The sequence below is a fragment of the Polypterus senegalus genome, chromosome 3, assembly GCF_016835505.1.
Source record: "Polypterus senegalus isolate Bchr_013 chromosome 3, ASM1683550v1, whole genome shotgun sequence".
NCBI classification, from domain to species: domain Eukaryota; kingdom Metazoa; phylum Chordata; class Cladistia; order Polypteriformes; family Polypteridae; genus Polypterus; species Polypterus senegalus.
In genome coordinates this window covers 23,509,908-23,624,245 of record NC_053156.1, presented here as the reverse complement: position 1 = coordinate 23,624,245, position 114,338 = coordinate 23,509,908, and the positions used below count along the sequence as shown (strand labels likewise).

The 114,338-nt window shown below is 39.2% G+C and overlaps 1 protein-coding gene across 4 annotated transcripts; it reads right to left on the bottom strand.

The window, feature by feature from the left end:
* Nucleotides 1-16,858: 16,858 nt before the first annotated feature.
* On the bottom strand, nucleotides 16,859-80,298 carry pou6f1 (POU class 6 homeobox 1). 4 transcript variants are annotated; one of them, XM_039746789.1, is made up of 13 exons: nucleotides 79,681-80,298; nucleotides 64,514-64,585; nucleotides 64,289-64,387; nucleotides 63,692-63,778; nucleotides 63,390-63,594; nucleotides 58,990-59,123; nucleotides 58,554-58,779; nucleotides 57,411-57,643; nucleotides 47,859-47,987; nucleotides 46,939-47,166; nucleotides 46,622-46,766; nucleotides 21,439-21,607; nucleotides 16,859-21,180 (listed from the first exon to the last, which is right to left on the bottom strand). In XM_039746789.1, the coding sequence occupies exons 4-13, from the start codon at nucleotides 63,743-63,745 to the stop codon at nucleotides 20,835-20,837; spliced, it is 1,869 nt and encodes a 622-aa protein (XP_039602723.1). In that variant the 5' UTR covers nucleotides 63,746-63,778; nucleotides 64,289-64,387; nucleotides 64,514-64,585; nucleotides 79,681-80,298; the 3' UTR covers nucleotides 16,859-20,834. The 4 variants fall into 4 exon arrangements, with proteins under 4 accessions (XP_039602723.1, XP_039602726.1, XP_039602725.1 ...); XM_039746792.1 differs by lacking the exons at nucleotides 64,289-64,387; nucleotides 64,514-64,585; XM_039746791.1 differs by lacking the exons at nucleotides 64,514-64,585; nucleotides 79,681-80,298 and having other exon boundaries at nucleotides 64,289-64,488.
* Nucleotides 80,299-114,338: the final 34,040 nt, after the last annotated feature.

Here is a 114,338-nt window from a genome sequence, read left to right as displayed (position 1 = left end):
AGAGGCACTGTCCCGATGTCCATGCGATGTTGCAGAGGCGTGTCAACCAAGACAGTCCTACAACATCCAGAGCCTTAAGGAACTCCAGCATCTCATCCACCCCGGGGCCCTGCCACCAAGGAGTTTTTTGACCACCTCGGTGACTTCAGTCCCAGAGATGGGAGAGCCCACCTCAGAGTCCCCAGGCTCTGCTTCCTCATTGGAAGGCATGTTAGTGGGATTGAGGAGGTCTTCAAGTACTCCCCCACACCCACAACGTCCGAGTGAGGTCAGCAGCGCACCATCCCCACCATATACGGTGTTGACACTGCACTGCTTCCCCCTCCTGAGACGCCGGACGGTGGACCAGAATCTCCTCGAAGCCGTCCGAAAGTCGTTCTCCATGGCCTCTCCAAACTCCTCCCATGCCCGAAGTTTTTGCCTCAGCAACAACCGGCAGCGTTCCGCTTGGCCTGCGGTACCTATCAGCTGCCTCCAGAGACCCACTGGACAAAAAGGTCCTATAGGACTCCTTCTTCAGCTTGCGGCATCCCTCACCACCGGTGTCCACCAACGGGTTCGGGGATTGCCGCCACGACAGGCACCGACCACCTTGCGGCCACAGCTCCGGTCAGCCGCCTCAACAATAGAGGCACGGAACATGGCCCATTCGACTCAATGTCCCCACCTCCCTCGGGGCGTGGTTGAAGTTCTGCGGAGGTGGGAGTTGAAGCTACTTCTGACAGGGGACTCTGCCAGCCGTTCCCAGCAGACCCTCACAACACGTTTGGGCCTACCAGGTCTGACCGGCATCTTCCCCACCATCAAGCCAACTCACCACCAGGATGGTGATCAGTTGACAGCTCCGCCCCTCTCTTCACCCGAGTGTCCAAGACATATGGCCGCAAGTCCGGCGACACGACCACAAAGTCGATCATCGACCTGAGGCCTAGGGTGTCCTGGTGCCAAGTGCACATATGAACACCCTTATGCTTGAACATGGTGTTCGTTATGGACAATCCGTGACGAGCACAGAAGTCCAATAACAAAACACCACTCGGGTTCAGATCGGGGGGGCCATTCCTCCCAATCACCCCTTCCAGGTCTCACTGTCATTGCCCACGTGAGCATTGAAGTCTCCCAGCAAAACGAGGGAACCCCAGAAGGTATGCCCTCTAGCACCCCCTCCAGAGACTCCAAAAAGGGTGGATACTCCAAACTGCTGTTCGGCGCATACGCACAAACAACAGTCAGGACCCTTCCCCCACCGAAGGCGGAGGGAGGCCACCCTCGCCCACCGGGTAAACCCCAATGCACAGGCTCCAAGTCGGGGCAATAAGTATGCCCACACCTGCTCGGCGCCTCTCACCAGGGGCAACTCCAGAGTGGTAGAGAATCCAGCCCCTCTCAAGGAGATTGGTTCCAGAGTCCAAGCCCTGCGTCGAGGTGAGTCCGACTATATCTAGCCGGAACCTCTCGACCTCACGCACTAGCTCAGGCTCCTTCCCTTCAGAGAGGTGACATTCCACGTCCCAAGAGCCAGCTTCTGTAGCTGAGGATCGGACCGCCAAGGTCCCCGCCTTCAGCCACCACCCAACTCACACTGCACCTGACCTCCTTGGCCCCTCCCATAGGTGGTGAGCCCATGGGAAGTGTAGCTCAAACTGGCGTACAAAATGGCAAAGAAACAGTTGCAAGAAAAGAAAAACAAATTAAATTAGATAAGAATAATAATGAACAGAAATTTATCAAATCCTGGCAGGATCTTTTCAATAAAATTTTAGAATATGCTTTTAAAGCACTGAGGAAGCAGATTCTCTCCCTTTTCTTTTTTTTCTTTCATTTTCTTCTCCATTCATCTACTGTATATTCACTTATTAATATATCTATGTACTTATTTTTACTAGGTTTAAGTTTTATTCTGCTGCCCATGCTCTCTTTCTCAGGGCTGGTGGTTGATTTGTCTTCAATTCTATTCTTGCAAACTTGATCTATTTGTATGGAATGTTGTGTGATATCAGTAAAATCAATACAATTAAAAAAAAGAATAATAATGAATAACAAATATAAATCATATAGACTTACATAAAATGATATAACTGCAGTTCTGAAAAAGTTGGGACTACGGAAAATGCAAATAACAACAAAAAGCAGTGATTTCAAAATTCACTTTGACTTGCCATCCATCATAAACAATATAAAGACAAGATATTTAATATTTAGCCTGGTCAACTTTATTTTTTTGTAAATAAACATTCTTGCCAATCAGGACCTGCAACATAGTCTAAAAACAGTGGGGATTGGTCAATTTAGGACCAATAATGACTTACAAAAGAAAATAATCATGCAAGTAGGAAGAGGTGATGTTCAACTGTGATTGTAGTCATGATTTGATGTAAAAGTTGCATCTAGGAAAGGGCATATTCCTTCAGAAGCAAAATGGGGAAAATATGTCCATTTTTTCACAAAGGTGTGAGAAAATTATTCAGAAGTTTAAAATCAGTGTTTCTCAAAGTCAAATTGGAAAAGATTTAGGTATTTCACTGTCAACAATGAATAATACAATTACAAGATTCAGGAAATCTGGTGAAATTTTGGTGCATAAAGTGCATAAAGTGCAAGGGTATAAGCCTAAGCTTACTGCCCATGATATTCAATCCCTCAGACTGCAATACATCAAGAACCGTCATTCATAAGTGATTTAACCACATGGGCTCAGTACTTTGGAAAACCTTTATCAAGTAACACAAAATGTAGTTACATCCATAAACGATGGTTACAACTGTACTATGCAAACGGGAAGCCATATGTTAACAGTGTTCATCAAATTCTATGGGCTCTGAGGCATCTGGGGTAGACAATCACAGAGTAGAAATATGTATTGTGGTCGGATTAATCAATATTTCAGGACTGTTTTTGGAAAAAATGCACATCATGTCATCCAGATCACTGAAGAAAAAGACTATCCAAACTTTTACTAGTTACAAGTCCAGAAACCAGAATCTGCTATGCTACAGGGTTGTGTCAGTGCCTTAGGCAAGGATGGTTTGCACTTCTGTGGAGACAACATCAATGCTGAAAAACACATACAGATTTTGGAGGAACATACAGTATGCTGCCATGAAGACAACATTTCTTCTATGAACACCCCATATGTCAGCAAGATGATGCAAAACAACATTCTGTATGCATTACAAAGGCAAGGCTGCATGGAATGAGGGTATGGGTGCTCAACTGGCCTGCTTGCAGTCCAGACCTGTCCCCAACTGAGAATGTCTGGTGCATTTTGAAATGCAAAACTTTATTGTTTTCAAGTCAAAGATCATTTACTAATCACTGCTATCTGCTTTTATTCGCATTCCCTATAGCATTTCAACTTTTTCCAAGTTGAAATTGTATATAATTTGTAAAAAGGTTGTGTCCTTATATATAGTATTGAATTCTAAGTGTCTAGAGATGAGCATGATCATAACTTTAGATGGCTGGAAGGACAGAAAAAAACTCCAGAAAAATGATGGAGGAAAAAAAACAAAATCACAAAATCTGCAAGGTTTCCAAGGTCAAAAGACCACTAAGTCCCCACTGGGAATACGTAGCATAATGGTCATAAATGTCAAAAGGCATTCCTTAAGTTTTTAGGCTTAGTCCCAGAAGGTTTGATGCTGTGGGTCTTCTAAACAGTCGGGGCACTTGCATCTCTTTCAGCATCACAAGTGGTTGCACTGTGCCTTAGTCAGGTGGTGGTGGTATATAATGCCACCTCAGAAAAAATGGAAAATATAGCAGAGAAAAGTGGAGATTAGTAATGATTGCAAATGCATGAAGAACATGATCATTTTGTGCATCTGTAGTATATTAGAAGTACAATTAAAATGTAGCTGCAAAAAAGCCAAAATTAAAAAAGTGAGTTTTTAGAAGTTTTTTAAAAAGCTCCACTATGTTAGCCAGGAATACTTCTATTGGTAAATTGTTCCAGATATTAAATTAGTCAAATTCTTTTTGCCAGACAGTCATTCATTTAAGTGGTTTTAATATCAACATTGGCATTTCTACATGTAAACTGACAAATTAATTCCTATACCTGTTGTACAGCGGTGCTTGAAAGTTTGTGAACCCTTTAGAATTTTCTATATTTCTACATAAATATGTCCTAAAACATCATCAGATTTTCACTCAAGTCCTAAAAGTAGATAAAGAGAAACCAGTTAAACAAATGATACAAAAATATTATACTTGGTCATTTATTTATTAAGGAAAATGATTGAATATTACATATTTGTGAGTGGCAAGAGTATGTGAACCTTTGCTTTCAGTATCTGGTGTGACCCCCCTTGCAGCAATAACTGCAACTAAACATTTCCAGTAACTTCTGATCATTCCTACACACCGGCTTGGAGGAATTTCAGCCCATTCCTACGTCCAGAACAGCTTTAACTCTGGGATGTTGGTGGGTTTCCTCACATTAACTGCTCGCTTCTGGTCCTTCCACAACATTTCGATTGGATTAAGGTCAGGACTTTGACTTGGCCGTTCCACAACATTAACTTTATTCTTCTCTAACCATTCTTTGGTAGAATGACTTGTGTGCTTAGGGTCATTGTCTTGCTGCATGACCCACCTTCTCTTGAGATTCAGTTCATGGACAGATTTCCTGACATTTTCCTTTAGAATCCTCTGATATAATTCAGAATTCATTGTTCCATCAATGAAGGCAAGCCGTCCTGGCCCAGATGAAACAAAACAGGCCCAAACCATGATACTACCACCACCATGTTTCACAGATGGGATAAGGTTCTTATGCTGGAATGCAGTGTTTTCCTTTCTCCAAACATAACACTTTTCATTTAAACCAAAAAGTTCTATTTTGGTCTCATCCGTCCACAAAACATTCTTCCAATAGCCTTCTGCTTTGTCCACGTGATCTTTAGCAAACTGCAGACGAGCAGCAATGTTTTTTTTGGAGAGCAGTGGCTTTCTCCTTGCAACCCTGCCATGCACACCATTGTTGTTCAGTGTTCTCCTGATGGTGGACTCGTGAACATGAACATTAGCCAATGTGAGAGAGGCCTTCAGTTGCTTAGAAGTTACCCTGGGGTCCTTTGTGACCTCGCCGACTATTACACGTGTGCCTTGCTCTTGGAGTGATCTTTGTTGGTCGACCACTCCTGGGGAGGGTAACAATGGTCTTGAATTTCCTCCACTTGTACACAATCTGTCTGACTGTGGATTGGTGGAGTCCAAACTCTTTAGAGATGGTCTTGTAACCTTTACCAGCCTGATGAGCAGCAAAAACTATTTTTCCGAGGACCTCAGAAATCTCCTTTGTTTGTGCCATGATACACTTCCACAAACATGTGTTGTGAAGAGCAGACTTTGATAGATCCTGTTCTTTAAATAACACAGGGTGCCCACTCACACCTGATTGACATCCTATTGATTGAAAACACCTGACTCGAATTTCACCTTCAAACTAACTGATCATCCTAGAGGTTCACATACTTTTGCCACTCACAAATATGTAATATTCGATCATTTTCCTCAATAAATAAATGACCAAGTAATTGTTCATGTGAGGAAACCCCCCAACATCCCAGAGTTGAAGCTGTTCTGTACAGAGGAATGGGCTAAAATTCCTCCAAGTCAGTGTGCAGGAAGAACAGAAGTTACCGGAAACGTTTAGTTACAGTTATTGCTGCAAAGGGGGTCACACCAGATACTGAAAGCAAAGGTTCACATACTTTTGCCACTCACCAATATGTAATATTCAATCATTTTTCTTAATAAATAAATGACCAAGTATAATATTTTTGTCTCATTTGTTTAACTGGTTTCTCTTTATCTACTTTTAGGACTTGAGTGAAAATCTGATGGTGTTTTAGGTCATATTTATGCAGAAATATAGAAGATTCTAAAGGGTTCACAAACTTTCAAGCACCACTGTATTACTTTGTCTTGGTCACATATTAGACCTGGTTTGCACATCTGGCTTATCTGCTGGCAAAACTTAATGCACTGATTTGGGCCTTTCTGACCATTAAACAGTGTTTTTCACTGTCTCCGTGCCTCTTCCTACTCTTAGCTGTAAACATCATATTTAATTCAGATACCTTAAAAATAGCTGTACAACTATACTTGTTGGATCCATTTTTGATTTTCTTTCTACCCTTTTTACGTCCACATTAGATAGTCTTACTGAACACAATGAGTGAGCCCTCCAGTTGGCACTAAGAACATAAGAAATTTGACAAACGAGAGGAGACCAGTCCAGTCCATCAAGCTTATTTGTTTAGCTAATACCTAAGCTCTCTGAACATCTCATCCAGATACTTCTTAAAGGTCATCAAGGTTTCTGCTTCAACTCTATGTCTCGGTAGTTTGTACCAGCTTCCCACAACAGTTTGTGTAAAGACGTGCATTCTGGTTTCAGCCCAAAATGCATTTCCCCTTAATTTCCACTGGTGCCCATGAGTATGTGATTCACCCTTAAACTGAAAGAATGCTTCTGGATCTACTTTATCAGTCCATTTGATGGTTGTAAAGATCTGGATTAGGTTGCCAAATGGTCTTCTCTGTTCAAGACTAAACAGGTTTAATTCTGAATCTGTTACTTTAGGACATATCATGCACAGCTTCACATGCTGGTATGTCTTTGTTGTAGCATGGTGACAAGAACTGCACACAATACTCCAGATGTGGTCTCCCTATTGCATTATATAGTCTGGATATAAATCTTTCGATTTATATTCAACAGTTTTTACAATATAATGATTTTGCACATTGCTTAGATGATGAAAATGTGTCAACATAAACCCCTAAATCCTTTTCAGAGGTTGCTTCCTGTAGGACAGTGATTCCCATCTTATATTTATAATTGACATTCCTTTTGCCCACGTGTAGCACTTTGCAGTTGTCTCTATTGAACTGCATTTTCCAAGTATTTGCCCTATTTATCCAGCTTATCCATGCATTACTGAATTGTTTTTGCCCACTGTTGAATTTTAGTGTCATATGTGAAGTTCACAAGTTTACAAGTCTATTCCAGAACAAACGCCATTATTATAAACAGCTAACTAGACAGATAAAATAGATTGTTTAAAACACACGGAGGTCTCCTATAAGTGTTCAACTCAATGGTGTAATTCAGCAGTATGATCTATGAAAGCAGCTAGCTGATGCCTTGACAGAGTGTCTCTTAAGACAGGCCACACTGTGCATGCCCAAATTTTCTCCAACCATCAAAGTGCTTACAGAGATACACTAACTGAGCCAAGAATGCACTTTTTGGCAGAATAATAGAAAGTGCTCATGATAACCCAGGGTTTTGTTCTCTGTGTTTAGTAAATTACTTTGGCCTCCATCTTGCCCTAGTGCTTCTTCCACTGAAGACTGTAAAAATGTCCACAATTTTTTCTGTGATAAAATCAAAAAACCTAAATAATTCAACTAGTACAAGTTCATTGTCTTTTTGTATATTTATTTGTTTTTCCTCTCCATTTGGCTCTATTTTTGCAATTTTCCATCTCCATTTATTAATGATCTGCTTTGTAAGATGAGGCCAACTACATGTGTACTGGACACCGTCCCTGCCTTTCTTATCATATCCTGTCTTCATGCCATACTTCCAACTTTCATGAAATTATACATACATCCCTTACCAAAGGCTGTGTGCCAGCTACTTTGAAAACCACTTCTGTAACCTAAGCATTAAAAAATGTTGGTCTAGACTCCATCTCTGCAATATATAAAATCATTTTACAATCCCTCCCTTTCAAAGATCCAAGAGGACACTGGGAAAATGATCTCTCAATTAATATATCAGAAAAGGAGTGGAAAGTAGCAATGCAGAGAATTCACTCGAGCTCCATATGCGCAAAGCATACAATTATACAACTTAAAATTATATATCGAGCACATCTGTCTCGACTAAAACTCTCCAAAATGTTTCCAGGGCAGGATCCAACCTGCGAACGTTGCAACCAAGCCCCAGCCTCACTGGGTCACATGTTCTGGGCCTGCACCAAATTAACATTATTCTGGACAAACATTGTTAATTACCTCTCAGACAGTCTTGGACTCACAATCCCTCCTAACCCATTAACAGCTGTGTTTGGGGTTCTTCCAGAGGGGCTTAAAGTGGAGAAAGACAAACAAATTGTGATTGCATTCACTACACTGTTGGCACGCAGACTTATTCTGATAAACTGGAAGAACCCAAACTCGCCTCTTTTAAGTCAGTGACAAACTGATGTGTTATACTATTTAAAATTGGAAAAAATCAAATATTCAGTTAGAGGATCTGTACAGACTTTTTTCAAAACATGGCAGGATCTAATCAGTAATATTTTAAAATAAGTTTATAAAGCACAGAGAATTTATTAATTTAGGTATGTTTACAAGCCTTAAATTTAACGCCATTTGGCTTGCTTTCTTTCTCAGGGGTGGGGATCGATCTGTTCTTAACTTAATTCTTTTTTTTGTAAAAAAAAGTGACAGTGTGGTTTCAGATCATAGCAGAGCTGCGAAACTGCTCTGCCTCACACAACTAATGGTTTGCTTATGGCTGCAGAATCTGGGCAAACCAGTATATTAATTCTTTTGGATCTTAGCCCAGCATTTGATACTGTCAAGCATGAGAACATTCTGAATATCTCTGGCACTGATCTCCAGTGACCCCATACTCTGTCTCATCCACTTTATCAACATACCCCATATATGCATAATTATTTGAGAATTTCTGCAAGTGACATGACTTTGTGTTATACAGTATTTATAGTCGTAAGTGTACAGAGTGAAGAGAAAAGGAGACAGAACTGTTCCTTGTGGTGCTTCATTGTTGCTCACATCTATATCAGAATCACAGACCAAAACAAGAGTCTTACAAACTGAGGTCTGCCTGAGAGAAAGTAACACGTCTAATAAATGTACTGCATATAAATAAGCTTCTAGAAGCAGATATCAAGGCAGTGGGGCACTACTGAATTTTGAGTCGGACAGCCAAGGGTTAGAAGCTGTTGTAGAACTTGGGAGATCTGTTTCAGAAGCTACAGTACCTGCCTAATGGAAGTGGGACAAAGAGACCATGACAGGGGTGATAAAAGACCTTCACAATGCTGTAGGCTTTGCAGATGAATCACTTTATAAAGAAGTCTTTAATAGTGGCCTGAGGGGTCCCAATGATCTTTTCTGTTGCGTTTGCTCTCTGTTGTAGGGCCTTATGGTCAGAGACAGTGCAGTTCCCAAACCAGGAAAGTAGGAATAATTTTGCAAAAAGATCTTTTGAAATGCATTAATAGATTGTCCCAAAATACTCCCATAAATTGTGTTATATTTTCACTTTTTAATGTTATGTTAAGATACAGAACTTTTGGGAAAAATGTCCTAAAAGTATGAAGGTGTGTCTCAAAAATATCAGAATGAATTATCAGAAATAAACTTGATGCACTGGGTTTAAAAGTTAAGACGGAAGTAAAAAATTTAGGGGTAACCGTTGACTGTAATCTGAATTTTAAATCGCATATTCATCAGACCACTAGGACAGCATTTTTTCACTTAAGAAACATAAGTAAAGTTAGACCTCTTATATCATTGAAAGATGCAGAGAAATTAATTCACGCTTTTGTTTTCAGTAGACTAGATTACTGTAACGCACTCCTCTCAGGACTACCCAAAAAAGACAGAAATCGTTTGCAATGAGTGCAGAATGCAGCTGCTAGAATCCTAACTGGGAAAAGAAAATCTGAACACATCTCTCCAGTTTTGATGTCACTACACTGGTTGCCTGTGTCATTCAGGATTGACTTTAAAATACTGCTTATGGTTTATAAAGCCTTAAATAATCTGCTCCATCTTATATATCGGAATGCCTGACACGTTATATTCCAAATCGTAACCTTAGATCTTCAAATGAGTGTCTCCTAATAATTCAAATAGTAAAACTTAAAAGAAGTGGTGAGGCGGGCGGCCTTCTGCTGTTATGCACCTAAAATCTGGAATAGCCTGCCAATAGGAATTCACCAGGCTGATACAGTGGAGCACTTTAAAACACTGCTGAAAACACATTACTTTAACATGGCCTTTTTATAACTTCACTTTAACTTAATACTGATACTCTGTATGTTCAATTCATCATAATAACTATTCATGGTGGTTCTAAAATCTGTACAAACCCCTACTCTCTCTTCTGTTACTTTTTCCGGTTTCTTTGTGGTGGCGGCCTGCACCACCACCACCTACTCAAAGCATCAGGATGCACCAACATTGATGGACTGAAAGTCAGACGTCTACGTGACCATCATCAGGTCCTTCCATGAAAACCCTAAATACAAAGAGGACTGTTTGACTTATGTTAGGTAGATTGCCCAGAGGGGACTGGGCGGTCTCTTGGTCTGGAACCCCTACAGATTTTATTTTTTTCTCCAGCCTTTGGAGTTTTTTTTTGTTTTTTCTGTCCACCCTGGCCATCGGACCTTACTTATTCTATGTTAATTAATGTTGACTTATGTTTATTTTTTATTGTGTCTTCTATTTTTCTATTCATTTTGTAAAGCACTTTGAGCTACATTTTTTGTATGAATATGTGCTATATAAATAATTGTTGATTGATTGAAAAAATAAAAATCTGACATGTCCAGCACAAGACTTTCCTTACATAAAGCTGTGATTTTAGGAGTAAAATTGTGTAGGGCAATAATAATAAAAGAATTTAATCTTCTTGAAAAGTTACATTGTCCTTCTGCGTTTTTTTTTTTTTTTGCAATTGAGGCAGAAATTTGCAAAAACATGAAAAATAGTTATCGCTGCAGAGCAACAGTGACTTATGTGATATGTGCTTAAAATCAATAGGTTTTTGTATTTGTACAATGCTATTAATGGTGCAAAAGTTCAGTGTGATTGAGGAATTCATTTTTTAGTTATCGTGCGGATAGGTTCACATACCGAGATATAAAGATGGATGTCACTCCAAAAATGTATAAATCTCTTAAAAACTTGAAGTCAAAATGTTGACCACATTACAATACTTTTTCAATGGGATATATTGTGATTTGTTCTACATACTTTCCCTGTAAAGGAAAAAAAAAACCCATAAAATTTTATTTCCACGTGACACACCCAAAATACTGTGTCTCTTATCTTCTTCTCTTTTCAGAGTGGGATTAACCTTTACCTTTTTTCCCACTGCAGGTGCATAGCAAAACAGCTACTCAGTATATCATCCCACTGTGTGTTATCATGCAGCTAAACTGCTTATAATCAAACCTGATTGTGCCCATCTTAAACATTAACATTAGTTGTTCAGATGTGTTTTGTTTAATACTCATCTTTCATGTAAAAATGTCATCTGGCAATGTTCTGTGTGCTTTGAAAAGTTTTATCCATAATAAACTAGAAGAATGTTGCAGTGGGAGCATCATAAAATAAAAACTCAACAAGAGAACTAACAAACAGAAAGAACAACAATTATCACCAGCTTTTTGGTGATCTGCTTTGGTATGCAATCACGTGTCACTTAAGTTTGATGTAATCATTCTACAGGCAACTCCACATATGGATTTGTTGGAAAAACACCCGACGCCAGACCGTTTGCCTCACCGTGGTCCTTGACATTTAGTGAAAAAGTGGCATTTATTACCTCACCAGCTTGTCTATTGAAAGTGACATCCTGAGGTGCCCGGGCTTCACTCAAAACAAAAAGGGATTTTTCTTATTAAAAAGCAACAAAAACACTTCTAAGGTAAATCCACATTGAATGAATAAATTACTGGAAGTATTATTGGTAATCTGAAGAACAACAACAACAACAACATTTATTTATATAGCACATTTTCATACAAAAAGTAGCTCAAAGTGCTTTACATATTAAAGAATAGAAAAATGAAAGACACAATTATAAAACAAAATAAATCAACATTAACATCGAATAAGAGTAAGGTTCAATGGCCATGGAGAAAAATAAAATCTGTAGGGATTCCAGATAGACCCCAGTCCCTCTGGGCATTCTACCTAACATAAATGAAACAGTCCTCTTTGGATTTAGGATTCTCACAGACTTGAAGAGTGCTTGCTTTAGTTTGAACCATATATATGATACTTTTGTCAGACACAATCTGCATATTACTGATGTTACATATCTGTGACAGTGTGTTTAGTTTTACTGCTGTTGAGTAGACTCTTTAGATTGTACAGTACAGTAATGTACAAGTTTACCTGTTCAGTCTTGTATGGCATGCACTGCTGGACTGGTAGTTTGTAAGGTGATCATTTATGGCAATGTTGTTTAAGTAGTCATATTCAATTGTTAGTTATGCTTTTAAAAGAATGTATGTTTAGAACAGTATGTCTAAAAACATCGAGTGTAGTGAGAGATAAATACAGGTGTGTTTAAGTGTTTGGCAAGAAGTGCAGTTGGGGGTTAGGGGTCCTCCAAAGAAATTTTGCTTTGGGAGTTATGATATTCTGAATGCATCAGTCCTATTTTGAGAACTCCAGTATCCTATCAAAGTTCTAAGACATATTGTCAGTTTTTTTTAATTTTTTTTAAATATACATCTAAATGTGTCCCTTTATAAATGTGGATCTTTGCCCTGTGAAGGACTGACATCCACAAGTTAGGGTAGGCTCTGGCTCTCTGTAAAGTCTGCTGTGGGAAAACAAGTTCATAGAATGAATGAGAAGCATTAACATTTCACATACCATGAGAATTGGGCGGCACGGTGGCGCAGTGGTAGCGCTGCTGCCTCGCAGTTAGGGGCCCGGTTCGCTTCCGGGTCCTCCCTCGGGAGTTTGCATGTTCTCCCCGTGTCGCGTGGGTTTCCTCCGGGCGCTCCGGTTTCCTCCCACAATCCAAAGACATTCAGGTTAGGTGGATTGGCGATTCTGAATTGGGCTTGGTGTGTGTGTGTTTGTGTGTGTCCTGCGGTGGGTTGGCACCCTGCCCAGGATTGGTTCCTGCCTTGTGCCCTGTGTTGGCTGGGATTGGCTCCAGCAGACCCCCGTGACCCTGTATTCGGATTCAGCGGGTTAGAAAATGGATGGATGGATACCATGAGAATGTGTCATATTTGATATTGTCTGTATTCAAGCGTTGCTTATTATGAGAGGGGAATAAGACTATCCATCCAATTGTGACTGTGCTAGTTAATTTTATAGTTCTCCTGATGTGCGTCAGCATATTAATACTGCATTCCTGTGCTTGTCAGAACATCATAGTTCTCGGTTTGTGAAACTGGAATTTACAACTTCTTTCCCTCTGCGTGCTTTTGATTGGTACTATTAACAAATATGCAGACCAGCAGAAAGCTAATTTTGTGTCAGTTTGACACTTACAAGAAGTACTTGCAGAACTGATACTGCATTATGCATTTGAAGGAAGGAAATGTAATACTTTAGGTAAGTATCAGTGTACATTTTTTGCCTTAATTAACACTGACATTCTTATTCCAATATAGCTCACAAAGTAATTCTAAAAAGGGAATAACACATAACAGAGAGAGACACATAACAAGTTATGTGGAATTTTTAATAAGTCCATGTATTTATATTTTTTTCTGTGTGTAAAAGATATGAGATGTACAGACAGACTATCCTTTTATTTGTAACATAAACCATAGGGAGAAAAGAACTGTTCCTGTACTTACTGGTCTATGTTTTAATGCAATGCACACCATCTGCAGTCTGTAAAGTTGAGAATAGTTTGTAATCAGCTTGATGTAATTCTTTGCAACTGCATAACCTTAGTATGGGTTTCTTCAGCTGATGGCAAGTTCAACCCTATGGTTGTTCTGGGCAGATTTCACTTTCATTGATGGCATTTCTGTACTTATCGGTGGTGGTGACATGATTCAAGACACTTCCACTGTTGCGGCAGTAAAGACTTTGAGTGATTCTATTTATCAAGCATCTCCTTGTGCATGAGGAAAAGTTGAAATGGAGTGAAATTATACTTTTAAGAATGCAATTGACCTAAGATAGTGATAGTTTGGAATTAAACCCATCTTGTATATACCGTATGTGCGTAAAAACAAATTCTTAGTGACTGATGAAAAATCAGATTATTGCCATGTGTCATAACCATGTATTTCTTTATGTAGAAATGAATGGAACTAACATGGTTAAGTGTTTAAGAGTGGCAGAGACTGTTTTTTTAGAGGGAACAATGGAAGAGTAGCCAGTAGGAGCACATCTCTATAACCTAACTAAACAAAAGTGTGTGTTTTCTTTCAACGATTAAAACAAAACTCAAAGTCACCTTAATGGGCAGAAGAACAAAACCTTTCTTTCCTTGGGAAGAGCCTTATCTTTATTTTTACATAACAAAGTTCACATATCTTATAATATATGCCTTTCCGTTACAGAATATGGCCACCATGGCATCTCCCACAAATACACTAACATAGAAACAAAGTAGTGTCACAGCAGTGGCAACACTTAATGGAGAGGATTGAGGCGAATTGCCAAAAGAATTGTCCATCCATCCATTTTCCAACCCGTTGAATCCGAACACAGGGTCACGGGGGTCTGCTGGAGCCAATCCCAGCCAACACAGGGCACAAGGCAGGAACCAATCCTGGGCAGGGTGCCAACCCACTGCAGGACACACACACACAAACACACCCACACACCAAGCACACACTAGGGACAATTTAGAATCGCCAATCCACCTAACCTGCATGTCTTTGGACTGTGGGAGGAAACCAGAGTACCCGGAGGAAACCCAGGCAGACACGGGGAGAACATGCAAACATAGAAAATTGTATACAAAACAATTAATTTTTCCAATAGAAATTGGCAGAATCAAAGGAAAAACAAACAAAAGTAATATTAGTTACATCCAGATTCTGATATCATGTTTATGGCAATGTAGGTGCAGGGGCACAGAGTACAGCAGTGTACTGCCATGGAGGAAAAAAGGCATAAAACATAAATACCACACGGGACAGCTCGACGTTTATCTGGGTCACAGCGTCAGCAAAGCACACCTGCTTTTTAAAACCCACACTCCTTTGCTACAAAAAGCAGCTGGAAAATATGGATCAAAAGAATGACTGGTGTTGTGGTAAACAAACACATAACAAAATACTTACTAACATATGTTTAGAGACAATAACTTGCAGTATAACCATACAGTGAGATTCTCCAATGTCTGAAACCTTCCAAAATGTCAAAATAACCTTAAAACAAGATTTATAAAGAGCGAAAAAAAAAAAAGTCTGAAACCTAATAAGTGTAGTTCAGGTTCTTGTTTCCATAGCCAGCTGTAAAGAAGTGTGTTCAATGCTACATGCCTTTGTCTAAAGTGGTCACTTATGGTCACTGACTACCCAATAATAAAACTCAAACATTAGACAGATCCATATGTCCCATTGGCTTTTGGTCTTTGAAAAAATAAGTTTTTTTTCAGCCCCAGGGCATTTATTCAACTCCAAATAAATGGAGTTAAATTTTTTTTAAATGACATACTTGTTTGTATAAACTAGAATACGCTGGAAAAGATACAGAAATGCAGGTAACATTGTTTGTAATGGTATTGATACGAATGTTAAATGAAGATGAGAATAGGTAGGAGGATCTTATTTAACATAGTCATAAAGATTATTAAGGCTGTTGTGTAATGTTGTGATATGTGAACTGATGCAAAGCAGTGAAAGGAAAATGGTAAAAATTGGACTTGTGTGCTTAAGTATTCTGTGGAAACAATATATTTTGTAACATAAATGCACATGATAATTGCAAGACAGAAATCTCCCCTGGACAGACTGAGACTTTAATCACATATACATCCATCCATCCATTTTCTAACCCGCTGAATCCGAATACAGGGTCACGGGGGTCTGCTGGAGCCAACCCCAGCAAACACAGGGCACAAGGCAGGAACCAATCCTGGGCAGGGTGCCAACCCACCGCAGGACACACACAAACACACCAAGCACACACTAGGGCCAATTTAGAGTCGCCAATCCACCTAACCTGCATGTCTTTGGACTGTGGGAGAAAACTGGCAGACACGGGGAGAACATGCAAACTCCACGCAGGGAGGACCCGGGAAGCGAACCCGGATCTCCTAACTGCGAGGCAGCAGCGCTACCACTGCGCCACCGTGTCGCCCCACACATACACCTTTAGTAAGAAATGGAACAGACAAATCAAAGAAAAGTACACCTGCAACTGGCAGGGTCCTGCATGTAGCCATTTCCCCAGTAAACTCCCCACAGGGAAACAGAACATCACGTCAGCAGTGTACACATTTTTGCACACAGGTACATAAATAAAGAGAAAAGGAGCAGAAAATTAAAAACATATGCATGTATTCAAAACACATATACATTTAATGGTTAAAAAAATGCACTACTGTATTCATTTCAGGATATGGACCGGATGGTAGTCATACCAGAAGGAGAGGCCAGTCCCATACACAGAACCACAGGGAAAGAAAAACAACAGCAGGTAAACTTACAGGAAATTAACAACAAACCCTAAAAACATAAGTAAGCAACAAACAGAAGCAAGCTATTTTCTTTAAAGTAGAATACAAAAGCAGAAATGAAATTATTAATATAGAAATCCAGAAAGAACAGACATAAAACATCGACTAGATACACAGCCTTCCTTAACCTCCCATATTTATCACAAGGATGCATAATGGAAATGTGGCAGGTCTTCACAAATTTGACAAATCATATATCTCACTCATTCTTATTATCCGACAGTAAAATGGAGCTCAGCGGACTGATAGGTTCTCAATAGGCTCTAAAAGATTACTGCTGGTAGTTAATATGATCTCTGCTCACCTCTGAATAGAAGACCTCTTCATTATCCTCACGGTTGGCAACCCACCCTTTAAGTCATATTAAACATGAGACACAATGAAGCACTTTCACACTCCTTTCTCATAGAGGTTTTAACCAAAAAGTTTAATATGGACAGTACATATTGTAAACTTCCAATATAAGATTCTCTGTAGCGAATCACAAAATAAAGTGACATTCTCATAAATAAAACAATTACATTTCTTCATGTTAGACATTTCAGTAAAATATCTTTTAAAGTATACATCTACAAATAAAGTATTTGAGTACCTTCATTTGTGTAGCCAGAAAAGGTCAGATTTTATTAAAATTGCTTTAGAGGCCCCTTGTAGCCAAAAACCTAGGCAGAACCAGGGAGCTATAGAAGCAATCTAAAATGCACACTGGTCCTTTCTTTATTTTTTATTTTGGCACACCATTTAAGACTTGGCGTACAAGTTTGTATATTATGTAGATGAAGGGGACTAAGTAAATTTAGTCAGGACAGCCTCGGGCCCCAGTTAGTTTTAAATGGATTAAGCTGGTCTCAGAATGTTATATGTTTCATAGTCTGTTGTCATTACCTAAAAATTAACACATACTAGATGTGCATACAACCAATAACTGTTGTCATTACTTAAAAATGAACAAACATTAGATGTGCATAAAACCAATAACTGTAAAATATGGACACTCGATAAAATTTCCTTATGCCTAATTTCAATACAGGAGGTTTAGAAACACATTTTTGTGAGTATAGTTTTAAGAACATTTGCTGCCTCACACATCTGTTATCTTAGTGTACGTATAATAATAAAAAATCAATGCATCCATTTGCAAACCAATTATTCCAGTTCATGGTCAAATGTGAGTTCTTACTTCACAAGCATGGGTTACAAGGTGTAGGCCAACATCAGGTGGGGCGCCACACCATTGCAAGACACACATACACTCAACAGGCCAGTTTAGAGTCACCAATTAACCTAACACACACATCTTTAGGATGTGGAACGAAACCTAGACTATCCAGTGAAAAAAACCCATGCAGACACAGGCAGAATGTGCAAATTCCTCACAAACCAGGATTTGATCTATTATTAAAATCTGTCAGTTCCAGTGTCCTAATAGACACTGTTGCCTGAACAATTCCCTGTGCCTAAAGCTATAAACTGGTCTAAACCAAGGATGGAAAAAACAGAAGGATGAATTGCTTTATAGAAGTAAATCATTGTAAAACTTTAGTAAGAACTACTGGGATAAATCTCAAATAAACTGTTTAAGTATTCCATATAATTACAGATAAGATTATTCATAATTTGGCTCCAAACAGCAAAAATGATGATTGGTCAATTCGATTTAGTTACGTGGACATGGAAAAACATCGCCATCCCATTACTGACAGGTCGCAAAATAAAAAAATACTTTAAAACATTTATGTGACAAGTGAAGAAATATTTGAAAGACATAATCCTCAAACAGGCATAGATCATCACAAAAGAATGGTGAAATTAAAAATATGTTCTTTGTCTTGATGTTATAAAATACAAAGGCAGCATCAAAAGTAGTCCCCAAATAACTTCTTTACTTCTGGTCAACATGTACCTTACTGTAGACAAAAGTCTGTCTGGAATTTGCAGCTTTTTTTTTTTTATAATATATGTTATATATGAACAAATTCCCTACTGTGCAACAAAAGTGTGCAATATTTTCCTCAATGTAATAAAGTTAGACCATTGGCTGTATGTTACATAAATAAACTCTTTATTCAAGAAGCATTTTATATACTTAATTAGTAGTAATCACTGCTTATTTATATAATAATTTATACACAAACTCAACTTTTCTCACTGTGTAAAACACAGATGCCTAATTAAAATGTATTCATTGTTAAAATATTTTTCTTCTTAAAGCATATTTTAAAAAATGAGGATTAATCTGTATTAATTATGTAAAATCACTATAAAGAACCTGTTTTCCATCAAGTGTGCATTTTCTTGATTTGCAGTATTTGGGTCCTGGAATGGCTCTAGTTCTTCTTAGCTTTCATTGGGAATAACAGACTGGGAGGAAAGTTTGAAAAAGAAACAAAGAAATATTTCAAGCACAACCTCAAAAAAAGTTATGTAAACTTTCAACATATAAATTGCTGTCAGCTTTATACTTCCTGTGGAAAGATGCTAAGCCCAGCCCGTTAGGGGAAGACCCAAAATACACTGAAGGATTGTATCTCTCCAAATGCCTGGGAATATCTGGAAATTTCCCAGGAAAAGCAGAAAAATGTTGCCAAGGACACAGTGACCTGGTCTGACCAGCTCAGTTGCCTTTACAATCATCATCAGATAAAGCTGACAGAAAGTGAAACATTAAGCAAAGTAAAGAGTGGCACATAACAATTTCATATCATTGGGGTCACTGAAAGAAGTGTATTGTGGTGTAATCGTTACCATCATTTTTGCATTTAAGCCATTTTTATTTAATAAGAAAACTTTACTGATAATTACAGAGTACTGTCTACTAGATCTTGAACATCAGGGCAGACCTTTGGAGATTCAAAGCACAACTAATTATTATAGAAGTGTGCTTTGCCTTCAGTGATACTAAAAAAACATATTAAATGATAGTTTGCTGTGATGAGCGGTTTTCTGAAAAACGACGCAGCTTCAAGTAAATAAACTTTATAGCAATTTCAAAAGAATCTTACGTTTTTTTTTCTGACCAATTTTAAATAATGTTTAAAAGCCATCCCTAGCATGCTTAAAATAGCATGAGTTTTAATGCTCAGATTATAGTGTTACTTCAATTGTTTTAACTGCTACAAATAGTACGGACTGCTCTCAGAAGCAATCAACTCCCATAGCACCACCGACATTGAAAAAAACATTGCCTCCAAAACAGACACTTTGCAGTAAGAGCTACGCTTATTGCAACCATACAATTTTGAAAGTTTAAGTGCAACAACAAGCATAAAACAATAACTAAAAGGTAGAAATAAGTTCCATAAAGCAACTTTTTCAAATAATCTTAAGAGTTGATTCTCTTAATTAGGCAGTGTGTTCAGCTGCTGTACAAAGCATCCTTTAGCATTTTACAGTCTTCCCTTCCATTTATGATTTGCTTGTTTCTGGAGCTCACCTATTTGCTCCTGTAATGCATACTCCATTGACTTCAGGTCCACTTTTAGAAACCACATTATGAAATATTATTCCATTTTTGGCTCAAATGAATTAACTGTAGAAGAATGGCACTCCAGTTACTATGCAGAAGTCACGTCTCCTGTGTATGAAAGCAGTACCTAATTTCCAGAAGAAGCAAATGTGGATGTCACTTGGGCATGAGGTTCTTTGAAACAGGAATGCATCTCATACTATTTTTATTTTTAATTCCTATATGCATTCATGGAACAGTGAAGCAAAAAATCCAATCAACACAATCTTTTAAGAAGGATTTTATCTCATCTCTCTTTTTTTTTTGAACAAGGTGCATTTTTCCTTTGCTTTAGTTCCCCAGATCTTTATTATGAAAAGTGAAACAAGGGAAATGGATTTCCAGATAAACAAGTCTGTTATTGTGGCATGTTATATTGCTACAGAATCTACTTATTGTAATGTTCTTGGGACATCCAAAAATACTTTTTTCTTCACATTATAGTGGGGACAACTGTTTCCAGGGTAGGATATAGCAGGATGAGTCAAACCATTCTCAGTTAGCACCCAGCACTCCTCAATTACCAAACCAAACATGTGACATATGCTCAGGGCACGACTCATTGTGTAAGATTGCATCAAAAAATGCTGGATCCGGTCTTCAAAGCTGCATGAAATAGAAGCCATTAGGGAATTACATTTTACAAAGGTGTATTTTGAATGGGGCAAAAAACAGTCTGGATATCTTTTACATTTCCAAATATAAACACAACACCATTGTTCTGCTACCCATAGATTCTATTCAACATGTCTTCAATGGATTCTTGTATCAAACTGCCTTTCCATTTTTATTTGTTCTTTTAATGTCAAAAATAAGTTTTCCTTTGTTAAAAAATATCAGTTTGCTGGAAACATCCAGATCAAAAACTCCCTATTGGATCTGGAACACATTAAGCTTACTGGTGTTCTTGAGTGTCTGCCGCCGGTTGCAGAACCATACACGCACCACCTCACGGTCATAATTGAGCTCTTTGGCAATCTCTGTGATCTCCTGGCCTGTGGGTAGAGCATTTTTCTCAAAATAGGTGTTCAGCACCTCAATTGCTTGTGGGGTAAAGCTGGTACGCCGTTTCCGTTTCTTGGAGGGTTCACCTCCTACAAATTCCATCAAATTCTGCTGACCCTTTTGATTCCAAAGCTCTGCCTCTGCAAGCCACTTCTCCAGAACTGGCTTCAACTTCTGAGCACTCTTTGGGGTAATGTCCAGCTTCTCAAACCTGAAATGGTAGTACTAATTACAGTCTGTCATGGGAATACATCATCAACAAAACAATTTGCATTAACTGTTAAATGGCACATCATAATTTAAATTTGCTGGATATAAAATTTCACATCCATGCCCAGCATAAACCTTTACAGAGTTTTCTCTAGCTTACAGCTAAAGATAATTCGCTTTCACTGGAACTTATAATATTGCTTTATCAGTGGGCAAACAGTTACTACTACCCATTCATTTTGATGTTATCTTATTTTACCTGCAAATAGCAGACTGACTGTAGGCTGGCCCCTCTGTGGCAGTCAATGCTTGTCCCACCTGTGTCTGTGTTAGGCCCAGAGAAAGGCGTCGGATTTTAAAGTTCTTGGCAAACTCACGAATCTCCTCCAGATTTATCCCATCTTCATCTACCACTGGACCCTGTGGTTCTGCGAAACAAGACATCAATGTTGTATATCTGAAATTGCACTTTCCTAATGCAGACATCAGAACGGCTGTAAATGTGCACTTTATTGGTTTAACATACGCTTCTAATTTTGGGCTAAGCTAAAGTTTTGAAACAAAAATATTAGGTGTTTGATAAAGTAATGTGTTTTGTTACCATAAACATGCCCACCTTGTGAAATATGCCTTGGCATTCAGGACAGTTCTGCACTCCCAGACCATTTTAAGGATGGGCACAGGTTGATCACAAAAAAGTAACATTTGGCTGTGAGATGTGCTAGAAACCACTGTTTCTATTAGTAAATTAGTGACAGATAGATAGATAGATAGATAGATGGATAGATGGATAGATGGATAGATGGATATTACTAGTTACAGTGTGAAAGATTGGTATTATTAGTAAATTTGGGTTAATTTCAAGTTTCTTTCTCAGGAGAGGTATCTTTTACTTCATCTCTATGATAAAGTTAACTTTTAATAAGATATACTGTGTCACACATGCATCCATGGTGATCACCTTCAAGGCTTGACTAAGGAAAGCAATAACTCTCAGGGATGAGACGGGGTGCTTACACTTATAACCTGTTCTCTTTTACACACTGTTTTTTAGAAACCACCCAGTGAGGACACTTACTCTCCTCTATGACTGTAGGAGTAAGTTCTGCTCCTTCCAAGTTCAGCAATATATATCTGGATGGCTGACTGAAAGACAGCAGCTTTTGAGATTTGGACTGGTATAGTGACAGGGCTTCCATGTAAAGCCATTCCTAATTTTGACCCTGAGTTCTGGGGCTTTTGTTTATGACATTTCCCTTGTGTCCTTGAGCACTCGTTATGTTTAGTTTTCTGTTTGTAATTAAATGGGATTTTCACCATGTTTCACCCAACTTACTACAGAGTGGTCATACAATTACAACTGTTGTGTCATTATACATTTGGCTTTTGTGTCGCACTATCTGCTCATGGCTCTTTATCTCTGTATTAATGTACTCCTCAGTTAAATGCATGCCCTTCTCAGGATGCAGAAGGCTTTCTAAATCTATTTGTAAGCACTAATAATGAGTTATATGCTTTATATTTCTTTACCAGTTTCTAGCTCGAGACTGAGTCACAGTGTATTTGGCAGAGCTGGGTGTAATGCAGTACTCAACAATGTGTTACTGTAATCTACTAACATTTCTTAGTAATTAAGTAGTATAATTCATTATAGTTTAAATTCTCATAATCACAGAGAAAGAAACATCTGGAAGGATATTAATCTTTAGTTTTGTAACCTCAAGCTTGCCTCTTCCAACTATGATTGGCTCATTCAGGCATACTTTGAACTGTATCTAGAAGCGATTTCTCATCTGATTATTAGGGGCAATACTTTCCCTTCACAAACAAGGTGTATTTTCCCTTCTCTCTCTGTTTATCTTGAAGGACTGAAAGTATGCTCAATTGGAGTTCTCAGAGCTTGGCAAACAGCTAACCACAAAAATGTCCTAAAATGCGTCTCAAGAAGAAGTAAAGCAAAAACTTCAGCTTGTGACCAAAAAAGGCAAATCTTTATAACTGAAATATATTTATTATGAAAAAGTATATAACAAAAAATGCCCAAGGAGCAAAAGGAGACAAAAAAAGTTTTCTAAAAGGCAATCTAAATTTAAACGAGTGCAATCCACTAATCCATAAATCGTAAACCAAACACGGTATTAGTGATGTTGCATGAGACGTTGAGGCTTTGAAACATGCTTCCGGTAATCCAGGACATATTCTGTGATGCCTATATTGGTGCTTGTATCATTTCATTCAACATAATCGATGACAAGTGAAGCCTCACAGCCCATCTGCATTACATAATTAGTTTGGTTCGTGACTTGAATCACAGAACAGAATATTAATGTATAACACATCCACATGAAATACAGAGGCAAACTAACCACCCCTGGTTTGCTTCACACTGTATGGAAATAATGTTGTACACAAAAAAATGTCACGTAAGTTAGGCAAATCAAAAGAGAAGTCCGAATAGAAAGAAGTCAAAACTGAAATGAAACCTAGCGCTAGGTCTACTTGATAAATAAACTAACTACTCTAGAATCTAGAAGGTTTTTCAAAAGAATTTATTCACTCCAGCAAGGCATAAAGCTATGTTGCAGAGCCTCCACATGTACAGTGGAACTTCCACATACTTCATTGAAACGCCAGTCATTGTCATGTGCAGGGCTGGATTATAGCAAGGGCCTGTAGGCAACCCTCAAAACCGCGCTTATTGCAGCAAATTTTCAGGGTTTGCCAGTGATCTTCTTCGCTGAATTATATCCTGACAAACTTGCTCCTTTCTTAAACATGTTAAATTCACACATTATTTTAGTCCACCACTCTCAGCCCGGTACTCCAGCTCTCAGCTCCGCTCTCTGCCTCTGTGGTCTTTGGGTGCAAAAGATGCAAAGCCAGTACCCATCAATGTTTATATATTAGATGTGACACTGTAAGTCACAAATGGAGGTACCAAATGTATAAAATGTTGTACTACAGTATATTGATCTTTAAGTATTTCCTCATTATTATATTTTTATTTGGCAAACACTATCATTAACAACAACTTAAAAATTCTGATAAGTAAAAAATAATACACAGCAAAATTTTAAAACAAATCACAAGAAAGCATAGGTTATAGTTTAAAAAGCAGTTTGTTGAAGGTAATTCAAGTGTACAGAGCACAACTTGTTAAGTTTGCATAGTGATGCACTAGTGTTGAAACAACAGCCTGCAGGCTTAAACTTAATGGGATTCTCTTCTCCCTTTATTGGTGCAGCAAACATATATTGTTTTTCATTTCACCTTTTGTTTTAGGAATTCTGTGTCAAGCCAGCACCCTCCAAAAAACAAATGTTGGTTGAGGTAGCTTTCCCAACACTGAAAATGCTCTTTGATTTTAAAGCTGTTATAACATTAAAGGACAATCAGAAATATGGCAGTCACTTTCCATTATGTTTAATGAGAAGGTCAACCAGTTATTGTTTGAATGAATGGGTAACTATTTTAATGTAAAATAACAAATTCAAGGATCTCAGGTTTAAGAGTGAAATGAAATAGGATCAGAGTTGAAATTTATTTATAGAATGCTGGAGAAGTGTTTAAAATCAGCTCTTAGTACACCCATTAATCGAAGAGCAGAGCAATGTGGCAAAACAATGTGCCTGTTTTATAAATGATGATAATAACTAACAATTAAAAATTATGAAAGAGTTGATCAAGTTATGTGCAAAACACATGCAAAATACAGGTGTTGCAGTGTAGCATCTCTGGAGTAACACAATGCCGAAAACAATTAGAGGAAATAAATAAATACTTTGTTTACAATCAAATGTCATGTTTTGCATTCAAATAAGAATTTTTTTTAGCATAGATTTGAATTATATTCAAATAGTGATGACAGTTTTGACAGCCTTAATACTTATTGAAAATCCTTCCAGGACAAACTACAAAAAATAAACAAAAACACTGATCCTGATTTGATCTGATCCCTTGCTTCACATGCTGCTAGTAGTAGGAGCTCATAGCACAGAGAGATAGCTTAGCTTAGCTTGTGCTATGCTATTGTGATTTTGTTTTTCGTAGTTCTGTGTGTGTACACACACACACACACACACACACACACACACACTGTATCTACAGTATATATTACACATCTTTTACTTATTTCTAGTTTGTGGACATTTCTTGTATTTTGTTTGTAGTTATTGTTCCATCTGTGTCTTTTATTATTTGAGGCAGTGGTTAGCAGATTGTCCAGTTCAGAGAATCCAATCTACAAGCACTAAAGGCATCATATCCACTTCCAGGGGCATAGCATTCACACTAAAACATGGTGCACGGAAAAAAGATGCATAAAACTGTGTGTAAGCTACATTGCACACACATCCCCTTTAGAAATCCCAATCAATGTGAATTTTAACACACATGTACTGTATGTGCCTACAGCCCCACCCGACTCCTCCCAGAATTTTTCTTAGTTGAATATGCAAATCAATATAAATATCCCTCCCGAATTTCACCGAATGCAAAGTAGAGGTCCTATTCAGTGAAGTGGAGGCAAGTAAAAAACGTACAATTTGGTGGCTTAGGCAGTGGTATGAGCAACAAAAGGAAATTGATGGAGTGGCACTCAAAAGTTCAAGTTCAGAAAGTCGCACAGTACCCGAAATAAAAAAAGAAGTGGTCAGATGTCACATGAAAAGTCGACATGAAAAGGCAAGTGTCTGAGTGTCATACAAAAGAGTATTAGGCCACAGAGAAGAAAAAAAGAAAATAGGGACACAGTGAAGGAAAAAATATCTATGTTGAGATTAAAGTTGAAATGTTGATTATAATCTCAAAATTTCCACTTTAATTTCATAGTTTATTTTATCATTAAAGTAAAACATCATAAACTTTATCTTATATCGATATTTCATTTACCAGAGTTTCTCAAATCCCATTGTAACTAAAGTAGCATGTTAAATGCTTCATATTCTATGTGTTCCCCGACCAAGTCATTAATAGCTACATTCTTCTTAAACGGGATTTCTCTTACACCGAAAGGAGCATGCAGACAGTGATCACCACATAGAATACATTACTTTCATGATATTACAGCTCTCTGAACAGTGTAGAATACTAAGATATTCTTGATATAATTTTCATGGTGAAATGCATTAAAGCATATATTACAAACACATGGAGGCATGGTGGCGCATGGGTAGTGATGAGCTGGTGTCCCGTCCAGGGATTGTTCTTGCCTCCCGCAAGATACTGTACTTGCTGTGGTGTGTGTGATCCTGGATGAAATCGTTTGTTGCAGCAGTACTGTGTCTATCAAATGTACCAACCCCCAATTCCTGTCCTGCCACACAATAAGTGTCTGTAATAAATGTAAAAACCAGCTGTAAGCTTAGCATGGTGATTCTACAAAACTTTTAAGGAACATTGAAAAATGTTTAATTATTACCAGTATACATTATATAAATTAACTTAACAATTTATCTGTAAAATGTAATAGTGTATACATAATTTACTCATAAAAATTATATCAAATACACATTTGAGTATTCTAACAGCACAAATTGATTTAGAAGCCAGTCATAATCATAATACACACTCTCTTCTATTGAATTGAATTCCTTTATTGTCATTGTATGGTACAATGAAATTCAATATGCAACTCCTCTATAAATCTGATAAAAAAAGAAATAATAATTTGATAAAAAACAATGACAAATATACAATATGAAAGTACAAGTACAATATATAATATATAGTACAGATAGGACAGATGGTTCATAAAGTGGCTCAGGTTGTGCAATATTACAGTTGTAGTGCAAGTTTACAGTAAGGTAATTGTAATTGCAAGTACAAACAGCTCTACTAGAAGCAATTAATGTAATGAATGAGTGTGTTTATATCTCTTGGGAAGAAGCGGTTTCTGAGCCTCGAGGTCCATGCAGGAAAGGCTCTGAAGTGTTTGCCAGATGGGAGTTCAAATAGACTGTGTCATGAGTGAGTGGAATCCATGCAGATGGTGCTGGTTTTCCTGAGGCAGCATGTGCTATAAATGTCCTCCAGGGCTGGAAACTGTATCCCGATACAGCTGTGCTCTCGTCACAACCCTCTGTAGAGCTTTCTGATCAGCTGCTGTGCAGCTGTGATGTTACACACAGATATAATGGGTTAAAATACTCTCAGTGGTTCACTCAGCCTTAAATTTGTAAATGATATCAAATACAATGACATTAATTGTATAATGCCTGTGTCATGGATGTAAATCTAAAAAAGAAAGGGAGACCATAGAGAAACAGTAGCACTGCTTTGACACAGGGTGCAGCCCATTTCAAAATTGAGCAGCAAAGTGCGTATGCATACTGTGAGGCTGCCATGAAAATGTGCATGGCTTTACACCAAGTTTAGTTTTTTTATACATCTTGAAGTGGCCATGGAAACAGGTGTATGCAATATTTTTGTGCCTATGCACTGTTTATACATGAGGCCCCAGAGCTTTTACAGTGTCACAGAGAAAAAGAAAGTTGTAGGCATTACTTTCAGGCTTTATCTGACATTTCAGTTGGTGAGCAATCGTTCTATAAGCTCAGTCTAGTTAAGAATAGGGACAGATCCCCAGTGGAACATGATACTGAATCATTTGACTCTAATGTCAAATGAAAGTCATCTAGTTCAGAAACTGAATTTTAGTGTTCTTATAAAGAAAACTCAAAGAATGCAAAGGAACGTAGAAAAGTTACATTTTTTTTTTGGTCTCGTCCGTTACGGGAGATGGAAGTTTGAAGTGAAACTCCGTTAACGGTGGTGTTATTTCTTTTATATTTTTTAACATCCTGAGGCATCCTGTATTTACTCAATCCGAGGAGGTTCAATTAGAGTATATGCAAGCATATATAAAAATGAGCGGCACAAAAAGGGCTCAGAAAGAAACGGAGAAGACAGCTAAAGCTTCATCCAAGCCTGGAAAGGCATGAAGTCCAAGCTCAAGGTATGGCCTGCCAGAGAATGACCTGGAACAGATAGGCAAAAGCACAGATTTCTTGGGACCTGACACTGCTGCATCGTCTCCAGCCAAAAGCAAAAGTGGGAGCGAATGTGCAAGCAAGTTGGCCCAAGATAACTCGTCGATTCCAGAAGATTCACTGAACGGAAGGCTGCTACTTCACCCGTGGAACACGGAAAAGACCGAAACGATCTGTCTGAAGTGAAGGTAATGATTGCCACAATGGCCACTGCTCAAGACAAAAGGAGCTCAAGAATGATATAAAGAAAGAAATAAATGATATAAGGAAAGAAATAAAGGGCATACACAAGACAAATGTTAAGCTGTTTCATGATTTTAAAGACCAGGAAAAACATTCAAGTAATCGCTTTGAGGCAACCTTTAAAGGTATGCTAGAAAAACGTGACGAAAAAATACAGGAAAATAAATCTAATTTTGAGAATAAGCTTAGAACACTTGACACTCGGCTAGGAGATGTTAATCAAACGTTCACGACTCTTATTGAAATAACTGAACATCTGGAATCTACTGCTGACAGAAAAGCAATGGCTGCAAATTCTGAATGCAATGTACTCGGAAACAGACTAACTGCATTGGAAGTTGGATGCAAAAGGAATAATATTAGAATTGAAGGTCTCCCTGAGAATCGTGAGAGTCCAAACCCAGTGAAATTCGTAGTTGAACTATTCTCTAAAATAATCAGAGAGGAATTCAAATCAGATACAGAGATAGCAGCAGCTTACCGCATACATGGATCAAATGCCTCAAAACCTAGAACTCTCATCGTGCGTTTTGAAAAATTACAATTTAAATTACATATAATGTTACTTCTCAGACTGAAACAAGAGATTATATTTAAAAATAACCACATTTCTATTTTCCCTGATTTCTCACCCTCAACAGCTGCTAAGCGAGTTGAATTTTACAACATTAAACAGCGCTTACGGAAAGCTGAGATCAGATACAGCCTTGTGTATCCTGGCAAATTGAAAGTGGACATTCAAGGCAAGCTCTACATTTTCACTTCTGTGGAGGAAGCAGAAAAAAAGCTAAGAAAACTGATCCTGACAATTTTTTGAATTACAGTCGTGAGTGGCATCTGGTTCTGGCATGCTGTTTCATCAGCTGGCAATGACACTGGTACCATAATTATACATCCTATTTCCTTCTCAGCCACTTCTCGTTTACGTTTTAATTATAATTATATGCATGTATGTGTACATTTTTTTTTTGTGGACTGTTTAACATCATACCCTTAGTTTATTGCACTAGGGCTTGCTATGCTTATCCATGGTTATTGCTTAACATCATTCCCTGAGTTTAGACTGTTTAAGACTGTTTAAGATTATATTTTATGCTTATATTATATAAACTGCATTGTCAATAGATATCTCTATTTTAATCCCTATATGCCGCTGCTGGGGGGATTGTTTTGTTTTGGACGTGTCTCTAGGTATGTCAGAGGACTGGGACTTTGTGAAGTATGGTCTAGCCTCACATGGGGAGGCAAAATGGTGATTTGACTGGGGGGAGAGAAAAAGAGCAAGGTATTTATAATCTCTCCCTTTAATCCTTATAATTATTAATGTTAACACAACAATAGACTTCATGGCAATAACTCCTGGGAAAATTGGAAATTAAGGTCAAAGCTGTCTTATCTTAATTTAAGACTACAAAATGACAACAAAAGTTTAGAAGCAATGTCTCCATTACCAAGCAGTTAACTTTGTGAGCTAGAATGTTAAAGGTCTCAATCACAAATTAACGAGAAAGAAAATATTCTCTGACCTAACAGGTCTAAACGATAAAATATTTTTATAGGAGACCCACTTAAGGATCAGTTTCGGCTACACAGAGACTGGACTGGCCAAATAGTCCATTCCAGCTTTACAAAGAAAACTAAAGGTGTGGGAATTCTTATACATAGAACAATCTCATTTGTAGTATCAGATGTAGTATCCGATCCTGAAGGGAGATATGCGATTGCCATGGGCAATTTATTTAACCGTAAAGTGATTTTGGTAAATATCTACGCACCCAATGTGGATGATAGGGACTTCATCCAAACCGTATTTGCATCCATACCCAATGTGAACACTCATAAAATTATAATGGCTGGGGACTTAAATTGTGTTTTAAATCCAGACCCAGATAGGTCTCCTGCCACAGGGGCGATGAAATCTAACAATGTAAAAACAATTACACAGTTTGTAACTGATCACAACTTATCAAACCCCTGTAGATTTCTAAACCCAAACTCAAGAACGTATTCCTTCTACTCAACAGTGCACCACTGCTAATTAAGAATTGATTATTTCTTTATAGACAATTCTTTGCCTATGATTAAATCTTGCAAGTACGACGCTATTGTTATGTCCAACCATGCCCTTTTGATCATGGAGCTCAAATCATTATGCCCTACATATTTATCTCGCTGTTTGCGTCTTAACCTACTTTTATTAGCAGATGAGAACTGCACAGAATTTATATCCTAATAAACAAATACAGCCTCAGAGGTCTTTGCAGGAATACTCTGGGAAACTCTGGAGGCTTTCTCAAGAGGACAGATAATTTCATATCTTTCCCATGAAAATAAACTGGAAACCAAGAAGGTATCGGAGCTAATCAGTGAAATTACCAGAATAGATCAGGGCAGGATGTGCATTCAGAACTCAACCTCTTGACAACTAAAGAAACAGAACAACTCACTTTAAATAAAGACATCATTACTATGAACAATGGGAGAAAGCTAATAAGATCTTAGCTCAACAAATCCACTAGCAGGAAGTTCGCAATGCAATCCCAGCAATTACCAACACAGATGGAGACAAAATCATTGACCACAAAAATATAAGTTAGAGACTACTACAAGTCCTTATATTCTACTCAGTTTAAAGAAGACAAGACACAATCTAATGCATTTTGGATGCATTATAGATACCACAACTAGATACTCTCAATGCAGAGGATTGGATAAACCTCTGGCACTATCATAATTATTAGATGGTATGAACTCACTTCAGAGTGGGAAAGCAGCAGACCCTGATGGCTACCCTGCCGAATTTTATAACAAATTCTCAATTAAGTTAGTTCCCCTCTTATTAGCAACATTTACAAGATTCCCTGCTAGATACAATAAAATTCTACCTTAAACTTTTCACCAAGCATTAATTACCATCTCTCCTAAGCAAAATGAGGACTCATTACAATGTGCATCATACAGACCAATTTCACTTATGAATAATGATGTTAAGATACTCTCCAAACTCCTAGCTAGAAGGATTAAGAAAGTGCTTCTTTCGATAATATAAGACCAAACTGGATTTACTAAAGGCAGACAGTTAGCTTCCAATCTTTGACAACTGTTTAATGTAATATATTCTCCCACAAAGTCTAACACCCCGGAGAAGATGATATCATTGGATACAGAAAAAGCAGTTGATATGGTTGAATGTAACTACCTTTTCACTACATTGGAAGAATTTGGGTTTGGCCCGAACATTTGTGCATGGATCAGACTACTGTATACCAGTCCAGAAGCTTCAGTTTGTAGTAACAACATTATTTCAGACTACTTCAAACTAGAACGTGGTACTAGATAAGGATGCCCCTTGTCACCACTGCTTTTTGCAATTGCCATTGAGCCACTGGCAGTTCACTGTCGAAATGCTTATGAGATAAAGGGAATTATCAGAGAAGGACTTTAATGGACTCTTGGAAAGTAAGAGGGTGCCTGAGGAGAGGAGAAGCAGCGTTCTGGTACCGATTTTTAAGAATAAGGGGAATGTGCAGAGCTGTAGTAACTATAGGGGGACAAAATTGACGAGCCACAGCATGAAATTATGGGAAAGAGTAGTGGAAGCTAGGTTAAGAAGGGAGGTGATGAGCAGCAGTGTTTCATGCCAAGAAAGAGCACAACAGATGTAACGTTTGCTCTGAGGGTTTTGATGGAGAAGTATACGGAAGGCCAGAAAGAATTGCATTGTGTCATTGTGGACCTGGAGAAAGCATATGATAGGGTGCCTCGAGAGGAGTGGTGGTATTGTATGAGGAAGCTGTGAGTGGCAGAAAAGTATGTAAGAGTTGTGCAGGATATGTACGATAGAGAAGTGTGACAGTGGTGAGGTCTGCAGTAGGAGTGATGGATGCGTTCAATGTGGAGATGGGATTACATCAAGAATTGTTTCTGAGCACTTTCTTATTTGTAATGGTGATGGACAGGTTGACAGATGAGATTAGACAGGAGTCCCCTTGGACTATGAGGTTTGCTGATGACATTATGATCTGTAGTGAGAGTAGGGAGCAGGTTGAGGAGACCCTGGATAGGTAGAGATATGCTGTAGAGAGGGAAGGAATTAAAGTCAGCAGGACCACTACGACAGAATACATGTGTGTGAATGAGAGGAAGGTCAGTGGAATACTGAGGATGTAGGGAGTAGAGCTGGCTAGGGTTGATGAGTTTAAACACTTGGGATCAACAGTACAGAGTAACAGGGATTGTGGAAGAGAGGTGAAGAAGAGAGTGCATGCAGGGTGGAATGGGTGGAGAAGAGTGTCAGGAGTAATTTGTGACAAACAGTAGTACTGGTAGTAACACATGCAACGGAGTACATGCATTAGTAGAGGTGTTGTGCGGGGGCTCTTTTTCACTGCTACACCGCTAAACAGGCATGCAATGGAGTACATGCGGTAGTGGAGGTGTTGCACGGGGGCTCTTTTTCACTGCTACACCGCTAAACAGGCAGGCAACGGAATACATGCGGTAGTGGAGGTATTGCATGATGAAAATGGACAGAGAAGATTCCAAAACTGAAGCTGTAGCAGACGATAAAGTTGAACATGATGACACAGAAGAACTTTTGCTGGAAAAAGAAGTCACGTCTGTTGTTGAGATACTTTGAATTTAAAAGGTCGGATGTGGACCATTATGTTCAAATGTGTGAATACTGTTTCTATACTAGTGGATAATACTGCAAGCCAAGTTTTTTCTTTTTTTCAATACTATGTAATATACTTGGGTACTGTGTAATATTGTGACGACATGTTGACTTTATTCTTGACATTTCCACTTTAATCTCGACGCTTATGACGAGAATAAAGTCGACATGTTGACTTTATTCTCGCCGTTTGTCAAGATTAAAGTCGACATGTTGACTTCATTGTCGTAATTTGTTATTAAAGTAGAACATCGTAAACTAAACTTCATCTTAAAATGAATATTTCATTTACTACATTTTCTCAAACCCCGTCATAAGTTATGTAGCACATTAAATGCTTTGTGTTAAGTGCTCCTGGAGCCATATTAATCGTTAAGTGCTTCTTAAACTTAAGAGGAGGCGCAGGCAGCACACAGAATACATTAATTTCATGATATTCCTGCTCCCTGAACATTTAGAATGCTAAGATAAATACTTGATATAATTTTCATTATGAAATGTGTTAAAGCATGTATTAATCATCATGTAGGAGCACGTGGCGTGGAGGTTGCACTGCTGCCTCACAGCAATGGGGTCATGGGTGTTCCCTGCTTTGAATTTGCATGTTTTTCTGGTGAGTTTACTCGGCGTGCTTCAGTTTCCTTTCAAAGTCATGTAGGATGTGGGGTTTTGTTATGCTATATTAACCCTGCTAGTGTATCTATTGCTCATATTCACCCTGTGATGTGCTGGGATTTCCTCCTGCCTCGCACACAGTGCTTGCTGGGATGGGCACAACCCTGAATGGATGTCATAATTAAACATGTATAACGAAGATTTTTTGTGAAAGTTCTGAACACTCCGTGGTCTAAGTTTATAGCTAGTTTTAAGTTTAGAAGGACATTAATCGTGTGGTGATTGGTTATGTGAAAAAAGAAAAAGGAAGGATAGGATGAGATTAAAGTGGAAATGTCGAGAATAAAGTCAACATGTCGACTTTATTCTCGACATTTAGGTATTTTTTTTTCTCCACCGTGGCCCTAATACAATTCCGTAGGGCTATACCACAAATAGCATTATAAATGCAAGTTGCAGTTTTATTATTTATGTATATAGCTAAGCTTGAAGCAAGGTCTACATTAATGCAATTTGCCTTAATGATGGTTCAGTTGGTAAAGATGAAAGATGTCATCACCAAATTGCACTTATTTATTTTATTTTAATTTGGTGAATACTGCGTAATATACCTGGGCTGATGGTAAAGTTGTTTAAAAAGTCACTAACGTTTGAGTGGACAGAGATTGTTAACATTAACAGAAAGTGTAGTTTTACAAAAAATATTTACTATTTATTCCTTTTTTAAGACATGTTCAGTGTAGTATAACGTTTGTCAAGCACCTCTGGATATTTTTTTTTTTTTAATTTTTATTTATTAATTTTATTACAATCAATACATAGCAATCAAGTTTTTACAAAAAAGAGAATTATGTTAAGAACAGATCGATCCCCACCCTTGAGAGAGAGAGCAAGCCAAAGGTGTAAAATTTAAGGCTTGTAAAAATACCTAAATCAACAAATTCTCTGTGCTTTATAAACTTATTTCAAAATATTACTGATTAGATCCTGCCATGTTTTGAAAAAGTCTGCACAGATCCTCTAACTGAGTATTTGATTTTTTCCAATTTTAAATAGTATAACACATCAGTTTCCCACTGACTTAAAAGAGGAGAGTTTGGGTTCTTCCAGTTTATCAGAATAAGTCTGCGTGCCAACAGTGTAGTGAATGCAATCACAATTTGTTTGTCTTTCTCCACTTTAAGACCCTCTGGAAGAACCCCAAACACAGCTGTTAATGGGTTAGGAGGGATTGTGAGTCCAAGACTGTCTGAGAGGTAATTAAAAATTTTTGTCCAGAATAATGCTAATTTGGTGCAGGCCCAGAACATGTGACCCAGTGAGGCTGGGGCTTGGTTGCAACGCTCGCAGGTTGGATCATGCCCTGGAAACATTTTGGAGAGTTTTAGTCGAGACAGATGTGCTCGATATATAATTTTGAGTTGTATAATTGTATGCTTTGCATATGGAGCTTGAGTGAATTCTCTGCATTGCTACTTTCCACTCCTTTTCTGATATATTAATTGAGAGGTCATTTTCCCAGTGTCCTCTTGGATCTTTGAAAGGAAGGGATTGTAAAAGGATTTTATATATTGTAGAGATGGAGTCTAACTCCTTGAAATTGAGCAATATTTTTCCAGCGTGGATGAGGGTGCAAGATGAGGAAAATCTGGAAGGTTCTGTTTAACAAAGTTCCTGATTTGAAGATAGTGAAAGAAATTTGTAGCTGGAATGTTAAATTTGGAATGTAATTGTTCATAGGATGCAAAGACGTTGTCTATATAAAGATCTCTAAGCAAGTTAATTCCAAATTTTTCCAGATATTAAAACTGCATATGTTTGTGAGGGTTGAAAGAGGTGGTTCTTTTTGCAGGGTGCCACAGAAAGAAGCTTCTCCGCCTTAAAATGCTTTCTACATTGGTTCCAGATTCTAAGTGAGTGGAGCACAATTGGGTTATTAGTGTATTGCCGATAACGTGTGTTTATTGGAGCACAGAGCAAGGAATACAAAGAAGTACTGCAGGATTTTACTTCTATTGCGGTCCATGCCTGTGTATGTTCTTCTATTTGTGTCCAGGTTCTTATCGACTGTATATTTGCCGCCCAGTAATAAAACTGGAAGTTAGGTAGAGCCATGCCGCCTTCTGCCTTTTGTCTTTGTAGGGTCGCTCTTTTGATGCGTGGATGTTTAGAATTCCAAATAAATGAGGTTATTGTTGAATCTAATTGCTTAAAGAACGATTTATTAATGTATATTGGTATGTTTTGAAATAAAAAGGAGCTTAGGAAGAATATTCATCTTAACAGTGTTAATTCTTCCAGCTAGTGTGAGATGAAGGGTTGACCATCTATGCAAGTCTTGTTTAATTTTTTCCATGCAGACGATAAATTTTGTTGATAAAGAGCTTTATGTTTACTTGTAATGTTTACCCCTAGGTATTTAACTGTTCTGCGATGATAAAAGGTAGGGTGAAATCACCGGAAAGAGTACACTTTTATTCAGATTAATTCTGAGACCAGAGAGCTTTTGAAATTCTGTGAGTGCTGCTAAGACTGCAGGCACAGAATTTTCTGGGTCCGATATATACAGTACCATGTCATCTGCATATAATGAGATTTTCTGTTCCAGTCCTTCTCTGCTAATCCCCTTTATCTGATCAGTATTTCGACAATGTATTGCCAGTGGTTCAATGGCAATTGCAAACAGCAGTGGTGACAAAGGGCATCCTTGTCTTGTGCCACGCTCTAGTTTAAAGTAGTCTGAGCAAATGTTATTGATGCAAACTGAAGCTTCTGGGTTAGTATACAGTAATTTAATCCATGCACAAATGTTTGGGCCAAACCCAAACTTTTCCAAAATAGTAAAAAGGTATTTCCATTCAATCATGTCGAATGCTTTTTCTGCATCCAATGATAATAATATTTCTGGGGTGTTTGATTTAGTTGGTGAGTATATTACATTAAACAGGCGTCAAGATTTGAAGATAAGTGTCGGCCCCTAATAAATCCAGTTTGGTCTTGTGATATTACTGAGGGGAGCACTTTCTCCATCCTTCTAGCTATGATTTTAGAGAGTATTTTAACGTCGTTATTCAGAAGTGAAATTGGTCTGTATGATGCACATTGTAATAAGTCCTTATTTTGTTTTGGAAAGACAGTGATTAATGCTTGGCAAAAGGTTTGTGGAAGAGATTGGTTATCTCTGGCTTCTGTAAATGTTGCTAATAGGAGGGAGCTAGCTGAGCGGAGAATTTCTTGTAAAACTCTGCAGGGTAGCCGTCAGGGCCTGCTGCTTTTCCACCTTGGAGTGACTTTATAGCATCCAGTAATTCTGATAATGACAGAGGTTTATCGAGTTCCTCCACACTAAAAGCGTCAATTTGTGGTATCTGTAATTTATCCAGAAATGCATTAGATTGTATATTGTCTTCTTTAAACTCAGTAGTATATAGGGATTTATAGTAGTCTCTAAAAGTGTACATTATATTTTTGTGTTCGATGATTTTATCTCCGTTCGTGTTAGTAATTACCGAGATTGCGCTATGCATCTTGCTTGTGAATTTGTTGCGCTAAAAGCTTATTAGCTTTCTCCATGTTCATAATAATGATGTCTGGATTTGTAAATTAGTTGTTCAGTTTCTTTAGTTGTCAAGAGGTTTAATTCTGAATGTAGAGCCTGCCTCCTCTTATGTAGAGTCTCGCTTGGTAGTCTGGCATGTTCTTCATCTATTTTAGTAATTTCGCTTTTATCTCTGCTACTTTCTTCGCTCGGATTTATTTCTGTGGGAAAGATATGAGATAATCTGTCCTCTTAAGAAGGCCTTAAGAGTTTCCCAGAGTATTCCTGCAGAGATCTCAGGGGATGTATTTGTCTCTAGAAAGAATTCAATTTGTTTGGATATAAATTCAGTACAATTCTCGCCAGCTAATAGAAGCGGATTGAGCGCCATCTGGGGTGAGTGTATGGGGCTTAGTAATTTCAGCTCCAAGATCATCGGAGCATGGTCTGAAATAACAATAGCATCGTATTTACAAGATTTAATCTTAGGCAAGAAGTTATTATCTATAAAGAAGTAATCAATCCTTGAGTAGCAATGATGTACTGGTGAGTAGAAAGAATATGTTCTTGAATTTGGGTTTAAAACCTCCAGGGATCTGATAAGTTGTGATCAGTTATAAACTTTGTAATTATCTTTGCGGTGTTAGTTGCCGTTCCCCCTATGGAGGAAGTCTTATCTAAAAGTGGATTTAAAACACAATTAAAGTCCCCAGCCATTATAAGTTTATGAGTGTTCAGATTGGGAATGGATGCAAATAAATTTTGTATAAATTCCTTATCATCAACATTAGGTGCATAAACATTTATCAAAATCATTTTACAGTTAGATAAGTCTCCCATGACCATCACATATCTCCCTTCAGGATCCAATACTACATCTGATGCTACAAATGGTACTGTTCTATGTATGAGAATTCCCACCCCTCTAGTTTTCTTTGTAAAACTAGAATGGAACATTTGGCCAGTCCAGTCTTTTTGCAGCCGGAACTGATCCTTACTTATTAAGTGGGTTTCCTGTAAAAATACTATTTTAGCATTTAGACCTGTTAGGTGAGAAAGTACTTTCTTTCTCTTTAATTCGTGATTCAGGCCTTTAACATTCCAGCTTACGAAGTTAACTGTCCCATCATGGAGACACTGATTCTGAGTTTTTGATGTCATTTTATAGTCTTAACTGGAAGTGAAATAGTTTAGGTCTTAATTTCCTATTCCCCCAAGAGTTGTTGCCATGCAGCTTATTATTACGTTGATAGTTATAATTATAAAGATTGAGATGATAGATTAGGTATAGATCAAGCCTGCTCTCTTTCTCTTCCCCCCCAAGCACCTCTGGATATTTTACTAAGTCTAAATGCCTCTTTGGATGGTTGAAAATATGTTGTCAAAATTTTAGTTTAAATTGTTTGCAAGTTTTGTTCAGTAAAAAGGTTCTATATTAAGACTGTAACTGTCATGCAATGCGATTCCTTCTTTTCATTAGTGCCACCCCTTTGAAAACTATCACCTTATGGGGCCAGGCAAACCTATATTAATACGTGTGTGCACATTAAAAAATATTTTTTTGTACAATGTACAATTTTCATGACAGTGGAATAGGTCATTCTTAGCCAGTCTACTGCAATAATTGCAGTGGAAAATGTGGTTAACATTAACTCATGCATGGGAAAAAATACAGTCGAATGCCATGAAACCGGTATAATTTTAAAAAATACCGTGATATAGGATTTTGGTCATACCGCCCAGCACTAACAGACAGTTATCAGCAAGAGTAAAAGGGAAGATCTACAGGATGGGGTTGAGACTAGCTTTGTTATATGAGTTGGAGACGGTGGCACTGACCAGAAAGAAGGAGACAGAGCTGGAAGTGGCAGAGTTAAAGGGCTAAGATTTGCTTTGGGTGTGACAAGGATGGACAGGATTATAAATGAGTACATTAGAGGGTCACCTCAGGTTGGATGGTTGGGAGTCAAACTCAGAGAGGCAAGATTGCGTCGGTTTGGACATGTGAAGAGGAGAGATGCTGGGAATATTGGGAAAAGTTTGTTAAAGATAGAGCTGCCAAGCAAGAAGAGGAAGGCCTAAGAGAAGGTTTATGGATGTGGTGAGAAAGGACATGCAGGTGATGGGTATGACATAGCAAGATGTAGAAGACAGGAAGATGAACAAGATGATCCGCTGTGGCAACCACTAACGGGAGCAGCCAAGAGAAGAAGAAGATCAGAGAAGGACTTGAACATAAAATGTCACTATATGCAAATGATATGGAACTATATACATCAGATCCACAAAATACTGTGCCTGCAGTCCTAACAGCACTAACAGACTTTCAAAAGATTTCTGGTCTCAGAATTAATTTGAATAAAAATGTGCTCTTTCCAGTGAACTCTCAAGCACACAATATTAGATTGGACTCCTTGCCTTTTATCATCGCAGATCAGTTTAAATACTTAGGGGTAAGCATCACAAGAAAACATAATGCTATTTATCAACAAGATTTTGCTCTCTGTATGGAAAAAATTAAGGAAGACTTGCATAGATGGTCTACCCTTCATCTCTCTTTAACTGGAGGAATTAACACTGTCAAGATGAACATCCTTCTGAAGCTTCTTTTTCTATTTCAAAACATTCCAATATACATCAATAAATCATTTTTTACGAATTTAGATTTAATCATAACTTCATTTATTTGGAATTCAAAACATCCACATATCCAAAGGGCGACCATACAAAGACCCAAGGCAGAAGGTGGCATGGCTCTACCTAACTTTCAATTTTATTACTGGGCAGCAAATAAAAACCTGGACATTGACACAAATAAATGAACATATACAGGCTTGGTCCACTATAGAAATAAAATCCTGCAGTACTACTTTATATTCCTTGCTTTGTACCCCAATAAGTATAAGTTATCGCCAATATATTAACAACCCAATTGTGCTTTATTCATTCAGAATATGGAACCAATGTAGGAAGTACTTCAAGATAGAGGAGCTTTTATCTGTGGCACCACTGCAAGATAATCAACTTTTTCCACCCTCTCAAACGTAAGCAATTTTTATTGTCTAGAAAACATTTGGGATTAAATCACTTAGAGATCTATACATAGACAACGTCCACGAACAATTACACTCCAAATGTAACTTTCCAGCAACACATTTCTTTCACTACCTCAAAATTAGAAACTTTGTTAAACAAAACCTGCCCAATTTTCCTCACCTCTCACCAACCTCTATTCTGGAAAAAAATATTGATCTTGAGGACTCAGACAGAATTTCTCTAATATATAAAAACCCTTTAAAGTCCCTCCCTTTCAAAGATCCCAGAGTACTGTGGGAAAAGGATCTCTTACTCAACATTTCAGAAAAGGAGTGGAAGGCAGCCATGCAGAGAATTTATTCCAGCTCTATATGTGCAAAGCATACAATTATTCAACTTAAAATTATATATCGAGCGCATTTGTCTCATTTAAAATTGTCCAAAAATATTTCCAGGGAAAGATAAACTTGCAAATGTTGAAATCAGGTTCCAGCCTCACTGGGCCACATGTTTTAGAGGTGCACCAAATTAACATCATTTTGGACCAGAAATGCCTTTCACACAGTCTTGGAGTCACAATCCCTCTTAATCCACAAACAGCTGTGTTTGGTGGGCTAACAATGGGGCTTAAAGTGGAGAAGGACAAACAAATTGTAATAGCCTTTACTTCACTATTGGCACGTAGACTTATCTTGCTCAACTGGAAGAATCCTAATTCACCTCTTTTAAGTGAGTGGATAACTGATGTTATATATTATCTGAAATTGGAAAAAATTAAATTCTCACTTAGAGGACTGGGACAAAACTTCTTCAAAACCTGTCTGGATCTAATTAAAATTAGAATTTTAAAATAAGCATTTAAATTTAGGAAGCAGATTCTCTTCCTTTTTTTTTTTATTTGGTTTATTTATTGATTGATTGATTTGGTGTATTTATTTATTTTACCTACTATTAAAATTTTATTCTGTTGGCCTAGCTCTCTTTCTCAGGGGTGGGGGTTGATTTGTTTTAAACCTAGTTTTGTAAAACTTGACTTACTTGTATGAAATGTCATTTGATTTTAATAAATTCAAAAAAATATAAAAAAAAAGTTCAATTTTGAAGAGCAAGCATTTGTCAGTGTTGATACACAGAACGCCCTTGGCAGAATGTGATATTCCTGCTTTTGTAGGCATTTGCAATAGGACTCTATAGTTGACTTTTCAAACCTTGATTTTGTGATGGTTACTTGATTAGTTGTCATCTGTTCAATGGCACTGGACAAATAACAAGTAACAAGTAACTGACACATAAACAAAAGATGGTAAAGACAAAATAAAAAGTAAACTGTCCAAAAAATAAAAAAATGCTTCAAATCCCACAAAATGGATTCTCCATAATAAAATAATAAAAACTATCATCAATTACAAAACAAATGTTAATTTACGAAAATTTCCTGGATTGTTCTATAGCAGGGGTGCCCAATGCGTCGATTGCAATTGACCGGTAGATCGTAAAGGTACTGCAGGTAGATCGTGTTGCATTAAAAAAAAAATTTTTAAACGTTAGTCTATCATATATCCTCCCTATGGCATTTGCCACTTGATTAACATACAGGGCAGCCAGTCTGAGATCTCTTCTCTTCTAACACACTGGTTATCCCGCAGGCACGAGCTACTGCAAAATTCTGTGGCTGTGATCTAGTTAGCCTTCCAATTTATATCGACTAACGAAGAGATTTAAAAAAAAAACAGTTTGGGGGAGGTATGGGCTGGATGTGGAATTGGAAGAGGATTTTTTTTCTCACAATGTCACAATGGAAGTACGTTTTTCTGATCTGTCAGTCTATCTTTGCTATTCCAAAGAAGGAAAATGTGGAAAGGCTTTTTCGAACGGTTCATAAAAACTACGAAACTGATGTCCTTCCAAAAAGCGATCTGAGAAAGAGAAAGGAGAGGTAACTAAAATCACAGTTAATCGGACAGCCGTCTTTTTTCACTCTGCTGAATTCAAAAGCTCCTTGACTGCATTATTCAGCTCTACTTATTTATGCGAGTCAGCCTTTTCCCACATGAAGATTATTAAATCCAAATAGAGTAGTGACCATAAATGTATTGAATTGTTATTGTGCCATAAAGGTTATTCAGTTATGCAAGGTACGACAACATACATTTTATGTATAAAGTATACTCAGTATATATATATATATATATATATATATATATATATATATATATATATATATATATATATATATATATATATATATATATATATATATATATATATATATATATAGCATTTTTAATGTAGGTAGATCATTTCGACCTGGTCATTTTAGAAGTAGCTCACAAGCCGAAAAAGTGTGGGCACCCCTGTTCTATAGTGTTAGATATCTTTAAATTTTGAAACAGTCAATTCATAGTTACATATTTATCAATTTATGACTTGCTGAACACTGTGTAAAAAATTGCTTTAATTAATGCTGTACAGCAACTTTGGGCCTATATATATCTCTACATTAAACCATATCAGATCTTTCAAATTTTGATGGGTATCATTCATGTTAAGAGTTTTTTTTAGCAACTACCTGCACATCTGAAAGAAATCAAACTTTTTGATATTAATATGGAAAAAACATTTTACATCTATTTTTGAAATGCACATTTATACCTCTGAAAAGAACGTTTTAATTACTAAAAGTACAAAATTTAGAAGTTGGTACCTTAAACCAAGAAATATTAATATACACTTGTCAGCAAGCTATACATTCTAAAAGAAGACATCTACTGTATTATGAGATAACAATTTCTGAAAATTTCAGTCATCTAGCCTTAACAGTTCAAAGGTTATGACTTACAGAATATTGTCATGTTTTAGTAGCACTACAGTAAAATAGACCCCCTATCTCAAAAGCTAATAAACATACAAACCTAAAATTTTGCACACTAGTTATTGGGTACAATGACATTATTTTCAGCTTGTATGGCTCCATGTAATTTATGCAATTACTGAGGTCCTAGGTTGTTGTACTTCTAAGATGTCTCACGTGAAGGTTTTCTAATGTTGTACCTGTCCTAGTGTCTAAATAAACACAGGGAATTTCAGTCTCTGTATTACCTGAAGAAGGGGCAGAGTTGCCTCAAAAGCTTGCATATTATAATCCTTTTAGTTTGCCAATAAAAGGTGTCATTTTGTGAGTTTTCATGTAATTACTGATTAATTAAAAAAAAAAAACGTAAACCATGTGATATCAATTTAACACATGCAAAGTGATTAATTGTTTGAACAACTAAGAAAGTAATTTCTGGTTCATGCTCACTCCTTGTTCTTTCTAATTTTAGTGAATTCAAGAAGGTCACAGTGATTCTGATATATTTTATTTATATAATTAACCATAGATTTTCATTATAAATAAAATGGAATTCTGGGTGCAAAATTGGTTTCTGAAACAATGTAAAACTGATTCAGATGAAAATGAGGAAGTTGAGGTACGGTTTTGGTCAAAGGAACTGCAAATGCGAATGGGTTTAATCTGAAAAAGTAAACTGAAAATAACAAAGGTTAAGTTTGGAAATACAGTGACATGCAGTTTGATGCATGTAGGGGTGAACCAAAAAGACAGTGCTATGAAAATGCTGTCAAATGGGCCATGAAATTGGCTAAACTTTGCTACCATCTTGAGAATAAACACAGGGAATACATAATTAAAGCTTTAGAAAATGTTTTCACTCTAAACTTGGTTAGCCCTTGAAAAGCTATTAAAACTGCTTATAGGAGCATTAATAAAGATGCAATACTTGTTATGAAATTTCCCTTCTAGGAAAAAACTGAGAAGCCATGCAACATCCAAAGAGCTAATTTTTCCAGTTGTCATGTCTAGAACCATGTAAGGTGAATTGGGAAAAGGTAAAGGTAAAGGAATTGACTATGATACTTTAAAAAGATGGATCATTGACAGGGCCTCATTTGTTGATGAAACTTAAACTGTTAGACTGCAGATGTGTGAATTCTTTGCCTTTCAAATTAATGATGGTACAGATTTTACAATCTGAGCAAACATATTAGTATTTGTATGCTATCTGTGAAAATGTTCTCTGTGATATAAATATTTTTGAAGCTGAGGATAAGATTGAAGCAACAATTAATACTGGCTGAAGTCATTCAGAATAGCTCTTTGCCTCTTGCTATTTAACAATCATTTTTTAAATGTTTTGAAGAGAGTTTACCTCTTGAGCAACAATATCTAGTGGCTAAACACCTATATGCTCTGGTGATCTGTTTTAGACACTATTTTCCTATACAGCAGGGTAATAACTTGATCAGGCATCCATTTAGTTGCTGTGAAATTCACAAAATGGCCACTCTTCAGTGAAAGAGCAGGATCAGCTTATGGAACTAGCATGTAACAGTTCCATTTAAACATTCTTCAGCAAGCTCAAACACAGAGTTTTAGTTGAAAAAAAATTTAGAATAATAAAAAATTCTGAAAAGGCTTTAGTATGTCTGGCTGTATTCTGCACCACTTACTGAAGCAAGCATTCTCAATCTTTTGCTACTGCAAGAACAAACAATAACAAAAACAACACATTCGAATATTCAGTTCAACTTGGAAGAAATTACAAATGCAAAGGAAAAACATTACTTGTCACATTGAACTTAACAGTAGGATTCTTAATCTTACGTTTATTAAATCTTTATCTTTTCTACTATTACCACCATTATTATTTAATAGTTATGAATATTTAATTGACCATAAATTCTAATATGTAATATATTTTATTATCATTAATATTTAATATAATTATTGTACTGTAAAACAATTCTCATTTTATAGAAGCAAAAGTGACATTGATTTTAAAAGGTTAAACAAAGTTAAAATATACAGGTATAGTAGATGATATGACTACTACCCTTCTTTCCTTGCCATAAGTTCGAAATTTTCCTCACCATATTTCAAAGTTGCTTACTTAAAAAATAAAAAATAACATTAATTTCAAAATTATTTTCAAAAATAAATGTAAAATGTGTCTTATTTTTGAAACTAAAAAGCATAACAGTGTTGGTGTGTGATACCCTTCAATCTTGTTTGAGGATGAGAGAGTCTTCAGTGTGTTAAGAGCATATGAAAACCACTGGTACAGTACGAAGGCCACTATAAAATATAAATGACAACTTCCTGACCAAACCTATTCACATCACTGACAGGTTGGACTGTATATATAAGAAAGAAAACTATATAAGAAAGGGCAGAGCAGGTTCTTTTTCCGTATGAGACAGTGTTCCTGTAATGTGGGAAGTGACATCCTTTACATCTTCTATGACTCTGTGATGGCCAGTATGATTTTCTATGCTGTGGTGTGCTGGGCTGGTAATATCACTTCAAGAGAGGCCCACCAAATCAGCAAACTAATTAAAAGGGCAGGCTCAGTTATAGGACACACTTTGGACCTCTTGGAGGTTATAGTGAAGGAGAGAATTAAAACAAAACTGAGCCATTATGAACATCCTCTCCATGACACACTATCACTGAGGACTTTCAGCTAATGAATTATTCAGCAGACGTATGTCAAGAAACACTATGGGGACTCTTTTATACCAAACAGCCAAGTCAGAAGTTTCTTTCCTTTTAATCATTCTGTGTGTGTGTCAGACAATAACGTGTGTGTGTGATCTATCTATCTAAAGATCTGTCCCTCTGGGGACAAATAAAGTTTGTTCATTCAATTGACCTATCAAAAACTTTTAGGAACAGATGCAGATAAGAAATATAATATGATGCACTGCTTCTGCAGATTGCAATGAATGTAGAATTTCTTTGGCTTTTCTCTTGTGGAAATATTTTCTTTTGCCCAAATGAAATCTTGTTATATTCTTCATTCGTATTTTTTCCAGTTCTATTGTTAACATTCTAAAAACAATACATTTATACTCAAAACTTTTGAAAATTATTTACTGTATATTCTGTTTACACCTGACGGTAACAGACTGAGATAAGCAGTTAACCCTTTTATAACTGTACAGTAAAACTCCATACATGTAATGCTACACATTCCTCACTTGCAATTAAGTTGTTCTTTCATTGTTTGTATATTTGTCTGATGCCTTTATCTAATGCAACTTGCACAATAAAGTACAACTCTCAATTTGTTTTTTATTTTACAATTGGAGCACACACGGATGGAGGGGTTTGCTGAAGGCCAGTGTGTCATAGGCCAGAATGGTTTAAAAACCTATACATTAGTCAGTACACCATAATGCCACCTGTATGACCTACCGTATTAAAGAGTGTTTGTGGACCCTCTCTGGATGTACTATATTGAAATTATAATTAATCTATTTAAAAAATGAGCAGAAAACTCCTTACTGTTGACTAGCTGACCCACAGTTGGAGTGTCTCCCCCAGAGATAGTGCATGGTGTAGAAATGGCAGCTACAGTCTTGGCAGGAGTGGGTTGTGGAGCAATGACCACTGGAGCCTGTGATACAGGAACTGCTGTTACAGCAGGGACCTATTAGGAAAAAAAGATTAAAAGTAGTAATTGACAGTCAAATCCCTATTAAAACCTTGTTAATGCTAGGTGGTATGATTTTGGGAGCTTGTGAGTATTAAAAAAAAGTAAAGAGGCAGGGGTTATTGCGAAAAGGGGAACATGACACATGCCCAATCTATGCACTGTTTACCTGAGCTACTGGTTTTGCAGGCAGCTGTGGAGAACCATTTGGCTTTGCCATTATGGCTGTTTGTGGCGGTCCATTTCCAATAGTGGCAATGATTTGTCCTTGTGCATTTAGCAACAGCTGTGGTGTCACCGTTTGGACCTGGAGCCCTTGTGCAGAGAGTGCAGCAGGAGCAGCAGCTGCAGTTGAGAGAGATGCCGGGTTGACTAGGAAAGGAAGAGTACCAATAACCTGAAAGTGTAAAAATCAGAGTAGGTTAATCAGGAGTGTGTCTCCACCTCATGTAAGAAAATTAGTTACAGGATCCATGGCAGCAAAGTCAATTTGTAATACTTCACATCTTTAATTTATAAAGAGTGGCAACACAGTCTGAAGGAAATGGGTAAAGCCAAAGATATCTGCCAAGAGGGGAATTTAATAATAAGCAACTAACAATCTCGAGTTAATGAATGAACAAGCCAATTACATAAACAACTGGCAGATAATTTATTATCCAATCAAGTTAAGAAACCAATTTATCATTTAAACAATTACCTCTTAATTAAATATCTCTGCAATTTAGTTTGACTTAACACCCTGATATCAAGGTTCTTGCTTTCTCGACTATCTCCTTGCAGGTAAACTGAGCTCCTTCATCTAAATCCCTCCTCAACTCCCACATCACCTTTCTGACCTCTCTACAGTGATTTTTCACTGCTCCTGCTGCTGTTCTTGTAGCTCACGCTTGTCCTCTGTTCCTCTGGCATTCCCCATCAGTCCCTGACGATTCCTAAATAATGTTACAAGTAATTCAGAAAACTAAACAGTAGCAAAATTAAGCCAATAATTTTATCTGCTCAGAAAAACGGACAGGAAAAGCCTATAGTGGCAATAGCTTTGTTATTCTGACTGATTAACAGAAAACAGCCTGCTCTATTGAGTACCTGACCCTGTGCATTGGTGATTATCTGGCTGGTAAGGCTCTGCATGCCAGAGATTGTGCTTGTGATGATTGGTGTGGTGGCCAGAGAGCTGATGAACTGGGGCTGGGCTCCCAAGGAGGCTGCGCTGATCTGAAATACAACAGAAAACAAGTATACCTGTCAGCAAAGTGAATTGGCATTTTTCCTGGGCCAGGCACTTTCACAATCATTTTGGATATACTTGTATAAAAACTTAAGACATATTTCAAACTAGAGGACATTGCTTGGTCTATTAAGCTGCAACCAATAATGAATTCTACAATGCTGTGTCACAGCTGAAGTAAAATTCACCCAGTGTCCAATTTTTAAAAGCTTCACCTATAATGGAACTCACAATAACCCGCTGAATGAGATTCATGCAGTCTTTTGTGAATAAAAGGATTTTACTAGATGAATGGAACACCAAAGCTATTAATGGTAAATTTAAGTGAAATTCTGTACACGAGACAGACATTGCTTCAAAACATGTCAAACCATGTCCAGGGATGTATATATGAATAAGCTGCAAAGTTGAAATTATAATTTGGACCCAATCACAATACTTAAGACATGTATGTAGGGAAGGTAAAATGAGTCAAAAGTAGAGATGAAAGGTTTGTTGTCTTGAATACCTTACACAAATAAAGACATTCAGTATGACAAAGTGGTACATGCAGAATGCAAAACACAGGGCACTGTTATTACTGAAAAAGGCTTATGAACTCATTAGTCTCAAAAAATCCTCCACATTCAAAGACTCACAGCTTCCTTAAATTACTAGGAGTAAAGTTTGCAGCACAAATAACACATGAGAAAGTAAAGTGATAAGCAAGTACAAATACATTAAGTATCCATAATTACACTGTAACTACCATGTAATTACCTGTTGTCGCAGGTGGCTGGGTGGACGACCCGGCCGGGAACGCCCCGGAAGACCAGAAGAGGGCTTACGCATGCCCCAGACCATGTGGGGGCGACCGCCCTGGCAGCTAGGGGTCACCCCGATGGGAGCCCTGGACCTCAGCACTTCCACCACACCCGGAAGTACTGGGGGAAGAGAAGCGGGGACACCCGGAGTACTTCCGGGTGTGCAGTCGGCACTTCCGCCACATTGGGGAGTGCCGGTGGAAGATTGCTGGGGGGCACCTGGAGCACATCTGGGTGATGATAAAAGGGGCCGCCTCCCTCCATTCAGCAGCGAGAGTCGGGAGTGGAGTAGGACGGAGCTCGGGAGAAGGCAAAGAGGTGGCCTGAAGATGAGAAATGCATTTGAGGTTGGCCTGGACTTTGGGGTTTGTGAGCACTTTATGAACTGTAAATATGTATAATAAACGTGTTGTGGGTGACGTCAACGTGTCTGTCTGTCTGTGCCCGGGCCGGCTGCCACAATGGCATCTCAGATGGGACTCTCTGCCTGGTGCAAGGCAAGGGCCCCGACAAAATAATTTTGTGGACGGCCCGGAGCAGCAGGCACCACCGCACACTTTCCGAGGATGCAGAGTGCTCACGGCCCAGAGAAGAAGAGAGAACCCACAGACCGCCACTGGACCACGGTCGGATCCTTACCTGGTGCGGAAAAACAGCGACAAGTGTTCCAGGAGTGCAGCGGGTTCCAATGAGCATGCTGTCGCTGAAGGCGCCCGGGTTGGCGCGGTGTCAAACAAGGCCATGCCGAGGCAGCTGCCTCGGACAGACGGGACCCGGGAGGTAAGTTCCCTGTGTTTAGCAGGCAGGGGATGCCCAGGTCTGTGTCGGTGGCAGACACGTGCTGCTCTGCGGGGCTTTCCAGATGCGGCAGTAGCAGCAGGGGCTGCAGAGAGGGAGACGCTGCAGCTCAAAAAGCCAACTCATCACCTCACCAGGAGGAGGAGAGCCAAGATGGCCGCGGACCGGAAGTCCTTCCCTGAGACAGGCACGGGATTGGACGGTGAGTCTTGTGTGCCCGCCAATGACTGTATAAAGTTGGGACTAAGGAATGTCCGTCTCGTGCCGGGGAGAGACCCGACTGGGCCGGAGGAATGGCCTCACAGGAAGCAGTTGGATGTTTTGACTGACAGGTAAGTCAATCACTGGCTGGTTTTCTGTGCTTGTCAGCGGTGCTGCGTGAGCTGGAGCAGTCCCTTCAGTCCGCAGCGCTGTTTCCACAGGTGCTATGTGCCCTCCGGGCAGAGTTGCTGGAACAACAGGCAGTGGCGTCGCTAGAACTGCTGCGAGCTGCAACAGGATGGCGCGATGCTGGAGTCTTCAGCCGGAGTGGGATGGCGGGGACGGTGAGTAAAGCCGACCCCGTAAAGCATAAAGGCGAGCCCACCGAAAAGGCCCGTGATTTGAATGATCGGAACCGAGTAGGGGGTTCTCCGACAGTGGACGCGGCGATGAGTGCTGTGCGCGAGGTGAGGGGAGAAAGACCTAGAGGGCTGGCAGGACGGGGGCTGATAAGTGCCCTGGGTCCTAACGCCCTACACCCCAAGCCCGCGACGGTCTCCCCTTCGCTCTGTAGGGACGCAGACGGGATTGGATCTGTGCGTTTGCCATGTGCAGACCCAGACAGTTGTGACGTCCAAGAGAAAAGGGAGGAATTGAGGGGAGAATGCCAGTTCCTCTGATAAGGGAGGACGTGAGGCAGGACGCTCACATCCAGAAAATGGCCATCCTCTGCGGAGTAGAGGGAAGCTCCAGAGTCGGGAGAGATGACGGACGTGGGAGTGGACCCGACTGTGTCAAGTGGACGGGCACAGAACCCGCAGAGGGGGTGCTGAAAAGGCAAGTTACGGGGTGCCGGTCGGAGGGGGGAGTGATGCCAGTGCGTGGCACAGAGGAACGCCAGGTGGTGGCGTCCAGGCAGCGTTTCTGCCCCGCTTTCTGTTTTGGTTACAGGACCAGACCCTGGACGAGCAGTAGGACCCACTTCGTTGGGGACCTGCCCTCACGGGACGGGCCACTTCACTGGACGGCTCTTCACTGGCGATGGGACGCTGCCACAGCTGGCGGAGGCTACGAGTAGCTCCAATTGGAGGGGCACGAAGACCTCGGAGAGGATGCTGAAGAGGCAAGTCCCAGGGTGCCGGATTGGACCCTGGACAAGTAGTAGGACCCACTTCAAGGATGAGCTGCCCTTGCGGGACGAGCCGCTCCACCCAACGGGTCTTGGCTGGCGGTGGGGCACTGTTGCAGGTGGCTGGGGGTGACCCGGCCTGGACGACCCGGAAGACCGGAAGAGGGCTTACGCCTGCCCCAGACCATGTGGGGGCAACCGCCCTGGTGGCTAGGGGGACCACGGGTACAGAGCTTTGAAGTTCAACCCAGTAGGGGCTCGTGGTTGTCGCCAGGGGGCGCCCCGATGCCTTGGGAGCCCTGGACCTCAGCAGAAGAGAAGCGGGGACACCCGGCACTTCCGCCACACTGGGGAGTGCCGGTGGAAGATTGCTAGGGAGAACCTGGAGTACATCCGGGTGATGATAAAAGGGGCCGTCTCCCTACATTCCGCAGCGAGAGTCAGGAGTGGAGTAGGACGGACCTCTGGAGAAGGCAAAGAGGCGGCCTGAAGAAGAGAAAGGCATTTGAGGTTGGCCTGGACTTTGGGGTTTGTGAGCACTTTATGAACTGTAAATATGTATAATAAATGTGTTGTGGATGACGTCAATGTGTCCGCATGTCTGTGTCCGGGCCGGCTACCACACTGTATAAGTACAGTGTAACTGAGTTACTACTCCATACTTACTGTGTAATACAAAGTAATGCTATAGTTAATTACTCAGTTGTCAGTGTTATTCTACAGTATGTATACTTACAATGTAACAATTTATCACTGATCCAAAAACAAGTGTACTTACATAGTTACGATGTATCTGTACTTTCAAAATGTAATAAAAACAACAGGGTATGTAACTACAACTATGTAACATATGTTCCATGGTCTGGGCAATTTTAATGGAGAATTGCTGTGATAACTGCATAGGTTTTCGATGATATTTCAAGATCTGTTTTAAATGGTGAAAACACATTTGCAAAATATTTAATAATAAGTTATTGTCTGTTATACCTGCATTTTTATTACTCTTTAATGTAATATACTGTATATATTTTTTTATCATCTGTATGCTGCTGCTGGAGTATGTGAATTTCCCCTTGGCATTAATAAAGTATCTATCTATCTATTAAATTTTATCTTCCACAAATCTGCCCAAACCCATATGCTATTGAAGTCCCTTTGAAACAATTTAGCTGATTTAACATTATCTGTCCTTCCACCTAGTTTAGTATCATCTGCATACTTTCCAAATTATTGATTTTATTCTTTTTTAGATCATTTATATATATATATTAAAAATAGATGTGGCCCCAACACTGACCCCTAAGGGACACTACATTTAATATCTTCCAATTCTGAAAAAGCTCCCCTCACCATAACCCTTTTCTTCCTGTGTCTGGGCCAATTTTTAATCCACCTACAGACTACGCCCTAAATTTTCACTTATTTTAGTTTGAGCACTAATCTTTCATGAAGTACCTTATGAAAACCTTTGGAAAATTAAGATAAATTAAATCATATGCACCTTTCTGATTGTTTCCTTTTGTTGCCTCCTCATAGAATTCCAGCATATTAATAAATCAGAATCTTCTTTGACCGTACCCATGCTGAGTATTTGCTAATACACCTGTTCTAGATGTGTGCTGCTTGATCTTTTCCTTAATAATTACTTCCATCAATTTATTTGTGATGCATGTTAAACTTTACTGGCCTTAAGTTATTTGGATCAACACTATCACCATTTCATCCAACAGGATAATATTTACTAGTCTGCAGTCTTTAGGAATTTCCCTAGTGTGCAGAGATGTTTGAAAATCATGTGTCAATGGTTTATATATGTCCTCATTAATTTCCTTAAACACTCGAGGATAAATGTTATCTGTTCCCAGTGGTTGTTACTGTATCTAGTCCTGGTGATCCTGGTCTTGGTCCTGGACAGTGGCTACTTATTTACTTTACAACCACTTTATTTACCAGATGCTGATATATTGGTGTGTCTATTTTCTATACTCAGATACCTCTAGGTTCATCTGCAGTATGAATGACACAGGGCACTCATCTTGGAAACACTGTCACTGAGGTGAGAAAGCAAGCAAGGAGTTGAGAGTTAAAAAGTTAAAAGGTGAACCAACCCTAATGGGGGAATGTGTAGCATCTCTGGGACTGAGTATGTTCAGAGCAACAAAGACCATTATTCTAAAAAGTGTTTTATACTCTTCGCAGAAGGATCCATTTAACTGGCACTCTATTTATTATACAGAGCTGCCTGTATAACTTGTGCTTTGGATTATTTATTACATGAATTGAACTATACGGGTGTGTAATTTTCTCATTTAGAGATTAAAAGATGTGTGTTTAATGATCTAGATGTAACTTAGTGTACATTAATGCAGTGCACGAAAGTTTGAGATAAACACGGGGCAAAATTAGGACATCAGTCTAATCATGCGACTTAAGCTTGTGATTTTTACAATGGATTTTTAGCATATGGGGATGCATGCACATGCCATTTTGGGTACATGTTTCCCTGGCCTTTTCCAGTACAGGATGACTGAAGAATACACACATCTGTTCAGTTCCTTTTATTCTTTACAATACAATCAAAAAGCATTTATTGCAAGCCTGCATGTGCACTGGCAATGCAGTACAGGGACTGTAGAGAGTCGGTAAGAGAGAGTGACAACAAAGACACAAATTATTAAGCAGAGCAATAACAATTGTAAATAAATAAATATGCAACCATAAAATTTAAATATAAAATTAAATTTATATTTGATATTAACTACATTAATATCAAATATAAACATGCACCATGTATCAGACAGCAAAGAAACAAAGACAGTTAAGCTGAATTACTGCTGCAAACTCATAATGCAGTGCAGCACAGTTATAATTAACTGATTTATTAATTAGTTATTCAGTTTCTGAGCCCAATTGGTAGTGAGGATGCTTAATTAACTAACAGCTTAATTTCTGAATCTAATCTTTGGTTTGGATATATTTACATAATTAATTAACTGCTCAGGGTCTAAACCCAATTGGTAATGAAGGTGCTTGCATAATTAATTAATGAGTTAATTAAAATATTCAAATTCTGAAACCAATCAATGGTGCAAGCCCTCACACAATTAACAAATTAATTAATTGCTCGATTTCTGAACCCAATTGGTGTGCTTAAGCTTAAATAATTGATTGTTTCATTTTTTGAATCCAATTGGTAGTGCAGATAATTGCATTGTTAATTAATCAATTGATTAGTCGCTTAGTTTTCTGAACCCAATTGGTTGTATGGGCTTATATAATTAATTAATTGACTAATTAAGTCTGTGAGCTAAATTAGTAGTGAGGGTGCTTGAATAGTTCATTCATTTATTTATTAATTAACTGTTCAATTTCAAAAACATCTAGTGCAGATGCTTTCACAATTAATTAAAAAATTAGCTACTCAATTTCTGGTTCAGATTCTCAGATAATTAACTAATTGCTAAATTTATAAACCCAATTGGTAGTGTAGGTGCTTCCATTCACTAATAAATAAATCAATTAACTACTGCTCAGTTTATGAACCCAGACAGAAGTACAGACTTTTATAAATGGCGCTCTATAAATGCAACTTATTATTATTATAATTAATTTATTAACCACATAAGTGCTCAATACCTAAACCAATTGGTAGTGTGGATGCTTTCATTATCAATGTATTAATTAACAGCTCAGCCCAATTTGTAGTGTAAGCTTTCACAATTAATTAACTAACTGCCCAGATTCGCAACCTAAATGATAGTAAGGATGCTTACACAATTAAATAATTAAATCACTGGTTAATTTCTGTGCCCAACTGATGTGCAGATACTTACATAATTTAATATTTAATTGCTCACTTTCTGTACCCAATTAGTAGTGCACACGTACATAATTAATTACTGGCTCCATTTCTTACCTTAACTGGTAGTGAGATTGCTCATATAATTCCTCAATTTCTGAAACTAATTGGTACTGACACAAATGATTACCTAATTAACTACTCACAAAAATAATTAATACTTTCGTTTCTGAACCAGCCTGTTCCAGATCAAGGTCATGCAGATCCAGGGCTTCAAAGTTGGCACAGGACTTTTAGGTTGAGAAATAACCCAGGACAGGGCTCCAGTCCACTGCAAGCATACCCAGCCACACACCTGTACACTCACTCGCACCAGGAGGCACACATCACAAGTTGGTTTGATTCTCACCTGGGCAGGGGGTGCTTTACATGCTACCTTATGTTATAACTCAGGGCAGAGAACTACTATGAAAGTCCCTTATAATACACTCTGGTTAAGAATTCCATCAGATTGGAAGTTATCTGAAATACAGTGCATCCAGAACGTATTCACAGCACATCACTTTTTCCACATTTTGTTATGTTACAGCCTTATTCCAAAATGGATTAAATTCATTTTTTTCCTCAGAATTACACCCCATAATGACAACGTGAAAAAAAGTTTACTTGAGATTTTTGCAAATTTACTAAAAATAAAAAAAATTGAGAAAGCACATGTACATAAGTATTCACAGCCTTTGCCATGAAGCTCAGGTGCATCCTGTTTCCCCTGATCATCCTTGAGATGTTTCTGCAGCTTAATTGGTCCACCTGTGGTAAATTCAGTTGATGTGACATGATTTGAAAGGCACACACCTGTCTATAGAAGGTCCCACAGTTGACAGTTCATGTCAGAGCACAAACCAAGCATGAAGTCAAAGGAATTGTCTGTAGACCTCCAAGACAGGATTGTCTCAATGCACAAATCTGGGGAAGGTTACAGAAAAATTTCTGCTGCTTTGAAGGTCCCAATGAGCACAGTGGCCTCCATCATCCGTAAGTGGAAGAAGTTCGAAACCACCAGGACTCTTCCTAGAGTTGGCCAGCCATCTAAACTGAGCGATCGGGGGAGAAGGGCCTTAGTCAGGGAGGTGACCAAGAACCCGATGGTCACTCTGTCTGAGCTCCAGAGGTCCTCTGTGGAGAGAGGAGAACCTTCCAGAAGAACAACCATCTTGGCAGCAATCCATCAATCAGGCATGCATGGTAGAGTGTCAAGATGGATGCCACTCCTTAGTAAAAGGCACATGGCAGCCCGCCTGGAATTTGCCAAAAAGCACCTGAAGGACTCTCAGACCATGAGAAACAAAATTCTCTGGTCTGATGAGACAAAGATTGAACTCTTTGGTGTGAATGCCAGGCGTCACGTTTGCAGGAAACCAGGCACCGCTCATCACCAGGCCAATGCCATCCCTACAGATAAGCATGGTGGTGGCAGCATCATGCTGTGGGGATGTTTTTCAGCGGCAGGAACTGGGAGACTAGTTATGATAAAGGGAAAGATGACTACAGCAATGTACAGAGACATCCTGGATGAAAACCTGCTCCAGAGCGCTCTTGACCTCATACTGGGGTGAAGGTTCATCTTTCAGCAGGACAACGACCCTAAGCACACAGCCAAGATATCAAAGGAGTGGCTTCAGGACAACTCTGTGAATGTCCTTGAGTGGCCCAGCCAGAGCCCAGACTTGAATCTGATTGAACATCTCTGGAGAGATCTTAAAATGGCTGTGCACCAACGCTTTCCATCCAACCTGATGGAGCTTGAGAGGTGCTGCAAAGAGGAATGGACAAAACTGGCCAGGGATAGGTGTGCCAAGCTTATGGCATCATATTCAAAAAGACTTGAGGCTGGAATTGATGCCAAAGGTGATCGACAAAGTATTGAGCAAAGGCTGTGAATACTTAATGTATGTACATGTGATTTCTCAGTTTTTTTATTTTTAATAAATTTGCAAAAACCTCAAGTAAACTTTTTTCATGTTGTCATTATGGGGTGTTGTGTGTAGAATTCTGAGGAAAAAAATTAATTTAATCCATTTTGGATGTAAGCTGTAAAATAAAATGTGGAAAAAGTGATGCGCTGTGAATACTTTCTGGATGCACTGTATCTCAACTGGTGTTCCAATTTGAAATATTTACCATATACCTCCAGATTAAAGCCCACAAAAATTAACATTATCAGTTACATTTAAAACTTTGAATACAAGTCAAAAGTTCCAGAAAGAGGTCTGTTGAAAAGAACATGTTAATCTTCCATGACTCGAAAATATATTCAAATCCTGTGGTATCTTTATTTATTTTCATAAACCCGTATTCTTGTTACTTTTAAATAAAACAACCCTAACATCAGTATTACACTGCAGACGCCTAGTGTGTCTAATGATACCAAAGTCTAACTAGGAGTTTAAAGAAAATAATTGACAGGTATGCCCACACCCAGTAGAAACACAACAGGTCTTGGGACTATTTTAGATCAATACGGTCATCAGGCTTTCAGCTATAAAAGTAATACATTCATATTCAGAGCATAGACTGAATGCCCTTAACATTATGGGCTCAGTATATTCCATCTACACCTTGATATGATTTCAAGATGGTAAGCATAAACATACATAGACAGTTTTGAGAGGACACTCACTATTGCTGGGTTGATCGAGATGCCTGCAGTCTGGACAGTGGCGACCGAAGCTTGGGACTCACTCAGTTTCAGTGTAGGAGCTCCTCCCGTGGTCTGGATGACTGTTTGCTGTGCTGCCTGTGGGATTGGTTGCATGGTTGCAGGTGGTGGTTGCAGGGCTGCTGCTGGGGTCTGCAGGATAGTGGGTGTCGCTGTATGCAAATGGGGCTGGACAGCATTCAGGACAGTGGCAGCTGGAAAACCAAAGAGGTGGGGCAGCAGAGCAGATTTTATGTAAGGCTGAAAAACCTTAAAGTAACCCCAAGGGCAATCCTTCACCCCTCAAGTGACCTTACTTGCCAGCTGGAAGTATAGCAAGACAGATAGTAAAAGAAATCATTTATAATCAAAAAGAAAGTGGAAGTCCTGCCCTGGTGAGCTGGAAGAGTTACCTAATCAGCCAAGACAAGGCAAGCATGCAGAGACAGTAAAGAGTAAGGTGGCCAATTATTAGTAGGCATTTATTATGTTAGTTCCAACTTTGTACTTTCGTAGCAGAATTCACTTATCAGACTGGCTTCCTCCATCTTCTTAAATTCAATAAGTAGTGAATGCATCATATTTTATTAAAGATTGACTAAAAAAACACATGTTGCTGTTGACAGTACTGCTGGTGGCCCAGCAGGGGCTCGGATATTGCATTATAATGTCTTAGGTTAGTGATAGGACATGCTGTGCTCTGTTTTGAATGAGACATTAAATTAGTGTTTCGACTCTTAGTGATACCATGGAGCTTAAGCAAATGTAGTATAGCTCACTAGTCACTGAATGACTGATGGCTTCCCTGTTGGTACGTAAGATGAATGCTATTAAGAATCCCCAAAACAATTTTGAGTGCATTATATTAGTTCAAATGGATTAAAGCACTACACAGAGATCCCAATTGTCAAGAGACAAATGTTAGTAATATCTACTTCAAAATGTAAAAAGCTAACCTTCCTATAAAGAAAGAGCTTGGCATTTTAATCAATCTTTATGTTCTTAGAAAATCTCGAGAAACTGACCACACAACCAAGTGATGTCACTCTGCTTCTTTTTGGAAAGACTCCATTCAGACAGTGGGCCCACACTCACAATCCTAAACCCCATCTGCACCCACCTCACCTTGCAACCCAGCGATGGGTAGCTTGAGCATTCCCCCTGCTGGCGACACTGCAGTCAGACCTGGCAATGTTGCCACAGTGGCTGTAGGAAAGGTAAGGACAGCCAGGCCTTGCTGACCAGCGATCTGGCCAGACATGCTGAGTGGGATGAGGAGTGGCTGACTGACTGCTCCAGCGGGGGTCATCATTCCAGTCAGGACAGTGGCCAGACTGTCCTGTGTCAACATCTGCAGAGGGATATGAAAGCATGAGAAAATGTAAATCATATTCAGGCAAGTTAAACTTACAAATGCTCAAAAGATGGACCAGAACAAAAATTTAAATTTCAGACAATAAGGTGAGGAGAAAGCTTCAAATGAAATTAAAATGAAGCACAACTCCCATCCTCCCACCCTTATTTACGGAAGTACCTTTGACTCATTCTTGTTGTACCCTACCTGAGGACTTGCTGACACAGTAATAGGGAGTGGTGCAGGTGGCTGAGCAATTGGTAGGCTAGCAGGAACAGCGGCAGCAACAGTCTGAATCACTGGCGCCACAGGAACTACTGTTGACTTTGCCTGTGTGGGGGCTAAACAAAGAGGGGATATAATGATGGAGAAGCAAAAATGTCAGTGGAGACCCAAAGAGATAACCATGTTAAAGTGAAAAAATTGACAGAATTGCACAAAATGGACAGGGAAATGAAGAAAATTAAAATGGTAAAAAGAAAGAAAGAAAAAAAGAAAGGTAGGCAGAACCAGCAGAGATAGAAAATAAGTAGAACAGTTTCCAAAGTACAGAAGGTAAAAGTCAGAGGAAAGCAAAGGAAGGAAGTAAGTGAAAGACTGTATAAAGTGAGAAAGAAACAGAAATGGCAGAACAGTTAGTTCTTCTGCCTCATATCTTCATGGATTTGAGTTCTATCCCCAGCCTCCCTACTCTATATGTGGTTACCAGTGGGGTTTATCCTGGCTATCACACATTATCATTATGTTTTTCTAAAAATAATCTCATTTAGCCATCACTTTGAACATTAAACAGATCACCAGGGGCCTCATGTATAAACAGTGCGTACGCACAAAAATGTTGCGTAAGAACATTTCCGTGTTCAAATTGCGATGTATAAAACCTAAACTTGGCGTGAAGCCACGCACATTTCCATGGTACCCGATACCCTGGCGTACCCAAGTTCTCCACTCGGTTTTGCAGACTGGCGGCACCCAGCATCAAAGCAGTGCTACTGTTCCTGTGTGGTTATCCTTTCTTTTTCAGGTCCACATTCCTGACGTGGCTTTATAAATACACTGAAATTAACCACATATTGTTTATTAGTTTAATGCATCTGATTGTAATTAACCTATAACAATATAATGGTCCACGGAATGGTCAAAACTATTCTAAATACCATAACTGCTTTAGCGTTGTTACTCTCATTGCACTTTCTTCTTCTTCTTTCAGCTGCTCCTGTTAAGGGTTGCCACAGCAGATCGTCTTTTTCCATATTACTCTCACTGCACCACTCGGAGTATTTATATCACTGTATCTGAGTGGGGAATCACAGATCTGCAGAAGCTGAGAAAGAGAATTATCGGTATACAGCATCAAGCACACGCTGCTTCAACCATGCTGTCTATTGAACTGCTCTCATAAGGCAAACACTTCAGAGCCTTTCCTGTACGGACCTCGCTGTTCAGAAACAGTTTCATCCCAAGAACTATAAAACGCATTCAATCAAATGCTCCTTGTAGAACTGTTTGTACTTATACAGTAAGTACTGTAGAATTACCTCACTGTAAACTTGCACTACAGATATAATATTGCACAACCTGAGCCACTTTATAAAGCACATATTTACATATGATGACGATATCATTTTTAAGATGAAATGCAGCAAAACATGTTTATTATGTTATACAGATAAAACTTTAACTTCATTTAAATAATCTATATGGTTAATAATTAAACATGCCAGGACACAGTGCCGCAGCGCTAGCTAGGAGCTTGCGCTCCGTTCACGGATTGTTCCTGCCTCCCGCTGTATTCTTACTGGGACTGACGCAACACTGGAAGGATAGATAGATAGAATAATTAAACACGTACTACGAAGATATTTCAATGTTCCTTAAAAGTTTTGAAGAATCTGCGTTCTGTGCTTACAAATGGCTTAACGTCTATTACAGAGCTGATCGTGTGGCGATTGGGTATTTGGAGAAAGAAAAGTAAGGACAGGAATTGGAGGTTAGTACGTTTGAAAGAGACAGTACTGCTGCAATAAAGTATTTAATTGAAGATCGCGCATGATGCAGCAAGCATGAACAATCACTGCACCACCGTGTTCTCATGTTTAATAACATGATTGAACTCCTATCATCATGAAAATGATATTATGTATACAGTACATCTCACGAATGTAATGGATTCTGTGTCCTGTCGGAGGAAGACAAAGCCCGGAAGCATGTAGTGATTCACACACATAGAGCACATAGAAGATCCAAATACAAAACAAAGCATTTAACGTGCTACTTTAGTTACGATGGGATTTGAGAAACTAGTAAATTAAACGTTTTTAAGATGAAGTTTATGATGTTTTATTTTGTCATTAAAGTAGACTACGTGATTAAAGTGGAATTTTCGAGATTAATGTTCACATTTCGTGCTTTTTTCCCCACTGTGTGTCTATTTTTTTTGTCTGTACCCTAATAAGCTTTCATATGACACTCAGACTCAGGCTACGACTTGCCTTTTCACAGCGACTTTGATATGTGACAGTTTCTTTTTTATTTCGGGCACTGTGCAACTTTGTGAACTTGAGCTTTCGAGTTTCTCTGACACTCTGTCACTCAATCAACTTCCTTTTGTTGTTTATACCACTGTTTAAACCAACAAATAGAACGTTTTTCCTTGCCTCCACTTGGTATTTGCTGAAATTCTGTTTTCCCCTTTGCTTTTCCCATTGTCTTTTCACAGAACGCTGAGCTTAAGGGCTATTTAAATTGATTTGCATATTCAAAGAGGCGTAATTCTGGGAGGAGTTGGGGCGGGACAGCAAGTGCGTCCACGTGTGTTACTTTTCACACTGACCGGGATTTATGTAGTGGAAGAACGTGGAAGTTTGTGTATGCACAGATTTATGCATCTGAATTTTTCTGTGTGTACACACATTCCTGCTTTTGTGCTTACACCATGTTATAGTGTGAGTTCTACAGATGGCGTTATACATGAGGCCCCAGGTTATTCTGAAACTGGAACCTGTTTCCATCACGTGATAACAATCACTGCGGTGAATGATGTAATCAGAGGCACCCAGTATTACCACACATCCCATTGTGGAGCAAAGACCTGTAAAGATTTCACTAATCAGTTAGAAAAAGAAATACAGCTAGCATTAAGTTTCTTACTGTTTTGATTCCTACTACAAGTTTTGCTGTGCCTTTTAAAATGTTGACTATCTGGCTAATTGTTTTCCTGTTTTTTTCCTGTTCCTCACTATTTTTTTTTTTATCTTTTTACTTTTACTTTTTTGTCTTTTGGTGCCCTCAACTACCATTGCAACTATGGATGCTACTTCTACACTCTCTCTCCCTCTCTGGCCTATTTTATTTATCTTGTGCCACTTTTTTGGAATTGGTAGCATTTGCCAGCTGTATAAACCTCCAAACAGGTCTTCCTTATAATTTTATACTAGGAAAATATCTAGAGGAAATGAACGATTACCATACGCACAGTTTTTAGGAGCGCAACAAATAATTTAAATATATTGTGCTATAAAAAAAAAAAACTCTTACAGGGTTTATAGTGTTATAGGGGCATTATTGTCATGTGTACAGAATACAGTGAAATTCTTACTGTTATGTGAAAATCAACTTGCAAACACCTCACCACTCTCCAGCACCTATGATTGCCTCAATAACTCTGTCTTCCATACCTTAAATAACTACCTTACCTTGAAACTTCTACCTTTATAAAAAACCTTAGGACACATTTGTCATAATCTTGCAACATAAAAAATTGCAATGTTTAGGCAATGTAGTCTATTTGCTGAGTTTGTTCTCATGTGAGTACACATTTAAAAACAGATTGAACTCTCAGCAATAAGATGCAGATTTAGATTTTTTATTAAATTTGCAGATGTTTCCAAAAACATAAAATTAACTTTTTCATTATGGGTTGGTTTTAGATTGAAGGGCAAAAATGGCAAATGTACTATTTAAAAGTAAACCTACAACACAATAAAATGTGCAAAAATTGAAAAAGTCTAAATACTTTCTGAATCCGCTGTATATCAGTAAGATTATTAATGCTTTGAATTTTACATAGTGAAGGTTTTAAGTTGCATCAAAATGTTCAGGATTTGGTCACACATATGTGACCTATGGCACTTCTATGTAAATTGTGTTTGCACTGCTTGCCGCCTTTCTCTTCCTCAGCAGGTTACACAATTTACATTTAGATGATGAAACTGCATAGCAGACTAAAAGGAGGAAAAAGCAGGCAAAAGTTTAGTATTTTTTCTCAACAATCTAGCCCTGTGCTTGTACACAATGTGACCCCATCTTCAGCCTCCTTTGCCCTTGCACATTAATCTTCATGCCATGCCATGACAATAAAAAGCCTCCAAATATGCATTTGTGAAGTAAAGTAATGAAACAGAAAAGTCACTGTGAGAAAGAAGATGGGAGAATAAAGAAACTGAAAAGAGGACTAAGGAAAGATGAAAAAAAAACTGAGAGAAAGGCAGTGGTGTAATTGAATAAGGTACAATGATTAAAGAAGATAAAAGATTTGTTTGTTTTTTCTGTTCATTATACGAGGGACGTTCAAAAAGTTTCCGCACTTTTATATGATGATGACTCACCAGAAGGTTCCAGCTGGGACACTTCCTGCGCTGGCAGCCCATCCAACCCTGTCTCCCTTCCCACACTTTGCACCTCCTGACCTGGACCTGACTCACTAGCTTGCTCTGTAACTTCTGATGTTTTAGCCTCATCCCTATTAGTCTGCAGAGACCCATCCACCACCTCAAGAACACGGATGGTCTCCTGACTTGACATGACAATGACCTGAGAAGAAAAAAACAGACAGAAAAATTCAAAACTCAATGGGGCAGGATCGGGGCAAATGGATTGGAGATCTGAAGTGAAGGGGTCTCATTCTTACCTGATCATTAATAGTGAGTGGCCCATTAGTTGTAGAAATGTTTTCAGCATCCATGGACCCTCACTTGCAGAATGCTGTCTGTACATGCTGAGGAGGGCAAGAATAGGTGCCATATAATAGTGGGTGCACCTCATGCTTCAAATATTCCTACTTTTAACTGTTTGCCATGTATAGAAAGTAAGAGGCCTAGTCATACATTACAAGTAGAAGAACTGTATATTACTAAGATGATGATCAATTGCTATTATTTTATAGGTTATCTTAATACAGTATGCATAGTTACACTGGAGACCGGGTCATCAAATGATGGTTGGGAGCTTCTTGCATCAGTAAATTCAACACATATGAAAGGGTTCCTGAAAAGGTTTCCATACTTTTCTGCTTCCTTGTCCTATCATTACTTTGTTATAACACTTAGTTTGGTACCCTGCTGCTGTTGCTCTTGCTGTCAATATGCAAGTTACTACCAAGTTATGAACATGGTTGCAGATATAATATTTTCACTAAACAGTGAATGTTGTATGTTTTTGTCTGCATATGTTAACAGAACAGAAATTCACACCTGTCTTTCTGCACACTGTTGGAAAAAATGCTTACCTTATCACTGCATATACTAGGGGATAGAGACACTCAAATACTGGATGGATCTTGAAATAACCAGGAAGGGCCAGCTCATGGGTGACTAGAACCACTCATCTACGAACAGAATAAGGGCTAGTAAAACATGGAGGCAATTTGTGGAATGGTACCCGTAGGTGGATGCTGCACATAGTGAGTCACACCTATTGTCTGACCCAAACTCTTCGGCTATATGATACTTACATTCTGCAAAACTCTTGGCAGAGGTTTCTGCCATCTTATTTTTCCCTATCAAAGCTCCAAGTATCATGTAGCCTAGACAGGAAGGCATAGAAGACAAAACAGAGTCTAAAATCAAAATGGGTGTTTTTAAATCCATAAAAACACTAAAAAGGGAACATCTTTATAGAGGAATTATAAAGGACATCAACATGGCTTTACAGTTATCCATGTGGCATTACCTGTAAAACGTAACAAATTCTCAAAATCACAGTGGATTCTTTCAGTCTATCTATTAGATTCAGGGTGATATACGAACTTAACCATGAAAAATAGTCACAAATTTGTTTAGATGTCTGAAGACCAGCCTTCTCTTGACCAGTAAAAAGAATTGTTTACATCATCTCAAATTTAATGTCATCCAGATTTATTGTTATAATTCAGAGTAGATGTTTCAATCATCGAGGTGGGAGTCATTTTACTGCAAGAACTTTCAGACACTAGGAAATGCTATGGTGTTTCTTTTTTAAAAACTGTTTGGCACTGAACATAATTATGATGTGATGAATCAGGAAGATACATCAATAATGATTTCAGCTTGAGATATATGAGGTTTGTTTGTTAAATTTGGTAAATTTCTATGAGATGGCACTAGAATGCATCTGGTGATGTCATGGCTAGGAATAGTTAAGCCAAATTTCAGTCAGAAGCAATGTGTTGTTTATGTTCTACAATCGTTTGAAGCAAATTTTTTCCAAAAAAAGTGTTTACCTTGCTTTTTTACTATACTTTTCAAACAACTGTCATGTATTATACATATAATAAAATGCTAAGTGCAGTCACGCGATCACATTCGAACCACTGGGGCTAGAAACTTGATGTTGGCCTAAAATGAAAGCTTATGCTGTGACACACACTGGTAAGGCAATGCATATGGGTAATGGCAGCCTCTGCAAAGTTAGCTGGTTTTACCTCTTTCTTATGGCAAACTGCTCGAGAAAGTTACATCACAGAAAGAAGAACAGTGGCAACATCTGCTGATTGTGAAGCTAATTGCTGAGGCCATTCATCGAAAGAAGACGAAGAAGAGCTGCACCATTTGCTGAGTGTAAAGTACAGCAAACAGAATGTACGCCCAACAAAGACACACAAATGCCTGCACAAACTGACCTGTACTCATGTACTTGTACTCACAACAAAGTAATCCTTTATGATCACAAAATACAGTGCTACACTCTATGACCACATGAAAAACAACTCGATAAACAATGCAAAAATGACAACAACAGAGAAATATTACAACAAATAAGGGGATTGTCAAATGTTCACAATTTTTGTCCATATGTCCATAAATTGTGCAGACAGTTTGAACCTGGTAAACCTCGTCCAGAACCCAACCGTATTTTATCACCAGAAACATTTTTAGCAGCAACTGTTCTCATCAACCTCCAGTGCATTACTCACCAAAACATCAGCTTTCTGAATTTCTTAAGATCATAACATAACATTATCATAACATAATATTCTGGAAGGGAAACCTCATGTGCCATCTGAGCTTAGAGAAGACTTAAAAACATTCTTGCATTTTACTTTTGAAGCTTTTCAAAGCAATAAAGTTAGGTTACCCTTGCTTGCAATTTCTTGTTTAATTCCACCTTCCAGATGTCTCTTTTTGAATGCTTGTATGGGTTTATGCCTGTTCTTTGAGACTTGGACTATGATTCTTCATCTGTTCCCACCTTGGCTGAATGCCTTGCTAGGTTGTGTAACACATGGAGAGTGATTAAGGAGAACCTAAAGGTGGTGGAAGTTTCTGCAAGGAGATTTCCAGATCACAAATGGAGAGATGCCATCGAGTTTCGAGCTGGACAGAAGGTGTGGCTCGCAACCCAAGACATCCACCTAAGTATCCTGTCCCACAAGTTTCCACCATGACTTGTCAGTCCATATTTCATTAATAAGTGTTAATACAGTGCATCCGGAAAGTATTCACAGCGCATCACTTTTTCCACATTTTGTTATGTTACAGCCTAATTCCAAAATGGATTAAATTCATTTTTTTCCTCAGAATTCTACACACAACACCCCATAATAACAATGTGACAAAAGTTTGAGATTTTTGCAAATTTATTAAAAATAAAAAAACTGAGAAATCACATGTACATAAGTATTCCTATCCTTTGCTCAATACTTTGTCGATGCACCTTTGGCAGCAATTCCAGCCTCAAGTCTTTTTGAATATGATGCCACAAGCTTGGCACACCTATCTTTGGCCAGTTTCGCCCATTCCTCTTTGCAGCACCTCTCAAGCTCCATCAGGTTGGATGGGAAGCGTCGGTGCACAGCCATTTTAAGATCTCTCCAGAGATGTTCAATCAGATTCAAGTCTGGGCTCTGGCTGGGCCACTCTACTCTGACTAAGGCCCTTCTCCCCCGATCGCTCAGTTTAGATGGCTGGCCAGCTCTAGGAAGAATCCTGGTCGTTTTGAACTTCTTCCACTTACAGATGATGGAGGCCATTGTGCTCATTGGGACCTTCAAAGCAGCAGAAATTTTACTTTTATCTTCAGCCAAGATATCAAAGGAGTGGCTTCAGGACAACTCTGTGAATGTCCTTGAGTGGCCCAGCCAGAGCCCAGACTTGAATCCGATTGAACATCTCTGGAGAGATCTTAAAATGGCTGTGCACCGACGCTTCCCATCCAACCTGATGGAGCTTGGAGGTGCTGCAAAGAGGAATGGGCGAAACTGGCCAAGGATAGGTGTGCCAAGCTTGTGGCATCATATTCAAAAAGACTTGAGTCTGGAATTGCTGCCAAAGGTGCATCAACAAAGTATTGAGCAAAGGCTGTGAATACTTGTGTACATGCGATTTCTCAATTTTTTTATACTTAATAAATTTTCAAAAACCTCAAGTTAACTTTTTTCATGTTGTCATGTTGTGTGTAGAATTCTGAGGAAAAAAATGGATTTAATCCATTTTGGAATAAGGCTGTAACATAACAAAATGTGGAAAAAATGATGCACTGTGAATACTTATTGGATGCACTGTAGGTGGGCAAAAATGGCAAATTTATCCACTTAAAATTAAATGTACTTTCTGACTCCACTGTATTCATAATATGTACTTATTATTATGTTACAATGTTGCTTTTCCTTTTTACTATACATTTTTGCTTTTTATTTTCATTATTATCCTGTCTGTGAGAAAAACATTCCTTGGCCTCTGCAAGGAGAAACCCTAATAAAGTTTTGTTCTGAGATTTTCTACTTTTAGCTGAAGATGCTCGTTAAACATTTATTGTTTTAGTGTATACAAAAATAAATCTTAAAAAAGTGTTACACCATGGCACCCCTCCAACTGTGGACCCTGCAGACATGCAGCTCTTCATAATATTCCACCCTCTAGACTTCTGTCCATACGGACAGCATCTGGAAAAGATAAGGGTCAAAGCACCTACAGCAACTTAGCCAACTGCAGTGTTCATCTGTGTTAACTGCTACTGTGAGTAATCTATTACAGAGACTGACTGTGTATTTGAATGCTGAAGGATTTTTTTAACATAAGCTAAACATAAAATTATTATTTGCATTGAGACAGACTAGATGCTGTGGTTATTTTGTTACTGTTGAAGCTTTAAGGCTGTCCTGTAAGTGAAGTGGGCCTTTTATGGTGCATTTCCCACCACTGATCGTGGCTCAACTTTAAAGACAGCACTTCTTGCTGGACACAGATATGCAACCAAGAATGTGGATGTCAGGGTAGGGTGGTGTACAGAAAATGTATAGGTATCAACAATAAGAAACTCTTACCAAACTAATGCTCATGTCGGTATTTTTGTTAAAAGCTCTCTCTTATTGGATGCTTTCATGACCTGTCTCCTTAAAAAACTACAACACACAGTCCCAATCGTAAAGTGTCATGTGCTTCCGCCGTGTCCAGCCCACACTATTCATTCAAACAGAAGCACGTGCCAGGCATGTGAAAGCATAAGGGCTAACGTTGAACCCCAGCAAATCAGGGATGAGTCAGATATAAATAAAGATAAAAAATGTGTTGTTGGTTGTTTGGTCATATTTTGGTTTGCGCAAACAGGATGCCGAACAATTGAAAGTCAAATGTAAACTCGAAACACCATTCCTGCGACCAAACTTGATGTGACACAAGTAATTTGTTTCATCACTTTAAACAACATATCGTAGAATACAAAGAGTGATGGCAATGAACAGGGAAGCGCACAAATAGGCAAAATTATTTTCCAAAGCAACAGTCTTTAACAAAAGCATTCACCAGTGTCAGTCCACATGCAAAAGATTCACACAGATAGAGCGACAATTCGAGTATGTATTTCATAGAAAGGACATTATCCCCTCAGCTACCATGGGACATAGTGGTTTAAAAAGACTTGTTCAAACTCTTGATAACAGCTACGAGATAGCTGCTGAAGTAAAATTAGTTTGTCATTTTGCAGCCACAAGATATCTCTCATCAATTAAGTCAATTTTGCTAGTAAATTAGGCAACTTCAGCTTACCTTTTACTGTAGAAATGTTAAGAAATTTGTTTTATTTTTTGCTTTTTTGTTTTTTCGAATTTATTCATTTATTTTTTTTTTTACAAAAGGATAAGGATAAAAAGATTTTTTTTCTAGCAAGACAACAATCCCAAGCATAATGCCATGGCTACACAGAAATGCCTTCAAAACAACAATGTGAATGTCCTGGAGTGGCCGAGTCAGAGTCCAGATCACAGTTCAGTTGGGGATTTGTGGCTAGACTTGGAAAAGACGGTTTACTCTGATCAACTTGCAGCCTGACAGAGCTGAGCAGGTGCATCTGCTAAATAATGACTTGAAAGGAGTGAATAATACACCAATTAATTCACATTTTATATTTGCAATTAATTTAGACCACTTTGCAGATTTATTTTCACTTTGACATTAAGCAGTCTTTTTTGGTTAATCAGTGTCAAAAAAGCAAAATTAAAATTAATTGTGATCACTGTATTACAATAAAAAGTGAAAACTTCAACATGGATGAATACTTTTTACAAGCACCATATATACACTAAAATATACATTTAAAGTGCATGCAGAGCCAGACTGACATTTACAATCAGTGGGAGCTTTCCCAGTGGCCTGCTGCCTGGCCTGGCGTTCAGAGTAACCAGTGAAATAAACTAATGGTGAAATTATAAAATGTTGTTGTAATGGAAAACGAGGAGGCGTTATTGTTCTGCAGTGGGTAGAAATCCTTTCGGTTTAGTGTTGGAGGGTTTCTTTGCTGGTTTCTGGTTGGATAGTTTCTTGTTTTTGTTCAAGTCAAGTTTTGACTTTGCGTGTGTCTCGCGCTCTGACAGTTAAACGGGAGCGCTATGATGACAGGTGTGTACATCTGGTGATTTTGTGATTAAAGTTACATATGAAGATTTTTAAAAGTTTATAATATACTTTGAATTATATTAGGGTGTTGTATGTGTTTTGGTTTTTATTACTGTGTATTTATTTTGTTTTATTTTTGTTTCAAATTTTAATGAAATGTAGTGTATGGTCACATTTTTAACTATTTTTTTTCCTTTTTCTCTCTCAGAGTGACTGAATAGGCTACACAACCTGTTTTATTTTTTTATTAATGAAACATGTATGTGAGTGGAATGATTTGTATTTTTAAAAGTACCTTTTGTTCTTTATTTCATGGTAAGTTTGTTAATGAACGTGTCTTGTTTTTACTTTATGTTAAGATTTGACAGCTCTGACAGTTAAACCTTAGCGCTATGATGAAAAGAGTAACTGAATAGGCTACACAAAATGTTTCATAGCTTTTTGTTTACTAAGAGCATTTTTTAAAAAAATGCCTAAAATTCAAAGCGATCTTTTTTGGCCAACACTTCAAACTTTGTGGAAGAGTATTCAGCATTACCATCCAGACATTGACAGCGTCTGTGTAGATTCCAGACTCACAGCTGAAATTGCAAACATAATCTATGTGCAGAGGATTCCACTACTTTTTGTGGTGCACTGCTTTTTGCACATTTGTTTTGAAATAAATATTATAGAACTACATAGTCTATTTATTTAGGAAGTGTTTACATTTATGAGGTGTTGTTCCACACTTTATCAGAGGTTGTCTTGAGACAGTGAAATGTATGTGTAAAAGTTGAATCTCTGTCTCCTCATTCATACAAAATTCCAAGACAAAATGGTGTTTGTTGTTTTTTTGAGTCTGAGCATGTAATAGAAAACTGATGTATTATTGTGTGGCCTGGGTTAGACTTGGGATTCCTGGCCTGAATAAGCTTCCCAGTCCGGCCCCGAGTACACATATACATAAACTGACACAGCCACAAAAAACATAAATTCACTTTGATTATACAGTATTTAATGGAAAATACAGGCTACATGCTTACATAGAATACTTGCTGTATTCTATGTAAATTTATGTGTACACATACACTCACCTAAAGGATTATTAGGAACACCTGTTCAATTTCTCATTAATGCAATTATCTAATCAACCAATCACATGGCAGTTGCTTCAATGCATTTAGGGGTGTGGTCCTGGTCAAGACAATCTCTTGAACTCCAAACTGAATGTCAGAATGGGAAAGAAAGGTGATTTAAGCAATTTTGAGCGTGGCATGGTTGTTGGTGCCAGACGGGCCGGCCTGAGTATTTCACAATCTGCTCAGTTACTGGGATTTTCACGCACAAGCATTTCTAGGGTTTACAAAGAATGGTGTGAAAAGGGAAAAACATCCAGTATGCGGCAGTCCTGTGGGCTAAATGCCTTGTTGATGCTAGAGGTCAGAGGAGAATGGGCCGACTGATTCAAGCTGATAGAAGAGCAACTTTGACTGAAATAACCACTCGTTACAACCGAGGTATGCAGCAAAGCATTTGTGAAGCCACAACACGCACAACCTTGAGGCGGATGGGCTACAACAGCAGAAGACCCCACCGGGTACCACTCATCTCCACTAAAAATAGGAAAAAGAGGCTACAATTTGCACGAGCTCACCAAAATTGGACAGTTGAAGGCTGGAAAAATGTTGCCTGGTCTGATGAGTCTCGATTTCTGTTGAGACATTCAAATGGTAGAGTCAGAATTTGGCGTAAACAGAATGAGAACATGGATCCATCATGCCTTGTTACCACTGTGCAGGCTGGTGGTGGTGGTGTACTGGTGTGGGGATGTTTTCTTGGCACACTTTAGGCCCCTTAGTGCCAATTGAGCATCGTTTAAATGCCACGGGCTACCTTGTTTCTGACCATGTCCATCCCTTCATGACCACCATGTACCCATCCTCTGATGGCTACTTCCAGCAGGATAATGCACCATGTCACAAAGCTCGAATCATTTCAAATCGGTTTCTTGAACATGACAATGAGTTCACTGTACTAAAATGGCCCCCACAGTCACCAGATCTCAACCCAATAGAGCATCTTTGGGATGTGGTGGAACGGGAGCTTCGTGCCCTGGATGTGCATCCCACAAATCTCCATCAACTGCAAGATGCTATCCTATCAATATGGGCCAACATTTCTAAAGAATGCTTTCAGCACCTTGTTGAATCAATGCCACGTAGAATTAAGGCAGTTCTGAAGGTGAAAGGGGGTCAAACACCGTATTAGTGTGGTGTTCCTAATAATCCTTTAGGCGAGTGTACATGGTGAATAAAATAATGGAAATGCCGCATGACAAACGTCTTATTCTTTAGAATACTCAATTCCAAATGCAGCCACAGTAATGAGTCACATTAGGTTGATAGCTAATTAGCATTTGAGTGAGATATGAAAGATATGACGTATTACAAGAAAATTAAAAAACAGCACAGTAATTCTGTCTTAGAGGAATACCAAACTCTACAACTAACACAACTAAAAAATTTGAAGTATTAAAAAAAGAAACCAAAAAATAAAAATGCTAGTGAAGCCAAAACAAATAGTAAGACAATTTAAGAAACTTGAACACAAAAGGAGACATCACTGAAAATGAGAAGAAACAGCAAACAACCTGAACAATATTTCACCCAAGTATTCGTAAAGAAAAATAAAAAACAAATGGAATTCTCCATGCATAAGTAAAAACAAACCGAGTTCCTAGATTTTAAAATAGAAGAGCGCTTCAAAAGCATTCAACACAAACCCCCCTAAATTGGCAAAACAGGTACAAAAAGGGACAGAAAATCAAAAAATACCAAATAAGGGTCTAAAAATAATACAATTGGTCTTATCGGCCTATTCTGTTGTCTGTTGTTATATGTTAGCACCAGCAGCGTGGTAGCAGCTTTCTTGCACCCACTCAAGACACATAAACAAGGTTTACAGCTGTAACACAAATGACTGATAAATTGTTGGGGGCATTAGATAGATAGATAGATAGATAGATAGATAGATAGATAGATAGATAGATAGATAGATAGATAGATAGATAGATAGATAGATAGATAGATAGATAGATAGATAGATAGATAGATAGATAGATAGATAGATAGATAGATAGATAGATAGATAGATAGATAGATAGATAGATAGATAGATAGATAGATAGATACTTTATTAATCCCAAGGGGAAATTCACAAATCCCAAGGGGAAATAGATGAATAACAATAAATCAATGCACACTGCACACGTCAGGACACCAAAGCCCCAGCAATACTAGGCTAGAGTCACTAAACCAAGCCAATGCTGCAGCAACCATCACTGCGTTTTCCCAAAAAAAACACTTTGACTATAAGAGTGATCAGTTCGACAAGCGACTCCAACAGGAAGCAAAAAAACAGCAGCTCCATCTGCAGAGGAAAAGGCTGCTGCAAGAGAAAGGGATGTGGTGCATAGTATTATACCAAATGGCCAGTCCATGTATGAAATAAAAAACATGAGGTCTACATTAATTACTTGTATTTCAAACTGTGCTCAATGGGTAGCACAGTTAGTTAGGCATATTTAAAACAGGCACTTGAGAAAGGAGAAGTACCCGAGGACTAGAAAGTTACAAATGTGACTGCAATCTTCAAGATGGGAGACAAAATGGCCCGACAACAAGATCAGGATCTGCAGTAGGCAAGTCTGGCATACCCTATGACTAGAAGTCACATAATGTGACATTGGCTTTAGTAAACTGAAAAATGATTAACAATCTTGTAAGCCCGGACCGTTGAAAAAGAGCTTGAGTGTCAAGGAAACTTTGTGAATGTTACTGACTTCACAACCGTTAGTTAGTGCAACAAGATAGGAACTGTTATCAACCAAATTTACTTTAAGTGACATTAAATTGATGTTTTTTTGCATTTGATTGGGCTACAAAATATATACTAGGAATTTTTAAATTTTTACTTAAAATGTAGAAAAAAATGCATGTTGGTAATGTTTTGCATTTGAATTGAAATGTTAGATAATGTGCATGTGTACTGTTCTATTAGTAAAAGGTATGATAAATGGCCAATACATTGTGATACTGATGCTGAAGCTGAGGAAGGGCCCATAAGGAAAATTTTGTCCCAGGACTTGACATGTATAATTGCCCCGCTGGTGGCTTCAGTTTCCCTGTCTTAATTAATAAACAGCTACTGCAATTAACTTAACAGACTAATTTTTAAACAACTTCCTTGAGATTCAGCCCCTAAAATGTTTCATTTTTTTAAACCAACTGTCATACGAGTATCAGATACAAAGAATACAGATGACCATCTAACTTGAAACCCGTTTGCATTTATATGTCCACTGTACAATATGATTCAATAAAATATTTAAAAAGGAGAAAAATGAAGGTCTGCGAAATACTGATAATAATAATAAATGTTATTTATATAGCGACTTTCCCATGCTCAAGGCACTTCACAGAGTTTAAGAAAGAACGGCAGGGTATACAGTATATACTGTAGCATTGTACTAAACCAGATAAATAAATAAAGAAGAATAAGATATTAAATTCAGAGAAAAAGCCTAACAGACAACATAATTGATGGTCTAGGTTACATAAGCATCTTGACATAGAGGTAAACTGAAAGAACGTTTATAAAGTCAGATAATAAAGACAGGTAGAGCTAAAAGCCTTCCTGATCAGATGAGTTTTGAGTTGTTTTTAAAAAAAACTTTTGCACCGTGCAATTAGAAAAACAAAAGGCAGCACTTTTGGAAATGTCTGGTGTGACATAACAAGAGTGCAACAGACCCCAAAATTAAATTTTTCATTAAAAGGAAGAATTAAATTCTAATTTAAAAATTGCTTGCAGCAAAAACAGTAGCCCTCTGGAACCTGGGTTTGCTATCACTGAGTTGGCTGATCATCTGTTGGCCCACTTTGCATCTCATTATTTTCTGGCTGCTGATTAGGAAATAAAAAGAAGCAGTTAAGGGTTCTGAATGTTAAAATTAAAGGCCCTATCACATTATACAACTTCTTCATCCAGTTTCAGTTGCAGTCTCCATTTGCATAATCTTAGCGAAAACATTCGTGGCACACTCCCATAACACCAGTCACGTAGTATGAAAAACTCTGTAACTCAATCCATCAACCAGTCTGTGACAGGCCTGGACTAATCCAAACAGGTTTAATCTTGTCTTCAGTCAAAGAGGTGGCTTGTGTTCACGTGAGAGCTAACAACCAATGACCTTTTACCCAGAAGTATGGTGCACATAATTAATGGTGTAAAAAAATATTGATACACGTGAGTATTGCAATATTATGTTTTTTGATAGTGCATTGATTCTCAAAACAGTATTGATTTTTAATTACTAGTTTACATTCAAAGATTCAAGACACACAGTTCATTTTGCGTTGTGTTTACACCCCGGCCGCATGATAGCAGTTAACGTAACAACATAAATTGAGACAGGAAGTAACGTAAGGGTTGACGTATGTATGCTTTCAATACTCAGGCTCACGGATCTGGCAAACAACATGGATCGTACAGTGACAAACCAAGCTGACTAGTAACACAACAACCGATGGCTGAATCCGGAGGAGTTAGACCAGCTCCCAGGGTGTACAGAGCAGAAGTGTGGGCTCATTTTGGATTTCACAATAAAGAAGGCACTAAGGAAATTGACAGGAGCCATGCAGTCTGCAAATTGTGCCATGCCAAAATCAAATATTCAGGGAACACGACGAATCTGAGATCACACTTAGCAAGACACCTTTCTGATGTACAGATAAAGTAGCAGTAAACGGCAAGCATTAAAAAAGTGGGTCCCTCTCAACTCACTATGGAACAAGTTCATACCCGAAGTTAGTACAGACTTCAACTCGTGCAAACAAAATAACTCAGTCAATACTCTATTTCATTTGCAAAGATATCCGCCCTCTGAGTGTTGTAGAGAATGAAGGATTCCAAAATATGGTGAATACAGTGGAGCCTCGTTACACCATACCCTCCCGACAACACCCCACTGACATGGCTGTGCCCGGATTGTACTAGGTGGTAAAAACGAAGGTACCGAAATCTCTCAGCTCCACCACAGGAGACATCGTTACTGCAGAGAAGTGTTCTGAAAGCTGGGCATGTTGACCAGCTCATCTTCCTCCACAAAAACCAAAGCATTGACGTACATACAAACTGTAATAATGTGCAATCCAAGTTTAAGATCTGAAAATATCTGAAAAAAGAAACGCCCTCTGACTTTCAACTGTTTTTACTTTCAGTAAACTTAATGTGTAAATATTTGTATGAACACTAAAAGAGTCAACACCATAAGACATAAACTAAAAATGTTTCACAATGTGTCCCTGAATGAAGGGAGGCTCAAAATCAAAAGTACCAGTCAGTATCTGGTGTGGCCACCAGCTGCTTAAAGTACTGCAGTGCATCTCCTCCTCATGGACTGGACCAGATTTGTCAGTTCTTGCTGTGAGATGTTACCCCACTCTTCCACCAAGGCACCTGCAAGTTCCTGGACATTTCTGGGGGGAATGGCCCTAGCCCTCACCTTGCGATCCAACAGGTCCCAGACGTGCTCAATGGGATTGAGATCCGGGCTCTTCCACTGCGATGATGATCAGCTGTCCTTCCTGTCTCCCTGTAGCGCTGTCTTAGGCGTCTCACAGTGCGGACATGGCAATTTATTGCCCTAGCCACATCAGCAGTCCTCATGCCTCCCTGCAGCATGCCTAATGCACGTTCACGCAGATGAGCAGGGACCCTGGGCATCTTTCTTTGGGTGTTTTTCACAGTCGGTAGACAAGTCTCTTTAGTGTCCTGCGTTTTTAGAACTCTGACCTTAAATGTCTACTTTCTGTAAGCTGTTAAGGTCTTAACGACCATTCCACAGGTGCATGTTAATTCATTGATTATGGTTAATTGAACATGGATGGAAAACATTGTTTAAACCCTTTACAATGAAGATCTGTAAAGTTATTTGGATTTTTAAAACATTATTGTTGAAATACACAGTCCTGAAAAAGGGACGTTTCTTTTTTTGCTGAGTATATATACTGTCTGAATTTATATGTAACACTGTTTGATTTTGTTTATTTTCTCAATTTGTTTACCTAAAGAATCCTGCAAGCACTTTTATTTTTTACTAATATACAGTACTGTAAACAAATGTTAATTCCTTTGTTCAGATTACAGTGCTGTGATGTTATGCATTTTCTTATAAACTACTTGAAATATAGTGTGGCATACTATGAACCTTTAAAGCAAGATCAAAAAGTACAATGATTTTTTTAGTGATATAGGGACATGTTAATTCCTTTCCTCAGATTGCACAAAAGGTATTGCTATGATGTCTGAAGTTATAGGGACTGTGATAAATGCAGTTGTAGATCCCACTGTTCTGACTGCATAAAAAAAATTAACATTTTTTTTTACTCAGATTTTATGCACATAGTGGTGTGTTCTTTATACTAAGGTAGTTTTCCTAAAATTAGATTTAAAAAAAATTGCAATATATCACCTTGCTTACAGCATTGAAATATATTGAATTGTAACCCCTTTATTATGATACGTATCGTATCGCAAACTTCTTGCCAATACACAGCCCTACATATAATGCAGTTACGTGGAATAAAGAACATCTTTGTTTTGGGCTCATCTGTCAGATGTCACATGTTTTACGTTCCACTACAGAATAGTAATATAAAGAAGAAAGGGGCAGAGATTGCAGGTGAATTTTCCATACCAAGAAAGTCTTCACACAGTCACCGACTCTGTCAGGCATCACGTTATGGCTGACAGAGAAAGGGCTGAACTCACAATTCTTAAGAAATCTGAAACTGTGCTGGAAAGTCTTTATACAGTCATCTAATCTGCCGTTACTAGTCATGTAATCTGTCTACTCAAGCAACAAGATCAGCAACTGCAGTCATCAATTTTGACATCTTCAACTGAAATGAATACAAAATAAGTGGTTTCGTTAGCCAAAGTATTTGTCTACTGATTAAGAAAGTAACTGAAATGAAAACCTCAGGTGGCCCTTCAGGATCCATAATGGATATCCTGAATTTATGGAAAGTTGCGGAGTACCAAGTATGAAGCTGATTTGCACCTCCTTCATCCCTCAAAGAACTGGAAGCTTTTCTCATTAAAGAATGGTGTGATATTCCAGTATACAAAGCTCGGGACTTGTCTGGCAGCTTTCCTAGAAGGGCTGAAGCTATTCCGAAGCAAATGTTGGCCCTACCCCATATGATTGATAGACGGACAGACAGACAGACAGACAGATCAATACATCAATCTTTATTTTTCCCCAGGGATAAATTTAGCTTTTTACAGAAGCTCTTTAAATAAATAAATACTGTACATAAATAGGTAGATAAGTAAATAAATAAATATACACATACATTTTTGTCTGAACACACACTGGAGTTATTATTATTAAGCAAGAAAATTTTGAAAGAAAGAATAAACCTCATATATGGTCCTGGATATTAATACAGTGGATTCAGAAAGTATTTAGACCCCTTCACTCTTTGCACGTTATTCTGTTGTGCATTTAATTTTAAGCAGATTAATTGTCTGGATAGCCAACTCTGGGAAGAGTTCTGGTGTTCCCAAATATCTTCCATGTCACAGTTGAGGCCACTGTGCTCCTGGGAACACCCAAAGCTTTAGAAATTGTTTTATCCCATTTTCCTGATCTATGCCTCTCCACAATTTGATCAGGAAGTCTACAGAGAGTTCCTCAGACTTCAAGGCTTGGTTTTTGCCCTGACATGGAGTGTGAATTGTAGGACCTTACATTCATAGGTGGACTCCATTACGTTCTAGAAACATCTCATGGAGAATTAAAGGAAATGGTAAGCAACTGAGCAGAATTCGAGTGACAGCAGAGGGTGAATATTTATGACAGATTTCAGTTTTTGATTTTTAATACATTTGCAGACTTTAATGAAAACACGTTTTCAGATTGTCATTATGGGTTATTGAGTTTAGACTGAAATGTATTTATTTAAAATTAAATCTACAACACAATGCAGCGGTGCAGAAAGTGAATGGGGTCTGAATACTTCGAATTCACTGCTTAGCCTTAGGTATTCATGTTATTTTGCCTACCCCCTGTAGATGCATGCATGCACACACACACACACACACACACACACACACACACACACACAACAGTAAAATAATGGTACATTTTAATTTTGAAAAGGTTCCCTCTTAGATTGTTCCGCCACCCCGCCGTGTTCAGTTTTCTAATTTACAGTATCTATAAATGACAGCGTGCCTCTTTGACGTTGCGTGGAAGCAACGCCTTAAGGTGTCGCAGTCGGATGTTTTTTAGTTGGGAGTCTGGGGGTCCCCGATTTGCATTCTGATCCGAACGTAGGGTCTTCCTCCCCGCGCGGCCTAAGCGAAAAGAGGGTCACCGGGCGCGCGCTCTCGTTGCGTGAGTTGTGGCGCGCGCGCACGTACGCACGCACACGCGCTGAGCACCCCCCCACCCCTAACTCCGCGGCGGTGCCAGTCCAGTACTGTCCGGTCGAACCCATTCGCTCTGGGATCGGTCTCCCGCCCGCACGCCGCAGCGTTCCCACTGCACCACGTCAAAGGGAGGGGGATCGGCAGTAGCTCGAGCGCCTTCTTTTTTGTGAGGCCCTGTGTCTCCTTATCATAAATATATAAATTATGCTAATTAAGACCATTGCATATTAACAGAAAAAACTCCCATTTTTTTCGTTCTTTCAAAAAAAATACATATATACGCCCACCCCAGCCCCCCTTCCGTACGGCGTTACCTTTTGAAACTTACCGTTGAGCGACGGAGTTAGTCAGGGTGATTTTTCGCTCTTTTTTGGAGCGCTTTGCAGGACGCTTGGCCACTGTTTGTTGAGGCGGATTATTAAAAATTCATCTCACAGCCTGCAGCTCAGGCGCTATGGCTGCACACAAAGGGGTATTTGCATTGATAAAAATGACTCGAGCCGGAGCGGCAGCTTCTCACCTCACCGCCGCGGCCACGGCGCCGCCGGGAAGCCGGCCACCTTAAAACTCTGTAAAAGCACAGCTTTCCCCTCGAAAACAAACTCTTGCAAATTTCATATAAAATTGTCCTTTTGTACTACGTCATGAACATAATTTATGCAAGGCAAGTCTCGCATGGAAAAAAAATCAGAAGCTCATTTGGACCAGAGGGGGGAGCCCGCGTCTTCTTAAAGTGACAGCGTCTATTCATCAGATTGGAGCAGAGAGGAGCACACGTGGCAAAGCAGAGCGTTTCACGTCCAACAGGAGCAGAGAAGACTCGAAGACTTGGTAACGTTGAACATGTTGCAAGGCGATCTTAACAAGCGTGATCTTTTATCTCACATGATATATGTTGAGTTGGTAATGCCAAGTGAGAAGAACTTTAGGATGACTACAAGTGGACAGACGCAATGTAAATACAACGAGGGACTTGCATTAAGATTCAATCACAGATCCAAGAGCTTTAATGTCATAAAGTACATCTGAACAGGTCTGAGGTATATTCTCCAGTAACATATGTTAGCAAGGTAGTGATAAGTCAAAAGGTCCTAGGAATAGAATGTGGACAGAGGTTACTTAAATAAAACAAGGAACTGTTACAATAGTCACACAGTTTATCAATGTGTGTTCTTGTCGTATAGTAAGAAGTCAGGGTTCTTCTTAGTTAAAACAGGGGCAGCCTTAGGCATGTGCAAACTGCACCTGCACAGGGCCGCCAAATCCCAGGGAACGCCACGCCAATATATATTGAATATAAAACAGAAAGAGAAAATAACAACACAGCTGACAGCTGAAGCGAAGCTAGTGCAAATGGGCGAGTCGTCTTACAAGTTAATGTTTCACCTAGTTTTAATAAAGTATTAGTGTTAGCGCAATAGTCATAGTGAATATCTGGTCGGATAGGGGACACATGACATTCGCATACCCATTCTAAGCAAAATGAAGAGATTTCGAGTACACCAGAATGGGTTATTCGAGACGAAAGAGAAAGGCGGCTCAGGAGGCTTTCATTGCGTCACAGGAAGGAGCAATCCTGAACTTTATCATAAGTTAAACGCTTGTGTCATGAGCACAAGGCGGCTATGCAGTGTCCGCAACGGACGTGGCCATCTGCCGTGCATAAGATAACATATTGACATTGGCAGGCAAAGGGCCCACCAATTCATTCTCTGCCCAGGGCCGCCACGAGCCTAGAGCCGCCCCTGGGTATCACATATTAGATAGATACAGTGGGACCCCAAAAATCTGCACAAAACTATGTAAATTAAAAAGGGACTACATCAATATTCAATTACTTAATCCATCAGCTTTAGTATTATAAAGTAATTTAAGAGGTTTTCTTTCAGGTAACATATTTTAGATAGGTAACAACAAGTGGGCTATACAGTGTGTTCGGAAAGTATTCAGACCCCTTGATTTTTCTTTCTCATATTTTGTCATATTGCAGCTTTGCCTTAAATCATTCAAATTAATTTTTTTCTTCATCAGACAACAGCCAACACCCCAAAACTACAAAGTGAAAACAGGATTTTAGATATTTTTTACAAATGTATTAAAATTAAAAAAACAACTATCCCATTTATACAAGTATTCAGACTTTTTTCTCAGTGCTTTGACAGAGATTCTGGCCTGGAGTCTTCTTCGGTTTGATGCCACAAGCTTTGTACAGTTGGATTTAATGATTTTCTGCCATTCTTCTCTACAGATCCTCTCAAGCTCTGTCAGGCTGAATTAAGACCATAGGCGGACCACTATTTTCAGGTCTCTCCAGAGATAGTCATTTGGGTTGAAATCCAGGCTCTGGCTGTTGGAACAGAAAAGGGCTTTTCCCAAACTGTTGCCACAAATGGTGTATCACCACGATTGCTGAAGGCCTGTGCGTTGGAACTGGGGAGTCCTCTACAGCGCATCTTCAACCTGAGCCTGGAACAGGGGAGAGTCCCGAGGCTTTGGAAAACATCTTGTATCACTCCTGTCCCAAAGGTATCACATCCTAGTGAGCTGAATGACTTCCGGCCTGTTGCTCTGACGTCACATCTGATGAAGACCATGGAGCGGCTGCTGCTTCACCACCTGAGGCCACAGGTCCGTCACGCCCTCGACCCTCTGCAGTTCGCATACCAGGAGAAGGTGGGAGCGGAGGATGCCATCATCTATATGCTTCATCGATCCCTCTCCCACCTGGACAGAGGCAGTGGTGCTGTAAGAATTATGTTTTTGGACTTCTCTAGCGCCTTCAACACCATCCAACCTCTGCTCCTTAGGGATAAGCTGACTGAGATGGGAGTAGACTCACACCTTGTGGCATGGATTGTGGACTATCTTACAGACAGACCTCAATATGTGCGTCTTGGGAACTGCAGGTCTGACATTGTGTGCAGCAATACAGGGGCACCGCAGGGGACTGTACTTTCTCCGGTCCTGTTCAATCTATACACATCAGACTTCCAATATGACTCGGAGTCCTGCCACGTGCAAAAGTTCGCTGATGACACTGCTATTGTGGGCTGCATCAGGTGTGGGCAGGAGGAGGAGTACAGAAAGCTAATCAAAGACTTTGTTAAATGGTGCGACTCAAACCACTTACACCTTAACACCAGCAAGACCAAGGAGCTGGTGGTGGATTTTAGGAGGCCCAGGCCCCTCATGAACCCTGTGATCATCAGAGGTGACTGTGTGCAGAGGGTGCAGACCTATAAATATCTGGGAGTGCAGCTGGATGACAAATTGGACTGGACCGCCAATACTGATGCTCTATGTAAGAAAGCTCAGCTGCTGCTGGATTATGTGAATTTCCCCTTGGGATTAATAAAGTATCTATCTATCTATCTATCTATCTATCTATCTATCTATCTATCTATCTCTCTCTCTCTCTCTCTCTCTCTCTCTCTCTCTCTCTCTCTCTCTCTCTCTCTCTCTCTCTATCTATCTATCTATCTATCTATCTATCAAAGTTGTATGTGCACAGTTGCCTTAAATTAATTTGAATGCTGTAGAGTGACCAATACCCTTTACTGTAAACAGAGGGCCTAGCCCAAACCTTGCCATTGACTCTTCATCACTAAACTTTAAAGGTAAGTACTATGCAGTCTGGAAGGTAGTGTTCTTCTGATATCCACCAAGCCCAGATTCATCCATCAGACTGCCAGATAGTGAAGCGTGATTGATCTCTGCTCCAGAGTCCAATTGCTCATAGTACACTTAGGCTTGTGCCTAGCTGTATGGTCATGATGGAAAACCATCTTTTGAAGACCCTGCAACAACAACAACATTTATTTATATAGCACATTTTCATACAAATAATGTAGCTCAAAGTGCTTTATATAGTTGTACTATATAAAATGTGAATTACTTGAGGGTGCTGTAGTGGGTAACACAGCTAATGGTTCCAGCATCCTGGGTTTGAATTCTGCACTTGGTTCTTTGCACATGTCTTGTGGTTTTCTTTCACATATCCAAAGACAAATGTGTGTAGGTTGATTAGTTAATGGCCTTGTGTAAGTGAGTCCTGTGATAGTCAGGCACTTATCTAGGGCTGGTTCTGGCCTTGTGTCTAATGCTGTGAGGACAGGCTTTGGGCCTCTGCAACCCTGAATTAGATTTAAGTTGGTTTGAGGATGTTATCATTTCTTTAATGACAACACTGCCATTTTTATCATTGCTTTTAGTCTGAATCATTTTACAGGTTGTCATTAGTCATGTGCATTGGTCATGTAGAGTTTTATATATTCTCCTCATACCTGTGTGGATATTTTCTGGATTCTCCAACTTTCCTGTCAGGTTCTAAGTGATGTGCAGATTACATTATTTAGCAATTCTGATTTGACCATGTGTAGTTGTATACATGAGTAGACACTGCCATGCAATACTTCCTTGCCCAGGCCTGTTTCCTGCCTTATGCCCAGTCCAACCTCAAACTGGATGAAGGTGGGATGAAAATATTATGAGTTTAAATAACACATTTGGATCCTAGAATAACACATTGGCACAGAGGTTAGCAGTTCTGCCTCACAACTTCTGGGATTTAGAGTGGGGCTTGTGTGGAAACTGTGCATTTGCTAAGATACTGCCAGGGTTTCATTTGTTGTTTACTTAATCTTTGTGTTATTATTTAAATATAATTTTTCATATTATGTTATTAATTCCATTTTTGGTTTTGTTTTGTCTTTATGTTTAGGTAGTATGATTTGAATTGACATGGTTGTTAAATTTTATGTTAGCTATATATGTTTTTTCTTATCTGTCCTACCTCCTATATGTGGAGCCTAATGAGGTAGGGTCAATTGATTACTTAGCTGGGAAGGGTTTAACAATTTTGCTACTTACATTCTTGACTTTCTTTCTGTTTCATTTTGTGCTTTGGAGAATTTGATCCTTTAGTTTTGACCCTGGCTTTGGATAAAGGTGCATGCTGTGATTTTGACATGCTGGATAGGTTAATTTGTGACTTTAAACGGGCCTCAGTGTCAGTATTAGTGTGGGAATGTAAGTTGGCCCCATGATGGACTGTTACATGTTAGGTTGAACTGCAGCTCTAAACTGATTTGGGTTTTCTAATAAATAAAATAAATGATGTGAAAGAAATAGCCGAACACACAACAAAGGTTTGGGGCAGCCACCCATATAGTTTTCCTGGCTTCAATAGGCTTAAATTTGCATACAATGTGTACAGGTTAGAGTCCAAAACAGAACTGTTTAAGTATGGAGGATGTGGGGGTTTTATAGGTGGTTCACAGGATGTGACATCCTTGGGGCCGGGACAGGAAGGATTTCTTGTGTTTGGTCTGAGGAGAGAAAGGAGAGAGGTTTAGTGCACCTTGCCACCCCCCCTGGCCTGACGTGGAATTGTCATTTTCTGGTCCCTTTGGTTAACTCCCAAGCGCATATGTATGACAATGTGTGTATTGTTTGTGATTGTGTGACGAAGTGACAACATGTTTCTTGTTGGTTGCACGTGCAGGGGAGAATTTCATTGTATTCTGTGCACATGATAATCCTACTACCACTACTACTACTTCAGGGTGCTACCCGGTGCCTCTATCACATGAATGTTTTGAGATTCACTTGTTCGAATTCCATAGTTCAATGTTCTCATGTAACATTACTAGGTTGTGGGATCCTGGAAATTGCGGTGAAGCATCAATTTTATACAAAAATGAGAAATTTCCATCTTTTTGAGATGCAAGATAATACTGTATGCTAAACTTATTTGATTCAAGACAATTTCAGAGGCCAAGCACCCAGGTATCTGTGTCCCAAGGGTAACAGTATTTTAGTCTAAATGAATGGATCACACTGCAAGAATTGCCTGATCACACTTTAAAAGAAATCACTGCTCCTCAGTTAGGTATGTCTGGAGTTGGAACAGTAGCAGAGGTAAGTGTTTACCTAGCAGAAGAGGAAGAAGAGGCCAGAGAAGGGAGAGGGGAAGGAATGAATTGGAGTAGGGAAGAATAGGAAGGACTCAGCTATATAGTTAGGCCTATAAAAGGTCTGGAGTTACATTTCTTGTGTTTTACCCAGTCCCCATTTCTTATGATTACACTTCTGGTCTTGTCTAGTGATGTTTTCAGCCAAGGGCTTGCTGAAGAGAAGCCACAGCTTGTCACAACATATATACTGTGTATGTGTTTGTGTGTATACTTTTACATATATACTCTGTAATGGACTGGCTTGCTGTCTAGAGGTGGACATTGCTTTACAGCAATTGCAGCTGGGATGGGGCACTGCCCCTACCTACCTACCTACCTACCTACCCATCCTACCCTACCTACCTACCTACCTACCTACCTACCTACAGTGGTGCATAAGAGTTTGTGAACCCTTTAGAATTTTCTATATTTCTGCATAAATATGACCTAAAACATCATCAGATTTTCACTCAAGTCCTAAAAGTAGATAAAGAGAAACCAGTTAAACAAATGAGACAAAAATATTATATTTGGTCATTTATTTATTAAGGAAAATGATCGAATATTACATATTTGTGAGTGGCAAAAGTATGTGAACCTTTGCTTTCAGTATCTGGTGTGACCCCCCTTTGCAGCAATGACTGCAACTAAACAGAACAGCTTCAACTCTGGGATGTTGGTGGGTTTCCTCACATGAACTGCTCACTTCAGGTCCTTCCACAACATTTCGATTGGATCAAGGTCAGGACTTTGACTTGGCCATTCCAAAACATTAACTTTATTCTTCTTTAATCATTCTTTTGTAGAACGACTTGTGTGCTTAGGGTCGTTGTCTTGCTGCATGACCCACCTTATCTTGAGATTCAGTTCATGGACAGATGTCCTGACATTTTCCTTTAGAATTTTCTGATATAATTTAGAATTTATTGTTCCATCAATGAAGGCAAGCTGTCCTGGCCCAGATGCAGCAAAACAGGCCCAAACCATGATACTACCACCACCATGTTTCACAGATGGGATAAGGTTCTTATGCTGGAATGCAGTGTTTTATTTTCTCCAAACATAACGCTTTTCATTCAAACCAAAAAGTTCTATTTTGGTCTCATCCGTCCACAAAACATTCTTCCCATAGCCTTCTGGTTTGTCCACGTGATCTTTAGCAAACTGCAGACGAGCAGCAATTTTTTTTTGGAGAGCAGTGGCTTTCTCCTTGCAACCCTGCCATGCACACCATTGTTGTTCAGTGTTGGTGGACTCATGAACATGAACATTAGCCAATGTGAGAGAGGCCTTCAGTTGCTTAGAAGTTACCCTGGGGTCCTTTGTGACCTCGCCGACTATTACACGCCTTGCTCTTGGAGTGATCTTTGTTGGTCGACCACTCCTGGGGAGGGTAACAATGGTCTTGAATTTTCTCCACTTGTACACAATCTGTCTGACTGTGGATTGGTGGAGTCCAAACTCTTTAGAGATAGTTTTGTAACCTTTTCCAGCCTGATGAGCATCAACAGCTCTTTTTGTGAGGTCCTCAGAAATCTCCTTTCTTCGTGCCATGATACACTTCTACAAACATGTGTCGTGAAGAGCAGACTTTGATAGATCCTGTTCTTTAAATCACACAGGGTGCCCACTCACACCTGATTGTCATCCCATTGATTGAAAACACCTGACTCGAAATTCACCTTCAAACTAACTGCTAATCCTAGAGGTTCACATACTTTTGCCACTCACAAATATTTAATATTCGATCATTTTCCTCAATAAATAAATGACCAAGTATAACATTTTTGTCTCATTTGTTTAACTGGTTTCTCTTTATCTACTTTTAGGACTTGAGTGAAAATCTGATGATGTTTTGGGTCATATTTATGCAGAAATACAGAAAATTCTAAAGGGTTCACAAACTTTCAAGCACCACTATCACAAGCACTATCTATCTATCTATCTATCTATCTATCTATCTATCTATCTATCTATCTATCTATCTATCTATCTATCTATCTATGTCTTGAAGGGTAGGATTTTAAAGACTTGATGTTATTTTGGAAAAAATTTAATTGGTAAGATTGCAGAGTTTGGTTGACTGAATGGCATATTGACATCACTTTTTTTAATATTTTAAAACAGAAGAGTACTGAGTGAATATTCTGAATGAGACTCACAGTCTTCTGTAGTACCCTGTGGTCCTGAGCTAAACAGATGCCTTGCCAGGATGTAATGCATCCATTGAGGACATACTCCACTGTAAATCCAGACATGTCTCCAGTTCCATCATTAAATTTGCTGATGACATCATCGCCATAGGCCTAATCACCACCAATGATGAGTCAGCTTATAGAGATGAGATTTGCCTTTTGACACAGTGGTGACAGAACAACAGGCTTTCCCATAATGAAAGCAGAATTGATGAGTTGGTCATAGGCTCGAGGATGCCAATGACACTCCATTGTGCATCAGAGGAGATGCTGTGGAAAGGGTCAGAAAGCTTATTATTTCATAGAGTTGCTGCTGCTGATGGCTTAAAATAGTCATAGCACATATTGACTATAACAGCACATGTTAACTATCACAATGAAGGTTCACCAGTTATTTTACTTTCTCAGATGTCTATGGAAAGTTCAGATGACTCCAACTATAATCACCAGCTTCAGGTCCAGAGTGGGGTCCATTCTCCCTGGCTGCATAACATCCCTGTATCGCACCTGCTCATCTTAGAAATGAAAAGCATTATAGAGGTGCTTGTTGAAGATTTTACAGGATATTTCTTGAATACAGCTGCCCTGGACATATACAGTAATCCCTCGCTATATCGTGCTTTGACTTTCGCAGCTTCACTCTATCGCGGATTTTATATGTAAGCATATCTAAATATATAACATGGATTTTTCACTGCTTTGCCGGTTCTGCGGACAGTGGGTCTTTTTACTTCCTGTACATGCTTCCTCAGTTGGTTTGCCCAGTTGATTTCATACAAGGGATGCTATTGGCGGATGGCTGAGAAGCTAACCAATCAGAGCACGCAGTTAAGTTCCTGTGTGCTGAATGGCTCAGCGAGGGAGCGCCGAATTCGATTCCACGGCGTTAACCAGGAAGTCTTGTCTCGCTCATTCAGCATCGACGTGTTTCACTGTGTAAAGAGTTAACTTTTGTGCTCTTTTGTGTTTATCTTTGTGCATAGTCAAGCCCATCATTATGGCTCCAAAACGATCTGCTCCTGCTACTGCTTCAGGGGCCGTGCCCAAGCACCAACGGAAGATGTTAACGAAAAGGTAAAAGTTTTGGATATGTTGAAGGAAGGGAAAAACTACACCGCTGTAGGACGCAATTATGGCATTAATGAGGCTACGATTCTTTTCATTTTAAAAAGTAGGAAAGGAATATAAGATCTACGGCCGCAGTGTCCTTTTAATCAGGGTGCAAATTGAGTTGTAAGTGGATGTAATAAGGCAGTAGTCTGGATAGAATCTGCTTTAGGGATATGGATTAAAGATTGCCGGAAGAAGAACAACGGCAGTGCTACACAGTCACTTGAAGAGGCTCCTTTAGAAGAGCTGTAACACTCTCCTTTGTTGTGCAGTAAAACTAAACTCATCGGTATCGGACAAGTCATCGTGAAATTGTTGGTGAGTAACCATAATTAATTTTCTACTTACAGTACTTAGTACATGTACGTATGTTTAGTGTCACTGTACACACATTTACTGTATACTATTTTTCTTGCATTGTACGTATTTATTGCTGGTGGCCTGTCTATCATAATGGCTGTAATGTGTGATATCGGAGACACTCGATATCTTTAAAATAATATTTATGTTTTACTGTATATAACAGTGTGTTTACATATATAATTTCAATTAATCTTACCTAATATCTAAGAGAATACAAAGGGTTTATGCTGTATAACTGTGCAGGAAATATTTATAAACAGTGTGGGAGAGTTTATAAGGGCTTAAAATATATAAAAATAAACAAACAAACATATGGTTTCTACTTCGCGGATTTTCACCTATCGCAGGAGTTTCTGGAACGCAACCTCCACGATCGAGGAAGGATTACTGTTGTATATAACACATATTGCTTTTAAAAGATAGATAGATAGATAGATACTTTATTAATCCCACGGGGAAATTCACATAATCCAGCAGCAGTATACTGATACAAAGAAACAATATTAAATTAAATAGTAATAAAAATGAAAAAATTAAAATAAAATTAATGTTAGCATTTACTCCCCCGGGTGGAATTGAAGAGTCGCATAGTGTGGGGGAGGAACGATCTCCTCAGTCTGTCAGTGGAGCAGGACGGTGACAAAAGTCTGTCACTGAAGCTACTCCTCTGCCTGGAGATGACACTGTTAAGTGGATGCAGTGGATTATTCATGATTGACAGGAGTTTGCTTAGTTTGTCTTAAAAGACAAACATTATTAAACACCACAGTCATCCCGCACAGCCACTTGCATGGGGTTCAGAAAGTTTTCAGACCCCTACTCTTTTTTTTTCCACATTTTGCTATGTTTCGGCTTTATGTTAAATTTTTTTAATTCAGATTTTTTCCCTTCACTCAATACTCAGGATGACATAGTAAAAACAGTGTATTAGAATGTGTTACAAATTTATTAAAAGTAAAATAAACTAAAACATCCCATTGATATAAGTCTTCATACACTTTGCAGTGATTCAGGTATATATTCCATTCTACTGATCATCTCCATTATATAAAAAAAATCTTGGGTCGAGACGTGACCTTCTCAGAAAGACACTTTGATGTCCCGCGGCGAGAACAACCAGTTTAAAACAAGATCACGGACATCTAACCTCTTAGTTGTTGGAATGCTTTTGGCAGACACTCTTCATGTGCTCTCAGCTCTTAAAAATGTTATACATTCTAGACGACATGTCAACGACTAAGCGAAGAAGAAAGAGCAGCGCGTCTAAAAGGGACCCACCCAAAAGCGTTGCAAAAAAGAACAACAATAATCCAGGTGTGTGAAGCTTGCTGCTTCGGACCTAAGAAAACTCCAGGCTGGAATTGCTGTCAAACTACTAAGGAAAGTGTGTGAATACTTGTGTCAATGGAATATTTCCTTTTTTTTTTTTTTTTACATAAATTTGCAAAAAATTCTAAAATCCTGTTTTCTCTTAGTCATTCTGGGGGTATTGAGTGTTGTTTGATGAGGGGAAGAATGAATTGAATTGATTTTAGAACAAGGCAGCAACATAACAAAATGCGTAAAGTGTGAAGGGCTCTGAAGACTTACTGAATGCAGTGTGTATTGCCATACTCCATGTTGCCAAACAACACAGGACAATAAGCACTCATACCATTGGATTCAGGGACAGTTTTAACCAGAGGTTATAAGGCTATTTGACAGCCTGATAGAGTCCTTGAGTATTTTTTTGTATACAGTATATTGTCTGATGATGTATTTAATGTATGACATGATCGTCACTGCCTTTGTTGTCGTTATTCTTCTGTCATTACTCTGTGGGAGACATGGACTTAATTATCACATGGCACTGTGTAACTTGATCTTGATTCATAAGATACCTTATTTATTATCTGTTTTGTTTAAAATGTACATGTTTGTACCCAGCAGGCAGTGTGGCCCCCTGCTGGCTCAGATCTCTAACACACATGATGATTAGTTCATTCCCTAATACTGACATCCTGTGTGACCCTGAGAATCATTTCACCCACCAGTGCTTCACATTGCGCATATACATCACTTTTTACAAAAATAACATATTAATAAATGAATGTAAATATATAAACAGTATATTCAATTGTATTCCCTCTTTTGAGCAGCTATTATATAATCAAATATTTATTGTGCATGGATGCTGCCTTGGTAAAAATGGCCCCCACCCCCCATGCAGTCACTTGTTCATGAATATTTAACAACTTACCAGCCATTTGGCAACCCGTCTAATTTGTATATATTAGCATAATATTACCATAGCATTGAAAGGAGACCTGGGATTGCAGAACTGTGCTGAATCCTTAATTAAATGAAAGCAGGGATCTCATATTAGCTACACAGCATGAAGGCTAAGAATAAAGATATCATTTCTACAAGCAGTTCTTTCTGTCACAGTTTAATATCTCCTGAAACAAATGGATTTAATGTTTTTGTTTAATGAATTTATGAATTTATTATTGTTATTTTTCATCATAGGTTTGTATCCCAGGGACATTTTGGAGTGTGACTGTCATGGTCCCTTAATGAGATGTATCAAATCAGATTCACTTTGGTGTGGCGGCTGTGATGTTATGTCTGAGCTTGCTTTCCCTGGGGTCAGCTGTCAGCTAGCCAGATTTACCAGTGGTGGGCTTCCCCATTTCCCTGTGTGAGTTCTCATTGCTCAAAAATCTTTTTAAAAATGTGATCGAGAATTCAATTTATGGCTGTAGAATAGGTATTTATTTTTAAATTATAAATAAAAGTCATTGTCTTTTTATAAGGTTTTACTGAATCTGTCTTTAGAAATCAGTATGCACTTCAGTCCTCTCTCCCATATGAACCCAAAATTTCATTTACATTTACAATTGAAATGTATTAGCTTTGCAGACAATTTTAAGCAACTTATTAAAGAGGTTAAAATAATCAATTAAATTTCCATTTAGGAACTGTTTTAAAACAACTGTTACAGAACAAAATTGATCATCACAAACCAAACATAACGCAAAGTAGTTAATCTTTCTTCAATTGCAAGAACCTGTCAGTTATGAATTAGACTGACATTCACAGAGCAAGAGAGCCTTCAAATGCTTCTTAAACACACTGAGGTAATCAGAATTTCAAATGGAGTTGGGCAATTTGTTCCACCAGCCAGGAGCTACACATGAAGACTCTGGATTAAGATTTGGTGGCATGCAGAGGTGGCATCACCAGACAATGTTCAGTAGCAGACCAGAGTGGGTAAGAAGGAGCCCAGTACCTCATACATGTCTCCATATACTGTCTATAGAAGGAGATCCACTGACTACTCTGTAGCTAAGCATCAAGTATGTAGACTTAATGCATGTTGCTATAGAGAGCCAATGTAGTGATCTGAAGAGTCCACCCTTGATGCTAATAGCTAGTATTACCCCCTCAAGTCTGCGTTCCTTCTAACTATGTAGCAGTATCTGGCATTGACTGAGAGAAAGTTTTTCCCACTCCTTCATGCAGAATTTCTTCAGCTGTGTAGTTAATGAGAGGTATCTTGTGTACAAAGCCCATTTCAAATTACCACACGCACATCATCTTGGTGGGATTCAGATCAGGGCTTTGACTTGGCCATTCCAGTGCCCCTCAGTTCCTTCTTTTTCAGCCATTCCTTAGCTGATTTACTTATATGTTTAGGACATTATCATGTTGCAAGGTCTACTTTCAGCTGAGTTTCAATCTTCTGACAGATGGCCTCACATTATCCTTTAGCCACCCTTAAGATTCCTAGTTAATTCTATGATGGCGAGCTGCCCAGGCCTTGATTCAGCAAACAGCCCCAAACTAAAACATTTCCACTACCATGCTTTACAGCTGCTATCAGGTTTTTGTGGTCAATTGCTGTCTTTAGTTTTTCCCAAGCATGTCTTCTGGTATTGTGGCCAAATAACTCTTAACTTTATCTCATCTTTCCAGATTACGTTGTTCCGGAAGTCCTGATCTTTATTTAGGTGCTCATGGGCAAAGTTTAGTCTTACACTGATGGCCTTGCCTCCTGAGACTCCTTACTTATAGATCTAATTTGTTCCGCCTCTTTCTAATGGTATGCTCATGCACTTTGACATCAACAGTGGCAAGAGCTACCCTGAGATCCTGTGATGAAATTCTCTGGTTCTTAAAGACTTCTTTCAACATCTTGTCTTTCTTTGTTGAGATGAACTTGCTGGGTTTGCCAGGCCTGGACAAGCTGGCAGTTGTTTGAAATCTTTATTTGTTGTGACAGGCGGCCATGGTAATTACCTGGCCGGGATGCCAACAGAATGGAAGGACCGGGAGAGAGGGCATCAGTGAGGCAATAACTCCCCTGATAAAATTCTGCTTATGGTTTATAAAGCCTTAAATAATTTTGCCCCATCTTATATATCGGAATATCTGACACCTTATATTCCAAATCGTAACCTCAGATCCTCAAATGAAGGTCTCCTTAGAATTCCAAGAACAAAACTTAAAAGAAGTGGTGAGGCGGACGGCCTTCTGCTGTTATGCACCTAAAATCTGGAATAGCCTGCCGATAGGAATTTGCCAGGCTGATACAGTAGAGCAGTTTAAAACACTGCTGAAAACACATTACTTTAACATGGCCTTTCTATAACTTCATTTTAATTTAATTTAACTTAATCCTGATACTCTGTATGTTCAATTTCCTTATAATAACTACTCATGGTGGCTCTAAAATCCGTACTGACCCCTACTCTCTTTTCTGTTTCTTTTTCCGGTTTCTTTGTGGTGGTGGCCTGCCTACTCAAAGCTTCATGATGCTCCAACAATGATGGATGGATTAAAAGGCAGAAGTCTACGTGACCATCATCATCATCAAGCCCTTCCGTGAGAACCCTAAATCCAAAGAGGACTGTTTCATTTATGTTAGGTAGAATGCCCAGAGGGGACTGGGCGGTCTCATGGTCTGGAATCCCTACAGATTTTATTTTTTCTCCAGCCGTCTGGAGTTTGTTTTTTCTGTCCCCCCTGGCCATTGAACCTTAATCTTATTCGATGTTAATTAATGTTGATTTATTTTGTTTTCTTATTGTGTCTTTTATTTTTCTATTCTTTATTATGTAAAGCACTTTGAGCTACTGTTTGTATGAAAATGTGCTATATAAATAAATGTTGTTGTTGTTGTTGTTGTTGCTGAGATGCTAAATGGCAGCAAGGCACGCTGGGACGGGGAGTTTGGTAAATGGAAGGGTGAACTTACTTTTTACACATACAAAATCTTCATTGATGTTTATTTAAATTATATATGATGGCATCATGTTTGTTACATCAGCTTTATGTATAGATACTGTTTAAACGAAAATCAAATTTATGTCAAAACATTTTATAGGGTGTACTTACATTAATTTACCTAATATCTGTAGTTAACTTCTAATTTTCTTTGGTATCATTTACAAATAATTGTGAAGCAACTTACACAAAGGTTCCAAAAGTGGCATAAACGCAACACAAATCTTTCTCTCTTTCTTCTCCTAAGCACCTCCCTGGTGAGTTTTGTCCATCCTCCACACCCCACTCCGATTTGCCTGGATGAGGTTGAGTGGCTTCTTTTATGTTGAACCCAGGAGTACTTCCTGAGCTGAGGCATAGCCTGATGGAAGCACTTCCAGGTCAGTCGGAGTAGGGATCATTAATCCCATCAGCTCCCCCTGGTAGCTCCCATGAAATCCAACAGGGCCTCCCCCTGAGACTACAGATGCTAATATGCCCTGCTGTGTCCATGTGAGAATCCTGACCCAGGGATGCTTCTATCTAGTGCATATGGAGGGAGACCTGTAAGGACTACAGGCTATCTCCCCATGTCCTTCCATCACACTGGCCAAGAGGGTTCCAGAAGATGCCAGTAAACAAGTGGGCATGCTGGTATCACGGCAGGGTTGGACCGAAGAACAATACCTGGCCAGAATGCCAGTGTGCCCACTATTTTACCGGCATCTTCATCCGCCCTCAAGGCTTAGGCATGGAATGCCCTGTTGCTCTTTTTGCCCATTTACCACCTGGACCTTCCGGCCAGATAAGAAAAGGGACTCCATACTAGCAGGGATGCTAGTCCCTGCATACCGTCCATTATAGCCTCTAGTCCACATCAAATGCATACAGGAATGTGAATATCTAAATCAGTTAATAATCTATTTAAACTACCAAATGTAATATAGGTAATACTATATCAAAAGAGCAAAATAGCAATAATCCTAAATGAAACTCTTGCCTCAGAAAGGGTTTTACGATTGACTGCATTTGAAGTGCCATATATAGCTTCACCTAAGACAGCAAAAACGACATAATCAGCCAAGCCCTTTACAGCAGTGTGCACCCTAAAACTACTGTTTAAATGTTGCCCGTAAATATTCCTTTCATGCAGCCCTTGTCTACTTCAACAGAGCAAAGCAGCATGCAGCCCAAGCCCACCCTTTAAAGCAGCATGCACACCAAATGTAACCTTAACTCCACCTATTTAAACCAGCAAATCCCCAAAACCTCCATCCTCCATTCAATGCACTGTTCTTAGGGTTGGAGGCAACCTTTTCAGCGCAGTCTCTATTCAAGTGAGGAAACTGAAGTCTAGACCTCCTGATAATTACCATATGTGCTGATGTTTATCTTTCATCACTGCTGGAAACAAGCCAGTAGAAATTTCTAGAACACACAACATACTAGAATTTGCACATCAATAAAGAAAAAAATGAATTAAGTTGAGTGGCTGTTTATCCTGTCACCATGGAAAAGAATGTCCCTTAGCATGTTGTACGAAGCTCGCTATGAAGACAGCCTTTCTCTAACCCACCTGCTCTCTTCAGTCAGTATAATGCCCACTTGGGCTCTCTGAATGGTGGCTGTCTGGTTCAGATAACGAGTCCACCAAGGGAACGCCTTTAGTTGCCTCAGCTTGCCCCTCCCTTGTTTGGCCTCATTCCTAATGTCCTCATTATTCTCATATATTTTGCCTGGCGGAGACCACGAGAGCGGGTGAATATTCATTACAGGCCTGGTGCATTATTCAGCAGGGGCCGACGCTCTAAGAGCAGGGTCGGCATGCCTGAATAATCAGCCACGTGGGGCACAGAATCACAACACTGAGCAATGGCAGCTGCAGCTGAAGCCACTTCCTGGTTTAGAGCAGCTCAAGAGAGGGAGGGAAAACTGTAGGGATCGCCAGGCAAGCAGCTTAAAAACAAACTGAGAATGTAAGAAGTAGATTGGCTGGGAAGTTTAAAAGGAAAGAAACTTAAGAGAATTGAGGGTCTGGGAGTGTAAGGGAAAGGAAAAGCAGAGGAAGAAAAAAGATGGACGACCAAGGGAGAACAAAGAAAGAAAAGGAGCAGAGAACGGCAGGGATTGCTGATATTGTTTCCAAGACCACATCCACACAGAGATTTCTTGGGCTTATGTGTGAGTCAGGGTGGGTTGGTGATCTGATAAGGTCTAAATGTGATGGAGGTATGGTATTATGGCGTTGCACAGAGTGACTGTGGACAAACCAAGTATTTATGAGAATCTGAGACTGAATGAGAGAAGAACGTTTGTGAATTATGAGTAAACTGATAGAGTGTAGGTGGCCGAGAGGCACAGTGGTTAGTGGAGCTGCCTCATGGATTCAGTGATGGATTTAAATTGTGTACCCGACCACTGCCCATGTGAAGTTTGCAGATTCTTCCCACATTTGCATACGTTTTACACCCTCAGATATGTGTGTTAAGTTAACTAACGATTCAGAATTCACCCAGTGTAAACGTGGGTATGTGAATGAGGGTTCCTTGTGATGGACCAGCACCCATTCCAGGCCTTATTCCTGCATTGTATCCAATGTTGCTGGGATAGGCTTCAGTTCACTGCACAGCAGTTGAGAAAGTTAAATTCTATTGATCCCATGAACAGAATAACTGGTGAATATCTAATAGATCATCTCAGGACCGACTACACAGATGTAATGCTTCAATGATTCTCTAGCCTCTGTGTTTAATACTGAATGTCTGAACACTCAACAATAGAAGAGGCAAAGGAAATTATATGGCACCTTGGTGAACTCATTAGAGCCTTTCCATACTTTAAGGCCTGTGAAAACATTTTGCATCTCTGCAAGGTCTCATGCCCAATGTGCATGTGATGGCATGAGGCCTTGCTGCATCATTTGTATGTGACATTTCAATATATTTTTGTGATCTTTTCAGGGTTTAATGTATTTCATTTTGTCTGTGATGCTACAATAGCTAGTATGTCTATAGACCTTCATCACTCTTTCAATCAAATCCATTATTTTATCTATGCTGTATGAAAACAACTCTCATGAATAGGCTGTTCTCCAGGAGGACTGTAGCCATGATTGGCCTCAAGAACAAATTCTTGTAGAACTGCATTCTCCACAACCAAATAAGCTAAAGGCAACACATACTATTCAAATATTTAGTACAAGACACCAAATGAAGCAGAATAAAGAAGAATGATGAGATAAGGGAGCAACCCATAACTTGTCACCATAGACCAACTTTGTCCATGCTGAAGACACATCAACCACCCACCTTCCCATGACCCCCACTAAAACACTAGCAGGGCTTAAAATGTCCCTGTATTGGGACAAACAGTAAGGGAAAACCCACAGTTCCTTTCGGTTCATTGTGAATGTGCTTGTGATGTGAGTTATCCTGTGTCTATTGCTCTTTTGTTATTAGATTAGATTAGATTAGATTAGATTAGATTAGATTAGATTAATCCCATGGGGAAATTCAAAAGCATACAGCAGCAGAAACATAAAAAACAAGAAATCAGACTCACAGGACAGATAATACAGCCAATCAACCAATTGATAAATAAATGAATAAAAATAAACTTTAGGTGGAACCTCAGGTGGAAGCATTGAATTTGCCTGATAGCAGTGGGCAGAAAAAAAAACTCCAGAGGTGCTTCTTAGCACATTGTGTTGGAATGAGCCTGTGGCTAAAAGTGCTCCAAGTGGGTGCCTCCTGTAGGGGAGTTTTCATGATAAATCAGCTACTAATGTGTCCAGGGTTTGCCCTGTGATGCAGTAGGCTTTTTTGATATTCATTGAATTTTGTGGCCTTTCACTCTGCCTTTTGACCATTCTTTGATTTCTGTATTAGGATTTTGTTCTTTGTTTTGAAGAAGTTACCCTCTGTGTTTTTTGTGCTCTTTTGTGAACAAATTAAACATTTATATTTATAAAGATTCTTCATTGCCGTCTTGATTACTAACCAGTGTTTAACTTTGTTCCCCTCTAGTGGGCATTTTGAGTATTTTCTGGACTCTTTGTACTTAGGAACTCTAGTTCAGAACACCATGGGTGGGTGCATGGATGCCAGTGACCTCGGGTATGGACCCTTGCCTTGAGTCAGCACAGGGAGCTGGGGGGACAAATGTGGCAGACCGGTTGCCTCTGACCTTGGGTGAGCTGAGTGAGGCCAGGCTGATAGTGTCTTTGTGCAGGCACAGGGACAAGGCAGTCAGGAGCCACAGAAGACCTGAGCAAAGTTGAGAAGCGAATCATGAAGTAGGAAGCAGATCTGGCCGGTGGAAGAAACCAGCAGTCCGTTTAAGGGCCACTTAGCACCAGTGTTAAATGGAATCCATTCCTCCATCTCTTGCATCACTAAGTTATTGCACTGATGGCAGTGGTGGGAGAAGAGCCAACTAAAAACCCAAAACACTAACGCTTGTGGACTCTTCAGCCATGCTAATTAGGGTTTGCTTCAGTCTTTGCAGACCAGTTCGCCTCGCATGCCTTGAATGGCCCGGCAGGAAGAAATTTGCGTTCCCCTTAAGCATCAGAAAAGCCTTATATAAATAAAATGTATTATTATTATTACCCTTGAGGAGAAGGGGCTTGAGAAGAGGGCAGTGTATGGTCCTTGGCATGGACCTGAGAGGAACACATTCCTCATGCAGCTGAGGACTATTAATAGGGATAGGTCTACCTGGAGAATCCCGTTATAAAACAACTCCTGAGAGGGTGAAAATCAGCAGATGAATATTATTCAACCCCAGGGATGCAAGAGATGGAGCATTCAATGCTACAATGCAGGTGGTAGTTAGCACTTAAAAGGACCATTGGTTTCTTCTTTCAGCTGGACCAGAACCTCCTTCACTCCTCTGTGGCTCCTCGGGTCCCTAAAGTGGAATGGTGAGTGAATTTTTTCTTTTTTAATGCATGTGGGTTGCCGATCTAGGTAGTGACATCACATGTGTGTGCCATAAAGTGTGAGGTGGTGTACGCTTACAGTTTGCATGCGTGAAAGTTCTGCCCAAGGAGCTAGTGGTGGATTTTAGGAGGCCTAGGCCCCTCATGGACCTCGTGATCATCAGAGGTGACTGTGCAGAGGGTGCAGACCTATAAATATCTGGGAGTGCAGCTGGATGACAAATTGGACTGGACTGCCAATACTGGTGCTCTATGTAAGAAAGGTCAAAGCAGACTATACTTTCTGAGAAGGTTGGCATCCTTCAACATCTGCAGTAAGATGCTGCAGATGTTCTACCAGACGGTTGTGGCGAGTGCCCTCTTCTACGCGGTGGTGTGCTGGGGTGGCAGCATAAAGATGAAAGACGCCTCACGCCTGGACAAACTTGTTAAGAAGGCAGGCTCCATTGTAGGATTAAAGTTGGACAGTTTAGCATCTGTGGCAGAGCGACGGGCATTAAGCAAACTCCTGTCAATCATGAAGAATCCACTGCATCCACTTAACAGTGTCATCTCCAGGCAGAGGAGCAGCTTCAGTGACAGACTTTTGTCACCGTCCTGCTCCACTGACAGACTGAGGAGATCGTTCCTCCCCCACACTATGCGACTCTTCAATTCCACCCGGGGGAGTAAATGCTAACATTAATTTTATTTTAATTTTTTTCATTTTTATTACTATTTAATTTAATATTGTTTCTTTGTATCAGTATACTGCTGCTGGATTATGTGAATTTCCCCTTGGGATTAATAAAGTATCTATCTATCTATCTATCTAACGCAAATCAGGCAGGTAACTCAGATCGGTAGCAACATGCCCATCCAATATGGGCTGCTACGGTTCTATGATGTCACACTGGCCTTGTCAAAGCATCATGGGAAGCTGGAGAAAAAGGTTTTCCTGAGCAAAGAAAAAATTGTTGAACAATGTCACTGGCAAACCGAGCAAATTAGCTGATCAACATTAGTTACCACCAAAGGGTATGTGTTTCAGATAAGCTGTGTGTAGGTTTATGGAATACGTTAAGAAGGACTGTAACATAATGTTAATACGTGCAAACTTTTTGAAGTGTCCTGTACCTCTGAATTGTGATCCAAAGGGCATTTTCCAAACTTCCATAGCTGCGATTACCTGATGGATTTTTATATTTCTCTCTTTGGGATCACTTTGAGGCTACCTTTACTTCTGAATATATGATCTGTGGTATTGTAGTTTTTTATAGCTCCATAGCTGCAATCTTTTGATGGCTTTTTTGAGTATGTTTGTAGTTTCATGAAGGATAACTGAAGTTTAGAATTTGTAATTCCAGGAGGGGCTTCTGATTCTCTGTATCTGTCATCTCCTGATGGTTTTTCATACCTCTTGTGATCTCCAGGGGACTTTCTGTATGTCTACAATTGTGTTGTTCCAAAGTCTTGTTATTGCTCTAAATTGTTTTGTTAACTTGAGGGCTTTTGGTATTTCCTTATTTGTGATCTCCTAACGGAACTTTCTTATCTCTGTGTTTATAATCTTTTATAGGCTATCTATAACTCTGCATTTGTGATCCTAGAAGGACTTCTGAAATGTTGAAAATGTGGGAGAAATCATCAAGCTGCTCAATGCAAGACGGGAACCACATGTAAAACTCGTAATGGTAAATGGTAAACTTCAGGTTCTCCCTAAAGTAAATGCTAAGCCACAAATGGACAATACAGATCCCACTAACTCCACAAGTTAAAGTGCTTTATGTTGACAAGCCTGCTTTGTTGAGTAGAGTCCTCCTTTAAGGAAGCAAAGTTATTCTATGAAATGGTGACAAAGCATTATAAAAATACCTTCGCATTTATATAGCTTTGGAAAGAAATAATAAGCTGATTTTGGGCATCTTCATCCATGCCTGACTGGATGCCCATAATGGTTATAATTTAATTCTGGACCAACTTAATTCTTCTCAATGGATTTATGTGGTCCTGTATGTTTCTCTCTTTATGATCTGTTGAATGTTTCCTGCAGTCCTGTATGTGTGATCTCAGGATGACTTTTTATACATCTCTTTCAGAATTTCTGTTGTATCTCTACTTTCTGGAAGGCTTTCTATATTTTTTTTAAATTTTTTTTTGTTAATGACATATTGACCACTTTTTACACCTTTTAGTTTTTGTAATGGGGATTAAAAATGCAGGGCGGCACGGTGGCGCAGTGGTAGCGCTGCTGCCTGCAGTTAGGAGACCCGGGTTCGCTTCCCGGGTCCTCCCTGCGTGGAGTTTGCATGTTCTCCCCGTGTCTGCATGGGTTTCCTCCGGGTGCTCCAGTTTCCTCCCACAATCCAAAGACATGCAGGTTAGGTGGATTGGCGATTCTAGATTGGCCCTAGTGTGTGCTTGGTGTGTGGGTGTGTTTGTGTGTGTCCTGCGGTGGGTTGGCACCCTGCCCAGGATTGGTTCCTGCCTTGTGCCCTGTGTTGGCTGGGATTGGCTCCAGCAGACCCCCGTGACCCTGTATTCGGATTCAGCGAGTTAGAAAATGGATGGATGGATGGATTAAAAATGCTCAGAAATGAAAATACACAATGGAGAAGGACGCCACAAGGTGCACTTGGTTTTTTTGTTAATTTTTTGCTGTTGTGCATTTATGATATCTAGCATTGCTACTAATACATGTCTTTTAAAAATTATTTAAGTTTGAATTGGATCTTTAGAAGTAAGAAACAGTTTTCTGACAAGTAAGTGAAAAGTGTAAAAAAAAAAAAAGAGCCATTTGTTGAAAAGTGTAAAAAGAAGAGCCATTTGTTTTCAGGGTACTACTGATAAGAACAACTGTGTTTTGAGGTTTAACACCCAACACCTCCTACCTCTTTAGGAAATCCAAACATTTGTACCTTGGGTGGGGGGGATGCAAAACCGCTTCTAGCATGTTCCTTTTATAGATATACAGTATGAGTTCCTGAAAAAGGGGACAAGACATGTTTGGAAAAATAAGTACAGCTTCCCTATTTAGGAAGAAAGATTGGGTGAAAAGCAGGCTTTATGAGCCTCAGGGAGTGTGTTTACATGCACACACAAAACATGGTGAAGGCAGAAACCTAGATTATTAAAAACCTCAGTTTACATGTGTACACTTCTGGAGTTCTCCTTTGAACCAGGAAAACAAAGGAAATCATCCTAGATTTCAGGAAAAACCCTGTAGACCTGGCTCCCCTCGATATTAATAGTAATTGTATGGAAAGGGTCCCCTAGCGTTTCAATTTCTTGGGTACTTTTATGTCTGCTGACCTGTCTTGGACTCCAAAAACCAAAGTGGTCATTAAAAAAGCACAGCAGCAACTTCACTTCCTTCACTACTTAGGAAGAATAATCTGGATCAAAGGCTGTTGGTGAACTTTTACCACTCCTCCATAAAGAGTGTGCTGACATACTGTACTGTATCACAGGGTGGTACAGAAGCTGCACTGCAGAAGAAAAAAAGTGGGTTTCAGCATGTCATCAATACATTTTAGAAGACTGTTGGCTGCTGTCTGTCCTCCCTACAAGACTTGTATACTTCTCGCTGCCTTGGCAGGACAAAAAGCATTTTGAAGGACCCTTCACATCCTGGTTTTCACCTGTTTGACCTTTTGCCTTTGGTAAGGCACTACATGTCCATCAAATCAAGGATGAACAGACTCAGGGACAGTTTCTTTCTTGGAGACATAACTACATTGAATCTCAAAATGCACTGAGCACTGAGCACTCTCTTTGTCTATGTCTCTGTCCCTCTCTCTTTTCTCTAAGCTCACCTTCTATCAACTGTAATCTGAAATCGACATACAGATATAGAATGTGTTGCTGATCTTCTTCTGCTTTCAGAACCATGGGTTTTGATCTGGGTTTTACTGGTATTAATCACCACATCTGTATTTTTCTTTGCCACTATTTATAGATTAACGTTTTGTTTAAATCCGCTTTCCTGCTTGTATACTTGCTTTATACAATTGCCAAGAAGTTAGAAAACTAAATTCTCTTCTTAACTAGGTCAATCAAGGGTGTGAGAAATAAGCTACAGTGACACTTATATCTGGGTGAAGTGTTCAGGTAACAGACTTGTAAATTGTAAATTGTATAATCCCTAAAGGTTTGTAGGTGTATGAATAGAAACATGGGAGTAGCAACAGGGGTCTAACATATAATTGTAGTCTAAAGAAAACGAATCTGTATAATCGACAAAAGGAATTTAATTTTTTTCATAAGAAGTGTCTCCAAAAACCAAGTGTCCCCATGATAGAACCGTTTGTAATCCTAGGCAATTTGTGAACCTCCTAACTTCTTACATTCTGACAGCTTTCTGTACCTTTATATTTGTAACCTCTTAAACACCACCAAAAGCTCTCAATTTGTCATCCCAAAAGGACTCCATGTCTCAGTATTTAAGATATAGTCATGTGAAAAAGAAAGTACACCCTCTTTCAATTCTAATGTTTTATGTAATCGGATTAAAAAAATCACCTGGTCCTTAGCGGGTACTAAAATTTGATAAATACAGCCTACAACAACACATGACATATTACAATGTGTCATTATTTATTTAACCAAAACGACGGCAAAGTGCAGAAGTAATGTGTGAAAAATTAAGATAACCCTTACTGCTTTCATAGGAATTAAGAGGGTAAGTAGCAACCAAGTACTGCTAATCAAACGCACTTGATTAATTGATCATCAGCAAGTCTGACCACCTCAGAAAAAGAAGGAATTTTGCAGTTTGCTGGTTTTGAGCATTCAGGTTTGTGTTTACACAATGCCTAGGAGGAAAGACACCAGCAATGATTTTACAGAAGCACTTGTTGCTGTCCATTAATCTGGGAAGGGCTATAAGGCCATTTCCAAACAATTTGAAGTCCATCATTCTTCAATGAGAAAGATTATTCACAAGAGGAAAACATTCACGACAGTTTCCAATCTTCTCAGGAGTGGAGGTCCCAGCAAATTCACCCCATGGTCAGACCATGCAGAGAAACTGCCTCAGTTAGCATGTTAAATGTTAAAAGTGCATTACAATACAGTTAGACTGAACAAGTATGGCTTGTTTGGGAGGGTTGCCAGGAGAAAGCCTCTTCTAGAAGAATATAGCCGGACAGCATAGGTTCTCAGAATTGATGCTGAACAAACCACAAGACTTCTGGAACAATGTCCTTTGGACAGACGAGACCAAAGTGGAGATGTTTGGCCATAATGCACAGTACCACACTTGGCGAAAACCAAACACAGCATATCAGCACAAATGCCTCATACAAGCTGTCAAAAGCACGGTAGTGGAAGGGTGACAATTTGGGCATGTTTTGCAGCTATGGGACTTGGGCACCTTGCAGTCACTGAGTCGACCATGACCGCCACTATACACCAAAGTATTCTAGAATCAAATGTGAGGCCATTTGTCCAACAGCTGAAACTTGGCCAAAGTTGGGTCATGCCACAGGACAGTGATCCCAAGCACACCAGCAAATCTATAACAGAACAGCTGAAAAAGAAAAGAAGGTGTTGCAATTGCCCAGTCAAAGTCCAGACCTCAACCTGACTGAAATGCTGTGGTGGGACCTTAAAGAGAGCTGTGCATAAATGAATGCACGCAAACCTCAAGGAACTGAAGCATTGTTGTAAAGAAGAGTGGGCCAAAATTCCTCCACAACAATGTAAGAGACTGATAGTCATACAGAAAACAATTGCTTCAAGTTATTGCTTCAAAAGATAGTTCTACAAGCTACTGAGTCATGGGGTGTAGTTAGTTGTTTCACACATGGCTTCTCCATTTTGGCATCATTTTTGTTATATAAATAATGACATGGAGGGATCTGTTGTGTGTTGTTATACACCTGAGGTTTGAGTTAAATAATTTTAGAACCGGGTAAGGACCAGATTATTTTTAACTATGTCTTGATACATAAAATATTGAACTTTTTTACATGAACTGAGTCTTGTAGGTTTATGTCTGTATAGGGATTACAATATTTATCTGTATTAAAGGCTTCCTGTAGCTCTGATTTTTTTCCCTCGGGGGGCGTCTTCCATGTACCTCTGTATTTGTGATCTCGTGAAAGCGTTCTTGGTTTTTCCATTTGTCAAGACTCTCGGTATCTCATAACGTACAATCTTCTGTGTACTCTCTATTTTATGAACGGTGTTTTTGTGATATTGCTGCGTTTTACGACCTACCGGTTGGACGCAGAGACATCAGTAAGGTAAATGGATAAGTCTGGGGTGACCTAGATAGAACATTGGGGGCACGAGGGTATTCCGATCCCAGTCAAAATGTTGCGTTTCCTTTCCGAAGACGGTTATGCACTCGACAATCGCTGATGGCGCAGTGACTCAATCCAGGACGATGCAGACGGCCCCTTTAAACAGGGAGTGGCGGTGACGCGCAGTGCCCCTTAAAGAGCAGGCAGCTGCGCAGACTGGGAAGTGCAGCCGCGCAAGTCACAGGAGAATCCGCACCGCTCAGCGCTCGGACCGCCAGGAAGTGAACCAAAACAAGGACAGTACTCAACTGAGAGAGCGGCGCTACTCGCCGACTTTAAGACTTGAGTCGACACCGGAGCCAAAGGAGAGAGAGAGAAAAAAGGGAAGAAACGCGAGTATAAAGCGCCGTCCAGCCGCCGGCGAAGCAGCAACCATGAACAACAAAGGTGAGCAGGGTGAGGGTCGGAGGGGCGTCTGACGTCAGAGGGTAACCCCCCCCCTTCCTTACAGCGCGACTTCCTGAAACGCACAACAACAAAAACAAAACGACAAAAATCTGCAGAGCAGAGCCGTCAAAAATAAAAGAATTGAACCATTCGAGATGAGAAGTTGTTGACGATGACGCAAACTGGGCCTGTCTCAACCATTCACGCTCACTCACCAGTCAGCGACGTAAAAGAGGCCGCGCGAGTAAACAAAAACAAACCGCGGCTGCCGGGGCAACCCGAGCTAACCGAATGATAGATCACGGAAAAATGAGCGAACGGGGCAAGGTGAAGTGTGCGATCCGACACACCAATCGAATCCGTCGCAGCAAGCATCGATTTTTTTCCCCCCAATCTCGGGCAGGCCCAAGCGGCCCTTAATTTCAATTCGAGCGAAGCGATCGAGACGGGCAGAGTTTCAAAGATGGACGCCGCGAGTCACGTGGGGGGCTCACTTGCCCTCATCGTGCTTCTTGAAAAGTTGAGTTTGGTTTTGGGTCCGGTAAAAGGGGGCGATGCAGGAGTCGACCATGGCAACGGTGGGTTGGTGTTTATGACGATGGGCCGTTTCCTTTTCGAAGTCCCATTCCTTTGTGGCCACCATCCCAAGGCGTTTGTTTCTGTATGTCTACATTACAGATATTGGCGGCTACGGTAACATACGGCTCACATCTTTCGGTTTGTCTTTGGAGATGGTGGACGGTACATAGCACTTTGTTGTGTTCTGCTTAACAGCTCACTGCTTTATAGATACAGTGCCTTTGCTTACATACTTCTGCATACTGCGTAGTGGAAGGTGAAGTAACAAAGGGCTATCATAGTAAGGGACAGGTAATAGACTGACGTCGGATCACACTGTATAGCGCCTTTCAACAGTTGGCAGCAGCCCTCGTTTAAGTCGTTTTTACAATTACAGGAAATTGGCTGGTGTGGATTCTTGAAAGGTGTGGTGTGTAGTGAACCACCCATCTTCAAGCCTGCTTGTTCACAGTGGGGTCACAGTGTACCCAGTACTAGGATGTATGTATGTGTGTATAAAAATAATATATTGTGGACTATAGGGGGCACTCGTGCCTCTTAATAACCAAAAACACCAAAAGAATTGGGTATTACCAACTAGCGATGCTACCAAGGATGCCAAAATCACAGGCTTGGACAGCAACCATTTCAAGCGAGCCAAAAATAATGTTTAAGAACTAATGAAGTCAAAAATTGAACTTAAATGATCTTTTATACTTGGATATATAAACATGTTTCATTTAAAACAGAAGTGTGTGTATATAGAGATATATAGAAGAGAATATATGTTGGTCACAGAGTAATAATCACTACACTTTCAAAATGGATTACATATCGGCATGAGAAATGTACGATACGTGCACATGAACATACATGATTCAAACACTCAGATTCTGCAGAGGGTTACAAATTTTATTCATAAATGGTAGCAAGCCATGCCATCTACAAAAATTTAGCAAGCCTCTTTAAGTAGAGATTCAATGTTAAAGAAAAAAAAATTTCTACATACAATTTTTGTTCAATTAAGATTTTCAGAGGCAATGCAGGATTCTGGATTTGTCTAGCCTCTGGGACAGTCCTGCCCAAATTGGGACATCTGGCAACCCTGTGTGCTACCCATCTAAGAAAGGTTGAAATATAAGTAAATGTCGACCTTGGTGTGAAATGTAACTGCATTTTTCCAGGGTTTTCTAATGGCTCAAAGTAATTCAAATACATCTACTAGAAAGACATTTTAGCAATAGTATGACTCCTTGTACCAAAAAAAAAACCTCCACTGTCCAGATGGCTTTGTTTTAAAGGTTTTTGTGAAATTCAAAGCCAAAAAATAAGAATTTATTTACATTTATTTATAGCTTTTCTCACTATTCAAAGCTGTTCACACAGAGTGTGGAGCCAATTCAGCACTCATCTGGATGTTGCAGCAGCTGCCATTTTGCACCAGTATGCTCATCACAAATTAGCATTTAGGCACAGAGCTGAGAGAGACAGGGTTAGGAATAACTAAGCTATGGTGGGAAATTTAACCTGGATATTGGGATACGTCCTACCCTGTATATAGGGTGCCCAGGAATCTTCTGTGACCACAGTCAAGACTTCCAAAGGATGGTGCCAGTTCTATAGCACAATGTCCTTATCACTGCATTGGGGTCCACACACACAGACCACAGGATAAGCTCCCCCTATTGGCCTCGCCAACACTTCTTCCAGCAGCAGCCCAAGCTTTTGTTATATCGGGGTCCTCCGTCACGGTCCTGGAGGGCTGCAATGGCTACAGGTTTTCATTCTAGCCAGTTTCCTAATTCTAACTCAGTCCTAGCTGATAATGAAACTTGGTATTTAACTCTAACTCTGTGTCTTGTTAACGCTTTCATTCATCAAATACAAATTTCTGTTACATCGTAGGTTCTAAATCACAGTCCTGGAAGTCCTGGCTACAGGTTTTCACTTTCTGAATTAGAACCCATTTAATTACTACTAAGGAAATCTGTTTTTGGGCTTAAATTTAGTTCTCTTGCCTCTTACAATTCATAACCCTTAATTGCCTATTTTGTTTGGCAATTTACCTGAATTTGTTTTGATTTGTTTGTTTTCTTAACCAGACATTCATTAATAATGAAATGCAGAAAACCAATAAACCAGCTAACTCAACTAACATGCTTCCTTGTAAACTTGTGCATATGCACCATAAAACACTGTTTTTTTTTTTTTTTTTAAAAGTAAAAAAATAAATGAGGGAAATTGGAAGGGCTGCTAAGTTTGTCTGTTCTGGTCCACAAAACGCATGGATAATGTTCTCCGAGAAGGAAACTCCATAGTGGAATTAGAATTTCTTGGATGAATGAAAGCACTAACAAGCCAAATACTTAAATTCCAAGTTGCATTTTCAGCAAGGACTGTCTCGGAGTATGAAACTAGTTGGAAGGAAAACCTCCAGGGGCCTCATGTATAACGCTGTGTGTAGAACTCGCACTACAATATGGCGTAAGCACAAAAGCTGGAATGTGCGTACACACAGAAAAATCCAGACGCAGGAATCTGTACGTGCGCAAACATCCACATTCAGCCGCTACGTAAATCCAGATCAGCGTGAAAAATAATGCACGTGTATGCGCGTGCTGTCACGCTCCAACTCCTCCCAGAATCACGCCTCTTTGAATATGTAAATCAATATAAATAGCCCTTAAGTTCAGCGTTCTGTGAAAAGACAGTGGCAAAACCACAAGGGGAAAAATGGAACAATTTCAGCGAATACCAAGTGGAGGCAAGGAAAAACGTACTATTTGTTGGTTCAAACGGTGGTATAAACAAGAAAAGGAAGCTGATCAAGTGACATAGCGTGGCGGAGAAACTTCGAAAGCTCAAGTTCACAAAGTCGCACAGTGGCGAAATGAAGTCGCATATCAAAGTCGCCATGAAAAGGTGAGTCGTAGCACACCGTCTGAGTGTCGTATGAAAGCTTATTAGGATATAGAGGGAAAAAAAGCACACCGTTTTTGGGGGGGAAGCATGAAATGTCAATTTTAATCTCAATTTCCACTATAATCACGTAGTTTTGTTTTGTCATTAAAGTAGAACATCATAAACTTAATCTTAAAATCGTTTAATTTACTAGTTTCTCAAATCCCATCGTAACTAAAGTTGTACGTTAAATGCTTTGTGTTGTATTTGATCTTCTTTGTGTGTCAATCACTACGTGCTACTTAAACCGGCTTTCTCTACCTCTGACAGGACACAGAATCCTTTACATTCATGATATTACACCTCTCTGAATAATTTAAAATACTGATGTATACGTGATTTCATTTTCATGATGATAGGAGGTAAAGCCTGTTATTAAACATGGGAACATGGTGGCTCAGTGATTGTGCGCGACCTTTGATTAAAATTTATTGCAGCAGTACGGTCTCTTTCAAACGTACGAACCTTCAGTTCCTGTCCTTCCTTTTTCTTTCTCCAAATACACAATCTGTAATAGACGTTAAGCCATCTGTAAGCTTATAATGCAGATTCTTCAAAACTTTTAAGGAACATTGAAATATCTTTGTAGTATATGTTTAATTCTATCCTTCACGCCAGTCCCAGTGAAGCATACAGTGCAATGCAGGAACCATCTGTGAACGGAGCGCCAGATCCTTGCTAAAGTAGTGACACCGTGTCCTTTATTTAAATAATCTATATTGTTAACTGTGCCTGTATAATAAACATATTTTGTTGTATTTCATCTTAAAAATATCATATGTAAATTTGCGCTTTATAAGTGGCTCTGGTTGTGCAAGTTTACAGTGAGGTGATTGTTCTTATAAGTACAAACCGTTCTACAAGGAGCAGTTGATGGACTGATTGATTGCGTTTATAGCTCTTGGGATGAAACTCTTACTGAACCGTGAGGTTCGTACAGGAAAGCTTTTGAAGCGTTTGCTGTGTGAGAAGCAGTTCAAATAGAAAGCATGGTTGGGGCAGCATGTGCTTGATGCTGTATACTGATAATTCTCTTTCCGATCAGCTGCTCCAAGTGGTGCAGTGAGAGTAATATGGAAAAAGATGATCCGCTGTGGCAACCGCTAACGGGAGCAGCTGAAAGAAGGTGCAGTGAGAGTAACGACGCTAAAGCAGCTATTGTATTTGGAATAAGTTTGACCATTATATTGTTACAGTTAATTACAATCCTATGCATTAAACTACTAAACAATTTGTGGTTAACTTCAGTGTATTTATAAAGCTGCATCAGGGATGAGGATCTGAAAAAGAGAGAAACCACACAGGAACAGTAGCTTTGCTTTGACGCTGGGTGCTGCCAGCCTGCAAAACCGAGCGGAGAACTTGCGTACGACAAGGTATGAGGTACCGTGGAAATGTGCGTGGCTGTATGCCAAGTTTAGGTTTTATACATCGCGATTTGAACGTGGAAACGTTCGTACGCAACATTTCTGTGTGCACACACCGTTTATACATGAGGCCCTAGGACTGTGATTGAGGACCCCTGTCCAAGATGGACTTCTGTCGAAGTACTGGCTGGGCCTCAACATTCTTTGCTTTCCATGGTTAATAATACACACAAAAAAAGGATAAAAGGGGAAACTTTCTGTGACAAGTATCAAGGTTACATTTCTTAAGGTTTCTGTTATCTCATTCATCACGCACATGTGTATATACAATCATACTATATGCCTGACAGTAAATGTGTTTTTTTTTTTGTAGCTGTCTAATGTCAGTCTAAATGCTATACTATTTCACAGTGCTAACATGAAACACATTCCATTACTTCTTGGCTTATATGGGGTGGAACAGAATCTTCCGTTATCTGTTGTAAAGCTGTATTATATTTAAGTTCAAACTAAGCCTAAGGTAAATTTACCATTAACATGATCTTGAAGGATTTGACTTTTTATATTAAAGTTTGCAGTGCACCATGCAACACATGTCTGTTTTATATGCTATTTGGTATGGGATTTGTAAAAGAGTGTTATGTTTGTGATGCACCATCTATTGGAATGACATGCAATGCATTTAATTACTAAAAAATGTATGGAATGACCAAGACCTAGCAACCAGACTGACGCACATACTTTCCTTTTAATTGCGGTGGAAACAGGTGAACGGTCAAAACATTTATCCCACAAGCTCATCTGGGTTTAAAAATAACAAAGAAAACTAAGCCTCTAGGGTCCTCCTGTTTACTTCTTTCTTACTTGTTCATCTCTTGCCTTCTTTACTTGTCCAGCCACTTAGCAGTGGTGTCCTTCCAACATCAAGGGCCTCAACAGGGGTCTTTTAAATCATCAGGAAACCTGTCCTAGTAAGCCATCAGAAATGTTTCCAGGTTACCTGGCCAACTCTCAATAGTTTCCTGAAGAGCTCTTGGCACTTATGTTTTTTTGCAGATCTTGTATTTCAGAGTGTAATCGGGTGGGCCAGACTCTGTCAACCCCAATATTCCTGTAAATCTAACCGCCCTGACCTTGACAAGGGTAACAAATTGGTTGTTCTCTATCTATCATATAGTGTGTTTCATATCAAGCTGTCTAGCTTTCTATCTGTTTATTATGTAGTGCCTTTCATATCCATCTATGGGGACGGATGCAATATTCAAAACCCATGAGAAAGAACACAGCCTTCATACACTAATGTAGTGCAAACTAGCCGCCCCCCTCGGCTCTGCCTGTGTATTAGTGAAACGGGACAGTGAGGAGGGCCCTACCGGGCCCCCCCACTCCTGACGTCACACTTCCCTCAACCGGCAGCCTCTGTCTTGGATTAGTGCAAATATATTGCTCCTGCACGCGAACTATGATTCTTAGCATGATGAGAGAAGTTGCCAAATCAACCGGAATGTTCAAGCTAGTTACAGGGAAAAAAAAAACACTATCTAAATCTGTTAAGTAGTTCTCTCGTGAAAAGCAGACACAGATGTTGAAATATATAAATATTAATAATAGCAGTAAGCGCTTATGATGAACAATTAAATCAAACGTGATATGCATAAAAATGTATGCTTGCCTAGTTAATGCAAACAATTCCGGTTACTTAAAGAAATTTGACAAACTAGAGGAGACCATCCAGTCCATTGATCATTTTGTTTGATTACACTAGGCTGACACACCTTTTAAGGCGACCGACTTTTAAGTTGACCACTTAAGGCAATTCAATATGTACAGTAATTAATTTGATATTTTGTACAAACTCATTAATTTGGTTATATTGCATTTGAGCGCTATTACTTTAATACTCGTAGTTTGTTATTTTTGTGATGAAATTTAAACTTCTTTTCTATATTGAGGTCGCCCTTTTGAACCCCCCTGATATTTACTATGCGGTGAGGCATTTGTACTCCATCAACATTAATTATTTCCAAAGACATAATTTTGTCTATTTTTCCAGCGCATCGCGCACAAAAGCAAGGGAACAATTGAGCACCAGAACTCTGCTCACATCATGTCGCTTCGTGCCGCAAGCTGCAAGTAGTAAGTCTGTGATAAGCGGAATACCGCTACGCTTTCCACTCATGGGACGGAAGGACAATCCCGACCGCTTTTATATAGTAAGAAAGAAAAAGAAGATATCGCACAGTCTGGAGTAGAAAATCATCTTTTACCTGGAAAAACAAAACTACAAATCCCATCGCATTGCAAAATGGACGGGCGTGTGAAACTCCGTGCCTGCGTAGCACTCACGGGACGGAAGGACAATCCCGACCACTTTTTTATATAGAAGGATAGTAGCTAAGCTGCCTAAGTAGTCTACCCAGGTATGTTTTAGATGTTGTCAACGTTTCTGCTTAAACTCCTATGACTTGGTCGCATTGCTCTGTGTAAAGAAGCACTTCCTGGCCTCCATGCTGAATGCACTTCCCTTTAATTTCCAGTGGTGATTCACCCTTAAGCTGTTCATCCCATGATTTAAGCCAGTGGATGTTTAAAAAAGTTAAACCTATTTAGAATATTACGATAGATAGATAGATACTTTATTAATCCCAAGGGGAAATTCACATAATCCAGCAGCAGTATACTGCTACAAAGAAACAATATTAAATTAAATAGTAATAAAATGAAAAGAATTAAAATATAATTAATGTTTGCATTTACTCCCCCGGGTGGAATTGAAGAGTCGCATAGTGTGGCGGAGGAACGATCTCCTCAGTCTGTCAGTGGAGCAGGACGGTGACAAAAGTCTGTCACTGAAGCTACTCCTCTGCCTGGAGATGACACTGTTCAGTGGATTATTCATGATTGAATTGGTACTCCACCCAAAAATATTTTGTTTAAATGTTACTTCCCCCCCCATTTGCTTTATGTAGATGGCTGAGAATTGTTTAATCTCATGTTTCATGTAGGATGAAAGAAAATAGTTTTTCATATAATGGAACCGAATGGTCACCAATGCCACACAGCATCAAATGGCTTGAAAGCGTCCATGGTGGGGGAAAAGAAGAAAAATTCTCCTGTATCTCAGTTCTCATAACTCATCTGTCCATTTTCCAGTCAAGTACTCAAAACGTGCAAAACCTATACCTTTTTTTGCTAAGCTATTATCACTTACTTCCAGAAAAAGCAGCCTACTTGGTAAACTGTGCAACTCATTCCAAAGGTTCATACTGCGCCTTTCCCATGCTTCCCTTCAGAATTGAAGACTGGGCCGTTGACCAATAATTGAGGGTGAAGAAGCTGGTCTTCACTTCTGGTGCTTGTTCATCCATACACATTCATTCAGAAGTGTTTTCTGGAAGTGGTTTATTTAAAAGCATTCTTGTAACAATATGTATTTGGGTTGTTGTGAACAAACAAATTGACAATGCGTTTTTTTTTTAAACATTGAGTTGTTTTGCTGACACTTTTATACAAAGTGACTTGCGTTTGAGATGCATTCTCCCCAATATAACTGCTTGGTAAATTATTAAAATATACCAAACTTAAATTTTGTAATTTCTTCATTGACCCCAAAAC

Bases quoted from the DNA above. Each gene is read 5' to 3' on its own strand.
- pou6f1 (XM_039746789.1), bottom strand. From the start codon at position 63,745: ATGGATGCTGAAAACATTTCTACAACTAATGGGCCACTCACTATTAAT. The intron at 59,124-63,389 runs GTGAGTCATCAT...CTCTTTGTTTAG, and splicing joins GTCCCAGCTGGAACCTTCTG to CCCCCACACAGGCAAAGTCA. The intron at 46,767-46,938 runs GTAAACAGTGCA...TTTTCCTAATAG, and splicing joins CTGCAAAACCAGTAGCTCAG to GTCCCTGCTGTAACAGCAGT.